Raw genomic sequence first — 144,179 nt, 5'->3', positions numbered from 1 at the left:
TACTACATAATGGTGGAGTGCAACTCCTGTCTTTATACAGTGCTGGCCAAAAGTATTGGCACCCCTGCAATTCTATCAGATAATACACAGTTTCTTCTTGAAAATGATTGCAATCACAAATTCTTTCGTGTTATTATCTTCATTTATTTTGCTTGCAATGAAAAAACACAAAAGAGAATGAAACAAAAATCAAATCATTGCTCATTTCACACAAAACTCAAAAAATGGGCCAGACAAATGTATTGGCACCCTTAGCCTAATACTTGTTTGCACAACCTTTAGCCAAAATAACTGCGCACAACCGCTTCCAGTAACCATCAATGAGTTTCTTACAATGCTCTGCTGGAATTTTAGACCATGCTTCTTTAGCAAACTGCTCCAGGTCCCTGAGATGTGAAGAGGGCCTTCTCCAAACTGCCATTGTGAGATCTCTCCACAGATCTTCTATGGGGTTCAGGTCTGGACTCATTGCTGGCCACTTTACTAGTTTCCAGTGCTTTCTCTCAAACCATTTTCTAGTGCTTTTTGAAGTGTGTTTTCGGTCATTGTCCTGCTGGAAGACCCATGACCTCTGAGGGAGACCCAGCTTTCTCACACTGGGCCCTACATTATGCTGCAAAATTTGTTGATAGTCTTCAGACTTCATAATGCCATGCACACGGTCAAGCAGTCCAGTGCCAGAGGCAGCAAAGCAACCACAAAACATCAGGGAACCTCCGCCATGTTTGACTGTAGGGACTGTGTTCTTTTCTTTGAATGCCTCTTTTTTTTCCTGTAAACTCTATGTTGATGGCTTTTCCCAAAAAGCTCTACTTTTGTCTCATCTGACCAGAGAACATTCTTCCAAAACGTTTTAGGCTTTCTTAGGTAAGTTTTGGCAAACTCCAGCCTGGCTTTTTTATGTCTCGGGGTAAGAAGTGGGGTCTTCCTGGGTATTCTACCATACAGTCCCTTTTCATTCAGACACCGGCGGATAGTACGGGTTGACACTGTTGTACCCTCGGACTGCAGGGCAGCTTGAACTTGTTTGGATGTTAGTCGAGGTTCTTTATCCACCATCCGCACAATCTTGCGTTGAAATCTCTGGTCAGTTTTTCTTTTCCTTCCACATCTAGGGAGGTTAGCCACAGTGCCATGGGCTTTACACTTCTTGATGACACTGCGCACCGTAGACACAGGAACTTTCAGGTCTTTGGAGATGGACTTGTAGCCTTGACATTGCTCATGCTTCCTCACAATTTGGATTCTCAAGTCCTCAGACAGTTCTTTGGTCTTCTTTCTTGTCTCCATGCTCAATGTGGTGCACACAAGGACACAGGACAGAGGTGGAGTCAACTTTACTCCATGTCACCTGCTGCAAGTGTGATTTAGTTATTGCCAGCACCTGTTAGGTGCCACAGGTAAGTTACAGGCGCTGTAATTACACAAATTACAGAAGCATCACAGGATTTTTCAAACAGTGCCAATACTTTTGTCCACCCCCTTTTTTATGTTTGGTGTGGAATTATATCCAATTTGGCTTTATGACAATTTTTTTTTTTTTCATTGAAGGCAAATTAAATGAAGATAATACCAAAGAATTTGTGATTGCCATCATTTTCAGGAAGAAACTGAGTATTATCTGACAGAATTGCAGGGGTGCCAATACTTTTGGCCAGCACTGTAGGATTTAAACGCTAAATGTATACATACAAATATATACATCTAACATGTGGGGATGGGTGGGCCCAAGTCTAAATTTTACACAGGGCCCCATCAAACTCTAGTTATGCCACTGTCTGGGATCATTAAACTCCACCCACAAAATGGGAAAAAAACAGCAAGCAAAGAAATGGAAAATAGACTTAAAAAAGGTGCAAATAGAATAATGAATTAGGTGAAAACAAAAATGTGCAAAAACACATAAAACTGGGCAAAAATGGTCCCAAAGCCAGTGATGGATGGGGCCATAATGCGTGACACTATCGCTGCGCATTCAGGGACACTTCTGCTCTCGGCTCTGGGGGGATTGTTGTGAGATTTGTTGTTAGTGGCGCTAATTCTATCTATTACTGGACGAGCTCTTCACATACGATGTCATGGTTGAGTCGCTGGCGTCATATGCGGTTTATACACCGTGGCGCCCACTTTAGTGTCTATTATTGATGAGCGAGTATGCTTGTTACTACTCGGTACTCGCACGAGTATCGCTGTACTCGGGCTGCTCGGCGGGGACCGAGTAATCTCGCGATACTCGTGCTGTACTCGTGGTCTTCATTTCTGCATGTTGGCGCTCTTTTGAGAGCCAGCCCTCATGCAGGGATTGGCTGGCAGACCACTGCAATGCCACAGCCCTGTTAGTTGTGGAATTGCAGTGATTGGCCGGCCTGCACAGCGTGACCGAGCCTTTATACCGGCCGGCGCGCTGTGCTCTGCTCACAGCCATCCAGACAGTCAGTGCAGGGAGAGTGTCGCTGCTTCAGGGAAAGGTTTGCGGCCCTTTATAGCTATTTCCGTAGCAGGGCTGCAAACAGTGTGACCAGAAGTCCTTCTCAGGACTATTCTAGTTGTATACAGGCAGGCAGGGTATAGCCAGGTCGGAATACAGTAGCAGAGTCCTTCTCAGGACTATTGTTGCTGTATACAGGCAGGGTATAGCCAGGTCGGAATACAGGCTAGTGACCAAAAGAGTCCTTGTCAGGACTATTGTAGCAGTATACAGGCAGGCAGGCAGGCAGGGTATATAGCCATTCCTAGTGGTGACCGTATACCAGCCTTCATCATATCTGGGGCTGGTGTACACAGTCTAAAACAGTCCTGATAGTGTCAGACTTCTCAGTAATTGTCGCTCCTAAAAACCTGTTAGGTTCTTATTGCGTCCGTGCTTGCATTTAAAAACCGCACGTGTGTGCCTGTCGGTGGCAGCGTACAGGTGCACTTGTGTGCGTTTTTCACAAACTATTATATAACGCACAAGTCTAGTGTATAATACACGTCAGTCAGCAGTGTCTGATAGTGTCAGAGTTCTCAGTAATTGTCGCTCCTAAAAACCTGTTAGGTTCTTATTGCGTCCGTGCTTGCATTTAAAAACCGCACGTGTGTGCCTGTCGGTGGCAGCGTCAGGCTCCATATTGTCCCTGGATAGAGACGTGCATGATGGCCTGTAAACATGAAGTGCCCATTGTAAGGCAGTGGGTCTATTGTAGTATAGCCCTTAGGCAGGGCAGCCAAACATTTGGAGGCTCCACATTGTCCCTGGATAGAGATGTGCATGAGGGCCTCAAAACATTGTTCCCATTGCAAAGGAGCGGGTCTCCTGTCGTTGTAATGTCCATTCTGAAAGAATGGGCGAAAAAATTTACCACTGGGGGTATACCTGAAACAACGGCCTAACTATTGTAACGGTCATCATGATGGCGCATGAGGAGAAGGAGGAGCAGTCCAGGGATTATCCAAAGTCCAGAAGTGTGTACCCATGGGTGAGTGGAGGTACATGGCAAATTCCCGTTACAAACTTTAAATTCCGCTGTCATTTGCTGGTGGTGTGGTGAAGTCTGGCCAAATCCAACCCTTGTTCATCTTGATCAGAGTCAGTCTGTCAGCATTTACAGTTGACAGGCGGGTGCGTTTATCTGTAATGATTCCACCTGCGGCACTAAAAACACGCTCTGACAAAACGCTAGCGGCAGGGCAGGCCAGGACTTCCAAGGCGTAGAGAGCCAATTCATGCCACCTGTCCAGCTTGGATACCCATTAATTGTAAGGCACAGAGGAATGTCGGAGTACAGTTGTTTGATCTGCAAGGTACTCCTTCAGCATCTGGGCAAACTTAGGATTTCTTGTGGCACTACCCCTCACCTCAGGGGCTGTGGTACGTGAGGGGCTGAGAAAACTGTCCCACATCTTGAAGACTGTTCCCCTACCTCTGGCGGATTGGACTTCTGCCCCTCTCGGCTGTACGCCTTGGTTGTCCACTGATTCCTGACCTATGCCGCTAGCGTTTTGTGAGGGGAATGCTTTGCCTACTTCCGTGACTATGGCCTTCTGGAACTGCTGCATTTTGGCTGACCTCTCCGCCTCGAGAATAAGAGACATAAAGTTCTCCTTTTAGCGTGGGTCTAACAGTGTTACCAACCAGTAATGATTGTCGGCCAAGATGTTCTTAACGCGAGGGTCACGAGACAGGCAGCTTACCATAAAGTCAGCCATGTGTGCCAGACTCTTAACAGCCATCACTTCAGTATCCTGACCAACACGATGACTGAACATGCTGTCCTCCTCCTCCTCCTCCTCATCATCTACCCTGTCCTCTGGCCAGCCACGCTGAACCGAGGATATGACTGCATGTCATATCCTCAATTTGGCCAAAGAGTTTCTCCATGTCTTCATCCTCCTCCTCGTCATAGTCCTCCACTGCACGTTGTGATGAGACGAGGCTGGGCTGTGTGTTATCACCCACACCCACTACTGTTTCTTGCTCAAACTCATCGCGCTCCGCCTGCAATGCATCATGGTTGTTTTTTGAGCAGAGATCATTTTAGAAGGCAGAGAAGCGGTATGGTGACGCTAATAATGTCGTCATCGCCGCTCACCATCTTGGTGGAGTCCTCAAAGTTTTGGCGGATGGTACATAGGTCGGACATCCATCTCCACTCCTCAGGTGTTATGTGTGGAGTTTGACCCATTTCCCGACGGCTTAGGTGATGCAGGTACTCAACAACTGCCCTCTTCTGCTCACATATCCTGACCAACATGTGCAGAGTTGAATTCCAACGCGTGGGGACATCACACACCAGTCTGTGAGCCGGAAGATGCAAACGGCGCTGAAAGCCGGCAAGGCCGGCTGAAGCAGTAGGTGACTTTCGAAAATGTGCAGACAGGCGGCGAACTTTTACCAGCAGATCAGACAGCTCTGGGTATGACTTTAGAAACCGCTGAACCACGAGGTTGAGCACATGGGCCACGCATGGAACATGTGTCAGCTGGCCTCGCCTCAAAGCCGCAACCAGGTTACGGCCATTGTCACACACGACCTTTCCTGGCTTTAGGTTCAGAGTTGTGAGCCAGTGATCTGCCTGCTGTTTCAGAGCTGTCCACACCTCTTCTGCATTGTGGGGTTTGTCACCTATGCAGATTAGCTTCAGCACTGCCTGTTGCCGCTTCGCCGAGGCAGTGCTGCAGTGCTTCTGTGTCGCCCTGGACAAGCCAGGGGCCACAGAGCACAACACTTAAACACCCCACACTCCCTGCAGGCATATCATAGTCAAAACACAAAATCCTTGTTGCCTTCCCCAGGGGCTGTTGTCCACACCAGGGTGTGGAGCCAGGCGGTTGGTCTCCACCCACCAAGGAGGAGGGAAAACACAGGCAGTGAGAGTTAAGCTAAGGAAGTGGAAGGAGGAAAGTAGTAGAGAGGAGAAAAGTGACAGCAAAGAGCCTGAAGTTGGTCCGGGTGTGTGGCCCGGACAGGACAGCAAGGTTGGCAGGATGTGGTGACCGTCTGCAGTGGAGGCCGATTGGAGTCTGCCGTAAGGACCGTGGACGGGTGGTGACCCGGCCGTACCGGACCGGTATACAAAGAGAAGCCAGCACCATTGGCAGAGGACTTTCGGATCCCGGCAAGGCTTGGTGTCGCCGTGAATTTGCCAAATCTGTTAGTGAAGGGGACCTCAGGGTTTCCAAACAGCCAAGTCCCGATAGAAGGCAACCGTCTCCCAGGGCCAGCGCCTGTGGGCAAAAGGGGCTCCTCCGGCCCATATCCAGGTCGGGGAGCGGGTTACCGGTGGGAAACCATCACTACCAACACTTAACTTAGGTGCAGGGAGAGACAGTCATCACTAACCTGCAGGGAGGAACAACCGCAGCCGTCCGAGGGACCCGTCCATCCAGCCACTTGTTTTACCGTGAACTGTGTTATCATCATTGGGCTGAGTGAGTACCTCCGTGCCGTGCGGCACAGCGCTGCCCCTGCGACCCTGCACCTCATCAGGCCCCGCAACCCGCCTGTCATCCATCTCTACCCCATCACCGGGCCCCGGGACAACCAACCCCCCTACCCACGGAGGGGAGAAATAACAACAAAGCTGCTCCCTGTCACAGGCTCCCGGGATCCCCGTCCAGAGCAGCGGTGGTGTCCACACAATCACCACAACCGTGGGTGGCGTCACGGACAATATCCCCAAAACCCAAACCACCCCTTTTCACTCACGGGCGAGTAGCGCCGCTCGAGTCCCCGGGATCCGGCCATCGCTCGAGCCAACGAGCAGCAGCAGCCGTAGAGCAGCGGCAGCCGCACCCGAGCAGTGGGAGAGCGCAGTGTCCCCTCCTCCGCCCGCGACACTTCTAGCTTGGGACTGGTGTGGAGGGTAAAGTGGATGAGGATGCGCAGGAGGAGGAGGAGGCTGAGGAGCATGACATTCCGGAGCTGTAGAGTGTGGGTGAAACACTGACTGAGGTAGGGCCTGCAAAACTTGGTGTGTGAAGGACGTGTTCCGTCCCTCGCTCAGACTGGGTCCCAGCTTCCACAATATTAACCCAGTGTGACGTCCACGAGATGTAGCGGCCTTGCCCACATGCACTTGTCCACGTGTCTGTGGTTAGGTGGACTTTGGCTGAAACAGCGTTGTTCAGGGCACGTGTGATGTTTTGTGACACGTGGTTATGCAATGCGGGGACGGCACACCGGGAGAAATAGTGGCGGCTGGGGACCGAGTAACGTGGGACAGCTGCCACCATCAGGTCGCGGAATGCTTCTGTCTCAACCAGCCTAAAAGGCAACATTTCCAGCGCAAGCAGTTGCGAAAAGTTAACATTTAGAAGTGTGGCATGTGGGGCGTTGGCAGTGTATTTGCACCTGCGTTCAAAGGTTTGCTGAATGGATAACTGAACGCTGCGCTGGGACAAGGACGTGCTTGATGATGGTGTTATTTCTGCGTGGGTAACTGCAGGTGCAGGGCCGGAGGAGGCTTGTTCGCAGGCAGCATGGACAGGGGATTGGCTCGCATGCACAACCAGCGAAGACGTAGCAGTGACATCAGCAAGCACTGCTCCTCGACTCTGTTGTACTTCCCACAAAGTCGGGTGCTTGGCTGACATGTGCCTGATCATGCTGGTGGTGGTCAGGCTGCTAGTTTTGGTACCCCTGCTGATGCTGGCATGGCAGGTGTTGCAAATGGCCTTTTTAGAATCATCTGGAGCCAACTTAAAAAACTGCCAGACTCGGGAAGACCTAACATTTGTACAGGCACCTTGTGTCGTGTTGTTCCGGGGAACGGTTACCTGACGTCTGCCTGGGGCCACCACCCTGCTTCTTACTGCCTGTTGGGATGCTACGCCTCCCTCCCCCTGTGCACTGCTGTCCTCGCTCTGCATATCCTCCTGCCAGGTTGGGTCAGTTACTGGATCATCCACCACGTCGTCTTCCTCTTCCGCACCCTGCTCCTCCTCCTGACTTCCTGACAATTGTGTCTCATCATCGTCCACCCCTTGTTGAGACACGTTGCCAACTTCGTGAGAACGTGGCTGCTCAAATATTTGGGCATCTGTACATACAATCTCGTCATGACCCACTTCAACATGAGCTGGTGAGAGGCCAGAATGTGCGAATGGAAACGTGAACAGCTCTTCCGAGTGTCCAAGTGTGGGATCAGTAATGTCCGAGGACGTGTACTCAGCCTGGTGGTAGGAAGGAGGATCAGGTTCTGAAATGTGCGGTGCAGTATCACGGCTACTGACACTTGACCATGTGGAAGACAGAGTGTTTGTGGTGGTGCCAATCTGACTGGAAGCATTATCCGCTATCCAACAACCTGTTGACACTGGTCTTGGTTCAAGAGCGGTGTACTGCTGCGGTCCCCAAGAATTTGGGACAGGACGTGCGAGCGAGTAGATGTGGCCCTTTGTTGTGGCGAAATTAGAGCTTGCACACGACCTCGGTCTCTGCCTGCACCACCATCATGTCCACTTCCTTGTTCGTTGACAACGCCCTTGCGCATTTTGCAATGCTGTGCTGATGTGTATTCACTAGACTTGTGCGTTATATCCAAGTTTTTGCAAAACGCACACAAATGCAGCGGAAAGCTGCCACCAACAGGCACACACGTGCGGTTTTTAAATGCAAGCACGGAGGCACTAAGAACCTAACAGGTCTCTATCCAGGGACAACGTGGAGCCTCCCAATTTTTGGCTGCCCTGCCAAAGGGCTATACTACAATAGACCCACTTCCTTCCAATGGGCACTTCAAGTTTACAGGCCCTCATGCACGTCTCTATCCAGGGACAACGTGGAGCCTCCCAATTTTTGGCTGCCCTGCCTAAGGGCTATACTACAATAGACCCATTTCCTTCCAATGGGCACTTCAGGTTTACAGGCCCTCATGCACGTCTCTATCCAGGGACAACGTGGAGCCTCCCAATTTTTGGCTGCCCTGCCAAAGGGCTATACTATAATACACCCACTTCCTGACAATGGACACTTAATGTTTTGAGGCCCTCATGCACGTCTCTATGCAGGGACAACGTGGAGCCTCCCAATTTTTGGCTGCCCTGCCTAAGGGCTATACTACAATAGACCCACTTCCTTCCAATGGGCACTTCAGGTTTACAGGCCCTCATGCACGTCTGTATGCAGGGGCATTGGTGAACCTCACAATTTTGGACTGCCCTGGCAAAGGAAAATACTACAAAGACTCAGTTCCTCAAAATGGGCACATTAGACTCAAGAGGCCTTCATGTACGTCTCTTCTCAGGGACATCGGAGTGCCACACAATGTTTTCACGTAAAATCTTTCATGTATTGATCTCAAAAAGTAACATACATTAGCTCTATCTCACTATTGGGTATGTGCCCTTAACATTTCCGCCATGAAAAATCATTTTGGTGTCATTTTGGAAGGTTTTCTGGTGAGTCTGTAAAAATGGCGTAAAACGCGGACAAAATTGTTCACAGCTGTGACTTTTCAGTGATAAATGCTTCAAGGGGTCTTCCCCATGCTGTTGCCATGTCATTTGAGCACTCTTCTGAGACTTTTGTGACATTTATAGGGTTTCTCCATACTGCCGGGGGGTCATTTCACAAAAATACTCGGGTCTCCCATAGGATAACATTGGGCTCGTTGCTCGGCCCGAGTACACGAGTATCTTGGGAGGCTCGGCCCGAGCTTCGAGCACCCGAGCTTTTTAGTACTCGCTCATCACTAGTGTCTATCGATTGTGATGTCCAAGTGGAAATGAGCAAAGCAAACATCCCAATTATAAAGTATCAGCGGAGAGCGGATCAATCAGCGGCGTATGACTGATATTCCGATGTGAGGAAAGCAGCATTTGTTATCCTTATTATGTTTATGGAGGAGAATTGTCTCATCACGTCGCCCTATCTGGATATAATTAGAAGCAGAGAATTGAATTAAGTCTCGGCTCCTCGTTACACAGGTGGTCCTGTTGTGTTTCTTAACGAAAACGTGATACTGACAGGTGGAGATTAATAATCACAGCCACACGCACTGTGACAAAGTAATGCAATCAGAAATCTGACACTCCGCAACATTTACTTTTAGCAAACATTTCACTTTTTTTTATACAGTTAAACAAAATAGCTGTCGAAGTTAAGATTTAACCCTTTCCAGTGACACATCTCCCTCTTCTAATGAACAGGGTCTAATAACAATAATAGTTTCCTTCTTTCTTATCTTCCTTTCCATTTTATTGTTTTTTACGTCTTTCCCTTCATTTTCTTATTACTTTTTCTTTCTATTCTACTTTCCATTTCTTCTCTTCTTATTTCATTTCTTCTTCACCTTCTCTCATCCTTTCTTGCTATTTGTCATTATCCACACTTTCGCCTTTTTCTTCTTCCAATTTTTCCTTCTTTTTGTTCTCTTCCTCCATCTTGCTCCATTCTTTTCTATTTTAATCAGGATCCTCTTTCTTTTCTCCTTCTTTTCCTTCTTTTTCTGCCATTTCTTCCTGCTTTCTCCGTCCATGTTCAGGGCCTCTTTTACCATTTCCTTCCGTGTTGTTTCTGGTCCTTTCTTTTCTCTTCCCTCTCTCTTGGATCTTATATATCTTCTCAATGTTCTGGTTCTTCTCGTGATCCATCACAATAAACTGAAGCTTCCATGTTTTCATTGGTTTTTCAGGTCCGTGTTTTAGTTTCTCAAGGAGTTGACCAATTTTTACTTTCTATTTTGTCCACTAAAGTCTTCAGTAATACCAGATATCTCCAGTATAATATGCCCTCCCACTATATGTTATATATAAAATGTGGTCATTGTTGGATAAATAAGTATAGAACCATCAATAACGCCTAAAGTAATACTCAACCCATGGAGTCCTGTCTCTCTGAAATGTCTCCGGGCTCCAGCAAGAGTGAATTCGGTGCCGGGCAGGATTTCTTGGAGTGTGAGCTCTGACGTCCTCTCACTATCCAAATTTAACACAAAACATCTTCTGCATTTCCTGCCTTGGCTTTTATACAGGCTGTGTGTGATGCCAATGTGACGCCCCGGCCTATCAGGTTGTCACAGGGTATTGTGCAATCTGCCCTTCTGCACAGTATCCGCATCCTCCTTGGTTACAGATCCTTGGCTTTCGGTGTTGCTAAGAGCAGAGCCAGTCAAAACCCTAGGAACACTCTGCACCACACCCACCAGACACACCATTGGGGGGCCTGAAGGGAATAGGGCCACCCACTTTGGGGGTTGGTGGGAAGGAGTCAGGGCTATTAGGAGCGGTGAAGTGGAGGAGAGAGGAGGTCAGGAGTAGGGCTCCCTGTAGAATACTAGGTGGCAGACGTTGGTCTGGGCCTAGTAGGAGCTGGAACCCCTGTCGCAGGGGGTCGTGTCAAGGGGCAAGGATCTGCTGAGGAGGGCAGCTGGCCGCCTTGAGCCATCTGTGGGCAGGGGCCAGGGCACGACTGGGTACATGGACCCTAGGCCGGGAAGTAGCTTCACGCATCCTGTAATTTACCCGACAAGGGTGAAGTCTTCAAGATTCATCCTCCACCGCTCCAAAATCGGGGTACTAGTGCAACGAGGTGATAGGACTTTCCCAATACATAGTCCAGAAAATCCCAAGTGTGAACCCTGAGAGCAAGCTCACTCCGTTAGCCATACGGGTGAGCGAGACCCGATTAGTTCCACACTACAGAGTCCAAATAGTGAAGAAAGTGCCACGGAAAAGGTCACAGGCTAACAAGCAATACCAAGGGCACGGATCCACGCGTGCTCCCTCCCTGCTGCAGCGGTGCTCAGAATTCTGGTTTACAAGTTGTCGGTGTCAGTATTCTTGGACTGAGTGAGTACACAGAAACCCTTTTCTTCCCCAACGGCGCTCCTCTACCACCATCACCGGGCCCCGGGGCAAACCCCCTACCCATGGAGGAGTTGAACACCTTGCTGCCATACCACTGCCACCGGGCGCTCCCAACAGCAGTGGTGGTACTTCATTTTACCACACACCATGGGTGGCGTCACAAACTTCTAACCCCCCTGTACATATCCCCGCTTTTAAATTCGAGTGTCTGCACAACCCCCCCGGGTCCGGAGATCCCTCGAGCCACCGCGGTTCCGGATCCGAGCGGCTCGGCCGCTGACACGGGGTCGGTACACTAGTGAATACTTACGGATAGTATAGACGGTAGGGTGGTCAGACAAGCCGGGGTCAGGTAACAGGAGGACGCATCGGACTCAGGGAGTAAACAGAAGGGCCGTCAAGTCACAGGCTGAGGGTCACAATTCCAGGAGACTATGTATAGATTCAGGGAGCACACAGAGATATAGTCAGGGAGAATTCCAAGGTCCAAAGCCAGGAGGTAACAACAAAAACAGGGAGGAGACAGAGACCTGGCCAGGGAGAAGTCAAAGGTCCAAAGCCAGGAGGTAATGACAAAAACAAGGAGCGGGCAGAGACGTTTATTCAATTAATGGTCCAGGGTCAGGAACTCAGTTCAGAACACAAGCACAAACACAAGCCATGAGCACAAGTGCAGAACCAGAGAGAACGACTGGCGAGGTTCTGGGAGAGCATGCTCAGTAATGAAACAGAGCAATTATCAGGAAGGTGGAACACCTGAGTAATCAGCAGCTCCCAGAGCCTGCATGGAGTCCTGCGCTGTCAATCAACCTGCCAGCTGGTGCACAGGAAAACTCAGCAGAGCGTCTCCAAATGCAAAATGCTCTGCACAGAGAAATAATGTCACTGCTGGCGCTGTAGTTCAGCAGAGCATCACCTGTGTGCAACATGCTCCGCACAGAGGAATCGTGACACTGTGATAGTATTTCCTGATTGGCTGCGCTGTACCATGTGATGTGATAGCTGCAAGGCATTATGGGGAAGTCCGCCCGGCCGTGCCGCGGTCATGTGAGGCTTCTCTGGCTGATACAATCTTCTGCCATATGTTGAAAGCTTTTTTTAGGCGATTTTCATGAATTAGATCTCACATAATTCGCATTTGCCGGATTCCTGAGAGTTTGATACAAGTTTGATTTGCATTGAGTCGATTTGCGGATTCCTGATCCTTTCTTCTCCGGCCTCTTCTGCGCGGACCGCGCTGTTGCTCTTTGCATTGGACCATGTTGCAATCCTTTCCATGAAATCTCGGTGGGAGGTTTCGTTTCTTTATTTTGTTTCTTTTTTTCACTTTCTGACCTTTTTTTGTTGCTTCCGCGCGGCTGCCAGAGATATAAAGCTGACAGATTATTTCCATGTTGGACACTTTGGGATGTGTCCTGTTCCTGGCGGTGCCATTACCTCTGTTTATATTCTTCTATCCGTCCTCACTGGATCGCACAGCATCTGCCCATCCAATGCTCCATGTGAGTTTACAGTGTGTGCACATACAAAAAGTAAACAGCGAGAGGGGGCGCTCCGCACAGCTTGTGTTACCACGGTAACCGCTCTCCGCACTCCTATTAAGAATGATCACAATAAACCGCCACTTATCATTGCACCGAGGGCGAAATATCATCAAGTGGCTTCCCAAAGACTCGGAGACATCTTTAAGTTAGAATCAAACAAAAGATGAAGGAAATGTTCTATGAAATGTTTGTGATGAACCTTTAGCGGTGAATCGTCACTTTAGGATCAGAGGCGGCGGCCGAAGCCTCTGATACTTCTCGTCACATAATAACTGGTCAGCCAAAACCTCAACAAAAGAAGTTTTACAACTTTCTAAATTTATGAAAAAAACTTTGTGCCACTTTCATGTCATAACTAGAGCTGGGCGGACTCACAGAAAACCGGGAGCGGCGGGGCCTGCTAATTATTTAAAAAAAATCTGGTTTCAGTCCGGAATCCTGTACCCATATAAGTCTATGGGAACCAGAATCCGGGGAGTAAAAAGGTTGGTGGAAAGGAGGGGGGGGGATAGGAGCGCGTCCGGTGTAATCACCGAAGCTCCGTGTCATGGCGGCAAGCTGCTTCCAGGTCTCGCATTCACTTCCGGGACTGCGTGCGTCTAGATTGTGCACTAAAAATAAAGGTAGATGCTAGAATGTATGGGCTCCTTCCAGGTATGACGTAATTTGTCACGTGATAGGGGATGAGCTGTGCCCGCAATGTCTCCTCCACTGCTCATCCTGAGCCCTCCTGGTTCATGAAGCAGGAGGCTCTGGATGCACTGCACCCGCGATGTCTCCTTCTATGTTCATCCTGAGCCCTCCTGGTTCATGAATGATGAAGTAGGAGGCACTGGATGAGCTGTAGCCATAATGTCTTCTCCTCTGCTCATCCTGAGCCCTCTTGGTTCATGAATCATGAAGCAGGAGGCTCTGAATGAGCTGCTCTCATGATGTTTCCTCCTCTGCTCATCCTGAGCCCTCCTGGTTCATGAATCATGATTCTGACCAGCAGACCACCCCTGTGATTAGTTGCAGGCTGATGCTGTCACACAGGCTGGGGGCGCGTCTGACTGACTGGGCTGGCCTGTCCTTGAGCACCTTGATCTTCTTTGCCAGGAGGAGCTTTGTTGTAGAGATGGATGTATGAGATGGAGACCATCCTGCTGCAGAATGTGACCCCTTTTATGATTGGGAATATAAGAGGTAGCTAATACTTCTTGATATTTTAGGCTATTGATATTGCCTTCCACCTTGCAAATGTTTCGCACACCCCCATACTGAATGTAACCCCAGACCATGATCTTTCCACCACCAAACTGAACTGTTTTCTGGATCCATACGGGCTCCGGTAGGTCTCCTGCAGTATTTGCGGTGGCTGTGGTGTAATTCAACTGAAGATTCATCAGAGAAATCCACCTTCTGCCACTTTTCCAGCGTTCCTCTGTTTAGCAGGCTGTGGGACTTGGCAAATGCCACATGGTTTTTTAATTGCCTTTTGTTTAGTGCTGGCTTCTGGGCACAGATTCGACCATGGAGGCCATTTCGAGACAGAATCCTACAAACTGTTCTAGTTGACATAGGGACTAGAGGTGACCAGGCCTGTTGGAGCTCTGCTGCAGTAGAAGAGGGGCTGGCTTTGGATTTTCTAACCAACAAACGTTCTTCCTGAGCAGTTGTCTTGCGGGGTCTGCCGGACCTGGGCTTGTCAAAAACATCTCCAGTCTCTTCAAATATTTTTTTATTTCTTTGTACTTGACGCTGAGACACATTAAAGGTGCAGCCACCTCTGCAGTGGATCTGGTCTTCAGCCTCTTGATAATCAAGGCTTTGCTCACAGGGTGGATTTTTGGCATGTTGTCAGAGGTCAAGTTGCAGTTCAACTGAAGGTCTGGGGTGCTGGGTTCCTTTTTATACACACCCACTAATTAACTGATCATTTAATGAGCACAGGTGAGGATGTAAACTAGGATTGGGTACATTATATGACAAGGCGACAAAACGTTTGTCTTGCCAAAATCTGACCTTTCTGTGTTTATTAACACTAGAACTACTGGACTTGTGACACCTATATAGAAGTACATGGTGCAAAGTAGTCAAAATGACTACCTCAGTTTTGCAGCAACTTTATTTTCATAGCCTAAACCAAATTTGGGAGGATTTCAGCTTTCAAAAGAGTAATTTATAAAACCAATGGATGAATTTAAAGTCAGGTTATCAGCTTTTATTTACATAACATGGATAAGCGACAGAACTTCTGTCAGGGAGTGTATAAAATGCCAATATTAGTGAATGTCTTTCTACATTGGAGTAAAATGCACTTAAAAAAGCAAGAATGCAAGAACAGATGTGGTCAAAGAAAATTAAAAAGTTGTAAAACTGTTAATCCCTAAGGCAAAATAATTTCCCATCAGCTGGGGAAGTTACTGCAGTGAAGCAGTTGGTCACATTCTTAGCTCTGCTGCATCGGTATCGTGCTGCTCCGGTTTATCCATTTGGAGTCACATTCTTAGCTCTGCTGCATCAGTTTATCCGTTTGGAGTCAAATTCTTAGCTCTGCTGCATCGGTATCGTGCTGCTCCGGTTTATCCGTTTGGAGTCAAATTCTTAGCTCTGCTGCATCAGTATCGTGCTGCTCCGGTTTATCCGTTTGGAGTCACATTCTTAGCTCTGCAGCATCGGTATCGTGCTGCCTCGGTTTATCCGTTTGGAGTCACATTCTTAGCTCTGCTGCATCGGTATCGTGCTGTTCCGGTTTATCCATTTGGAGTCACATTCTTAGCTCTGCTGCATCAGTTTATCCGTTTGGAGTCACATTCTTAGCTCTGCTGCATCGGTATCGTGCTGCTCCGCTTTATCCGTTTGGAGTCACATTCTTAGCTCTGCTGCATCGGTATCGTGCTGCTCCGGTTTATCTGTTTGGAGTCACATTCTTAGCTCTGCTGCATCGGTATCGTGCTGCTCCGGTTTATCCGTTTGGGTTCAGTTTTGTCCGTTCTCACATTGGGATTTGCACAAGTCCCCAATGATGTAAAGCTTCTGATACGTTGCGGTTGCGCGAGTTGCTTCATCTTCCGGGATCGTTGCTTTTGTGGCAGCATCAAAGGGCCTGACTGTTCTTTTATCTCATTAACTTCCCCACTTTCCAGGTTGAGGCGATGTAGTGGGAGGGGGGAGACGGCGCAGCTCCGCCATAAGCCCGGCATTTTAACTAAGCTTTGAGCAGTAATTGAAAAGAGAAACATAAGTCAGAATCCAAAAACTGTGTGATCTGTAACTTCACCCGCTGATCCCGCACTTTGAGGACTCGTCTGAACTTCATGGACAGCATTTGTCCTATTTAGTATTGACGGGAGAAGATTTTGCAAAACAGGCAGATTTTAAAGGGACAGACCCTCCTATAGATTTCTGCCTAATGATTCCTACAAGAAGACACAAAAATATCCAAGTCTGACGCCAACAACACAGGCCCCGACCAATGCTCGGTCATCAGCCCGATGTCCTGAGATCAAAGGGGCAACAATGTAACAAAAAGGGACCAATACTTTGCCTCCACTTTGTGAAGAAGTTTCTTCCAGATTTCTGATGTAAAACTGCTTGAAATTTGGTAAATGCAGTAATTTTTGGTCATTTTACAACAGCTCCACCTGATTTTGAAAATGAGCAGAAGGGCATGTCCACAAATGGTACATACCATTATTACACATCTGGGCACCATTACCCATAGCGAGCCGTATACCGCAGCTTTATTAGATATATGCAGAATGAGACCAAGTAAGATTTAGTGGGAAACACACAAGAGTTCATCTAATTTGCCAAGAAATGATAAATATACAATGATATATCACCTACCCATCCTCTCCACAGTGCTGTACCCCCCTACATCTCCTCCTCATCTATCTATCACCTACCCATCCTCTCCACAGTTCTGCACCGCCCTACATCTACTCCTTATCTCTGTCTATCACCAATCCGTCCTCTCCACAGTGCTGCACCCCCCTACATCTCCTCCTCATCTCTGTCTATCACCTAGCCATCCTCTCCACAGTTCTTCACTGCCCTACATCTCCTCCTCATCTCTATCACCTACCTGTCCTCTCCACAGTTCTGCACCTCCCTACATCTCCTCCCTCATTTCTGTCTATCACCTACCCGTCCTCTCCACAGTGCTGCACCGCACTACATCTCCTCCTCATCTCTGTCTATCAACCACCCATCCTCTGCACAGTTCTATACTGCCTTACGTCTCCTCCTCATCTCTGTCTATCACCTACCCGTCCTCTCTACAGTGCTGCACTGCCCTACATCTCCTCCTCATCTCTGCCTATCACCTACCCATCCTCTCCACAGCTCTGCACCGCCCTACATCTCCTCCTCATCTCTGCCTATCACCTACCCATCCTCTCCACAGCTCTGCACCGCCCTACATCTCCTCCTCATCTCTGTCTATCACCTACCCATCCTCTCCACAGCTCTGCACCGCCCTACATCTCCTCCTCATCTCTGTCTATCACCTACCCATCCTCTCCACAGTTCTGCACCGTCCTACATCTCCTCCTCATCTCTGTCTATCACCTACCCATCCTCTCCACAGTTCTGCACCGTCCTACATCTCCTCCTCATCTCTGTCTATCACCTATCCGTCCTCTCCACAGTGCTGCACCACCCTACATCTCCTCCTCATCTCTGTCTATCACCTACCCGTCCTCTCCAGAGTGCTACACCGCCCTACATCTCCTCCTCATCTCTGCCTATCACCTACCTGTCCTTTCCACAGTTCTGCACCACCCTACATCTCCTCATCATCTCTGTCTATCACCTACCCATCCTCTGCACAGTTCTATACTGCCCTACATCTCCTCCTGATCTCTGCCTATCAACCACCCATCCTCTGCACAGTTCTATACTGCCTTACGTCTCCTCCTCATCTCTGCCTATCACCTACCCATCCTATCCACAGTTCTGCACTGCCCTACATCTCCTCCTCATCTCTGTCTATCACCTACCCATCCTCTCCACAGTTCTGCACCCCCCTACATCTCCTCCTCATCACTGTCTATCACCTATCCGTCCTCTCCACAGTGCTGCACCACCCTACATCTCCTCCTCATCACTGTCTATCACCTACCCGTCCTCTCCACAGTGCTGCTCCGCCCTACATCTCCTCCTCATCACTGTCTATCACCTACCCGTCCTCTCCACAGTGCTACACCGCCCTACATCTCCTCCTCATCTCTGCCTATCACCTACCTGTCCTCTCCACAGTTCTGCACCACCCTACATCTCCTCCTCATCTCTGTCTATCACCTACCCGTCCACTCCACAGCTCTGCACCACCCTACATCTCCTCCTCATCTCTGTCTATCACCTACCCGTCCTCTCCACAGTGCTGCACCGCCCTACATCTCCTCATCTCTGTCTATCACCTACCCGTCCTCTCCACAGTGCTACACCGCCCTACATCTCCTCCTCATCTCTATCTATCACCTATCCGTCCTCTCCACAGTGCTGCACCACCCTACATCTCCTCCTCATCTCTGCCTATCACCTACCCATCCTCTCCACAGTTCTGCACTGCCCTACATCTCCTCCTCATCTCTGTCTATCACCTACCCGTCCTCTCCACAGTGCTGCACCGCCCTACATCTCCTCCTCATCTCTGTCTATCACCTACCCGTCCTCTCCACAGTGCTACACCGCCCTACATATCCTCCTCATCTCTGTCTATCACCTACCTGTCCTCTCTACAGTTCTGCACCACCCTACATCTCCTCCTCATCTCTGTCTATCACCTACCCATCCACTCCACAGCTCTGCACCCCCCTACATCTCCTCCTCATCGCTGTCTATCATCTACCCGTCCTCTCCACAGTGCTGCATCACCCTACATCTCCTCCTCATCTCTGTCTATCACCTACCCATCCTCTCCACAGTGCTGCATCACCCTACATCTCCTGCCTCATCTCTGTCTATCACCTACCCGTCCTCTCCACAGTTCTGCATCACCCTACATCTCCTCCTCATCTCTGTCTATCACCTACCCGTCCTCTCCACAGTGCTGCATCGCCCTACATCTCCTCCTCATCTCTATCACCTACCCGTCCTCTCCACAGTGCTGCACCGCCCTACATCTCCTCCTCATCTCTGTCTATCACCTACCCGTCCTCTCCACAGTGCTACACCGCCCTACATCTCCTCCTCATCTCTGCCTATCACCTACCTGTCCTCTCCACAGTTCTGCACCACCCTACATCTCCTCCTCATCTCTGTCTATCACCTACCCATCCTCTGCACAGTTCTATACTGCCTTACGTCTCCTCCTCATCTCTGTCTATGACCTACCCGTCCACTCCACAGCTCTGCACCACCCTACATCTCCTCCTCATCTCTGTCTATCACCTACCCGTCCTCTCCACAGTGCTGCATCGCCCTACATCTCCTCCTCATCTCTGTCTATCACCTACCCGTCCTCTCCACAGTGCTGCATCGCCCTACATCTCCTCCTCATCTCTGTCTATCACCTACCCGTCCTCTCCATAGTGCTGCATCGCCCTACATCTCCTCCTCATCTCTGTCTATCACCTACCCGTCCTCTCCATAGTGCTGCACCCCATTACCCCTCCCCCTCATCTCTGTCTCCCTCTCTACCTGTCGTCTCCCTCTCTCCGCTAATATTAAACATCATATTCTCCATTTATTCTTGTTCCTCGGGGCTGGGCTCTCCATTCAGTGGTAAACCTCGCATGTCATGTAATCTAATGCACTTCACACATTTGGCAAGTGACTGGCTAAGAATATTTGCATACAATGTCTTTTTCAGGCAGGTGTGCCTAGTAACCTTCTTAAAGAGACTTAGATATTTGGCAAAACATTAAAAAAAAGCACAAAAAGGTACTCAATAAAAATACCGCCAGTGCTTTGCTCAAGCAACTTCCGTTTGAAAAACTGGACAGGTACTCCGGAGTCTAAAGATGCTGTGTGCACATAGTCCTACCACCCCTTTATGGACATTTCCCTTTGCCTGTTTTGTAATGAAAAGATGGTAATACTGCTGCAGAAAATCTATGTTTCTTAATCTGAAGAAGCTGCCCAGGAATTAGATTAGATTGTGATGGTAATGGGGTCCTTCTCCGATATCACACAATCCGCAGAGTGAGCAATGGATGAACAATCCAAAGAACATATATTCCAAGCAAAATCAGATGGCCCATAAAATAATCCACCACACAGAGGGTAAAATAGTCTAGGAACACGGATATACACTGTGTGCAGAATTATTAGGCAAATGCGTATTGTGATCACATGATACTTTTTATACATGTCGTCCTACTCCAAGCTGTATAGGCTGAGAGCCAACTACCATTGAAGTAAATCAGGTGATGTGCACCTCTGTAATGAGGAGGGGTGCGGTGTAATGACACAACACCCTATATAAGGGGTGCTTAATTATTAGGCAACTTCCTTTCCTTTTGAAAAATGGGTCAGAAGAGAGATGTGACGGGCTCTGAAAAGTCCATATTGTGAGATGTCTTGCAGAGGGATGCAGCAGTCATCAAATTACCAAACTTTTGAAGCGTGATCACCGAACAATCAAGCGTTTCATGGCAAATCGCCAACAGGGTCGCAAGAAGCGTGCTGGGCAAAAAAGGCACAAAATAACGGCCCATGAATTGAGGAAAATCAAGCGTGAAGCTGCCAAGATGCCATTTGCCACCAGTTTGGCCCCATATTTAAGAGCTGCAACATTACTGGAGTATCAAAAAGCACAAGGTGTGCCATACTCAGGGACACGGCCAAGGTAAGGAAGGCTGAAAACCACCACCTCTGACCAAGAAACAGAAGATAAAACCTCAAGACTGGGCCAAGAAATATCTGAAGACTGATTTTCCAAAGGTTTTATGGACTGATGAAATGAGAGTGACTCTTGATGGGCAGATGGATGGGCCAGAGGCTGGATCAGTAAAGGGCAGAGAGCTCCACTCCGACTCAGATGCCAGCAAGGTGGAGGTGGGGTACTGGTATGGACTGGGATCATCAAAGATCAACTTGTGGGACCTTTTTGGGTTGAGGATGGAGTGAAGCTCAACTCCCAGACCTACTGCCAGTTTCTGGAAGACAACTTCTTCAAGCAGTGGTACAGGAAGAAGTCGCTATCCTTCAAGAAAAACATGATTTTCATGCAGGACAATGCTCCATCACATGCATCCAACTACTCCACAGCGTGGCTGGCCAGTAAAGGTCTAAAAGATGAAAAAATAATGACATGGCCCCCTTGTTCACCTGATCTAAACCCCATAGAGAACCTGTGGTCCCTCATAAAATGTGAGATCTACAGGGAGGGAAAACAGTCCACCTCTGGGAGCAGTGTCTGGAGGTTGTGGTGGCTGCTGCACGCAATGTTGATCATAAACAGATCAAGCAATGACAGAATTGATGGATGGTTGGCTGCTGAGTGTCATCAGAAAGAAAGGGGGTGATATTGGGCACTCAGTTTTGGGGGTTTTTTTTTGCATGTCAGAAATGTTTATTTCTAAATTTTGTGCAGTTATAATGGTTACCTGGTGACAATAAACAAGTGAGATGGGGATATATTTGTTTTTTATTAAGTTGCCTAATAATTCTGCACAGTAATAGTTACCTGCACAAACAGATGTCCTCCTAAGATAGCCAAATCTAAAAAAAAAAACACTCCAACTTCCAAAAATATTAAGCTTTGATATTTATGAGTATTTTGGGTTGATTGAGAACATAGTTGTTGATCAATAATAAAAAAAATCCTCTAAAATACAACTTGCCTAATAATTCTGCACATTGTGTAGTCCAGTAAGAGATAAATGTACCAGGGATCAGTCATAATCCTCCAGCAGTTCTTTTCCAGGTAAATCAGGGTTTCTCAATGGCTCTTTGGGGTGCTGCCTGTAGCCGCAGCTTCTCCCCCAGAGGATGAATCATCCTGCTTGTCTCATGTAGTTCTCAGCCAGAATGAATAATCCCCCAGGTAAGCAGAGAGTTTGGGTGGGTTCCAGGCCCCCTCCCTCAGACTTAGAGACAAAAGCACTGCATGGGGGTTATTAACCTGCAGACAGGACAAATAATACATAGAATGGACGAAGCTCCACGCCTAAAATACGAACCTACGCAAAATGATACACAACCCACAATATCACACCATCACAGTGATGATTAGTACCTCGTTTACCTGTGGTGACGCTGAAGAAAGCTGATGACGTTCCCCATAGGAGACGATCTCTGCGGATTCCACTGTTTGTGCAATGACATGGAGCCATTAAAAAGTGACAATGGTGCAAACTTATGAAACCCTTCACATTGGAAGCCTCAAGTTTATTAATACAATTTTTATTTAGTTTTTCTTCAATAATTTGAGCTCCACATTTATCTCCAATCTTTTCTGATCCGATAAAGTCAGAGCTGCAGCCAAGATTTAGATTTTTCTGGCTAAAACGTAAAAAGTTGCTGAAGCAATAAAGACGGAACATAAAAAAGATCTAGTGTAACATTATAAAAACAGTAAAGCGCAGAGCCGAGGTCGGCCCGGCCCGCACAGATCCCACTTTATCCTCTGAAAACTGCCTCTGACACACACACACTTAGAGGAGACTTAGCAGATGTAAGAGGCTATCCAAATCTCCAAACTAGGTCACAGCTTGCCGCCGTCCCCGCGCCGGGCAATGGCCGGATTTTTTACAAACAATTTTGATTAGACCGAGGCTCACAAGTCCACTTGCTTACAGTTGACCTTCTAAGATGTAGCCAGGATTTCAACTTCAAAGGGCAGATGAGTTTTACTGCAAAAAAAAGAATCCAGGGGCACTGATGCTAATAATCCCCCTGCCAAATAGGATTGGAGCCGAAAAAAATACTTTGAAGACAGGATGAAATTAACCCTCGTGGACGGTGCACACAGGCTTCAACTGGGTCTGCTCTAATTGACAGAACACATACAGTATATACACACACATATATAATAGATAGATAGAAAGATAATAAATAGATAGATAATAGATAATAGATAGATAATAGATAATAGATAGATAATGGATAGATAATAGATAATATATAGATAATAGATAGATAATAGATAGATAATAGATAATAGATAAATAATAGATAATAGATAGATAATAGATAATAGATAGATAATGGATAGATAATAGATAATATATAGATAATAGATAATAGATTAATAGATAATAGATAGATAATAGATAGATAATAGATAATAGATAGATAATAGATAGATAATAGATAGATGATAGGTAGATAATAGATAGATAATAGATAATAGATAGATAATAGGTAAATAGATAATAGATGATAGATAATAGATAGATAATAGGTAGATAATAGATGATAGATAAATAGGTAGATAATAGATGATAGATAGAAAATAGGTAGATAATAGATGATAGATAGATAATAGATAGATAATAGATAATAGATAGATAATAGATAGATAATAGATAATAGATAGATAATAGATAGAGAATATATAATATATAGATAATAGGTAAATAATAGATGATAGATAGATAATAGATATATAATAGATAGATATATAATAGATAGATAGATAATAGATAGATAATAGATATATAATAGATAGATAATAGATAATATATAGATAATAGATAGATAATAGATATATAATAGATAATAGATAGATAATAGATAGATAATAGATGATAGATAGATAATAGATAGATAATAGATAATAGATAGATAATAGGTAGATAATAGATGATAGATAGATAATAGATATATAATAGATAGATATATAATAGATAGATAGATAATAGATAATAGATAGATAATAGATAGATAATAGATAATAGATAGATAATAGATAGATAATAGATAGATAATAGATATATAATAGATAGATAATAGATAATATATAGATAATGGATAGATAATAGATATATAATAGATAATAGATAGATAATAGATAGATAATAGATAGATAATAGATAGATAATATATAATATATAGATAATAGATAGATAATAGATAGATAATAGATAATAGATAGATAATAGGTAGATAATAGATGATAGATAGATAATAGATATATAATAGATAGATATATAATAGATAGATAGATAATAGATAGATAATAGATATATAATAGATAGATAATAGATAATATATAGATAATAGATAGATAATAGATATATAATAGATAATAGATAGATAATAGATAATAGATAGATAATAGATAGATAATATATAATATATAGATAATAGATAGATAATAGATTAATAGATGATAGATAATAGATGATAGATAATAGATAATATATAATATATAGATGATAGATAATAGATAGATAATAGATAAATAGATAATAGATAATAGATAGATAATAGATAATAGATAGATAATAGATAATAGATAGATAATAGATAGATAATAGATAGATAATAAATAGATAGATAATAGATAGATAATATATAATAGATAGATAATATATAATATATAATAGATAATAGATAGATGCAGTATATAGAGGGTGAGAGCGCTCTATACATCATGTATTTTTACACTGTATCATTCTATGTCTATGTATCATATCATTATATTTGCACACATTGTATCATTGTAGTATATACCTTGTTCCCCCATATTTCCCACACAAGGATATAATCTTGTCTCTGCCGGGTTCACTTTTTACTCCCCGTTCAGATGAGGCTGTTTTGGCACATGGAGCGATCGGACAATAGTGTTTCGGGACCATCCCTAGTAAAGATGCCCGCCTTCTTAGTCGGATGGATAAGGTCCTTACATTGTTAATGTTTACCGGCCCGGATCACAGGATCTAATGCACTGACAGGAGGCAGCAAAACCCGTTAACAAAGATGGAGGCATCACAGGTGCAAAACAAGTTTGTGAGTGGCGCCTCCATCAGTGTCTCCACCTTTATTAACCACTTCAGGACCGCCGACTGTAAATATACATCGGTGCTTCCTGGGCTCTGTGCAGCGCCAACGTGATTTTACGGTCAGCGGTCAGGAGGGGATCGCAACCCCCTGCATGCTGCCAGGGGGTAATTCTGCCTGAAGACATCACTAGGACATGATTGGATCAGGGCCTGGTGATGTTAACCCTTCGCAATCTTTTATGTGCCACTATCAATAGCAATCGTGGCACATAGATGTTTCAGAGGAGCAGTGAGTGCTTCTCTTACCTCTCTTGGCTCTCCTGTGGCACGATTATGGGAGATTCGAGGGTTTTCATGGCAGCCAGAGGTCACATAATGACCTCTGGATCTGCCATATGTGGTGGCCTTCAGCAGGGTCTGACGGGCGACTGGAGGGGATAGCGACCACCTGCATGCTGCCATCGCCGGGTTTCCGGTGCAGAACAGTAGTTCTGCCCAGAGACATCATCGGGACCTGATTGGATCAGGTCCTGATAATGTCAACCCTTTGCGATAGTCTATGTGTCTAGTCTAATTTATAAAATGAGGTCACTTGTGGGGGAGCTCTACTGTTTAGGCACCCCAGGGGGTCTGCAAATGTGACATGACATCTGCTAATGATTCCGGCTAATTTTGCTCTTAAAAATTCAAATAGCGCTCCTTCCCTTCCGAGCCCAAACAGTAGATTTACATCACTTATGAGATATCCGCGAACTCAGCAGAAATTGCACAACAAATTTTATGGTGCATTTCCTCCTGATACCCTTGTGAAAATGCAAAATTTGAGGCTAAAGTAACATTGTTATGGGAAAAACTAAAATTTTCATTATTTCCTTCCACATTGCTTTGGTTCCTGTGAAGCACCTAAAGGGTTAATAAACTTCTTGGATGTGGTTTTCAGCAGTGTGAGGGCTGCAGTTTTTAGAATGGGGTGACTTTTGGGTATTTTCTGTCACCTCAGCCCCTCAAAGTAACTTCAAATGTGATGTGGTCCCTATAAAAATGGTTTTGTAAATTTTGTTGGACAAATGGGAAATTACTGATTCACTTTGACCCCTTGTAACCTCCTAATAAAACAAATTATGTTTCAAAAATTGTGCTGATGTAAAGTAACATGTGGGAAACGTTATTTAGTAACCATTTTGGGTGACATACAGTGGATATGGAAAGTATTCAGACCCTTTTAAATTTTTCACTCTTTGCTTCATTGCATCCATTTGGTAAATTCACATTAATGTACACTCTGCACCCCATCCCCCATCTTGACAGAAAAAAACAGAAATATAGAATTTTTTGCAAATTTATTAAAGACGAAAAACTGAAATATCCTATGGTCATAAGTATTCAGTCCCTTTGCTCAGTATAACACATGGTCATAAGTATTCAGCCCCTTTGCTCAGACACTCATATGTAAGTCACATGCTGTCCATTTCCTTGTGGTCCTCCTTGAGATGGTTCCTTCATTGGACTCCAGCTGTGTGTAATTAAACTGATAGGACGTGATTTGGAAAGGCGCACACCTGTCTATATAAGACCTCACAGCTCACACTGCATGTCACACCAAATTAGGATCATGAGGTCAAAGGAACTGCCCAAGGAGCTCAGAGAGAGAATTGTGGCAAGGCACAGATCTGGCCAAGGTTACAAAAGAATTTCTGCAGTGCTCAAGGTTCCTAAGAGCACAGTGGCCTCCATAATCCTTAAATGGAAGAAGTTTGGGACCAGCAGAACTCTCCCTAGACCTGGCCGTCCAGCCAAACTGAGCAATCGTGGGAGAAGAGCCTTGGTGAGAGAGGTAAAGAAGAACCCCAAGATCACGGTGGCTGAGCTTCAGAGGTGCAGTAGGGAGATGAGAGAAAGTTCCACAAAGTCAACTATCACTGCAGCCTCCACCAGTCAGGCCTTTATGGTACAGCGGCCGACGGAAGCCTCTCCTCAGTGCAAGACATATGAAAGCCCGTATAGAGTTTACAAAAAAACACATGAAGGACTCCCAGACTATGAGAAATAAGATTCTCTGCTCTAAGGAGACAAAGATAGAACTTTTTGGTGATAATTCTAAGCGGTATGTGTGAAGAAAACCAGGCACTGCTCATCACCTGCCCAATACTACAATCCCCACAGTGAGACATGGTGGTGGTAGCATGATGCTATGGGGGCAGGGACAGGACGACTGGCTGCAATTGAAGGAAAGATGAATGCGGCCAAGTACAGAGAGATCCTGCAAGAAAACCTCTTCCAGATGCTCTGGACCTCAGACTTGGACGAAGGTTCACCTTCCAACTAGACAATGACCCTAAGCACACAGCTAAATAACAAAGGAGTGGCTTCAGAACAACTCTGTGACCATTCTTGACCGGCCCAGCCAGAGCCCTGACCTAAACCCAACTGAGCATCTCTGGAGAGACCTGAAAATGGCGTCCACTAACGTTCACCATCCAACCTGACGGCACTGGAGAGGATCTGCAAGGAAGAACGGCCGAGGATCCCCAAATCCAGGATCCCAAGAAGACTCATGGCTGTACTAGCTCAAAAGGGAGGGTGTGTCTACTCAATACTGAGCAAAGGGGCTGAATACTTATGACCATGTGATATACTGAGAAAAGGGGCTGAATACTTATGACCATGTGATATACTGAGAAAAGGGGCTGAATACTTATGACCATGTGATATACTGAGAAAAGGGGATGAATACTTATGACCATGTGATATACTGAGCAAAGGGGCTGAATACTTATGACCATGTGATATTTCAGTTTGTCTTGTTTAATGAATTTGCAAAAAATTCTACATTTATGTTTTTTTCTGACAAGATGGAGAATGGGGTGCAGAGTGCACATTAATGGAAATTTACCAAATGGCTGCAATGAAACAAACAGTGAAAAATTTAAAGGGGTGTGAATACTTTCCGTACCCACTGTAACTCTCTGGATTAAAGGCATAAAAATTAAACGTTTGAAAATTGTGAAATTTTCAAAAAATGTTGCCAAATTTCCACTATTTTCACAAATAAATGAAAAATATATTGACTTAATTTTACCCCTATCCTGAAGTATAATATATCCATAAAAACCAGTCTCATAATCACCGGGATCCTTTGAAGCTCCAGAGTTATAATCTGTTAGAGTGACACTGGTCAGAAATTAAAAAATTGGCCTGTCACGAAGGCAAAAACAGGATCTGGCACAAAAAAGTTAAGTGGTTTTGCCGCTCCTGTTGTGCATTAGATTCTGTGGCCGGGGCAGGTAAACATTGTTACCCTTTTGTTGCTGTGAATAATTCTTGAATTTTGTTTTGGGGGGGGGAATGAAATTTCTCTTTTTGGGGTTTAGCTTTTATACAAGTAAATATTTATTTCTCGGAGGTCGATGAATCTCAGACCAGTTTCCTACAGATTCTTTACTGCATAATTTAATAATAATTTTCCGATCCTACAAAGTCATCCAGAGCGAGTGATCACCGGACGTTGTGCTGGACATTTGTAAATCAGATCGGATAAGTAATGTGTTTGTTCAACCCTTAACGAGTGGAGGAGAATTCACTGTTTCTTGATGTTTCCGTGTCTGCAAACCCAAATTCTCTCTATAAACAATCACATAGGACTCGATATGTGAGGGTAGCCTGGGCTATAGGCCGTTTGTCCAGATGTAATAAGATTATCTGTGTGTGTATATAATCAAAGTATAGATGTCGTTGCATAATTATCTGGATGTCGGTATACCAATCGCATAGACGCCATTATAACTTTAAGATGTGTGATCAGGAATGTGTTAACTAGATAATCAAGCCAAAATGAACAATGAACAAAAGGTATTTAGAATATACTAAGAGAATCTGTAATCAGTTAGTTCTCACCATGTGAGATATGGGATGTGAAATGTGGGAGGTTGACTCCTCGTTCATGCTCAGCAACATGTTAACAAAGAAGTATTCAGTAGCTGGTTCAAAATGGTATTAGGAAGCCAGAAACAGGCTGATGGCGTACTATATGGACTCTGTTGTTTATCTCTGACCAATCAGGGACAATGTTGAACTGAATAACTGTGTGTATTTTATATTATACGGACCAGAAGACCATTGAGCTTCTCCCGAATAGAGACACGTCTCAGTGTGGTTATTGTTCCTCATACATACATCTGTGCTGATCGATTTGAACTCCGTCTCTGTGACCCTGAAAAACCCAATTTGCGGTTTTCTCTAAATTCTCAACCTTGAAAGATCTATTGAAGAGTTTCACAAACATGTTTACGCAAGACACAGTTATGCATTATAATTTGCAACTTTTGATGTTTTCACAAAGTGAAAGAAACTAGTGAGAAGCGGGTGTGGGACTGGACGTGGCAATGGCCGCCCGACAAACTCATCAAAAGTGGCAGCAAATATTACTCCAGAAATGTTACTCCAGTCCCTAACTGGAGTAACATTGGAGTGAACCGAATGTATGAATTGTCACCATTGTTAAAGTTTAAAAAAGGTTTCAATTTTTTCACCAGTAGGGAAGACATAAAAATTGGAAAAACATGAGAAATACAAAAAGAATAATTATGTTTAATAACATGATGGTGCTCAGCGAGGAAAACACGAGGTGGGATGACGAAATAACAATAAAAAAAATCTACAAACAAAAGTGGAAACATAATTGTAGACAGAAGTGAAACAAACTGATCAAACACAATGCAGCACGCACTAGTTACTGCCCAAATAACAGCAATGCCGTCACTAGCAGATCTGACTTCAGACGTCCTCCTTTATATTTACCCAAATGTTACCATAAAGTTAAATACCGTAATAATCCATTTCTGGAAAGTGATAAATTGTTTTTATGCAAAAATAGATCCATTCCAAAACCAATCTCAGTAAAATGCTGGATGAGAAATAAAGTTTAGTTTCACATAAAACTATTATTTTATTGAGATAAATGAATGTGTGAAGGTCAGGACCCTGGAGACGCTGTGCGGCCCCTGCATACGTCTGTGTGTCCAGCGTGCCTGGCGTCTGTCTTCACACATACTGGAGTCACGCACTCATCACAATAGGTGTTGATTTTCACACCTCTGTTTTTTCACAGGGACTCTGTGTACATGTGAATCACACAGAGACATGTCTGTTTATTACAGTCAGCACAGATGAAAAACGTCAATGGAAATCTATGGGTTCTTGAAAAACAAGTACAGCACGTGGTAAAAAACAATGTGGGATCCCCCTACTTTTGATAACCAGCTAAGGTCAAGCAGACAGCTGGGGGCTGTTATCAGGCTGGGAAGGTCCATAGTTATTTGGATCTTCCCAGTCTAAAAATAGCAGAACACAGCCACCCCATAAATGGTGCATCACACTGCATTTGGGTGTTTCGCCTGGCTTTTACAGATTACCTTGGTGCAGTGGCAATTGGGTAATGGTTTCTGGGGTTGATGTCAGATGTGTGAGGTCAGCTGGAATCAGAGTTGCCGGGTCACCAGGTCACTCTGTGTCACACTGTGCTGTCTGAGATCCAATGCCTCTGCAGAGCGGTGACATTAACACTTTTCATAGGCACCATATCTCATGTAGCGCATTGTGACCTGGAATTGCCTGTAAGCAAAGTCTATGGAGCGTCAAAACGGGGTTCCAGAGACTTTGTTCATCCTGTTAGCTGTAGACTATGTTGGACAAGCTGGGAATTTTCTTTTTTTATCTTTTGAATAAAGCGGTGAACGAGGCTGGATGTCTAGTTTTATCTCTCTGTGTTTGTGGTTTTCTTTCAAATATTCTTTTTTGGACTCTGGCGTATTTAGTGAACTATGGCGGATTCGGTGGACTATGGCGAATTTGGTGGACTATAGCAAATTCTGTGGACTATGGTGGATTCAGTGGACTACAGCAGATTCCCTGGATTATGGCGGACCTGCATGGGTTTTTTGTTTAACAAAATGGTAAAAAAGGGAAAGTATCGGGGAAGGTAAATTGAAATAAATATGTTTTGTGTGTGTTTTTAATTTTTTTATTAGTGGGTTGGTAATGGGGGTGTCTGATAAATGAAAAGAAAAGCGACAAAATTGATGCATCTAAAGGATATGACAATTCTGGGCAGCTGCAGGCTGGTATTTTTAGGCTGGGGGGGCAAAATCCATGGCTCCTCCCATCCTGATAATACCAGCCCTCATCTGTCTGCTTTACCGTATTTGGTTATCAAAATGGAGGGGATCCTACGCCATTTTTAAAATTATTTATTTAAATAATTAAAAAAAAACATTGTTGGATACCCTCTATTTTGATATCTAGCCACGGTAAAGCTCACAGGTGGGGGCTGCAGCCTGTAGCTGTTGTTTTACCCTTGATGTCTGCCAAAATATGATGGGAGCACGATTCATTTTTTAAAATTATTTTATTTTTACACTACCATAGAGAAAACTGACTGCAACCAGTTACATAAACAACAATGACAGTGTCCCAATGGGTGAAGTTCAGTCTGTAGTTATTCCATCAGACATGGTAAACACAGCAATGCTTCGACCAGTTTGGTCTTTGTCATGCTTAAGGTATATATATTATATATATATATATATATATATATATATATATATATATATATATATATATAAAGAGAGAGAGAGGTGATATTTGTCATTGTACAGGGGGAGGTGAGCTGTGACATCACTTATTAGCAATGGTGGATCCTCTGTTATCTACTATACATAGAGGTGTTATCAGTCTTTGCACAGAAGGAGAGGGGGTGAGCTGTGACATCACTTATTTTGAATGGTAATGATTGTGTTATAAGCTGTATATAGATGTGTTATCAGTGATTGTACAGAATTGGGAGGAAGTGAGCTGTGACATCACCTATTGGAAATGGTGGATCCTGTATTACCAGCTGTATATAGAGGTGTTATTAGTCATTGTACAGGAGGAGAAGGTGAGCTGTGACATCACCTATTGTGAATCCTGTTATCAGCTTTATATAGAGGTATGATCAGTCATTGTAGAGGAGGAGGAGGAGGAGGTGAGCTGTGACATCACCTATTGTGAATCCTGTTATCAGCTTTATATAGAGGTATGATCAGTCATTGTAGAGGAGGAGGTGAGCTGTGACATCACCTATTGTGAATGATGGATCTTGTTTTATCTACCTTCTATAGAGGTGTTATCAGTAATTGTACAGGAAGGTGAGGCGGTGAGCTGTGACATCACCTATTGTAAATGTTGGATCCTGTGTTATCTACTGTATATAGCGGTGTTATCAGTTGTGTATTGAGATGTTATCAGTCTTTTTTTATCCTGCTTGAATAGCCCTAGTGGCCGGTGTGAAAATCGCATTACAGTTTTTATTAAAGTTCATGATCTAAAAAAGACAGGGTTTTATTTACACTTTTAAAGATATCCGTGTAAGTCAGGCGTGTGTTCAAAATTGCACCAATAGGACTCCATGGTCCTAGCATGATGATGGGGGTAGAGTATGTGCCCCACAGTCTGCAGCACTGAGCGAGCTCTATAGAGATGTGACCGCTCTAGATTTTCATGTAAGACTCTGCACAATTAGACATGACTGTCCTATAGAAGCTCATCCTCTATTTTATCAGCTCAGTCTGCTCTGCTGCATGTAACAACCTCGGCTCTGCTACATGTAACAACCTCGGCTCTGCTACATGTAACAACCTCGGCTCTGCTGCATGTAACAACCTCGGCTCTGCTACATGTAACAACCTCGGCTCTGCTACATGTAACAACCTCGGCTCTGCTACATGTAACAACCTCGGCTCTGCTGCATGTAACAACCTCGGCTCTGCTGCATGTAACAACCTCGGCTCTGCTACATGTAACAACCTCGGCTCTGCTACATGTAACAACCTCGGCTCTGCTGCATGTAACAACCTCGGCTCTGCTACATGTAACAACTTCGGCTCTGCTACATGTAACAACTTCGGCTCTGCTACCTCTGCTTCCCTTCTAATAGAACAGAGTCTCTATTATAATATTTGACAACATATTCCATTTGTTATCTCCTATAAGGAGTATAAAATCAGCAATTACTTCTCTTTGTTCGTGATGAGCAGTAAATTAACATCATCAGAGTTTTCTGTGTCCTGAATTCTCTACAAATTGACATTTTGTTGCTGGATTACAGCCCTCACTTTCTTCTAAGTCTCTGCATTAGCGCTGGAGCCGGTCCGCCTCTGCTAAATCTTCCCCATCTTCTTTCTGTCATGAGTGAATGATTGAGAAGCTGAAGTCGTCCGCAGGACTCCGATCCTTCACTTGTGTTATAGTAGTAATTCAGACTATACCGGTCTTGGGTATGTACATTATATGACTCCTGATGCATTGTTCACCAGTTTTCCCCTCGTGGCATCTGCAGCAGTCACTGGAGGCAATTATGTAGTGGAGATAGATTGATGGTCAGCACATGGATCAGTGAGGACTAGGACCGCAGAATATGCAGGATAGCAAATAGAAGAGTAGAGCAGTAAACCCCAGATGAAGCAGAGCAAATACATACAGAAGAGCAGACGTAAAGATTAGAGACTGGTAGCAGACAAATGGTTATTAGCAGATACATATGCAATCTGAGACTTGTATCAGACAGATGGTTAATAGCAGACACATATACAAACTTAGACTTGCAGCAGACAGATGGTTAATGGCAGGTACATATACAACCAGGGACTTGCAGCAGACAGATGGTTAATGGCAGGGACAAGTACAACCAGGGACTTGCAGCAGACAGATGGTTAATGGCAGAGACAAGTAAAATCAGGAATTTGCAGCAGACAGATGGTTAATGGCAGAGACAAGTACAACCAGGGACTTGAAGCAGACAGATGGTTAATGGCAGAGACAAGTACAACCAGGGACTTGAAGCAGACAGATGGTTAATGGCAGAGACAAGTACAACCAGGGACTTGAAGCAGACAGATGGTTAATGGCAGAGACAAGTACAACCAGGGACTTGAAGCAGACAGATGGTTAATGGCAGAGACAAGTACAACCAGGGACTTGAAGCAGACAGATGGTTAATGGCAGAGACAAGTACAATCAGGGACTTGCAGCAGACAGATGATTATAGCATCACTCCAGAATTTTTTTTATTTCGTCAATGGAGTGGTGCTTTAAATGTACACTGACATACTGGTCTTCTCTTTTGGGTATGTATACGGCTTTTTCTTCAACTTTACGCACAAGTGTTCCATTGTGTTGAGGTCTGGGGCCAAGCCACCTCTTCTACTTTATTGTCATTGACCCATTTCTTCTCCAATTTCGCCGTATGCTTCGGGTCGTTGTCCTGCTTTGAACACTGTCTTCCTTTTCATACCCATAGTACTCGAGTGTATGAAGTATCTTGTCTTGTAGGACACTCACATGTAGCTCAGCATTGAGACCACCATCCATCCTGGTCAAGTATCCAACACCTTTGGCTTTGAAACACCCCCATATCATCAGGCTTCCTCCACCAAACATGACAGTGCCATCAATTTCTCAATCCAAGAGCATGTTTTTCCCTTGTTTCTTCCAGACCCATTTCCCCCCGTCAGAGCCGTCTATTGACTTTTGTCTCATTGCTCCAAACCAATCAATTCCAATCTTCTACTGTGCACTTTTTAGAAACCTTGAGCCGATGCTTCTTATGAAGATATTGAAGTTGCGGTGTCTTCACGTTTTTGTCGGACCACCATTCCAGACTTGTGTAAAGAGCGCCGCACAGTGCTTCCATGGACATCTGTGTGTCACGATGACTATGGAATATTGGGGAACCGGGGCTCCTAAGCTCTCCCTCAAGCTAGGTGACCCTATGCTATCCCAAACCTCAGGGATACTCCTGATGGTGGAGAGGCCTGAGTCTCCTTCCTGGCCCTGCTCCTGAACAATCCTGATCTGATTCTTCCTCTCTCCATGGAATGAAGGGACAGGAGTGTGATGAAACCCACAGATAAAGACAGACAAGGTAAAAACCAAACTGTCACATAGTATGCATAAGATAAGACAATAAGAGATTCTGGAGGAAAAACAAGAGCAGGAATCAAGCTACAAAATACCAGGGGTAAACTCCACAAGAACAAGCAATCAGCATAAGTTTCCCAGAGAGTCTATGACACCACACCTCACAGACCAACATAGAGTAAACTATAGCTGGCATGGGTGAAGGGATTCATCCAGCATAAATAGGAGGGGAGCAAATGTGATAGGTCTCACTACAACATGTGATCAAAGGAGAGAGCAGACCAGCAGAGAATAGCTCCCGCTAGCCTGCCTATGAATCAGCACACAGCAGGTCGATGCCCGAGTCTGCATGTGTTGATCCCGGACACCAGAGTAACCATTGGATGGAGAGTCAGACTCTGCAATCTGAACAGAGCCCGATGCTGCCATGACAGTTGGCGAAGTTTGTGCAGATTCTGTGTGACGCTGAGATCTCACTATTATGGAGCAGACGAGCCGCCTCCACTGCCAGGTTTGTTGCCCCAGAACTGATAGACCTTGTGATGAGCGACTTATTGATGCCGATATTTGCCCGGACGTCACCTCTTGGCTTCTGAATGGATGGACGGACTTCATTTTATTTTCTACCACCTGTCCTGGCCTCACATGATGCAGTTTGGCTATTTTGTTTGGTCTAGAGACCGCGATCAATGAGATGGATGAGGCTGTGTCTCTTTTCTTGGGAAATCTTCTTCATGGCGGCTCCTTGATTCCAACCAGTGACCTTTCTCTAGGGAATCAACCTAATAATACACTGAGCTATGAGGGAATGTGAGAACAGGTTGTAATTGGTAGTATACAGGAAGAAAATATTTTTTCCACCACCAGGAGCAAAACAGTAACAATGCAATGACATGACGAGTATCTGTATAACTAATCATGTGATAAATGGTTACTAGTTAAATCTATGTATGAGATAGCCAAAATAATTGTCTATAACATGAAGGTCATCTCACCCTCAGAGCTGTAGAGGATAGTGAAATATGGAGCCTGAAAGTCAAAAGTTCAAAATATTGTTACCCTTTTGCTCGTTCGTGTAAGTCCCCTGCCCCCTGTCTGATACTCACCTTCCACCATCTTCATCTGTTTCCACTGTCACTTCGGTTGGTCTTCTACAGTTTGTGACCTGCGGGCTTCTCTAGTTCTTCATGAAGTACCTCAGAAGTCACAAATCAAAACAAATCTATGAGAGCCTCATTCTGGCTTTGTTCTGGCTCTCATAGACTTGCATTGCAAACTGGAGGAGGAAGGGTGAAACGACCACGCTGCCATGAATGAAACAGTCAAATGTAGATGGCCTGGATCGTGATTTATGTCTATGCGTTTGACTGATTCTTCAAGGGCAGCGTAGTCGTTTAACCCTTCTTTCTCCAGTTTGTCATATCCTACATTGGTGACTGCGGCAACTGTTTTCTATATGCCTACAAAGGGGTTGTAACCGTTTTCACAACCTCATCAGATGAACAATTCCACGGTCAGCCATATTCCCTATGCCAGGATAGGACCCTGATGGCGCCGCAGGACCAGAGCACCAACAAAAAATCTGTGACAGAAACTGTCAGGATGGACCAAGGAGATAATATAAAAACTGGAGAAGATCAGTTTATCTTTTATGTCTTCAGTAAATCAGGCTGGAGGAAAGATGGAGGGATAGCGAATGAAACAAAAAAACGTTGTGCAGAAAACAGCTTTACATTATATAGCACAGCCCCATTAAATATGCTGCATGACAATGCCCTGAGGATTGATATTAAAGCCCCAAATCCATGATCCAGAGAATGTAGACGTCCATGTCAGGTGCAGCCATTCTGTGACTATGTCCATCACCTTCAAATAGTTGCAATACTTAACAACCTTAGCTGTTGATAGAATACATTCTGTCCTGGCCGCCTAGGTGGAAGAAGCTGCTGGGGTCCTGACCTGAGCCCATCCATCTGCTGCCTCGGAGTCTGGCTGCAGCTTTGGAGTTGGTGCTTGTATCCTCTTCCCCGTTTGTCTTCCTTTCCTTCGTGTTGTCTTAGTGCAGCGGTGGGACCAGTGTTCCTCGCCAGCCAGCTCACTACTGAGAGTGAGTACTGGGCTAACGAGGGCATTAGGTTTCCTGCTCAGTGAAGGGGTAAAAGAACTCTTATAGGGCTGGCTAGGGGGCTCAGGCTACAATTGCAGGTGAGAGCAGGCGGTGTCCCATGTTCCCCCTTTCTAGCTCCGGGGCCCACCGTTGTTAAAATGTGTCCGGTGTCCCCCTTGTGTGTAGTTTGCAGAATGTCTGTAGGTCTGAGCACAACTGTCCCTCTGTGTATTCGGACACAAGCCACTCCGAGCGTGACAGAAACATGGAGAACGAAAAGACAGAAATATCTATGGAGCAGAGCAGGGACCCGGTGCAGTCAGGTAGACGCTCGGGTTACTCAGCCTCCCACACACATCCCATTTAATTGCAGTGTGATTGTACCTTAACATTGCATCTCCCCAAGGGGCGCAAATGAAGCGTCGCCGCGCCTCTCCTCCCACTATATTGCTTTTATCACTTGTAACCTGTCACTACCTCATGTAAGAGAATAAAACAGAAGCGAAGAGAGAAAAAGTAGATTACTACCGGGAAGCTGAAGATAAGAATGACCTGGAGGCCCTGGAGCATGAAACCCACTTCCTGATACACGGCACCAAATACTCAGCAGAGAAGGACATTCATTTCAGGAGACTCTTCCATCTCTGTCAATTTACGACAGTCTCCAGCAATCATAATTGTGATGAGCGGGCACCACCATGCTCGAGTGCTCAGTACTGGTAACTAGTGATGAGCGGGCACTACCATGCTCAGGTGCTCTGTACTGGTAACTAGTGATGAGCGGGCACTACCATGCTCAGGTGCTCAGTACTGGTAACTAGTGATGAGCGGGCACTACCATGCTCAGGTGCTCAGTACTGGTAACTAGTGATGAGCGGGCACTACCATGCTCAGGTGCTCAGTACTGGTAACTAGCGATGAGCGGGCACTACCATGCTCGGGTACTCAGTACTGGTAACTAGTGATGAGCGGGCACTACCATGCTCGGGTACTCAGTACTGGTAACTAGTGATGAGCGGGCACTACCATGCTCGGGTACTCAGTACTGGTAACTAGTGATGAGTGGGCACTACCATGCTCGGGTGCTCAGTACTGGTAACTAGTGATGAGCGAGCACTACCATGCTCGGGTGCTCAGTACTGGTAACTAGTGATGAGCGGGCACTACCATGCTCGGGTGCTCAGTACTGGTAACTAGTGATGAGCGGGCACTACCATGCTCGGGTACTCAGTACTGGTAACTAGTGATGAGCGGGCACTACCATGCTCGGGTGCTCAGTACTGGTAACTAGTGATGAGCGGGCACTACCATGCTCGGGTGCTCAGTACTGGTAACTAGTGATGAGCGGGCACTACCATGCTCGGGTACTCAGTACTGGTAACTAGTGATGAGCGGGCACTACCATGCTCGGGTGCTCAGTACTGGTAACTAGTGATGAGCGGGCACTACCATGCTCGGGTACTCAGTACTGGTAACTAGTGATGAGCGGGCACTACCATGCTCGGGTACTCAGTACTGGTAACTAGTGATGAGCGGGCACTACCATGCTCGGGTGCTCTGTACTGGTAACTAGTGATGAGCGGGCACTACCATGCTTGGGTACTCAGTACTGGTAACTAGTGATGAGTGGGCACTACCATGCTCGGGTGCTCAGTACTGGTAACTAGTGATGAGCGGGCACTACCATGCTCAGGTGCTCAGTACTAGTAACTAGTGATGAGCGGGCACTACCATGCTCGGGTGCTCAGTACTGGTAACTAGTGATGAGCGGGCACTACCATGCTCGGGTGCTCAGTACTGGTAACTAGTGATGAGCGGGTACTACCATGCTCGGGTTCTCAGTACTGGTAACTAGTGATGAGCGGGCACTACCATGCTCGGGTTCTCAGTACTGGTAACTAGTGATGAGCAGGCACTACCATGCTCGGGTGCTCAGTACTGGTAACCAGTGATGAGCGGGCACTACCATGCTCAGGTGCTCAGTACTGGTAACTAGTGATGAGCGGGTACTACCATGCTCAGGTGCTCTGTACTGGTACCTAGTGATGCGCGAGTACTACCATGCTCAGGTGCTCAGTACTGGTAACTAGTGATGAGTGGGCACTACCATGCTCAGGTGCTCAGTACTGGTAACTAGTGATGAGAGGGCACTATTATGCTTAGGTGCTCAGTACTCGTAACTAGTGATGAGCGGGCACTACCATGCTCGGGTGCTCAGTACTGGTAACTAGTGATGAGTGAGCACTACCATTCTCGGGTGCTCAATACTCGTAACTAGTGATGAGCGGGCATTACCATGCTCGGGTGCTCAGTACTGGTAACTATTGATGAGCGGGCACTACCATTCTCGGGTGCTCAGTACTCGTAACTAGTGATGAGTGAGCACTACCATGCTCGGGTGCTCAATACTCGTAACTAGTGATGAGCGGGCACTACTATGCTCAGGTGCTCAGTACTCGTAACTAGTGATGAGCGGGCACTACCATGCTCAGGTGCTCAGTACTTGTAACTAGTGATTAGCGGGCACTACCATGCTCGGGTGCTCAGTACTCATAACTAGTGATGAGTGGGCACTACCATGCTCAGGTGCTCTGTACTTGTAACTAGTGATGAGCAGGCACTACCATGCTCGGGTGCTCTGTACTTGTAACTAGTGATGAGCAGGCACTACCATGCTCAGGTGCTCAGTACTGGTAACTAGCGATGAGTGGGCACTACCATGCCAGGTGCTCTGTACTTGTAACTAGTGATGAGCGGGCACTACCATGCTCGGGTGCTCAGTACTGGTAACTAGTGATGAGCGGGCACTACCATGCTCAGGTGCTCAGTACTTGTAACTAGTGCTGATCGAGCACTACCATGCTCGGGTGCTCGGTACTGGTAACTAGTGATGAGTGGGCACTACCATGCTCAGGTGCTCTGTACTTGTAACTAGTGATGAGCGAGCACTACCATGCTCGGGTGCTCAGTACTGGTAACTAGTGATGAGTGGGCACTACCATGCTCGGGTGCTCGGTACTGGTAACTAGTGATGAGTGGGCACTACCATGCTCAGGTGCTCTGTACTTGTAACTAGTGATGAGCGAGCACTACCATGCTCGGGTGCTCAGTACTGGTAACTAGTGATGAGTGGGCACTACCATGCTCGGGTGCTCGGTACTGGTAACTAGTGATGAGTGGGCACTACCATGCTCAGGTGCTCTGTACTTGTAACTAGTGATGAGCGAGCACTACCATGCTCGGGTGCTCGGTACTCGTAACTATTGATTAGCATAGATGCCTCTCATTACTAATCTAGGGCATAGTGGCAGCTGTGAACTGTCATTAACCCCTTATATTACCTCGATTTCCACTGCACTAGAGCAATCGGGTGAGACAGCTAAAGCACTGGTCTTGTCACATCTAATGGATGCGACAATTCTGGGCGGCTGCAGGCTGCTGTTTTTAGGTTTGGGCCTCCTCACACTGAGAATACCAGCTTCCAACTGTCGGCTTTATCTTGGCTGAGTTTCAAAATTGAGGGGGGAATCGCATGTTGTTTTTTAAAATTATTTATTTAAATAATTAAAGAAAGCCACATGCAGTTCCTCACATTTTGATACACAGCCACAATAACATGCATGGCTTTGGGTTACAGCCTGTGACCGTTGGGTTTATCTGTGGTATCAATATATGTGGGACCCGATGCCATTTTTTTATTTATTTATTCTTACACTACATTAGGGGATCCAGACAGCCTCTTTGAGGACACCCAATCAGAGATGCCGGCAGTCTGACTGCATCCAATCACAGACGTTGTCACAGACAGTGGGCGGGGGAATCATTGAATATGTATGAGATGTAATGAGTGAACCCGGATGCAATGTGACAGCTGCGCGCATGGAGACCGGTAAGTAAGCCCCTCATCGAACACCTCTCACCCCCTCCCCCGCTCATCATACAGCGCCACTAGCCAAAGTCATCATATTGTAGAAGACAAGCATTGGTGCAACCGCGAACAGTCACCAAACAGAGCCGAACATTGCCGATTTTTGAGAAAAGTGCTCTGGCGTCCGAACACGAATCTGCATGGGCCAGGCTCGGGCCAAATCTGAAATTGGTGAACCTTTCTCGAACAGTTTGGTTCTCTCTACTGAGCACGGGCATCAGAGACGTTAGCAGGAGAGGTCCTGATGCCGCCATGACAGCCGGCGATGATGGTAGAAACCTCCCTGTGACACCGGGAAACTTCATAACGCTGCTACCTGCAGATTAACCCTTTACATGCATGAATAGCATTATTGGACCCGACACATTCCCTTTAACAGCTCTTACAGGTTACAGGAATAATGCAAACTCTGAGTTTTCTTTTTAATACGCTATCCCGTCTATTTCCATGGATTGTGGATGGCAATGATCGGTGCTCTCCGGCGATATCGCTTTTGGTTATAATTACAGTCACAGCTGTGGATATTTTCAGATATAATTACAACATTAACCGTCGCCGCCACAATAAACTCCGGTGCCCGCTGTGAAATATGCAAGAAATAAAAGTGTGTTTTACTTGGGGAAAGTCTCTCCTGATTCCTCTTCATCATCACCACATCCATAATCTCGGGCGGAGACTCTGGGGCGCGCTCCGCCGGATCCACGCTCTTTCATGCGCCCGCTGATGGGTAAGGTCCTGTTTCGCCATTAACAAGCCTGAGGAGGTTGGAATGAAATGAGAAGCAAAAATGGCAGCAAGTGAAACAAAACCTCCGGTAATCCTGTTTGCAGGTGACAGAGCTGGCAGCGGCGGCTGCAGAGCAGCGCTCCTCGCACAATATGCTGCTCCATCCACATAATCCAGCTCCACAGATGAACGCCCAACATTTGCGTAGCACGGTTCCCCGCAGGCAGCGCTGGCGTCCAGCAATATGCTTCTGATGAAGGCTCAAGCCTCAAAGTAACTCGGAAATTCACCAAGAACATTTCTTTTTGCCTAAATCAATCGCTGTTGTTGAATCATTTACAGGATCTGTTCTTTTATGTTATAAAGTGTGCAGATGTAGCAGAGCAAAGATGGCGCCTCGCTGAGAAGAAAGACAGCGCCAAACTCTGCGTAATTATAGTTCCTGACGCTTTCTAATACCACGCGCTCAAACTCCATCAGAAATCGCCACTTTCTGTCTCTTCATGTCACATCCAGAAACATAAAAAGCTTCCTGACTTGTGTGATACAAAGTATCCGGTCTACACGATCCTCAAACATCCTGGAGACCCTCTACCTGCCATGCTACATTGTTCCTGGAGACCCTCTACCTGCCATGCTACATTGTTCCTGGAGACCCTCTACCTGCCATGCTACATTGTTCCTGGAGACCCTCTACCTGCCATGCTACATTGTTCCTGGAGGCCACACCCTTTACCTGCCATGCTACATTGTTCCTGGAGGCCACACCCTTTACCTGCCATGCTACATTGTTCCTGGAGGCCACACCCTTTACCTGCCATGCTACATTGTTCCTGGAGGCCACACCCTTTACCTGCCATGCTACATTGTTCCTGGAGGCCACACCCTCTACCTGCCATGCTACATTGTTCCTGGAGACCCTCTACCTGCCATGCTACATTGTTCCTGGAGACCCTCTACCTGCCATGCTACATTGTTCCTGGAGGCCACACCCTTTACCTGCCATGCTACATTGTTCCTGGAGGCCACACCCTTTACCTTCTATGCTACATTGTTCCTGGAGGCCACACCCTTTACCTGCCATGCTACATTGTTCCTGGAGGCCACACCCTTTACCTGCCATGCTACATTGTTCCCTGAGGCCACACTCTTTACCTTCCATGCTACATTGTTCATGGAGACCCTCTACCTGCCATGCTACATTGTTCCTGGAGACCCTCTACCTGCCATGTTCCTGGAGGCCACACCCTTTACCTGCCATGCTACATTGTTCCTGGAGGCCACACCCTTTACCTTCTATGCTACATTGTTCCTGGAGGCCACACCCTTTACCTGCCATGCTACATTGTTCCCTGAGGCCACACTCTTTACCTTCCATGCTACATTGTTCATGGAGACCCTCTACCTGCCATGCTACATTGTTCTTGGAGACTCTCTACCTGCCATGCTACATTGTTCTTGGAGACTCTCTACCTGCCATGCTACATTGTTCATGGAGACTCTCTACCTGCCATGCTACATTGTTCCTGGAGACTCTCTACCTGCCATGCTACATTGTTCCTGGAGACTCTACCTGCCATACTACATTGTTCCTGGAGACCCTCTACCTGCCATGCTACATTGTTCCTGGAGACTCTCTACCTGCCATGCTACATTGTTCCTGGAGACCCTCTACCTGCCATGCTACATTGTTCCTGGAGACCCTCTACCTGCCATGCTACATTGTTCCTGGAGACCCTCTACCTGCCATGCTACATTGTTCCTGGAGACCCTCTACCTGCCATGCTACATTGTTCCTGGAGGCCACACCCTTTACCTGCCATGCTACATTGTTCCTGGAGGCCACACCCTTTACCTTCTATGCTACATTGTTCCTGGAGGCCACACCCTTTACCTGCCATACTACATTGTTCCCTGAGGCCACACTCTTTACCTTCCATGCTACATTGTTCATGGAGACCCTCTACCTGCCATGCTACATTGTTCCTGGAGACCCTCTACCTGCCATGTTCCTGGAGGCCACACCCTTTACCTGCCATGCTACATTGTTCCTGGAGGCCACACCCTTTACCTTCTATGCTACATTGTTCCTGGAGGCCACACCCTTTACCTGCCATGCTACATTGTTCCCTGAGGCCACACTCTTTACCTTCCATGCTACATTGTTCATGGAGACCCTCTACCTGCCATGCTACATTGTTCTTGGAGACTCTCTACCTGCCATGCTACATTGTTCTTGGAGACTCTCTACCTGCCATGCTACATTGTTCATGGAGACCCTCTACCTGCCATGCTACATTGTTCCTGGAGACTCTCTACCTGCCATGCTACATTGTTCCTGGAGACCCTCTACCTGCCATGCTACATTGTTCCTGGAGACCCTCTACCTGCCATGCTACATTGTTCCTGGAGACCCTCTACCTGCCATGCTACATTGTTCCTGGAGGTCACACCCTCTACCTGCCATGCTACATTGTTCCTGGAGGTCACACCCTCTACCTGCAATGCTACATTGTTCCTGGAGGCCACACTCTTTACCTGCAAATGATACATTGTTCCTGGAGGCTCCACCCTTTATCTGCAATGAACAGTGTTCCTGGAGTCCATACCCTTTACCTGCAAAGATACATTGTTCCTGGAGGTCACACCCTTTACCTGCAATGATACATTGTTCCTGGAGGCCATACCCTTTACCTGCAAAGATACATTGTTCCTCGAGGTCACACCCTTTACCTGCAGTGATACATTGTTCCTCGAGGTCACACCCTTTACCTGCAGTGATACATTGTTCCTGGAGTCCATACCCTTTACCTGCAGTGATACATTGTTCCTGGAGTCCATACACTTTACCTGCAATGATACATTGTTCCTGGAGTCCATACACTTTACCTGCAGTGATACATTGTTCCTGGAGTCCATACCCTTTACCTGCAAAGATACATTGTTCCTGGAGGTCACACCCTTTACCTGCCATGCTACATTGTTCCTGAAGGTCACACCCTTTACCTGCCATGCTACATTGTTCCTGTAGATTATACCCTTTACCTGCCATGCTACATTGTTCCTGGAGACCCTCTACCTGCCATGCTACATTGTTCCTGGAGACCCTCTACCTGCCATGCTACATTGTTCCTGGAGACCCTCTACCTGCCATGCTACATTGTTCCTGGAGACCCTCTACCTGCCATGCTACATTGTTCCTGGAGACCCTCTACCTGCCATGCTACATTGTTCCTGGAGGTCACACCCTCTACCTGCAATGATACATTGTTCCTGGAGTCCATACCCTTTACCTGCAAAGATACATTGTTCCTGGAGGTCACACCCTTTACCTGCCATGCTACATTGTTCCTGGAGTCCATACCCTTTACCTGCCATGCTACATTGTTCTTGGAGACTCTCTACCTGCCATGCTACATTGTTCTTGGAGACTCTCTACCTGCCATGCTACATTGTTCTTGGAGACTCTCTACCTGCCATGCTACATTGTTCATGGAGACCCTTTACCTGCCATGCTACATTGTTCCTGGAGACCCTCTACCTGCCATGCTACATTGTTCCTGGAGACCCTCTACCTGCCATGCTACATTGTTCCTGGAGACCCTCTACCTGCCATGCTACATTGTTCCTGGAGACCCTCTACCTGCCATGCTACATTGTTCCTGGAGACCCTCTACCTGCCATGCTACATTGTTCCTGGAGTCCATACCCTCTACCTGCAATGATACATTGTTCCTGGAGTCCATACACTTTACCTGCAATGCTACATTGTTCCTGGAGGTCACACTCTTTACCTGCAAATGATACATTGTTCCTGGAGGCTCTACACTTTATCTGCAATGAACATTGTTCCTGGAGTCCATACCCTTTACCTACCATGATACATTGTTCCTGGAGGCCACACCCTTTACCTACCATGATACATTGTTCCTGGAGGCCACACCCTTTACCTGCCATGCTACATTGTTCCTGGAGGCCACACCCTTTACCTGCAAAGATACATTGTTCCTGGAGGTCACACCCTTTACCTGCCATGCTACATTGTTCCTGGAGTCCATACCCTTTACCTGCAATGATACATTGTTCCTGGAGGCCATACCCTTTACCTGCAATGATACATTGTTCCTGGAGGCCACACCCTTTACCTGCAAAGATACATTGTTCCTGGAGGCCACACCCTTTACCTGCAAAGATACATTGTTCCTGGAGGTCACACCCTTTACCTGCCATGCTACATTGTTCCTGGAGTCCATACCCTTTACCTGCAATGATACATTGTTCCTGGAGGCCATACCCTTTACCTGCAATGATACATTGTTCCTGGAGGCCATACCCTTTACCTGCAAAGATACATTGTTCCTCGAGGTCACACCCTTTACCTGCAGTGATACATTGTTCCTGGAGGCCATACCCTTTACCTGCAATGATACATTGTTCCTGGAGGCCATACCCTTTACCTGCAAAGATACATTGTTCCTGGAAGTCACACCCTTTACCCTGCCATGCTACATTGTTCCTGGAGTCCATACCCTTTACCTGCAATGATACATTGTTCCTGGAGGCCATACCCTTTACCTGCAATGATACATTGTTCCTGGAGGCCACACCCTTTACCTGCAAAGATACATTGTTCCTGGAGGTCACACCCTTTACCTGCAAAGATACATTGTTCCTCGAGGTCACACCCTTTACCTGCAGTGATACATTGTTCCTGGAGTCCATACTCTTTACCTGCAATGATACATTGTTCCTGGAGGCCATACCCTTTACCTGCAAAGATACATTGTTCCTGGAGGCCATACCCTTTACCTGCAATGATACATTGTTCCTGGAGGCCACACCCTTTACCTGCAATGATACATTGTTCCTGGAGGCCACAACCTTTACCTGCAAAGATACATTGTTCCTGGAGGTCACACCCTTTACCTGCAGTGATACATTGTTCCTGGAGTCCATACCCTTTACCTGCAGTGATACATTGTTCCTGGAGTCCATACACTTTACCTGCAATGATACATTGTTCCTGGAGTCCATACACTTTACCTGCAGTGATACATTGTTCCTGGAGGTCACACCCTTTACCTGCAAAGATACATTGTTCCTGGAGGTCACACCCTTTACCTGTCATGATACATTGTTCCTGGAGGCCACACCCTTTACCTGCCATGCTACATTGTTCCTGAAGGTCACACCCTTTACCTGCCATGCTACATTGTTCCTGTAGATTATACCCTTTACCTGCCACGATACATTGTTCCTGGAGGCCACACCCTTTACCTGCCATGCTACATTGTTCCTGGAGACCCTCTACCTGCCATGCTACATTGTTCATGGAGACCCTCTACCTGCCATGCTACATTGTTCTTGGAGACTCTCTACCTGCCATGCTACATTGTTCATGGAGACCCTCTACCTGCCATGCTACATTGTTCCTGGAGACCCTCTACCTGCCATGCTACATTGTTCCTGGAGGTCACACCCTCTACCTGCAATGATACATTGTTCCTGGAGTCCATACACTTTACCTGCAATGCTACATTGTTCCTGGAGGTCACACCCTTTACATGCAGTGATACATTGTTCCTGGAGGCTCTACCCTTTACCTGCAATGATACATTGTTCCTGGAGTCCATACCCTTTACCTGCAAAGATACATTGTTCCTGGAGGTCACACTCTTTACCTGCAATGATACATTGTTCCTGGAGGTCACACCCTTTACCTGCAATGATACATTGTTCCTGGAGGCCATACCCTTTACCTGCAAAGATACATTGTTCCTGGAGTCCATACCCTTTACCTGCAATGATACATTGTTCCTGGAGTCCATACCCTTTACCTGCAATGATACATTGTTCCTGGAGGCCATACCCTTTACCTGCAATGATACATTGTTCCTGGAGGCCACACCCTTTACCTGCAAAGATACATTGTTCCTGGAGGTCACACCCTTTACCTGCAGTGATACATTGTTCCTGGAGTCCATACCCTTTACCTGCAGTGATACATTGTTTCTGGAGTCCATACACTTTACCTGCAATGATACATTGTTCCTGGAGGCCACACCCTTTACCTGCAAAGATACATTGTTCCTGGAGGTCACACCCTTTACCTGCAGTGATACATTGTTCCTGGAGTCCATACCCTTTACCTGCAGTGATACATTGTTTCTGGAGTCCATACACTTTACCTGCAATGATACATTGTTCCTGGAGTCCACACCCTTTACCTGCAATGATACATTGTTCCTGGAGGTCACACCCTTTACCTGCAAAGATACATTGTTCCTGGAGTCCATACCCTTTACCTGCAATGATACATTGTTCCTGGAGTCCATACCCTTTACCTGCAATGATACATTGTTCCTGGAGGCCATACCCTTTACCTGCAATGATACATTGTTCCTGGAGGCCACACCCTTTACCTGCAAAGATACATTGTTCCTGGAGGTCACACTCTTTACCTGCCATGCTACATTGTTCCTGGAGTCCACACCCTTTACCTGCAATGATACATTGTTCCTGGAGGCCATACCCTTTACCTGTCATGATACATTGTTCCTGATATCCATATCCTTTACCTGCAATGATACATTGTTCCTGGAGTCCATACACTTTACCTGCAGTGATACATTGTTCCTGGAGTCCATATCCTTTACATACAATGATACATTGTTCCTGGAGGTCACACCCTTTACCTGCAATGATACATTGTTCCTGGAGGTCACACCCTTTACCTGCAATGATACATTGTTCCTGGAGGCCACACCCTTTACCTTCCATGATACAATGTTCCTGGAGGTCACACCCTTTATCTGCAATGATACATTGTTCCTGGAGGTCACACCCTTTACCTGCAATGATACATTGTTCCTGGAGGTCACACCCTTTACCTGCAATGATACATTGTTCCTGGAGGCCACACCCTTTACCTTCCATGATACAATGTTCCTGGAGGTCACACCCTTTATCTGCAATGATACATTGTTCCTGGAGGTCACACCCTTTACCTGTCATGATACATTGTTCCTGATATCCATATCCTTTACCTGAAATGATACATTGTTCCTGGAGGCCACAGCCTTTACCTGTCATGATACATTGTTCCTGATATCCATATCCTTTACCTGCAATGATACATTGTTCCTGGAGGTCACACCCTTTACCTGTCATGATACATTGTTCCTGATATCCATATCCTTTACCTGCAATGAACATTGTTCCTGGAGTCCATATCCTTTACCTGCAATGAACATTGTTCCTGGAGGCCATACCTTTACCTCCAAAGATACATTGTTGCAAAGTTTCCGTACAGGGGATTCTGATGAGGATGACAATCATCAATTATAACAAGTGCAGGGAAAATGAAAGGTTTTTAAAGGTAGAAAAATGATGCGAGAGACGTCCAACTGCAAAACGCAGCGTCGTGGACAAAAGCTGGGTTTGTCTATTTTGTATAATAGTATAATTTATGCCCAATATTAAGTTGCACCTTTGTGTGGTCTGAAATTTGCTTAAAGTTTTGCTCCATTCAATCCTATAATATTTCCAATTTCTCTTTCCCAATTTCATATGTTTTCAAAATAATTTTAGAAATTGTGGATTGTCTTTTTTCCTTTATTGGACATTTAATAGTTTGTCCCAACATCAAATTCTATTCTAAACGTACCTTTCCCTGATGTTTTCTGATATGCATGGGGCACTTGGAAATGTCTAAATTGGTGCTCATGTCCGATATCAGTGGTTCCCGACCTTTCTGACCTTGAGAGCCACATTCAGCCCTGAGAAAAGGTCGCGAGCTGCACTGGAGGTCCCGGACCCCTGACGGTACGGACACCCAGAGCCCCCATTACCAGTATAATGACAGCCAAAGCTTTTCCACAGAAATCACCACACCGAGGCAGTGTCCCCAGATGCAGGGGTTCCCAGAATACCCCCATGCAGTATTCTGGCATTGATCACTCCCACAACCCTGTCACATCCGGCTTCAGATGTCTCCTCTGATACGTTACATAGTATAATCCGGTCTCCAGCTTTCCATACTTAAATATCACAAAACCCCCAAGGCCAGCTTTTGGGCATCCAGATCTGTTCTTATGTGATGGGGATACTCATACAATTCACTGTCTGAACCCCGACTCTTCATAGCTGTTTGCTAGATCTGGTGCTAATGCAAAAAGCTAGCAGACTGCCACGAGCCACAAATCATAGACCCGCGAGCCACACATCATGGGCCCGCAAGCTGCACATCATGGACTCACGAGCCACATATCATGGGTCCTCATGGGCCCACGAGCCGCACATCATGGGCCCACGAGCCGCACATCATGGGCCCACGAGCTGCACATCATGGGCCCACAAGCCGCACATCATGGGCCCACGAGCCGCACATCATGGGCCCACGAGCCGCACATCATGGGCCCACAAGCCGCACATCATGGGTCCACGAGCCGCACATCATGGGCCCACGAGCCGCACATCATGGGCCCGCAAGCTGCAAATCATGGACTCACGAGCCGCACATCATGGGCCCACGAGCCGCACATCATGGGCCCGCAAGCTGCACATCATGGACTCACGAGCCGCACATCATGGGTCCTCATAGGCCCGCGAGCCGCACATCATGGGCCCGCGAGCCGCACATCATGGGCCCACGAGCCGCACATCATGGGCCCGCGAGCCGCACATCATGGGCCCGCGAGCCGCACATCATGGGCCCGCAAGCTACTTAATTATAGTTAGCAAGCAAAGCAATTGTTTTAATTTGTCCCTCTTTGTATAAATATCTCACACTTATTCAGACTGGAGTTTGATAGTTTCTGAGCTCTTCAGAATGTTCTATGTTTCTTCATAAATTTGACCTAAAACTACATTAGCTTAAATCCTATAAGTACAATTAAATCAAACAAATTGGTAAAAAAAGACGTTGTCATTGTTTTTAAGAAAATGATCCTATGTCACATCTGTGAGTGATAAAAGTTTGTGAACCCTTGAGTTTCTGGTGTGACGCCTTGTGCTGCAATAACTGTATCTAAACTTTTCCGGTAATTGCTGATTAGTCTTTCACATCGGATGGAGGAATTTTAGCTGCTCCTCTCTACAAAACAGCTTCACCTCTTTTATATAGATGTTTTTCTCCCATGATCTGGGCATTACTGGCTCTTCCACCACTTCTCTATAGGATTAATGTCGGAGAGTGACTCAGGCATTACAGAACCTTCATGCCTCTTTAGCTGTTCTTTTGTAGAATGACTTGTGTCTTTGGGTCATTGTTTTGCTGCAGATCCCACGTTCTCTTCAGATTCAGCTGATGGACAGACGTCTGGACATGTTCCTCTAGAAAGTTTCTATATAAGTTAGAATTCATTGTTCCATAAATGATGGCGGCCGTCCTGGCCCAAATGCGGTAGAAGTGATCCAAACTATGATACTACTACCACCATGTGATGATGCAATGTTTTATTTTTCTCTCTAAATGTAAGACTTCTCATTTAATCCCAGGGCTCTGTTTTTTTTCTCATCCATACATAAAACATTGTTACAATACCTGTGATCAAACTGCAGACAGACAGCAATGTTCCTTCTGGAAAGCAGTAACGTTCTCCTTTCACTCCCGCAATGCTCACTATTGTTCTTCATCATCCTCTTAATAGCAGACTCATGAGCATTAATTAATGTAAGAGACCTTTAGTTGCTTAGAGGTGACCTTGGGTTCCTTTGTGGCCTTGTGTCCTATTATATGCTTTGTTCTTGGAGTGATTTTGTTGGTTACCACTCCGGGGGAGTGTATTAATGGGTTTGTATTTCCACTGTCGCGGGCGGGGAGGAGGGTGTCGGCACACTACACTCACCCCTTCTGCTCGGGTCCGGCGGCTGCTGCTCAGTGGTGGCTCGAGCTGTGGGCCGGATCCCGGGGGTTCTCGAGCGTCACTCCTCGCCCGTGAGTGAAAGGGGGGTTGTTGGGTGTGGGGATAGTTTATTGTCCGTGACGCCACCCACGGTTGTGGTGATTTCACCACCGCATGCTCAATATGGGGATCCCGGGGATGGTGATGCGGAGCAGCCAGGTGTTGTGTTGCCCCTCCGTGGGTAGGGGTTGGTGATCCCGGGGCCCGGTGATGAGATGGGAGATGCAGGGCCTGGTGGGCGCAGGGACGCGGGGGCAGCGCTGTGCCTTGCGGCACTGTGGTACTCACTCAGCCTGAAACGTTGACACAGTTTTACGGTAAACCACACGGCTGGAAAGACGGTTCCCACGGACGGCTGCACTTGCTCTCCCAGTAGGTAATGGTGATGTCCCTCTGACCTGCACCTGATGTTTCTAAGTTGGTAGCGATGGGTCCCCACCGGTAACCCGCTCCCCGGCTTCAAGCTGGACCGGAGGAGCTCTACTTTGCCCGCAGACGCTGGCCCTGAGGAACTGGTGCCTTGGCGGTGGCGGTGTTCCTCCTTAATGGTTGGACTGTTGCCTTCAATCGGGACTTGGTTATTGGGGGATCGACGTCCCCTTCACTGACGGATTCGGCAAATTATGGCGACTCCTAGCCTTGCCGGGGTCCGAGAGGCCCCCTGCCCTGGTGCTGACTGCCCTTTGCACACTGCTCCAGACCGCCGGGTCACTACCCGTCCGCGGTCCTTCCAGGAACTCCCGAACAGTCACCCCTCTGGACAGTCACCGTCGTTGCTGACCTTGCTGACCCGGTCCTGCACACAGCTGGACCCTTCAGGCTTTCCACTCTCTTTCTTTCCTGTCACCACTCTTGCTTTCCTCCTTTACCACTTTACTTCCTTCACTTCACTCAAGCCCTGCCTGGGCTAAACTCCTCTCTAGCCCTCAGCTAGACTTCAACTCCTCACTCCAGCTCTTCCCTGAGCTTTCTGCCTGGTTTCTCCCGCCTCTAGAGCTGTGAACTCCTCGGTGGGCGGAGCCAACCGCCTGGCCCACCCCCTGGTGTGAATCATCAGCCTCTGGAGGAAGGCAACAAGGATTTTTGGTTAGCTTTGGTGTTCCTGACTGGGATGTAGGGTGTGTTGGTGCATGACCTGTGACCCCTGGCTTGCCCAGGGCATCACATTCCCCCTTAGCAAAATGCAGACCATCCGCGGGCTGCCCGTCCAACACCGGTTTTATTTTTCTGCAAAATATAACATGTTAACGGTAACACATATACACATTTTAATAACTTTTCCCATGACGGGAGGCACATTTCTTAAACGTTGCAAACGGTTTACGGTTACGGTTTCCGCTCTCTCCCACCCAAGCAACCTGGCCCTGATGCTGCCCCTAAAGCCCAGGCAGCACCCCTTGACCCACAGTCCAGCACAAATTACCCGAGCGGGATCTGTCCTTCCCCTCCAGAGGGTAGCCACCGGTTCCTTTGGTGGCTGGGCCCCAGCCTGCTCTGCTGAGGGCCCTCCCTCCAACCTGCCTCTCCGGAGGCGGCATTGCGGAAAACGGTAACGGCAAACAACTTATTTACAAGCCACTAACGTTTGTGGTTGCCCTGCAAGTTCACGGGCTTGTCCATGAGCAGTTCCTCATGCAAACTTTTTAAACGGTCCCCACGGGGACAACGGTGCCGGCTCCAGCCGGTTGCAAATCAAGTAGACAATCAGGTGAAGTACTCGGTAATCATCATTTTCTTATTATCAGCAGAACTTTCAAACAAAAACTTTTAAACACAATGGTGGTCCCAACGGGGACTGCTGCAGCGGGCATCCACTGCCCTACTCGTACTTTTCTGCTGAGGCGGACCCGTCCTCTGCCACCGGCACATCAAACATGCACTGACATGCCTGCGGTGACAGGGGCACCCGGTACCCATTTCCACCGACACGCGGGGTATGGACAACCACGGGGTCTCCCACATAGCGGGAACGCTCACTTGCCTCTTCAAACTCAGCAGCAGACCCGGGACAAGGGCCGGAGTCGTCATCTCGTGCTTCTGCGTCAGGCGGATTGCCGCCAGCTGTCACAGCCTCCTGGCCTCCAACATCGAGCACTTCAGCCCCTTCTGCGGTAGCACGGAGCAGCAGATTAGGCGAGCTGACATTAAGGCGCCTCATAAGTAACGGCAAGGGTGATGCATAGGCCGAGACTAGGCCGGGCCCCTCAGCCGCAGCAGCCGGTCCTGGTAGGACATAGGGACGTGGGTCACCAGTCGACTCTGCTACATCCATTTCCCCTCCGTACATCGGGGCAGTTGTAAGCAGCTCCTCCACCTCGTTGGTCCACTGCTCCATCATCCGGAAGATCTGATCCTGCTGACGCTGGTGGAATTGCATCACCCAGGCCTTCATCCAGGCCACAGTCTCGGGCTCAGGGTCTGGCACAGTCTCTACTGGGACTTCTGGCACCATGCTGTTAAGGGGTCGCGGTTCCAGCGGTTCCCCCTGGTATACTTCAGGGACATCCCGGACGTCTGCAGCCGGCTGGTCCGCCGGAGCGGCTGGGCAGGGTATCGCTACCGGTTGGGTAGGTAGCGGGCCTAATGGTGGAGCGGCAGCAGCTATTATGGGTAGCAGGGAGAGAGGTAGGGTGAGCGGAAGCCGGCCGGGCCCCTCAGCTCCAACGGCCGATCCCTCAGGAATAAAGGGGCGTGGGTCGCTTACCCGCTCCTCCAAATCCTCTTCTGCCTCGCGTCTCCACATAGCAGCCACCACATCCGCCATGTCGGTCTCCCACTCCTCCAGGAGGAGTTGCATATGGGCCTGCAGACGATTACTTAGCGGGACAGTCCGGTCCCTCAACCACGTCGCCGTGCCAGGCGCGGGGGCTTCCTCGTGGTGAGCAGGGTTTTGCATCTTGATAACGAGGTCTTCCAGGAACCCAATATCGCTGCAGAGTCCTGGCGTCCCTGCTTTTATAGCTGCAGCTACATGCAGCCAGCCGCCATCGCGTCCCCCTTAGCTCTTTCCGGCCCCTCCTCTCTCGGGGCGGGGTTTTGGCCTTCGCGCCTCTGCTACTCGAGAAGACGCTCGAGCGGGAACTTTTCGCGCCAAAGATGGCGACTTCTGAAATTTTTCAGCCGGATACCTCCGGCGGTAACAAGGCGCACCTCTACCAAACGGCAGAGCGGTAAGATCCTGTTCGTGACGCCAAGTTGTCGCGGGCGGGGAGGAGGGTGTCAGCACACTACGCTCACCCCTTCTGCTCGGGTCCGGCGGCTGCTGCTCAGTGGTGGCTCGAGCGGTGGGCCGGATCCCGGGGGCTTCTCGAGCGGCACTCCTCGCCCGTGAGTGAAAGGGGGGTTGTTGGGTGTGGGGATAGTTTATTGTCCGTGATGCCACCCACGGTTGTGGTGATTTCACCACCGCTGCTCAATATGGGGATCCCGGGGATGGTGATGCGGAGCAGCCAGGTGTTGTGTTGCCCCTCCGTGGGTAGGGGTTGGTGATCCCGGGGCCCGGTGATGAGATGGGAGATGCAGGGCCTGGTGGGCGCAGGAACGCGGGGGCAGCGCTGTGCCTTGCGGCACTGTGGTACTCACTCAGCCTGAGATGTTGACACAGTTTTACGGTAAACCACACGGCTGGAAAGACGGTTCCCACGGACGGCTGCACTTGCTCTCCCAGTAGGTAACGGTGATGTCCCTCTGACCTGCACCTGATGTTTCTAAGTTGGTAGCGATGGGTCCCCACCGGTAACCCGCTCCCCGGCTTCAAGCTGGACCGGAGGAGCTCTACTCTTTGCCCGCAGACGCTGGCCCTGAGGAACTGGTGCCTTGGCGGTGGTGGTGTTCCTCCTTAATGGTTGGACTGTTGCCTTCAATCGGGACTTGGTTATTGGGGGATCGACGTCCCCTTCACTGACGGATTCGGCAAATTATGGCGACTCCTAGCCTTGCCGGGGTCCGAGAGGCCCCTGCCCTGGTGCTGACTGCCCTTTGCACACTGCTCCAGACCGCCGGGTCACTACCCGTCCGCGGTCCTTCCAGGAACTCCCGAACAGTCACCCCTCTGGACAGTCACCGTCGTTGCTGACCCGGTCCTGCACACAGCTGGACCAACTTCAGGCTTTTCACTCTCTTTCTTTCCTGTCACCACTCTTGCTTTCCTCCTTTACCACTTTACTTCCTTCACTTCACTCAAGCCCTGCCTGGGCTAAACTCCTCTCTAGCCCTCAGCTAGACTTCAACTCCTCACTCCAGCTCCTCCCTGAGCTTTCTGCCTGGTTTCTCCCGCCTCCAGAGCTGTGACCTCCTCGGTGGGCGGAGCCAACCGCCTGGTCCACCCCTTGGTGTGAACATCAGCCTCTGGAGGAAGGCAACAAGGATTTTTGGTTAGCTTTGGTGTTCCTGACTGGGATGTAGGGTGTGTTGGTGCATGACCTGTGACCCCTGGCTTGCCCAGGGCGTCACACCACCATTTCTATACGATCTGTCTGACTGTGGATCAGTAGCGCCCAATCTCTTTAGAGACGGTTTTGTAACTTTTCCCTGCCGGACTAACTCAACATCTCGAATTCTGCGGTTCTGAGAAACCTGCCATGTTCGTACCATGATACTTTGTTTTGTGAGGCTTAAACTTTGATACATTTCTATTCTTTGAATAAAAGAGGTCGCTCACTCAAACCTGTCATCACATTCACAGAAAATACCAGATTCTTATTCCACCTTCAAATTATCACCTCATTTTACTTTTAGGACTGGTGTGAACGTCTGATGTAATTTTAGGTCAAATTTCTGAAGAAATACAGAAAGTTCTGAAGGATAACAACTTTCAAGCACCTCTGTATTAGATTATTAACTGACATTTTTCCAGACACTGACAGCAAGCAGTGGTCTTGAAAAAATGTAACAAAAAAGTAACTGTTGAAACCCCCTGAATATGTCATTAAATGCTGCTCTGATAGTGTTGGTATATCCTGGATGCTTTATAGGCCGACTCCACACTCCCCAACATGAGGGGGATTGGAAGCGGAGTGGGCAGATGTCTTCGGTGCTATTAGCTGGGTAGGGCAGCAATTTAGGGGTTAAAATGAAAAACTCATTACATATACTGAAGTTTTTTTAAAAAATTGTATTGGTATTTTTCTCTCCTGCAAAGTGGATTATGAGAAAGTTTGTGCTTAGACTTAAAACACCACGACCCCGGATACAACGAACAACTCAAAACACTACGACCCCTGATACTCCGCACAACTAAAAACACCACGACCCCTGATACTCCGCACAACTCAAAACACCACGACCCCTGATACTCCGCACAACTCCCCGGATCTGACCCTCCATCACATGTCACTCCATGGGTAGGATTAAAGGGAAGCAGCTCCAGGGTTCTCAGCTTCATCTTTTTATCTCTCATAATTGCTTTTTGTATGAAGTGATGTTCCTATAGCAATCTCCAGAAAAATAACTCAACCGAACCACCAGTCACCGATCCTTCACAATGATCCATCCATCTCTCCAGGAGGGTAACCCCAGCAATCCTCCAAGAAAATAAATAATTCTTTAGGAACTGAAGTCCCCTAATAAAATGAACTTCACAGTCCTGAAAAGATAATAAATCAAATAATCCTCCAGGATGAAAGCCCCACCAGTCGTAAAGAAAGATAACCTTATTAGTCTTCCAAGAAGATGAACCACATCAGTTTCCCAGGATGATGACCTCCTTAAGTCTCCAGGTAGCTAATGCCACCAGACATTCAATGTGACCTCACCAGTTCATTAGGAAGATGACCCTACCAATCCTTAAAGAACATAAGTAAGACAATCCTCCAGGAAGAGAACCTCAAATGTCCTACAAGAAAATAGTTCCACCTCTCCTCTATGAAATTGACCCCACCAATCCTGCAGAAAATTTACCTCACATGTACTACAAGAAAATAACATAAATAAACCTCCAGGAAGAAAGCCCCACCAGTAGTAAAGAAAGATAGCCTTATTAGTCTTCCAGGAAGATGAACCCCACCAGTTCCCAAGATGATGACCTCTTTAACTCTCCAGGAAGATAATGCTACCAGGCATTCAAGGTGACCTCACCAGTTCATTAGGAGGATGACCCTGCAAGTCCTAAAAGAACATATGACAATCCTCCAGGAAGAGAACCTCCAATGTCCTTCAAGAAAATAGTTCCACCTCTCCTCTATGAAAATGACCCCACCAATCCTGCAGAAAATTGACCTCACATGTCCTACCAGAAAATAACCTAAATAATCCTACAAGAAGAAAGCCCCACCAGTCGTAAAGGAAGATAACCTTATTAGTGTTCCAGAAAGATGAAACCCACCAGTTCCCAAGATGGTGACCTCCTTAAGGGGTGCTTCACACACAGCGAGATCGCTACTGAGATCGCTGCTGAGTCACGGTTTTTGTGACCTCATTAGCGATCTCGCTGTGTGTGACACTGAGCAGCGATCTGGCCCCTGCTGTGAGATCGCTGCTCGTTACACACAGCCCTGGTTCGTTTTTTTATTGTTGCTCTCCCACTGATAAGCGCACATCGCTGTGTGTGACAGCGAGAGAGCAACAATCCTGAATGTGCAGGGAGCAGGAGCCGGCGTCTGGCGTCTGACAGCCTGCGGTAAGCTGTAACCAAGGTAAACATCGGGTAACCAAGGTGGTTACTCGATATTTACCTTCGTTACCAGCCTCCGCAGCTCTCACGCTGCCGCTGCCGGCTCCTGCTGTCTGCACACAAGCTAAGCGGTGTGCGCTGGTAACTAATGTAAACATCGGGTAACCATACCCAATGTTTACATTAGTTACCAGTGTCCGCAGCTTCCAGACGCCGGCTCTGTGCAAGCGCAGCGTCGCTTGCACGTCGCTGCTGGCTGAGGGCTGGTCACTGGTCGCTGGTGAGATCTGCCTGTTTGACAGCTCACCAGCGACCATGTAGCGATGCAGCAGCGATCCTGACCAGGTCAGATCTCTGGTCGGATCGCTGCTGCATCGCTAAAGTGTGAAGGTACCCTAACTCTCCAGGAAGATAATGCCACCAGGCATTCAAGGTAACCTCACCAGTTCATAAAGAAGATGACCCTACAAGTCCTTCAAGAAAATAAGTAAGACAATCCTCCAAGAAGAGAACCTCAAATGTCCTACAAGAAAATAATTCCACCTCTCCTCTATGAAGATGACTCCACTAATCTTGTAGAAAAATGACCTCACGTCCTACAACAAAATAACTCAAACAATCCTCTGGAAAGTTGACCCCGGCTGACCTCCAGGAAGATGAACTCACCAATCCTTCAATAGGATGAACATACCAGCATTCCAGGACAATGACCTCCTATTCCTCAATGAAAAAAAAACCTTGGTCACCTAGAAAAAAATTCTATCAATGTCTCATGGTCACATCACAAGTTCTCGAAGAAGATTATGTCAACAGTCGTAGAGAAAGATGACCCAAACTTTCACAGTAGCTCCAGTAATAGTAGTAGAAGTGCAGAAACAGTTTTGACATTTTTACTTACCAAACTTTGAATAACAACATGGGGCAGCCATGGTCGGGGCAGTCTCTCATCTTCTCAACCCCAGTGGAGGATCCAGTGTTGTAACAACACATTAATGTGGACTACGACAGACAATGACGGAGACGTGCTCCTACCGAGAGCACAACTGGTAATGGAAGTGATCAAGAAAACCAATTATTGTGCAAACCTCTGCACTATAGCAAATTAATGTATAAAGGGAGGTGCACAATACACGAAACCATCATATATTGGAACAGATTTCCTTAAAGGATGTGGAACCGAGAAGGTTGCTTCCAGGATACAGCAGGTCACGAATGAGGAACGAGACCAGACTAGGGCTGAGCGCAAACTCTTCTCCTTTATAAATGCAACACAGGATCAAGGTAAGATTTACCGCAAACAAATGTACAAACACCCAGCTCAGAAAGCCAGGATCAATGTGCTGCTCTACAGACCCTTTCCAATATCTCAGGAACTATCGGGAAACAATTTACCTAGCAGAAAAACCCAAACAATTCAGGAACAGAACAATAAACTAATAATGAGTGTAAATTACTGAGTGCAGCTAGGACCTGTCTCTGGACTAGCACAGTGATTAACAATCATTTCTGTACCACCATTCTCCTCCCTTCCCCCTCATTAAATGTGCACATTAACAGATCAACCGGGGTTAAGGACTTGTTAGCAAACAGTATGACAATAGCTGAAGCTCAGTCCTGTATAACTGGCTACAGCACACCTTACCCGGTTTAGCGAAAAAGTACTACCATGTGTGCGCACACATCGTGCAAAAATAGAAAAAATATGCGCTGGGACTGAGCTCAGGACTTACAGTACCAATGAATAGATCCAGGGGAGTATCAGGTCTGAGGGGGGTCATGGCAGCTTTCAGTGTCGCAGTAAGTCCATAAGTCATTGGAAAGGATCACTTCAGGAACGGATCACCTCAGGAACAGATCACATCTGGAACGGATCACCTCAGGGACGGATCACCTCAGGGACAGGTCAGCAGACCGGTGGAAAGGCCCAAGTAACCAGGAAAACTGCTCCTATCACAGTTTTCTCTCTGGCAACAGTCTCTAAATGCCAGCACTTAGCTGTGTGGCCTCTAATCACACAGCAATCAGCAGGCTGTCTCCAGCAGTCTAGGGATTGCAGACCAGTCAAGGGAAAGGCGGCCACCACACTTCAGGATCTCTCTCGCTCTGTTGTTCTCTCCTTTCCTCTTCATCTCTCTTGTTTCTCTCAGAAACCTCCTCCCAGACTGCGCAGACACCCCTGGTGGATGGGACAAGACACTGCAGCTTCACAGACACCCACCTGGTGGCCAGGAGGAGCTACTGCATCTGAGCAGATAACCCCCTGGTGGATGTGAGCAGACACTGCAGCTGAGCAGACAACCCCCTGGTGGATGTGAGCAGACACTGCAGCTGAGCAGATAACCCCCTGGTGGATGTGAGCAGACACTGCAGCTGAGCAGACAACCCCCTGGTGGATGTGAGCAGACACTGCAGCTGAGCAGACAACCCCCTGGTGGATGTGAGCAGACACTGCAGCTGAGCAGACAACCCCCTGGTGGATGTGAGCAGACACTGCAGCTGAGCAGACATCCCTCTGGTGGACGGGAAAAGACACTGCAGCTGAGCTGACATCCCTCTGGTGGACGGGAGGAGACACTGCAGCTGAGCAGACATCCCTCTGGTGGATGTGAGCAGACACTGCAGCTGAGCAGACAACCCCCTGGGGGATGTGAGCAGACACTGCAGCTGAGCAGACATCCCTCTGGTGGACGGGAGAAGACACTGCAGCTGAGCAGACAACCCCCTGGTGGATGTGAGCAGACACTGCAGCTGAGCAGACATCCCTCTGGTGGACGGGAGGCGACACTGCAGCTGAGCAGATAACCCCCTGGTGGATGTGAGCAGACACTGCAGCTGAGCAGATAACCCCCTGGTGGATGTGAGCAGACACTGCAGCTGAGCAGATAAGCCCCTGGTGGATGTGAGCAGACACTGCAGCTGAGCAGACATCCCTCTGGTGGATGTGAGCAGACACTGCAGCTGAGCAGACATCCCTCTGGTGGACGGGAGGCGACACTGCAGCTGAGCAGATAACCCCCTGGTGGATGTGAGCAGACACTGCAGCTGAGCAGATAACCCCCTGGTGGATGTGAGCAGACACTGCAGCTGAGCAGATAACCCCCTGGTGGATGTGAACAGACACTGCAGCTGAGCAGACATCCCTCTGGTGGACGGGAGGAGACACTGCAGCTGAGCTGACATCCCTCTGGTGGACGGGAGGCGACACTGCAGCTGAGCAGATAACCCCCTGGTGGATGTGAGCAGACACTGCAGCTGAGCAGACATCCCTCTGGTGGATGGGAGGAGACACTGCAGCTGAGCAGACATCCCTCTGGTGGACGGGAGGAGACACTGCAGCTGAGCAGACATCCCTCTGGTGGACGGGAGGAGACACTGCAGCTGGAATATTAGCACTCTCACAAAGACACATATGACATGTGCAATACCCTTTACTAATAAGACACATTGGAAAGTGCTGCTTCTAATCTGCACCAAAAGTATAAAAAGGAGGAAAGAGCATAAAAATGTATCAATAACACAATAATCACAGCACATTGCTAAATTTGGTGCAAAAATCAGCAGAAAAAAAAGCAATTTTAAACATGGCAAGTGTAGCGAAAAGGGGAAAAACAGTTTAATAATGTCTTGAAATGTACAGCGAGGAGAAGATTTCATAAAATCACATCCATTAACTGTTAAATGCAGATTTTCTGCCCAAAAAATTGTTAACACAAAAATCGCAGCATTTATGCAAAGTGAGAACATGACCGAAAAATGTTTTGAAATATGTGGAATCATCCGAAGGAAAAACAGCAAATGTAATTGTAGGAAATAGATCCGGATACAACAGGATCCCATCCACCCGGACCCGTCACACAGAGGGCCACGTATCTAGCGCTTCAATGACTGTTACCTGCCTGTGAGCAGCGTGTCGGGCACCGCTCATCTCCTGACCGCCCCGGTCTTATCTCCATCCATGACCTGAATGACGGACAGCTCAGAAACAACTGTGAATCTCAATTTAACATGATTTCCCATACAGCCTGGTTAGTGATCGGCGTCCAGACGTCAGACAGTCACTCACGTGGAGCAACATGGACTCTCCATTGTACCGTGAACTCGGTATATTATATATTCACTGTCAGGATCTGTCCAGATAGAAGGATACCAAAGAGCGAAAAACATTACTGAACATGTAATGCACAATAACTACATCATTCTTACAAAGTATCAAAAGGATTTACATAAAAAATAACAACGTTATGGTAAAAAAAAAAATTGTTTAAAAGAACTCAAGTCCTCAGTGGTTGATACCTTTTAATGGCTAACTGAAAAGATGGTAATAATTGCATGGTATATTGTTATACTTCTGCTGATTTTTAGTTACCTCCTGTATTATACTCCAGAGCTGCACTCACTATTCTGCTGGTACAGTCACTGTGTACATACATTACTGATCCTGAGTTACATCCTGTATTATACTCCAGAGCTGCACTCACTATTCTGCTGGTGCAGTTACTGTGTACATACATTACATTACTGATCCTGAGCTACCTCCTGTATTATACTCCAGAGCTGCACTCACTATTCTGTTGGTGCAGTCACTGTGTACATACATTACATTACTGATCCTGAGTGACCTCCTGTATTATACTCCAGAGCTGCACTCACTATTCTGCTGGTGCAGTCACTGTGTACATACATTACTGATCCTGAGTTACGTCCTGTATTATACTCCAGAGCTGCACTCACTATTCTGCTGGTGCAGTCACTGTGTACATACATTACATTACTGATCCTGAGTTACCTCCTGTATTCTACTCCAGAGCTGCACTCACTATTCTGCTGGTGCAGTCACTGTGTACATACATTACATTACTGATCCTGAGTTACCTCCTGTATTATCTCCAGAGCTGCACTCACTATTCTGCTGGTGCAGTCACTGTGTACATACATTACATTACTGATCCTGAGTTACCTCCTGTATTATACTCCAGAGCTGCACTCACTATTCTGCTGGTGCAGTCACTGTGTACATACATTACATCTACATTATAGAAAGTTCAGTCGTCTTCTCCCCATTGTCTTAACTTTTAATGGGGTGAATGAATCTGTGGAGGAGCAGTCGCAGTAATTGTTCATGTTAATCATACACTAAGAAGGGAAACTCTTCAGAGCTGCGATTCTTTAATAAAGCCGGTTCTTGCTTTAGTGGGGTCTATATATAGTTACAACTCCACGGGGGATCAGCAGCAAATAGCGAGTTCTGCGCTCATTAGGAAATAATAAAATGAAGTGCTAGGATGTAATTGCGCCCAGCCCTGGGTCACCTTGCCGGATGTGTGCATGTGCCGGGGAGAAATCCTGGTGTCTAAGCTATTTATATGTGTAATAAGTGGCGGCATTCACCTTGTGCCGAGCGCCGCGGCAGAGAAGACGCCATAATGACCCGTAATTGCCGTGATGTCAAGCAGCGGAAAATTAAAAACTTCATAACCAACAATATCAGGCGGCTCCTTCCTGCCGTCGTGATTCCCGGGAACACTGAGGATTACGTCTATGTGCACAGCGCGGAGTCATCGGAGGACAAAGCGGTTATGGGGGGAGAGATACTAATGTGACAATGTTATTACGGGCGCTCGGGGGATAGTGGAAGTATCCAGAAATGATGGGCGTAATCTGGAGAGAGCTGTGGAGGGTGGGGGTTATGGAACGGCCCCGGGGAGAGAATACTGCTCTATATATAAACTGGACACGGAAATAATAACTAATATATCCACAATATTGGGACATGAGAGCAAATTCCTGACAGGTCGCAACTCACATCACAACCACTGGGTGGCGCCTTACATATACTGTATATAAGGAGTATACATCCCCTGACAGAGTGTTACAGTATCACCGTCACGATTCCTCCTATCAATGTGACATAGTTAGGGACAGTTTTGGTACTCTACGGTATCTTTGTGCTGAGCTGTCAGTTTGGTGAGTGACAGCTCATTTGTCCAATCTGTTGCTGGACTTTTGGTCTGCTGATTGACAGCTAAGCCATCCAATCTGATTCTGGGAGATGCTGGGTTATTCAGGTGTTCCCTGTTTTCTGTGATTGCCCAGCTACTTAGTTAAGAAGTCAGTCCCAGATCACTGCCAGTTGTAGCATTCTGCTCAGTGGTGCCCGTCCCCTGATGAAGAGAGGTGGAAACGCGCGTCGGGACTAGGCAGACACATCGCCTTATGGGTCAGTAAATACCTTACATATTTATGTATTTATACAGTCAGAATTACGATTTAGGACTGTCCATATAAAATACGATAGGTTAATGGCACTGAGACCATATGGATATTGGTTTTTATAGCAGGTGATATTAAGCCTTTTGCAGCGGCATTACAATTGATACTTAGTTTTTGCTTTGGTATTGAGTGGTTACGAACCAAGTATTTAGCAGCCATAGAAAAAATCTCTGCAAAAAATAAAACCTTAAACAAAAATAAGTATGAACTTGAACCTAAATAATAGAGGTTTTCAGATAAAATAAAATGACTGCTATATATATATATATATATATATATATATATATATATATGGAAATCCACTGTGATGATAACTGTAACTTAGTTATAAGCGGAATCATTATAATAACTTGGATTACTGATTATTGTTCTGGTAACTAACTCGGTTTTCATAGCCATCACTTGATATGTACCGTTATATTCCATTTATGCTGCCAGAGTAGATGTGTCTGATCCCTTCTAGAGGATTCCTTGCCGTTTATATTATTCTATTGTATTTTAGTCTATATCAATAAAATAATATTTTTTTATCTATAAGGAAGTGTCGTGCATCTTGTCCCCTTGTTTGGGGTTGATGATAATATTTATGGAGAGATGCACTCCTATTAATGTAATAAGTAGGTCCAGTGTACTCAGACCATTGTTGATCCATCAGTGGTGCCGGTTGGATTGTATTCCCGTTCTCTGGGTTCTGTTCTTTGCTGCCAGACCTTGGACCTCATCTGACCTTCTGGCTGCCTTGTCCCTTTGCTTTTATCGGCTATCCTTCAGGTTTTCTGACTGCAGACCGTGACCTGACTACGCCTCTGTCTATCCTCCTTATCCTTGATACGCTCTTCTGGTATCTGACCCTGGAACGTTTGACTCTCCTGCCTCACAACTTGTCCGTGATTAGCGTCACATTACGATTGGCCTTATACTTTTTTCCCCACCAATGGAACCAGTTTTTGCACCCTGTAATCAGGTGGTGAATCTGACCCAGGTGGTTCTGGCCATGGAGCAACAGAAGCTAAAATCCTCAGTCCCAGTTCCAGGGTCAGTTTTGCAGTACTTTAGGTGCTTCCCAAAGTTCTCAGCTACTGACTGTAGTTATAATTGGGGCAATTGGTCTATCCCAAACCAATAGTGGCACGTCCTGATACTTTTTTGGGGGGAGAAAGACCAGTTTTAGAATTTTACCTTGCAACCCCGGTCTTCAGGAGATGAGTCCCAGCTGGTTTGCATTGTTATGTCCCTATTACAAGGAGGCCCTCAGACATTTCTTTGTCTCCACTAGCACCAGAGTGGTCTTCTGTTGACACATTGGATGGATTACGGATGATCTATGATGAAATTGACAGGGTCCAGGTGGCAGAGGCAAAGATCTTGAACCTGACAAAGGGGGCCACTGAGGACTATAGTACTGGGTCCGCAGAGGTCCAGCGGAAGTACGCAGCCCTCAGGTGTCAGTTCCACATAGGCTTTTCAGATACACTTGAGGAAGCTGTGGCTCTACATATTCCACCTTGGAGGCCATGACTCTGGCTATCCATATGGAACACCTGCCTGACGTGTACCTGATGTACTTTAAGGTCGAAGAATAAATCAAAATATTGTCAAGATATACAACCACAAATCTACCCACCCGGTGGCAGAAAATGTACTTGACAAAATGTTGGAAAAAGGCGGGAACATTCGTGAAACCAGAAGGCATGACCAGGTTTTCATAATTCCCTTCAGGCGTGTTAAAGGACGTTTTCCACTCATCCTTGTCTCTGATTCTAATGTAGACTCACCTGAGCTTCATCCTGGAGGACCACATAGCACCAACAATCTGATTAAATAAATCAGGGATGAGCGGAGGAGGATAAGTGTTACAGATGGTAAGTTGATTCATAAGTCTAAACAGGGCCGCAGACCTCCATCTTTTTCGTAACAAAAAGAACCCTGCTGCGACAGGAGAAGAGGAAAGTCTGATATGTCCACAGCAAGACTCCCGCAGTATAATCTTTCATAGCTTGTCTTTCCGGGCCAGAAAGATGATACAACCTGGTGTTGGGAAGTTTTGACCTGGGAGACAAGATAACAGGACAGCACGGTGGGAAGACAGATCGTGGAACCCTTTTCTGAGAATACATCCATAAAATCGGAAAAAAAGAGGGTACCACCTTAGAGGAGATCCATCTCACTATCTCTGGATTGCCAGTCCACCAGTTGATTATGCATAACCACCAGGGAAGGCCAAATACGATAGGAGAAGGGAGACCTTCCAAAACATAACAAGAAAGAAGCTCCATGTGAACAGCCCCTATTCTCAGGTTTATATTACGCACCACTTGCATAAAACTTCCTTGACCGAGAGGCACAGCGTCTATGACAAATATCGGGATGGATTTAGCCTGCGTGTTGCAGGAGAGACCATGAGTCCTTACAAACCGAGAATCCACCATATTGATTCCCACTCCACTATCCAAAAGGAGAAATATAATATCAGTTATGGTACCTCTGACAGCCTCAGCAGGTAAAATAAACTGAGACGCACATGCAGAGGAAATATATACAGGTTGTAATCCTCCACACAACCTGGGGTCAGAAGTCTTCTTATGATTTCCTTTGGTTAGGACGCGATGGACAGAACCTGATAAAATGACTCTTATGACCACAGAAGAAACACACCCCTGTCTTATGGTGAACCACAAGGGATCGAAACTGAGACGAAGACCCCCTTAACTGCATGGGTTCATCAGATCTCACTGAGGGACTCCAGCCTTAGGAAGTACAACAGGTGGCGGAGTCACGACTGGTCTATCTCTGAGGCGTCTATCAATACGTAAGGCCAGAGCCTCTAATGTCAAAGGGTTTCATATAACACTAATGCGTCCTTGAGACTTTGAGGAAGACCCTGGCAAAAATGACTTCTAAGTCTCGGATCATTCCACCTGGTGTCAGTGGCTCATCTCCAAAATTCCAATGCTGGCCAGTTTCGCTGCTGGAGCTTATGATACTGAGACTCACCAAGGGGGACACTGTCGGGGTCATCAGAGATGAGATATTGGGCTGCAAAAATCCATTGACCAACCAAAGCGACAGAGAATCGTTCGGAAGACAAAATGCCCAAGATTGAGGGTCTCCCTACAGAAGAGCGATCCCGATCCCATCCCATTCTTGCTCGATTCTGGAAAAGTTTGGGCGGAATTTAAAATAAAGCTTTCAGGCTTCTCAAAAAACAAAAAACTTATCCCGCCCTCAGAAAAATCTATCCAGGAGCACAACACCTGGTTGCCAGACCTGTGGCCTGCTGCTGTGGCTGCAAAATCTTGGATCACTGGATCCTGTGTCCACCAGAACAAGGGACAGGTTCTGCATCCATTCTGCAAGGGCCTTTAAAGGAATCATTTAGCATGCCCCAAATGCCAACTGCAAAATTCGGACCTTTATCATGGAATTCGGCTGTGCCCCAACGCTGCTTCTTTCTGGGGGTCAGTCTCGGATTTGGCAAAAACGCTTTGGAGCTCTATGCGCCCCCTATCTCCACAAGCAGCACCTCTGCATTACTGGGAAAACGCTGATATAGATAGTAATATAAGTGGAGATTGAGCAGGGAGATGCACTCACAAATAAGGACGCGCGGGCGAGTAGATTTCTACTAAAATGGAAACAGTTTGTGGTGAAATATTGCAATAAGGAGGAAAAAGAAAAAATGGTGCAACCTTTTACCCCAACTGCATGGTACATTATGGAAGACCTAAAGAATAACCTAGGTCACCTCCGAATAGGTAACGAAACTGTGAACGTGACTAAGTGATTAAATGAAAATCCCCTACCTCTTTTTTTTTTTCTACTTCTTTCTCTTTTAAATGAGATGGCTGTTACGTTTGTTTGGATTATTTTTTTTGTGTGTGTTTTTACCCTTATTACTTGCACTTTTCATCATCCCAATGGTTGTTGTAGATTTATTGTGTCTGCAAGTTATGTTTTCCCAGTCTGCGTACTGGATGAAAGATTATTACTATATTTTGATGGGAATGCTAATCATATTGTTTACTGTTTAATGGTTAAAATTTTCAATAAAAAATATATATTAAGAAAAAAAAAAAAAGGAATCATTTAAGGTCTGGAAATAAGAGGGAGTCAATTATAATATCTCATAGTGACTACTGGAATAAGGGAGCCCCCAGCGAGTGCCGCAACAAACGGGGTACACCAGGAACACAACACAATGATGGGAAGCGGGGTCACCACCTGAGCTCACCTGACGTTGCTCCCTGCACTCCCTAACATTCCTATCCGGTTTCTTTGACCCCATTGCCGATCACGTGCCCAGGCCCTCGCTTGCCCTGAATGCACCCTGGCCAGTCACGGCTTCAGAGTTAAGTAAATATCAGTTCTTGGGTCAGGAAATAATGGAACCTTAAAATATATTAATAGAAATGTTTTGAGGTGCGAATGTTCTCATCCTGTTGGAGGCTCGTGTGGCTTTTTCGGTGCTTGTGATTGACCATGGCAGCAGGGAGGACGTATTTCATAGGTCAGGAGCACATTGTCTCTGGTGACACCACGTCTTCCTCATCCTCCGCTGAGCACACTTCTCATCGTGAGTTTTCTCCTCGGGTCAAGCGGCTCAGACGGTGATAAAATACTTGATGAAAAGCGCTTGTTCTTCATACTGACATCTAAGACAAGATGAACAAATTAAAATTTTAGTGCCAAGGAAACAGCGACCAGGTCGTAAATGTGAACCCTACGTCATACAGCAGCCCATTATACTGGCGAGACAAGTGACAGGCTGGATCACCTCTCCGATTCAGGGCCGATCTGCGCAGCTGCAGCGTCTGAGAGTTACAATAAGATTTCTATAATGTGTCCAAAATGTATCAAAAAAACTAAGAACACTTTTATCTTTCCCGTGTAATTTCCATTGAAGTCCACCGTGATCCATGGTCTTTTTGGGGCGACCCTGGTATAAGATGTGTCCCCACTAGAAATATATTAATTGATTCAAGGCTTTGAATCTCATAAGAAATGTGGATTTCCAAACACTTTAACTCTGCAATTTTTTGCATGAGTATTTTTAGGTCAGGGAAATAGTTTAAAAATATAAAAACCTAATAGTCACCTTCCTCCTCCTTAATAGTCCTGCTGCCGCTGCTCCTCCACCGGCTCCTCCATTTGCTCCTCTGCCTGCTCCTCACTGCTCCTGGTGCCGCTGCTCACACTGGCTCTTCCACTGGCTCCTCCACCGCCTTGTCCGCCTGCTCCTCCACCTGCTCCTCCACCGGCCCCTCCGTTCGCTCCTCTGCCTGCTCCTCACTGGTCCCAGTGCCAGTACTCACGTCTGCTCCTCCACCGGCTCCTCTGCCAGCTCCTCTGCCTGCTCATCCACCTGCTCCTTCACTATCTCCTCTGCCTGCTCCTCCACCTACTCCTTCACTATCTCCTCTGCCTGCTCCTCTGCTGGCTCCACCGCCAGCTCTTCTACCTGCTCCTTCACCGGCTCCTCAGCCTGCTCCTCTGCTGGCTCCTTCGCCTGCTCTTCCACCTGCTCCTCCACCTGCTCTTCTGCCTGCTCCTCCACCAACTCCTCTGCCTGCTACGCTGCTGGCTCCTTTGCCTGATCCTCCACCTGCTCCTCCACCGTCTCCTCTGCCTGCTCCTCTGCCTGCTCCTTCGCCTGCTCCTCCACCTGCTCCTCCACCAGCTCCTCAGCCTGCTCCTCTGCTGGCTCCTTCGCCTGCTCTTCCACCTGCTCCTCCACCTGCTCCTCCACCGTCTCCTCTGCCTGCTCCTCTGCCTGCTCCTTCGCCTGCTTCTCCACCTGCTCCTCCATCGTCTCCTCTGCCGGCTCCACCGCCGGCTCCTCCCTCTTCCATGTTCACTCTGCAGTTCTGATTAGGCGTTAGCAGATCTTACCAGTTGTTGGGTGATGAATGTCATAAGATTAGGTGTAGCGTAAAGAGCACTAGAGGCACCAAAAACTGGAGAAGACTGAATATGGCAAAGAAGACCAGAACCGGAGGGAGGAATCAAGCCAACGGAGGGCAGAAAGGAGCGCTTCGGCACCAGGACAGTAAAGAGCAAGATGACTATATTATTTTTTGCAACCCCCCTTTAATTTTTAACCTCAGTTCTGGGGCCTGAAGAAACGTTAGCAGATAATAAACAGGATTTATCAGTAAATCAAATAAAGTTAATTCAAAACAAATTTCCCGATTAAATGTGGCAAATTGAATTTAGGCAGATTTGCTCATCATCTTTGGTTCCCATCAATCTCTATTATGACACGGTGATGGAGGATGCCATTGTAGGGGTGTAACCTCTGGGGCCTCTCTGGGGGACCGAGAGGTTGCTTCCAGGTTACAGCGGGTCACAAACGAGGAACAAAACCAGACTAGGGCTGAGTGCAAACTCTTTTTCTTTATTAACGGATTTGCAAAATGAGAAATGCAACTCGGATCACAGTTACGACGTACATACACCCGGCTCAGAAAGCCAGGATCAGTGTGCTGGTATATGAACCCCTTCCAATATCTCAGGAACTACCATAACACAATTCACCTAACTGGAAAACCTAAAACAATGGTAGAACAGCACTTATTAACTAATAAGGAGTGTGAATGACTGAGCGCAGCTAGGACCTGTCTCTGGACTAGCACAGTGATTAACAATCTTATTTATACCTCTATTTCCCTCCCTCTCCCCTCATACATGTGCACAATAGTAAATTACCTGGGGTTAGACACTTGTCAGCAGCAGTACAACAGTAGTTCAAGTTCAGTTTTATGTAAGTGACTGCAGCGTATCTTAACCGTCTTGGCACCAAAACCACTACCATTTGGATACACACTTTGCCCACAAAAATATAAAAATATGTGCGGGGTCTGAGCTCAGGACTTACAGTACCAACGGATGGATCCAGGGAAGTCTTAGGTACAAAGGGGAAATCCAGGTAGCTTTCTGCTCCACAGCAAGTCCATAAGGCAGTGGCAATCACACAGACAGGTCACCTCAAGGAAGGATCAACCGTCCAGTGGGAATCACCTCAGGTATGGATCACCTCAGGGCAGAATCATCAGTTCAATGGAATGGCCGAGGTAACCAGGGAAACCACTACAGTTTACTCTCTCTCTGGCCACAGTCTATGAACACCAGCACTTAGCTGCGTGGCCTCTATTCACACAGAAATCAGCAGGCTGTCTCCAGCAATCCAGGGATTTCAGACCAATGTAAGGAAAGTTGGCCATCATACTTCAAGATCCCTCTCGCTCTGTCTCTCTGTCTCCTTTCCTCCTCCTCTCTCTTGTTCCTCACAGAATCTTCCTCCAAAACTGCGCAGACATCCCTCTGGTGGACGGGAGGAGACAGTGCAGCCACGCAGACATCCCTCTGGTGGACGGGAGGAGACACTGCAGCCGCGCAGGTATCCCTCTGGTGGACGGGAGGAGACACTGCAGCTGGAATATCAGCACTCTCACACCTCCTGGCACCATCACTGCACACTCTATAGGAACCATGAAAATCATGGACACCCTCTGCCATGCTCTCCACCAGCTGCCTACACTGAAGGACAATACAGATAAAGATTCAAAAGTAATGGGAAGAAGCCCACAATATAAAAGTAGAAGGAAAGTGGCTCCGTAAATCTTCTCAAAACTCCTCATCCATGCCTTCTCCACCAGGAGGATGTTTTCCATCATGATCTGCCCCATGTAAGCCATCGCTGACTCATCAATACAACCTCTTTTCCTATGTCCTGGTCACTGATCGGCATAAGTGTATAAAAGGGGTTACTATGATGAGACATCACCTTGAAGAAACCTTGCTGTTACTTATAAGACTTCCACCATCATTCCTTAATAGCAGCGTTGGATGATCGTTCACGTGAAGATCTTCATACTCAGTCGCAGCCTTAATCAAGGTGATTATCAAGTTCTGTGGGAAGGAGTTACAATTAAAGGGGTCTCTCCCGAGACTAAAGTTAAATTCCAGCAAAACTGGGTTACTCATTATAAAAGTCCATTAAAAACTCCTTGAAGAATAATTATGATTTCCTTCTGATAGAACGATGACCCCAATACTCTGCTCTATAGTGGGAATCCGTGGACGTCACCCACATTTATGGCTTGTAGTGAATATTAATATACAGAATGGAGTTACATGATCTCAATAGCTGAAAAAAGGAGGGCGACGGGCGCTTCCCACCGAAAAGTGACATATACACCGGTTATTAGGAGCAGACTTTTATTTTTGCTGTTTTTGTAAGGAAACATGATAAGAATGTTAAAAAGCAAATGTAACCTATGAAAACTTTGTTCATCATATGGTTTAACGATGGATGATATGTGGCTCTCACACTTCATCCTAACACAGCCCCATTCTCGGGATCGGAGGGGTCCTATGGTTGAGATCCCAACAATAAACAAGTTGTCTCCTATCCCATAGATCAGTGATATCTTTCAATGTTTTAATACCTCTTTAAGGAGAGAAGGAAGGAACTTGACTTTGTATTTCTTTCAATAAGACTGACAGTCGCGTTGTATTTATAGGCAAACAACAGCCCGTAGTCATGTAAGATTATTCCAACAGTCGACCTCTGAGACTTAGAAACATCGATGCTTGTTCACCAGATATTCCGTCCTCCGGTATTGTCATCTTTTATCTCTGCAAACATCAAAATCTCAACACAAAAAACGAGAAAATGAGCTATTGATTTTCCAGCATTGTTTTAACCTGCAGCCTAATTGAAGGTCAGCATATGTATCTCCTTCAAAGACACCGCTCCGTCATGTCGGTAAAATCTGACACAATCCTGTTGATACAATTCAGTGTGGCTGCGAATGTTAACTCTGAAACATTGTATCCACAAAACATTAAATCCCTAGAAAAGTCCACATTGCAACAAAGTATTATGGACTGGATCGCATGTCAGTAATAACGGCAGGTAAAAGGCAGGGATCTGCTGGGTCAAGGGTCTCGCTCCTCGGCAATATCTTAACCAGCTGCACATTAAATATCGTATCCTACGGGTTAATCTCTAATACCTACAGATACAGAGGAAACCTGACCGCGGCCCCGGACCGCTGATGAGCACTTACCACGTACCGTCTCGTTCTCCGGAGAGTCAGGCGTCATATTAATAGCTATCTTAATAGTAAAGGGGGTGTTATGGGTAACCAGGTCACCCAAGGGTTCTCTGGATCTGTCCAGACAGTACCACTGCGAGGTACTACACCCCATGGCACCGCTTTTACTCTGCAAAAATTATAGAAATAAACATTAAAATTTATAAGAGCAACTGAACTTTCAATAAACTTTTCAAAATAAAATGAGTGTGATGTAAACCATGAGGAATAACACTATCTCTGCCCATTCTATCACTTATATCATACAATTTTCACCATTTTTCCATTTTCAGGCTCTATATTTTAATTTGTAATTGACTCTAAGGTAGTGGGAGAAAATTATATCTTATGATGTCTCCCGTACACAGCACACACAGACAGCAGGAATTCCTGCTCTGCTTTCTTAGCAAGCAAAAAGACAGAATCAGTCAAGCGGCAGTAATGAGGCGATTATTCAGCAGTACTAAGCATTATAGATATGAGTCCAGCTCTGGGGTGAGGAAAAGACTTGCTAGAAAGCTCAGCACAATCTTCCTGTATCTCCCTCTGCTTGTTTTCTCACGCTGCTCCTCAAAAGACTTGTTAGAAAGCTCAGCAAGGTCTTCCTGTGTCTTCCTCTGCTTGTTTTCTTACCCTGATCCTCAAAAGACTTGCTAGAAAGCTCAGCAAGATCTTCCTGTGTCTTCCTCTGCTTGTTTTCTTACCCTGATCCTCAAAAGACTTGCTAGAAAGCTCAGTAAGATCTTCCTATGTCTTCCTCTGCTTGTTTTCTCACACTGCTCCTCAAATGACTTGTTAGAATGCTCAGTAAGATCTTCCTGTGTCTTCCTCTGCTTGTTTTCCCACTCTGCTCCTCAAATGACTTGTTAGAATGCTCAGTAAGATCTTCCTGTGTCTTCCTCTGCTTGTTTTCTTACTCTGATCTTTAAAAGACTTGTTAGAAAGTTCAGCACAATTCTTTCTATGTCTTCCTCTGCTTATGCTCTCACTATGATCCTCACTCCCCAACCCCCATCCTTCTGCATAGAGTATAGTAGTGTAACATCTGTGTTGACTTCTTCTTCGGCCACTAAGTGGCGACACACTTTTGATGTGGGTGATGCTTGATATAGCAATACTATTTTATTCCTCGGATTTGTGGTTCTGTCCAATCTGGAAGCTATGGAGTTAATCTTGGTTTTGGAATTTGCTATCATCACTGGATGGGGCTGTTCTATATAAACCCCAGAGAGGCAGCTCTTACTGCCATTCATTAGATCTTCTATCCTGGTTTGTGCCTCTGTCCTGTGCTCCTATATTTTGACCTGATTTTCTTGTTCATTGACCTCGGCTTCACATTTGACTACCCGTTTGTTGTTGATTCTGACCCTGACAAGACCTCCTGAATCTGACCCAGCTTCATGATTATCATTCTTGCCAGCTTGCACCATCAAAAAGTAGCTGACTCTATGGCCCTTACCCAGGGGCCTCTGTTTAAGTCAATGCACATGTACAGGGGTTAAAGGCAACCCCTGGGTTTGGGGAAAAGACTGAAAACAGAAGAGGAGACTGAAAATAGAAGAGAAGACTGAAAATAGAAGAGAAGACTAAAAACAGAAGAAGAGACTGAAAACAGAAAAGAAGACTGAAAACAGAAAAGAAGACTGAAAACAGAAGAAGAGACTGAAAACAGAGAAGACTGAAAACAGAAGAGAAGACTGAAAACAGAAGAGAAGACTGAAACCAGAAGAGAAGACTGAAAACAGAAGAGAAGACTGAAAACAGAAGAGAAGACTGAAAACAGAAGAGAAGACTGAAAACAGAAGAGAAGACTGAAAACAGAAGAGAAGACTCAAAACAAAAGGGGAGACTGAAAAGAAAAGAGGAGACTGAAAAGAAAGAGGAGCCTGAAAAGAAAAGAGGAGCCTGAAAAGAAAAGAGGAGACTGAAAACAGAAGAGGAGAAGACTGAAAACAGAAGAGAAGACTGAAAACAGAAGAGAAGACTGAAAACAGAAGAGAAGACTGAAAACAGAAGAGAAGACTGAAAACAGAAGAGAAGACTCAAAACAAAAGGGGAGACTGAAAAGAAAAGAGGAGACTGAAAAGAAAGAGGAGCCTGAAAAGAAAAGAGGAGCCTGAAAAGAAAAGAGGAGACTGAAAACAGAAGAGGAGAAGACTGAAAACAGAAGAGAAGACTGAAAAGAGAAGACTGACAACAGAATAGAAGACTGAAAACAGAAGAAGAGACTGAAAACAGAAGAGAAGACTGAAAACAGAAAAGAGACTGAAAACAGAAGAGAAGACTGAAAACAGAAGAGAAGACTGAAAATAGAAGAGAAGACTGAAAACAGAAAAGGAGACTGAAAACAGAAGGGGAAACTGAAAACAAAAGAGGAGGCGACTGAAAACAAAAGAGGAGAAGACTGAAAACAGAAGAGAAGAAGACTGAAAACAAAGGAGGTGACTGAAAACAGAAAAGGAGGCGACTGAAAACAGAAGAGGAGGCGACTGAAAACAGAAGAGGAGGTGACTGAAAACAGAAGAGGAGGCGACTGAAAACAGAAGAGAAGACTGAAAACAGAAGAGGAGAAGACTAAAAACAGAAGAGAAGAAGGAGAGGACACAGACAGAAAAGAACCCTGTGCCAGAACAATATTTGGGCCCTTTCTAGTCCAGTAAGTCATCATAATGCACAATTACACCTGACTTGGAGGGTGAGAGCGAGACAGGGGAGGGCCAGGCACAGAGCTACAGCACCAGGACAGGTGAAGAACCCGGTGACTATAATTAATAATCAAGCAAAATGGCAGCCAGTTTTTTTTTTATTTCAGATAAAAAACATTATAAAAAATTCAGGTTCTGACAAATCCGATTTTTTTTTTTTTGTAAAATTTGATGTGAAATTAATTTGCTCTTCTCTAATAGAGACCACAGATCGTACTTCCATTTTCTTGTTGTTTGGGCATTTGTCACGCTCTCCGGGTCCCCTGCTCTGCTCCCCGGCTCACCTGCCACACTCCCCGGCTTCCCTGCTTCGCTCCCCGGCTCCTCTGTCAGGCGTCCCCCGCTCCATGGTCTCCAGCCTCCATCACCTGCGGTCCCCAGGCGGCCCGGTCCCCGCTCCCGGCGCCCGTCGGCAGCCCTGCTCCAGTCCGGCTCCCCTGCTTCCTATACACCGCTCCCTGCCCTGGCTTCTGGCACCCGGGCCTCGCGCATGCGCATTAGGGCGCGCGCGCGGTCATTGACCCTCTCTTAAAGGGCCAGCGTCCACTGACAGGAAATTGAACACACAGGTACAGGGTATAAAGGGGTTTAATGTCCAAGTGGGCGGGGCCTGTTCTTCGTGTTTCCTAAGCTAGGAGTCAGGTCTCCTTGTGTCTCTGTGATATACTTACATATCTCTCTTCTAGAGCCGCTCCTGCCTCGCCATCCGGTCCTGCCGATTCCCGAACCCCGAACGCTGACTATCTGCCATCCCGTCAGTCCGTACCATCTCTGATCCCTGTGGTGACCCGTCCTCTCGCTCCATCGGTTCCGGACTCTGCCTGACAACATCTCGGCCTCCGAACCTGAGCTCCGTCACCCGGACTACCATCAGTGACTCCGTGGTCCCAGGGACTTCTCCATTCCACTCTTTTGCACGGACTGTCCTGCTACCCGTAGTGCTCCGGCTACCGGACCCCTTGCCTTCATTAAGGTGTTCGGCCCAGTGGATCCACCTCCTGGGTCTGCCCGTCCACCTGGCCCTAACAGCATTGAAGTGATCAGATTTATTATCATTAGTTAATTATCTAATACTAAATTATGTAACAGTAATATAATAATAATAATTCATATTATTGTTCCATGTGATTGATACATTGGAATCTTTGTATCCATGTCTTACACCACAGAGGTGTTCGTTTCCATTCCTCTCCGGCGCGCCTGCATCTCGTGTTTTCTGGCTTGTTTATGACAATCCTATTATTTAATGCTATTTTTTTATTCTTTCATTTAAAATCAGCGTCGACATCGATTTTATCAAAAGGAGGGAAGGAAAGCAATGTATGCAGCGCCGGGCTTGTCTGTGTGACAAACAGATTTTATGAAGTGTTTGTTGAGATTTGCCAGATTTCTTTTTAATGTTCAGTGTAAATAAACTTTCCTTCTCTGCATAATGGGAATTGACAAAAAGTTACAGAAGAATGGGAGATTTGCATAAAAATATGTCTCACGGCTTAATGGGAAAAAGCTGCAAGGAAACACTTTATTCGAGCCGCTTTTTTATGAAAGATGCTGAAGTTTACGAGAACAATGGAAATATCAACACAAACTGAAGTCAACTTTATCAATTAACAGGGAAATAATTCATTATCACTTCTAAGGGTTTTCTGGTTTAGAAATCACATTTGTAAGTAGCTTCTCCCTTCTAATTTAATGGGGAGACGTCCATCTTGGATCCTGATCTATCAGACAGAGTATTAAACACAGTTACAAGGAGTCCGAGGGCTGCACAGACGGCTCCTTTATTTCTGTAATAATTAACTTAATCTGTGGTGGATCTGCAGGAAATTGATCCCTCACAGTTCAGCAGGAACGTCGCAAGCGTCAACGATTTGGGGATCTGGCCCTGAACTTGTTGCTCGGAGCACCGGATCTCCTGCAGCCGCCGAATGGAACTGAATCATCGATATTACCAAAGTAATAAAAATGCCTGAAAACATTCTCTCTCTCATTATTCTAGCATTTGGCAAATAGAAATAATTTTAGCTCTGAATTGACCAAAAACGGGAAAGGTTTATTCTGATTTCATGTTAGATAGTGAGGAAAAACCTGCAGATGTGTCTGTATAGAGAGCGGAGGGGAAAACCTGCAGATGTGTCTATATAGAGAGCGGAGGGAAAAACCTGCAGATGTGTCTGTATGGAGAGCAGAGGGGAAAACCTGCAGATGTGTCTTTATAGAGTGCGGAGGGAAAAAGCTGCAGATGTGTCTATATAGAGAGCAGAGGGGAAAACCTGCAGATGTGTCTATATAGAGAGCGGAGGGAAAAACCTGCAGATATGTCTTTATAGAGAGGAGGGGAAAACCTGCAGATGTGTCTTTATAGAGAGCGGAGGGGAAAACCTGCAGATGTGTCTGTATAGAGAGTGGAGGGAAAAACCTGCAGATGTGTCTATATAGAGAGCGGAGGGAAAAACCTGCAGATATGTCTTTATAGAGAGGAGGGGAAAACCTGCAGATGTGTCTTTATAGAGAGCGGAGGGGAAAACCTGCAGATGTGTCTGTATAGAGAGCAGAGGGGAAAACCTGCAGATGTGTCTTTATAGAGAGCAGAGGGAAAAACTTGCAGATGTGTCTGTATAGAAAGTGGATGGAAAAACCTGCAGATGTGTCTGTATAGAGAGCGGATGGAAAAACCTGCAGATGTGTCTTTATAGAGAACGGAGGGAAAACCTGCAGATGTGTCTTTATAGAGAGCGTAGGGAAAAACCTGCAGATGTGTCTTTATAGAGAGCATAGGGAGAAACCTGCAGATGTGTCTATATAGAGAGCGGAGGGAAAAACCTGCAGATGTGTCTGTATGGAGAGCAGAGGGGAAAACCTGCAGATGTGTCTTTATAGAGTGCGGAGGGAAAAAGCTGCAGATGTGTCTATATAGAGAGCAGAGGGGAAAACCTGCAGATGTGTCTGTATAGAGAGTGGAGGGAAAAACCTGCAGATGTGTCTATATAGAGAGCGGAGGGAAAAACCTGCAGATATGTCTTTATAGAGAGGAGGGGAAAACCTGCAGATGTGTCTTTATAGAGAGCGGAGGGGAAAACCTGCAGATGTGTCTGTATAGAGAGCAGAGGGGAAAACCTGCAGATGTGTCTTTATAGAGAGCAGAGGGAAAAACTTGCAGATGTGTCTGTATAGAAAGTGGATGGAAAAACCTGCAGATGTGTCTGTATAGAGAGCAGATGGAAAAACCTGCAGATGTGTCTTTATAGAGAACGGAGGGAAAACCTGCAGATGTGTCTTTATAGAGAGCGTAGGGAAAAACCTGCAGATGTGTCTTTATAGAGAGCATAGGGAGAAACCTGCAGATGTGTCTATATGGAGAGCGGAGGGAAAAACCTGCAGATGTGTCTGTATAGAGAGCAGAGGGAAAAACCGGCAGATGTATCTGTATAGAGAGCAGAGGGAAAAACTTGCAGATGTGTCTGTAAAGAGAGAGGAGGGAGAAACCTGCAGATGTGTCTGTATAGAGAGTGGAGGGTAAAACCTGCAGATGTGTCTGTATAGAGAACGGAGGGAAAAAACTGCAGATGTGTCTGTATAGAGAGCAGAGGGAAAAATCTGTTGATGTGTCTTTAAAGAGAGTGGAGGTAAAAACCTGCAAATGTGTCTTTATAGAGAGCGGAGGGGAAAACCTGCAGATGTGTCTATATAGAGAGCGGAGGGAAAAACCTGCAGATGTGTATACATAGAGAGCGGAGGGGAAAACCTGCAGATGTGTCTGTATAGAGAGCTGAGGGAAAAACCTGCAGATGTGTCTGTATATAGAGGCGAGGGAAAAACCTGCAGATATGTCTTACAGAGAGTGGACGAAACTAAGGGTTTTATCTGTATGTGCTGTCCAGGTATATGAGCTATCCAGATATGTTATCCAGATATATGAGCTATCCAGATATGTGTTATCCAGATATATGAGTTTTCATCGACTTCAGTGTTACTTTATAATACACAGATTTGCACAGGCTCTTGGTTGCTATAATAAAAGAGATGAAATGTACTCAGGTATGACTGTATTTCATCAAGGACCCTTTAAGAGCCATAACGTCGGCCTCTATAGCATTTACATAATTGCCAGGGAAACTGAAGTGACAAAAATGAGTTTTTATGTGTATATTCAGTATACATGATTCTTGCATATTTATTCTTTTTTATGTATTTATAGATTAATTGAATCTTTTCTTTATTTATGTATTTTTTATGTATTTATATTTTTTTGCCGTTTATATTGTAAAGAAAATAGAAATGATTTCCCAGCTGTTACTAATGGAGCAGCCTCTTCTTGGAATAACGGAATGTTCTATGTTTACCTAATGAATTGATACATTGATATCAATCATTTGTAAAGCCCGGCAGTGCTTTTCACCATTGTACTACCCCTTTAAATGGAAGCTTCACCTGTAATTGCTTCTGACCCTTTGAAATATGAATTTAAATCTATTTAAATATATACAGTATCAAGCACCTTGTATCCTTTTGTGTCTGAGCGTTTAGCATTAACTATTGGTTTTTAGACGGAATATCTCCAGCAACGAAAGGCAAATTCATTTAGCGGAGGTCGCGTGCTATTGTTACAGGAAACCAATTGAATTATGAAGTTTTCAAGGATAACCCAAGTCCATGATGTTACTTCAAATCAATCACAGAGAGATTATTGAGTCTGACATTCTCTTCATAGAAGCAAATATAAACCGGGGAAGATCCGGCAATAGCAGAATCGCAAGAAGCTGTATTAAATGTGTTATTAATTATACAATATCGAATCCCAGGCTCCTTCTCATGAGATTCATTAAACTAAAGCTGCTTTTAACGACCTTTAGTAATTGTAATGTTGATACAGTAAAATAAAACCTCTCACAATATAATATCTTTCCCAGCTGCTTAGAGATGAAATTGCAATAAAGTCATAAAAGTCTATAGAAAACATAAGAAAGTATTTTAATTAAGAAAAAAATAAGAGTTTGATTTCTTTATTGACTTAACATGAAGAGAAGTCATTCTGGGAATAAAGTTTTACTTTCTTTGCTATGATTGCTGCTCTGGTTTTATTATGAAAATGATGTGTAAATCCAGGCGGTCTACCTCATTGCCTCCGATACGGCTGCTGTGGTGGTCAGCTCAATGCCGGCGTCCATGGCCAGACGTGGGGCCAGCAAACCTATCAATGTCCAGAGGTTCTGTGATGGGCGCTCTATAATCCATACATAAAGCATTTGTATTTGTAGTGATGGATAGTTTGGAAATGAGCCGGGATAAATCGGAGCTGGTGCCCCAGTGACCGCCACCTACTATATTTGAATTGCTCTCAATATAGTTCGAATTACACAACCCGACAGTCAATGCAACCACAATGCGGCCCACCCATCCTGCAGCTCAAGGCAAAGGTCTAAAAATGCTCTGACATTAGCCATCTCCCGGCGGGCAGGGGTTTGACCCCATCAGGATGACCTGAATTTACAAAATATTGCGTTCATATTTATTGGGGATTCAACTGGATTATGAAAGAGTGAATGGAGTCAAATGATCCAGTGCACCCAAAGAGCCCAGGACTGTTCATCTCTACACTGCCGGGGCTCCCAGGTTGTGTCTGCAGAGTAGTGAGGCGAGGGAAACACCAAACAGGTCTAGAAAGAACCACAGAGTCCAGAACAAGGGTAAGACTGGGATAAAAAATGTACCCCGGGACAGCAAGTCCAGAGTGCACAAGGTCCAGCGGAATACAAAGTCCTAGGTCATACCAGGGTGGGCATTCAGGGGTTAAGCAAGAGAATGATCAGGACCACCTAGGTCATAGTAATAGCAATCCAGAGATGCACCAGCATAGCACCCAAATGCATACAGTCTCCGGAACTAGGACTGAGGGCATCAGGTGAATCAGGCGCCGGCTGTGCCAATCGCAAAGTATTATATATGAGAGTGAAATAATCCAATCAGAGGACAGAAAGAGGGAAAAGAGAAAAGTGGTGGAGTAGACGAGCGATTGTACTCAGTAACTGCTATTCAGACAAATATGATTTTGTAAACAATTACTTAAAAAAACCAACAAATATACATTTTAGATAATCAGTGTGATGGGTATTCAGGCTGATGGGTTACTGCGGCATTGAATGTTCAAGTTTCTTCTAGTAATGGTCATGGTTTCTCCTGCATTCATAGCACAAACGAGCCGTGGTGCACCTGTCAGATCAATGACGATGCAATAACAATCTTATTAGACAGGGTCATTAGGTTCATCTATTTTTTATGAGTTAGGGTCATTAGGTGCATCTATTTTATATGAGTTAGGGTCATTAGGTGCACCTGATTTTTATGAGTTAGGGTCATTAAGTGCATCTATTTTTTATGAGTTAGGGTCATTAGGTTCATCTGATTTTTATGAGTTAGGGTCAATAGGTGCATCTATTTTTTATGAGTTAAGGTCATTAGGTGTACTTGATTTGTATGAGTTAGATAGGGTCATTAGGTGCATTTGCAGCTGCTATCAGTGGGATCTTCAGAGCGGAGCATAACATGGCTGAATTGTGCTAAAACCTAAGTGTCAGATTAATGAGGATGATGTGGGAGGGTTTTATTAGACAAGGTCAATAGATACACCTGTACATGATCGATCAACAGTATTACAACTACTGTCGATGAATACAGTGTCAATGGAAGTGATAGATTACGTGATACAGTGGATAAGGACCACCGCACTTCTGTTATCCTGGCGCTTAAGTAGAATCCAATGCCATAAACTTATCGTGTGATCACATAGTACTCAAATAGGTGAATGTGAAACATTTGTTTTTATTTTGTGGCAATCCAAATATTAGACAAGACGTTTTCGGTTCCATCCGGTCCTTCGTCAGAGTGCAGAGAGCGCCACTCTCCTGATTCCCGCGGTGCATGCCGCCGTGCTCTACACCGCTGCTTCTCGGATATTAATATTTTCTATTTAATCGTTACACTGAGGAAGGTCAAGATGGGACCAAAACGTCTGTTGTGTAACGTTTGCATTGCCACAATATCAGAAAAAAATGTTTCACTTTCACCTATTTGAGTGCCATGGTCTCACTATAGATTACATGGTACAGACTGGAGGATCATGAAGACGTTTGTCACTTTCCCAAACCCTCCGAGCAGAATGCTCATCATAGACGGGGATATTTCTACACCGGTGACTACCGTTCATATAGTTTCTTGCCGGATACCTGCGATAAGGCTTTAAAGTTAATATCTACATCTGCAAGGAGTTTGCGTGTTCCCCCTAAATTTCCTCTGGGTTTTCTCCAACACTGACTGATAGGGAATGGAGATTGTGAGTCCCAGTGGTGACAGTGATGACGTCTGTACAGCGCTGCAGAATTAATAGCGCCATATAAATGAGGAAAAATGAATAAATAAATACTTTACAAGGATCCCTCAAGGATAATCTCATCACTGGCTATAACTCTGCCAAAGTTACTGTCAATCAGCTGTATTCTGCAGGAAAATGGGGCAGCAAGTGTTAAAAGTTCCTACAGCGCCACCACAGGGAAAATTAAACATTGTATATGGTAATAAATGGAGAATATATGACAAATATGGACAATGTGAGTTCTCCACTAAAGATAAGCAAACTTTTCAAAGTTCAGTTTGCCAAGCCTTACAGAAGAAATGCGACATTTGCCGAACCGTACGTCAAAACTTTTGAACTTTATTAGATTTAATGGGAGGTCAACCTAAGGCAGAGAAAACACCTTTAGAGGGGTCGAAAAGCTTCCAAAACAGCAAAAATATGTTTTACAGTGCAGCCACACTGTTTTGGCTTAGCCATTAGCTTCCTAAACTATTGACACAAGAAATACAGAGGTATATGAGAGACAGGTATAGGGCTGCTGCTCCCATCCCTGCCAGTACAGACAAGACACAACTTGGAGACCCATCATGGAGTCTTGAGATTTAAAAACCTTTCAGGCAGACAGCAGGACAGTGGCATCAATTGCCCAACTCCCATTTCCCCATAGTGTGTTTGCACAGTAGGGATGTATGGTAACACACAGGATGTGGCCTGGCATTTCCATTTTAAAAAGTGAGCACACAGCAACTGTGCATTCTGCAGCAGCACATCCAGTCTGGAATAGTGCCCTACGAATTTCTGTACAACTAGATTAAGCATAAAGAGCCATGCAATGCACATGTGATGTCGCCCAGGCGTAGTGCTGCCACCAGGTTTGCACTGTTATTGCACCAAGCCTTCTCTGGCTCCAGGTTCAGTGGAGACAGCCATTGATCAAACGGCCTGGATAGTGGTCCACAACTCTTCAGCTGTGTGACTGCGTTCTCCAATGCATAATAATTTAAGCACTGCCTGATTGCATTGACTTACATCACTATGTGACCTGGCATTTTCGTTTAAAAATCAAGAGATGCATAAGTGGTAGGCATAGGCCTCTTGCTCCCAGAACCCTGCCACTACAGACAAAAAACAACTTAGAGACTCTATTTGCAGTCTCCACATTTCCAAATATTAAGGTCAGGCAACAGGAAAAGTGGCAACAATTGGCACAGACTAAAAATAGTGAAATGCCGCAACAAGGATGCATGGAACTGGCCCTGTAACAAGGCCTGAACCAGCATTGTTACCTTTACCAGGGACAACAAGATGACAGACAGGTATAGGCCTCTTGCTCCCAGAACCCTGGCACTGCAGGCAAGACACAACTTGGAGACCCAACTTGGAGTCCTGAGATTTAATAACCTTTCAGACAGGCAGCAGGACAGTGGCATCAATTCCTCCCCCTCTCTCATTTCCCCATAGTATCTTTGCACATCTAGGAGCTATGGTCAACGCAACACACAGGATGTGTCTGGAATTTAAATTTTGCTCCACACCTCTGCCAGTACAGACAAAACACAACTTGAAGACCCATCTTGGAGTCTTGATATTTAAAAACATTGTATGCAGACAGCAGGACAGTGGCATCAATTAACCCCACCCCACATTTCCCCATAGTTTCTTTGCACAGCAGGGAGTTATGGTCCATACAACACACAGGATGTCGCATCGGTGTCTCACATGGGTCTAAAACACCAGGCATGGTCACTCCCATAAAAGCTGACAGGCTCTCACTCACCCCAACTGTAGAAATCTTTGTTTATTGATTAAAAATAGACATCAAAAAGCAGGGAGGAATGTGGGGGGGCATCAGAGATGACGGCCGCTGTTTTGTGCTTAAGGGCGCTTTGTCGGGTCCAGACTTCAGCTGTCAGACACCTGACACAAAAGATTAATTATTTATTTCATGCCAGAGTTGGCAATATTGGGAAGGCACTAAAAAGTACCAATAACTAGAAATATGCTTCACTGCGTAATTTGGAGCAGACACTTAAAAGTGTCAGACCTTTTTACCTAGTTCACTAGCATATTTACAGCAGGAACTACTAATTAATAACTACAAATGTGATTGACTGCGTAAATTTGAGCAGGCAGTGAAAACTGCCAAGACCTTTTTAGCTAGTTCAGAAGCAAATTTACAGCAGGCAGTACTAACTAACAATACCTAGAAATGTTGTTGACTGCATAATTTTTAGCAGACCATGAAAAGTGCCAAGACCTTTTTAGCTAGTTCACTAGCATATATAAAGCAGGCAGTACTAACTGTCAATACCTATAAATGTGGTTGACTGTGTAATTTTGAGCAGGCAATGAAAAATGCCAAGACCTCTTTAGTTAGTTTAGTAGCAAATTTACAGCAGGCAGTACTAACTAGCAATACCTAGAAATGTGGTTGACTGTGTAATTTTGACCAGGAAATTAAAACTGTCAAGACCTTTTTGCCTAGTTCACTAGCAAATTTTCAGCAGACAGCACTAACAATAACTACAAATGTAATTGACTGCGTAAAATTCAGCAGGCAATGAAAACTGCCAAGACCTTTTTAGCTAGTTCAGAAGCAAATTTACAGCAGACTGCACTAACTAACAATAACTACATATGTAATTGACTGAGTAAATTTCAGCAGGCAGTGAAAACTGCCAAGACCTTTTCAGCTAGTTCAGAAGCAAATATACAGCAGGCAGTACTAACTAACAATACCTAAAAATGTGATTGACTGCGTAATTTTGAGCAGGCAATGAAAACTGCCACAACTTTTTTAACTAGTTCCTAAGCAAATTTACAGGCAGGCAGTACTAACAATACCATGAATATGATTAACTGGCTAATTTTGAGCAGGCAGTAATAAGTAGCAATACCTATTTAAATCCTTCACTGTCAACTCTTTAGCAGGCACTCACAAGTAGCAATTTCTATCATCAAATGCCAGTTTGTGGCACACAACTTTCCCTACACTGCACTGTACCCTGATTTATAGGTACAGGAGATACGTCTTATTCATTCAGAATGTAATTTCAGAACCAGACTCAGCTTTAAGAAAAGCCAATTAATAGTCAGCTATGCAAATGCCACCGTTACATAATTTAATTGTGTTCCTCTAATATTTGGAAAGTCATTGACGTCCCCTGATGAGAATCTTTACATCCCGGATTCTTCTGGTGTCAGACTCAATCTACATCACATTCTCTTTTCTTATATCAAAGCATGCAACAGATGGCGAGTTCTATCAATATTTACCCCTAAAGCAAAGATTAACTTCTCCATATCTGTACTCTGCTAGAAAACGCAGACAAAGGAATTGATAATGTTTGCGTTAAATCTGCTGGAAATTATTGCCTCTTAGTTGAGAAGCCCGGAGATACGACTATGCACCAGAGAGTTGGTAACGCAGGTGTTCACAGATATCTCTGCATATTTAACAGATGCTAAGTGTAGAAAACACTTTTCAAAACTTTGAACTAATGGATGTTTTGTAGATAAGCATCGGATAAGATAAATGAAAACATGGACTATAACCGGAATATTCCCGTCCCCAGCACTCCGCGGAGCTGAGAACAGACAAAATGTTTTTTTAAGTGTCGCCGCGTTCGAGGTGTTCTGATATAAAAGTTATTTGTGACTTTCTGATGTGGCGGAAATGCAGGGTCTGTTCTAACCTGGCTCAAAGAGTTTAGTAAAGTAGAACTTTGTCATTGTCACTCTATTGTGTAGATATCAGTGATAAAATGTAACATTAATAATAATCTAATCATTATTTTACTACTAATTTAATATATTACAACAAAGAAGAAGAGGAAGAAAGAGGGAAAGCAAAAAGAAGATGGATAAACTATACTAATAAGAAGACAAAGCCCCTGGAGTTCACTGCTCTGCACTGATCTGGGGCCTTTCTCTCAGCCTAAAGCCTGAGCCTACAGTGAATACCAGGCCAGCGACGCCGTGCAGCACGGAGCACCGGACAGCAGCCATGGAGCACCGGACAGCAGCCATGGACCACCGGACAGCGGCCATGGAGCACCGGACAGCGGCCATGGAGCACCGAGGGCAGCCGGAGAGGTGAGCAGGGAGTGTAAATAATTCTTACACCTTACATTTATTATTCTCGGGGTCCAGAGAGATCCCACGGCAAACAAGAGACATTCAATTCACAGACAATAACTTCTGTGCAAATCAGACTTCCCAGCCAAATTCTAGGCAATAAGAAAAATATTAATTTTAGGGGAAGGGCTGTGCCTTAGCCTCACACACACACCCACACACACATTTTTTTATATACATATATATATATATATATATATATATATATATATATATATATATATATATATATACAGCTGACACATTCCCTTTGGATTTTAGGCAAAAAAAATCAATATATATTTTAATTTTATATATATATATATATATATATATATATATATACACATCTTTTGCATTTGAAAAATTACAAAAAAGAAAATCAGCAGATGCAAGCGTTTGTGCACCCTTGGAGGTTTGAGTGCTCAGGAAACTGACCATGGTTTCATCCCTTAACGATCCTGTTCGGGTTGTAGCTTGTTCACTATCATCAGATGAAGGGAATTTCACAGCTTTATAAAAGCCCAGCCTCCTCTATCCTTGTGCCAAAAAACAGCAGCCGTGGGGTCTTTTAAGCAGCTGCCTAGCACTCTGAAAATGAGAATGATGGAGGCCCTCAAAGCAGGAGAAGGATATAAGAAGAGAGCAAAGTGTTTTCAAGTTTCCCTTTCCTCAGTACAAAATGTAATTAAAAAATAACTGGTACTAGGCACAGTGGAGGTGAAGATAAGGTCTGGAAGACCAAGGAAAACGTCTGTGAGAGCTGCTGGTAGGATTGCTAGAGAGACAAATCAGAGCCCCTGCTTGACTGCAAAAGACCTTCAGGAAGATTTAGCAATCTCTGGAGTTGCGGTACATTAGTCTACTGTTCAGAGACATCTGTATACATATGGCCATCATGGAAGAGTCCTCAAAAGAAAACCTTTCTTATGTCCTGACCATAAAATTCAGCATCAGAAGTCTGCAAAAGAACATCTAAACAAGCCTGATGCATTGTGGAAACAAGTCCTGTGTACCGATGAGGTTAAAATAGAACTCTCTGACCACAATGATCAAAGGTATCAGGAAAATAATATCTCGCCACCCATTAAGAATGGGGTGGATCAATCATGCTTTGGGGTTGTGTTGCAGCCAATGGCACAGGGAACATTTCATAGGTGGAGGGGAGAATTAATTCAATGGAATTTCGCCAATTCTTGATGCAAACATAATACCATCTGTAAAAAAGCTAAAGTTTAAAAGTGGCAAAAAGAAGAGAAATAAAGAGGACACTTCCACAAAAGGAAAAGCATCCTAAACAAAAGTCAAAATCCACAATAGACGACCTCAAAAGGCGCAAACTGAAGATTTTACAATGGCTTCACAGTCCCCTGATCTTATCATCGTTGACAATCTGTGGTGAGATGTCAAAAGAGCAGCGCATGCAAGACGAGCAAGGAATCTCACAGAACTGGAAGATGTCTCCAAGAAAGAGCAGTGCATGCAAGACGAGCCAGAACTCTCACAGAACTGGAAGACGAGGCAGGAATCTCACAGAACTTGAAGACGTCTCCAAGGAAGAGCAGTCCATGCAAGACAAGTGAGGAATCTCACAAAACCGGAAGACGAGCCAGGAATCTTACAAAACCGGAAGACGAGCCAGGAATCTCACAGACCTGGTAGACGAGCCAGGAATCTCACAGAACCGGAAGACGTTTTCAAGGAAGAATGAAGGAAAATCCCTCAAACAAGAACTGAAAGACTCTTTGCTGCTAGAAAAAGTGTTTACAAGCTGTGATATTTGCCAAAGGGGGTGCTACTAGGTACTAGCCACACAGGGTGCCAAAACATTTGCATCAGTCCATTTTGATTTTTTTTTTCATTAATTTGAAAATGTAAAATATGAAAAAAAATTGGAACGCCTAAAATACAAAGAAAATGTGTCAACTTTAACTTGTTGTACTGTAGCTTTCACAATAGCAGTAATTTTGACCAGAGGTGCCAAAACTTTTGCATGCCACTGTATAGATACGCATACTGTCGTGTTTCGTTATCCCGTGTAGCTGGTACCATTTCACTTTACCCAAGGTCACTCCGTTCTTACATTTCATTCAGTAACTTTTAATTGCTTTGTTTCCTGTTTTAGTAAATTTGACAGATCCGTTCTTTATAGCTTATTCTGTACAACCCTGGTGAGTTTTTTATTTGATATTTTCTTGCCTTGAGCGAGAAGATGTAACATCTGGAGGAACATAAGATTCATAAGCCGATCTCTGTTTTCATCGGTATCATGATTTAATTTAGTGAATGGTGTTAATTTTTTTTCTTTCCTGGGCTACTTCTTTGCCATAGGCAACTATTAGTAATTCTCTTTTCTTCTCCAGATACATCTGCCAGTCACATCTGGGCTGGGACCGCGTTCATCTTGTTTTCTACTGGAACAGTGGAGAAAGCTAAAATAAGCCGCGAACAAATGGTGCCATAATGTCAGCGAACGTCAAGGACGGGAGTGTGGGACTATCTGTCACCTGGATCAATCTAAGGATCTCGTGGGTATTTCTCTAACATCTATCTATTTTCTATCTATTTTCTATTTATGTATCTATTATATATCTATCTATTTATTACCTATGCAACGGGAGAAAAAAGTATTAAAGATGTCACCAATGAATTTCTTACCAGATATCAGTAACAACCCATCCAATCCACACAGATAAAGAAATCAAGCCATAGATGTCCAAGTTATGTGTAATAATGAGAAATGACACAGGGAAAAAGTATAAAACACGTGAAGAGAGAGAGCTCTGGAAAGTCCTCACACCAGCTGAAATCTATCAGTAATTAGAAAGCAATCCTTAGTGACAAATAATATCATCTGGTTCAACTGATGGCCAATAAAAAGGTGTCTCATTACCAAGGTGCCACACAAGAAACATCTCATGATGGGTAAAACCAGAGGGCTCTCTCAAGACCTTTACAACCTTAATGTTGTAAAACATACTGATAGCATTGATTGCAGAAGAATTTTGAGGGCTCCAGTGACTGTTGGGGCCATAGTTCAGAAGAAGAAAGAACATCATTTCACTATAAACCTGCCACTACCAGGTGCTCCCCCCAAGATTTCAGACAGAGGTGTAAAAAGAATTATCAGAAGAGTTGTCCAGGAGCTGAGGACACCTGTGTACAGCTACAGAAAGACCTGGAATCAGCAGGTACAATCATTTCAGAGAAAACAATAAGTAATGCACTCTTCCTCCATTGCTTGTATGCACGCTCCTGTATGCATGCTCAGCACACAAGGTTCCATTGCAGAACAAAAAGCAGGTTCAAGAGCATTTAACGTTTCCTCAACAACATTTAGACAAGTCAGTGAAATACTGTAGAATTTAGTCCGGTCAGATGAGACCAAAACGGAACTCTTTGGAGGCCATAATACACACCATGTTCGGAGGCCAAAAGGCAAATCACCCAGAAACACCAACAATGAAGTGTGGAGGTGGGAACATCGGGGTGCAGGGCTGATTTTCAGCAGACGGCACTGGCAAACTTTATGTAATAGAAGGAAGAATGAATGGACAAATGTACAGAGAAATTCCTGATAAAATCTGCTGCCATCTACAAGGATGATGAAGATGAAATGAGGGCGGACATTTCAGCAGACAATGATCCCAAACACACAGACAAGGAAACTACCAACTGGTTCCAGAGAATGGCCGAGCCGATCACCGGAGCTGAATGCAATAGAAAATATATTGAAGGAACTAAAGCTCAAAGTTCATAGAAGGAGGCAGGACCTGCAGGATGTGAGGAGTGTGTGCGGAAGAATGGGCCAAAACCCAGCTGAGCAATGCAGAAGACTAGTGTCTCCATACAGTATGTGAGGAGTGTGTGTGTGGAAGAATGGGCCAAAACCCAGCCGAGCAATGCAGAAGACTAGTGTCTCCATACAGGATGTGAGGAGTGTGTGCGGAAGAATGGGCCAAAATCCACCTGAGCAATGCAGGTAACTAGTGTCTCCATACAGGATGTGAGGAGTGTGTGTGTGGAAGAATGGGCCAAAACCCAACCGAGCAATGCAGAAGACTAGTGTCTCCATACAGGATGTGAGGAGTGTGTGCGGAAGAATGGGCCAAAATCCACCTGAGCAATGCAGGTGACTAGTGTCTCCATACAGGATGTGAGGAGTGTGCGTGGAAGAATGAACCAAAATCCACCTGAGCAATGCAGGCGACTAGTGTCTCCATACAGGATGTGAGGAGTGTGTGCGGAAGAATGGGCCAAAATCCACCTGAGCAATGCAGGCGACTAGTGTCTCCATACAGGATGTGAGGAGTATGTGCAGAAGAATGGACCAAAATCCACCTGAGCAATGCAGGCGACTAGTGTCTCCATACAGGATGTGAGGAGTGTGTGCGGAAGAATGGTCCAAAATCCACCTGAGCAATGCAGGCGACTAGTGTCTCCATACAGGATGTGAGGAGTGGGTGCAGAAGAATGGGCCAAAATTCACCAGAGCAATGCAGGTGACTAGTGTCTCCATACAGGATGTGAGGAGTGTGTGCGGAAGAATGGGCCAAAATCCACCTGAGCAATGCAGGCGACTAGTGTCTCCATACAGGATGTGAGGAGTGTGTGCGGAAGAATGGGCCAAAATCCACCTGAGCAATGCAGGCGACTAGTGTCTCTATACAGGATGTGACGAGTGTGTGTGGAAGAATGGGCCAAAATCCACCTGAGCAGTGCAGGTGACTAGTGTCTCCATACAGGATGTGAGGAGTGTGTGCGGAAGAATGGGCCAAAATCCACCTGAGCAATGCAGGCGACTAGTGTCTCCATACAGGATGTGAGGAGTGTGTGCGGAAGAATGGACCAAAATCCACCTGAACAATGCAGGGACTAGTGTCTCCATACAGGATGTGAGGAGTGTGTGTGGAGGAATGGGCCAAAATCCACCTGAGCAATGCAGGTGACCAGTGTCTCCATACAGGATGTGAGGAGTGTGTGTGGAGGAATGGGCCAAAATCCACCTGAGCAATGCAGGTGACTAGTGTCTCCATACAGGATGTGAGGAGTGTGTGTGGAGGAATGGGCCAAAATCCACCTGAGCAATGCAGGGGACCAGTGTCTCCATACAGGATGTGAGGAGTGTGTGCGGAAGAATGGGCCAAAATCCACCTGAGCAATGCAGGTGACTAGTGTCTCCATACAGGATGTGAGGAGTGTGTGCGGAAGAATGGGCCAAAATCCACCTGAGCAATGCAGGGACTAGTGTCTTCATACAGGATGTGAGGAGTGTGTGCGGAAGAATGGGCCAAAATCCACCTGAGCAATGCAGGTGACTAGTGTCTCCATACAGGATGTGAGGAGTGTGTGCGGAAGAATGGGCCAAAATCCACCTGAGCAATGCAGGTGACTAGTGTCTCCATACAGGATGTGAGGAGTGTGTGTGGAAGAATGGGCCAAAATCCACCTGAGCAATGCAGGCGACTAGTGTCTCCATACAGGATGTGAGGAGTGTGTGTGCGGAAGAATGAACCAAAATCCACCTGAGCAATGCAGGCGACTAGTGTCTCCATACAGGATGTGAGGAGTGTGTGCGGAAGAATGGACCAAAATCCACCTGAGCAATGCAGGCGACTAGTGTCTCCATACAGGATGTGAGGAGTGTGTGTGTGGAAGAATGGGCCAAAATCCACCTGAGCAATGCAGGCGACTAGTGTCTCCATACAGGATGTGAGGAGTGTATGCAGAAGAATGGGCCAAAATCCACCTGAGCAATGCAGGTGACTAGTGTCTCCATACAGGATGTGAGGAGTGTGTGCGGAAGAATGGGCCAAAATCCACCTGAGCAATGCAGGAGACTAGTGTCTCCATACAGGATGTGAGGAGTGTGTGTGTAAGAATGGGCCAAAATCCACCTGAGCAATGCAGGTGACTAGTGTCTCCATACAGGATGTGAGGAGTGTGTGCGGAGGAATGGGCCAAAATCCACCGAGCAATGCAGGCGACTAGTGTCTCCATACAGGATGTGAGGAGTGTGTGTGCGGAAGAATGAACCAAAATCCACCTGAGCAATGCAGGCGACTAGTGTCTCCATACAGGATGTGAGGAGTGTGTGCGGAGGAATGGGCCAAAATCCACCGAGCAATGCAGGCGACTAGTGTCTCCATACAGGATGTGAGGAGTGTGTGCGGAAAAATGGGCCAAAATCCACCTGAGCAATGCAGGCGACTAGTGTCTCCATACAGGATGTGAGGAGTGTGTGTGGAAGAATGGGCCAAAATCCACCTGAGCAATGCAGGCGACTAGTGTCTCCATACAGGATGTGAGGAGTGTGTGTGTGGAAGAATGGGCCAAAATCCACCTGAGCAATGCAGGCGACTAGTGTCTCCATACAGGATGTGAGGAGTGTGTGTGCGGAAGAATGAACCAAAATCCACCTGAGCAATGCAGGCGACTAGTGTCTCCATACAGGATGTGAGGAGTGTGTGCGGAAGAATGGACCAAAATCCACCTGAGCAATGCAGGCGACTAGTGTCTCCATACAGGATGTGAGGAGTGTGTGTGTGGAAGAATGGGCCAAAATCCACCTGAGCAATGCAGGCGACTAGTGTCTCCATACAGGATGTGAGGAGTGTATGCAGAAGAATGGGCCAAAATCCACCTGAGCAATGCAGGTGACTAGTGTCTCCATACAGGATGTGAGGAGTGTGTGCGGAAGAATGGACCAAAATCCACCTGAGCAATGCAGGAGACTAGTGTCTCCATACAGGATGTGAGGAGTGTGTGTGTAAGAATGGGCCAAAATCCACCTGAGCAATGCAGGTAACTAGTGTCTCCATACAGGATGTGAGGAGTGTGTGCGGAGGAATGGGCCAAAATCCACCGAGCAATGCAGGCGACTAGTGTCTCCATACAGGATGTGAGGAGTGTGTGTGCGGAAGAATGAACCAAAATCCACCTGAGCAATGCAGGCGACTAGTGTCTCCATACAGGATGTGAGGAGTGTGTGCAGGGGAATGGGCCAAAATCCACCTGAGCAATGCAGGCGACTAGTGTCTCCATACAGGATGTGAGGAGTGTGTGCGGAAAAATGGGCCAAAATCCACCTGAGCAATGCAGGCGACTAGTGTCTCCATACAGGATGTGAGGAGTGTGTGTGGAAGAATGAACCAAAATCCACCTGAGCAATGCAGGTAACTAGTGTCCCCATACAGGATGTGAGGAGTGTGTGCGGAAGAATGGACCAAAATCCACCTGAGCAATGCAGGTGACTAGTGTCTCCATACAGGATGTGAGGAGTTTGGGCGGAAGAATGGGCCAAAATCCACCTGAGCAATGCAGGGACTAGTGTCTCCATACAGGATGTGAGAAGTGTGTGCGGAAGAATGGGCCAAAATCCACCTGAGCAATGCAGGCGACTAGTGTCTCCATACAGGATGTGAGGAGTGTGGGCGGAAGAATGGGCCAAAATCCACCTGAGCAATGCAGGGACTAGTGTCTCCATACAGGATGTGAGGAGTGTGTGCGGAAGAATGGGCCAAAATCCACCTGAGCAATGCAGGCGACTAGTGTCTCCATACAGGATGTGAGGAGTGTGTGCGGAAGAATGAACCAAAATCCACCTGAGCAATGCAGGTAACTAGTGTCTCCATACAGGATGTGAGGAGTGTGTGCGGAAGAATGGACCAAAATCCACCTGAGCAATGCAGGTGACTAGTGTCTCCATACAGGATGTGAGGAGTGTGGGCGGAAGAATGGGCCAAAATCCACCTGAGCAATGTAGGCGACTAGTGTCTCCATACAGGATGTGAGAAGTGTGTGCGGAAGAATGGGCCAAAATCCACCTGAGGAATGCAGGCGACTAGTGTCTCCATACAGGATGTGAGGAGTGTGTGCGGAAGAATGGACCAAAATCCACCTGAGCAATGCAGGCGACCAGTGTCTCCATACAGGATGTGAGGAGTGTGCGCGGAAGAATGGGCCAAAATCCACCTGAGCAATGCAGGTGACTAGTGTCTCCATACAGGATGTGAGGAGTGTGTGTGTAAGAATGGGCCAAAATCCACCTGAGCAATGCAGGTGACTAGTGTCTCCATACAGGATGTGAGGAGTGTGTGCGGAGGAATGGGCCAAAATCCACCGAGCAATGCAGGCGACTAGTGTCTCCATGCAGGATGTGAGGAGTGTGTGTGCGGAAGAATGAACCAAAATCCACCTGAGCAATGCAGGCGACTAGTGTCTCCATACAGGATGTGAGGAGTGTGTGCGGAGGAATGGGCCAAAATCCACCGAGCAATGCAGGCGACTAGTGTCTCCATACAGGATGTGAGGAGTGTGTGCGGAAGAATGGGCCAAAATCCACCTGAGCAATGCAGGGACTAGTGTCTCCATACAGGATGTGAGGAGTGTGTGCGGAAGAATGGGCCAAAATCCACCTGAGCAATGCAGGCGACTAGTGTCTCCATACAGGATGTGAGGAGTGTGTGTGGAAGAATGGGCCAAAATCCACCTGAGCAATGCAGGCGATTAGTGTCTCCATACAGGATGTGAGGAGTGTGTGCGGAAGAATGGGCCAAAATCCACCTGAGCAATGCAGGTGACTAGTGTCTCCATACAGGATGTGAGGAGTGTGTGTGGAAGAATGGGCCAAAATCCACCTGAGCAATGCAGGTGACTAGTGTCTCCATACAGGATGTGAGGAGTGTGTGTGGAAGAATGGGCCAAAATCCACCTGAGCAATGCAGGGACTAGTGTCTCCATACAGGATGTGAGGAGTGTGTGCGGAAGAATGGGCCAAAATCCACCTGAGCAATGCAGGTGACTAGTGTCTCCATACAGGATGTGAGGAGTGTGTGCGGAAGAATGGCCCAAAATTAACCTGTGCAATGCAGGGGACTAGTGTCTCCATACAGGGGGTGAGGAGTGTGTGCGGAAGAATGACCAAAATCCACCTGAGCAATGCAGGGGACCAGTGTCTCCATACAGGATGTGAGGAGTGTGTGCGGAAGAATGGGCCAAAATCCACCTGAGCAATGCAGGTGACTAGTGTCACCATACAGGATGTGAGGAGTGTGTGCGGAAGAATGGCCCAAATCCACCTGAGCAATGCAGGTGACTAGTGTCTCCATACAGGAAGTGAGGACTGTGTGCGGAAGAATGGACCAAACTCCACCTGAGCAATGCAGGTGACTAGTGTCTCCATACAGGAAGTGAGGACTGTGTGCGGAAGAATGGGCCAAAATCCCACCTGAGAAATGCAGGCGACTAGTGTCTCCATACAGGATGTGAGGAGTGTGTGTGGAAGAATGGGCCAAAATCCACCTGAGCAATGCAGGCGACTAGTGTCTCTATACAGGATGTGAGGAGTGTGTGTGCGGAAGAATGGGCCAAAATCCACCTGAGCAATGCAGGGACTAGTGTCTCCATACAGGATGTGAGGAGTGTGTGTGGAAGAATAGACCAAAATCCACCTGAGCAATGCAGGTGACTAGTGTCTCCATACAGGATGTGAGGAGTGTGTGCGGAAGAATGGACCAAAATCCACCTGAGCAATGCAGGCGACTAATGTCTCCATACAGGAAGTGAGGAGTGTGTGCGGACGAATGGGCCAAAATCCCACCTGAGCAATGCAGGTGACTAGTGTCTCCATACAGGATGTGAGGAGTGTGTGTGGAAGAATGGGCCAAAATCCCACCTGAGAAATGCAGGCGACTAGTGTCTCCATACAGGATGTGAGGAGTGTGTGTGGAAGAATGGACCAAAATTCACCTGAGCAATGCAGGAGACTAGTGTGTCCATACAGGATGTGAGGAGTGTGTGTGGAAGAATGACCAAAATCCACCTGAGCAATGCAGGTGACCAGTGTCTCCATACAGGATGTGAGGAGTGTGTGCGGAAGAATGGGCCAAAATCCACCTGAGCAATGCAGGTGACTAGTGTCTCCATACAGGATGTGAGGAGTGTGTGCGGAAGAAAGGACCAAAATCCACCTGAGCAATGCAGGCGACTAGTGTCTCCATACAGGATGTGAGGAGTGTGTGTGCGGAAGAATGGGCCAAAATCCACCTGAGCAATGCAGGTGACTGGTGTCTCCATACAGGATGTGAGGAGTGTGTGCGGAAGAATGGGCCAAAATCCACCTGAGCAATGCAGGTGACTAGTGTCTCCATACAGGATGTGAGGAGTGTGTGCGGAAGAATGGACCAAAATCCACCTGAGCAATGCAGGCGACTAGTGTCTCCATACAGGATGTGAGGAGTGTGTGTGGAAGAATGGACCAAAATCCAACTGAGCAATGCAGGGACTAGTGTCTCCATACAGGATGTGAGGAGTGTGTGTGTAAGAATGGCTCAAAATCCACCTGAGCAATGCAGGCGACTAGTGTCTCCATACAGGATGTGAGGAGTGTGTGCGGAAGAATGGACCAAAATCCACCTGAGCAATGCAGGTGACTAGTGTCTCCATACAGGATGTGAGGAGTGTGTGTGGAAGAATGGACCAAAATACACCTGAGCAATGCAGGGACTAGTGTCTCCATACAGGATGTGAGGAGTGTGTGCGGAAGAATGGACCAAAATCCACCTGAGCAATGCAGGGACTAGTGTCTCCATACAGGATGTGAGGAGTGTGTGCGGAAGAATGGGCCAAAATCCACATGAGCAATGCAGGTGACCAGTGTCTCCATACAGGATGTGAGGAGTGTATGTGGAAGAATGGACCAAAATCCACCTGAGCAATGCAGGCGACTAGTGTCTCCATACAGGATGTGAGGAGTGTGTGTGGAAGAATGGACCAAAATCCACCTGAGCAATGCAGGTGACTAGTGTCTCCATACAGGATGTGAGGAGTGTGTGTGGAAGAATGGACCAAAATCCACCTGAGCAATGCAGGCGACTAGTGTCTCCATACAGGATGTGAGGAGTGTGTGCGGAAGAATGGGCTAACATCCACCTGAGCAATGCAGGCGACTAGTGTCTCCATACAGGATGTGAGGAGTGTGTGTGGAAGAATGGGCCAAAATCCACCTGAGCAATGCAGGTGACTAGTGTCTCCATACAGGATGTGAGGAGTGTGTGCGGAAGAATGGCCCAAAATTAACCTGTGCAATGCAGGGGACTAGTGTCTCCATACAGGGGGTGAGGAGTGTGTGCGGAAGAATGACCAAAATCCACCTGAGCAATGCAGGGGACCAGTGTCTCCATACAGGATGTGAGGAGTGTGTGCGGAAGAATGGGCCAAAATCCACCTGAGCAATGCAGGTGACTAGTGTCACCATACAGGATGTGAGGAGTGTGTGCGGAAGAATGGCCCAAACCCACCTGAGCAATGCAGGTGACTAGCGTCTCCATACAGGATGTGAGGAGTGTGTGCGGAAGAATGGACCAAACTCCACCTGAGCAATGCAGGTGACTAATGTCTCCATACAGGAAGTGAGGAGTGTGTGCGGAAGAATGGGCCAAAATCCCACCTGAGAAATGCAGGCGACTAGTGTCTCCATACAGGATGTGAGGAGTGTGTGTGGAAGAATGGGCCAAAATCCACCTGAGCAATGCAGGCGACTAGTGTCTCCATACAGGATGTGAGGAGTGTGTGTGGAAGAATGACCAAAATCCACCTGAGCAATGCAGGTGACTAGTGTCTCCATACAGGATGTGAGGAGTGTGTGTGCGGAAGAATGGGCCAAAATCCACCTGAGCAATGCAGGTGACTGGTGTCTCCATACAGGATGTGAGGAGTGTGTGCGGAAGAATGGGCCAAAATCCACCTGAGCAATGCAGGTGACAAGTGTCTCCATACAGGATGTGAGGAGTGTGTGCGGAAGAATGGACCAAAATCCACCTGAGCAATGCAGGCGACTAGTGTCTCCATACAGGATGTGAGGAGTGTGTGCGGAAGAATGGACCAAAATCCACCTGAGCAATGCAGGGACTAGTGTCTCCATACAGGATGTGAGGAGTGTGTGCGGAAGAATGGGCCAAAATCCACCTGAGCAATGCAGGCGACTAGTGTCTCCATACAGGATGTGAGGAGTGTGTGCGGAAGAATGGACCAAAATCCCTCCTGAGCAATGCAGGTGACTAGTGTCTCCATACAGGATGTGAGGAGTGTGTGCGGAAGAATGGGCCAAAATCCACCTGAGCAATGCAGGGACTAGTGTCTCTATACAGGATGTGAGGAGTGTGTGTGCGGAAGAATGGGCCAAAATCCACCTGAGCAATGCAGGGACTAGTGTCTCCATACAGGATGTGAGGAGTGTGTGTGGAAGAATAGACCAAAATCCACCTGAGCAATGCAGGTGACTAGTGTCTCCATACAGGATGTGAGGAGTGTGTGCGGAAGAATGGACCAAAATCCACCTGAGCAATGCAGGCGACTAATGTCTCCATACAGGAAGTGAGGAGTGTGTGCGGACGAATGGGCCAAAATCCCACCTGAGCAATGCAGGTGACTAGTGTCTCCATACAGGATGTGAGGAGTGTGTGTGGAAGAATGGGCCAAAATCCCACCTGAGAAATGCAGGCGACTAGTGTCTCCATACAGGATGTGAGGAGTGTGTGTGGAAGAATGGACCAAAATTCACCTGAGCAATGCAGGAGACTAGTGTGTCCATACAGGATGTGAGGAGTGTGTGTGGAAGAATGACCAAAATCCACCTGAGCAATGCAGGTGACCAGTGTCTCCATACAGGATGTGAGGAGTGTGTGCGGAAGAATGGGCCAAAATCCACCTGAGCAATGCAGGTGACTAGTGTCTCCATACAGGATGTGAGGAGTGTGTGCGGAAGAAAGGACCAAAATCCACCTGAGCAATGCAGGCGACTAGTGTCTCCATACAGGATGTGAGGAGTGTGTGTGCGGAAGAATGGGCCAAAATCCACCTGAGCAATGCAGGTGACTGGTGTCTCCATACAGGATGTGAGGAGTGTGTGCGGAAGAATGGGCCAAAATCCACCTGAGCAATGCAGGTGACTAGTGTCTCCATACAGGATGTGAGGAGTGTGTGCGGAAGAATGGACCAAAATCCACCTGAGCAATGCAGGCGACTAGTGTCTCCATACAGGATGTGAGGAGTGTGTGTGGAAGAATGGACCAAAATCCAACTGAGCAATGCAGGGACTAGTGTCTCCATACAGGATGTGAGGAGTGTGTGTGTAAGAATGGCCCAAAATCCACCTGAGCAATGCAGGCGACTAGTGTCTCCATACAGGATGTGAGGAGTGTGTGCGGAAGAATGGACCAAAATCCACCTGAGCAATGCAGGTGACTAGTGTCTCCATACAGGATGTGAGGAGTGTGTGTGGAAGAATGGACCAAAATACACCTGAGCAATGCAGGGACTAGTGTCTCCATACAGGATGTGAGGAGTGTGTGCGGAAGAATGGACCAAAATCCACCTGAGCAATGCAGGGACTAGTGTCTCCATACAGGATGTGAGGAGTGTGTGCGGAAGAATGGGCCAAAATCCACATGAGCAATGCAGGCGACCAGTGTCTCCATACAGGATGTGAGGAGTGTATGTGGAAGAATGGACCAAAATCCACCTGAGCAATGCAGGCGACTAGTGTCTCCATACAGGATGTGAGGAGTGTGTGTGGAAGAATGGACCAAAATCCACCTGAGCAATGCAGGTGACTAGTGTCTCCATACAGGATGTGAGGAGTGTGTGTGGAAGAATGGACCAAAATCCACCTGAGCAATGCAGGCGACTAGTGTCTCCATACAGGATGTGAGGAGTGTGTGCGGAAGAATGGGCTAACATCCACCTGAGCAATGCAGGCGACTAGTGTCTCCATACAGGATGTGAGGAGTGTGTGTGGAAGAATGGGCCAAAATCCACCTGAGCAATGCAGGTGACTAGTGTCTCCATACAGGATGTGAGGAGTGTGTGCGGAAGAATGGCCCAAAATTAACCTGTGCAATGCAGGGGACTAGTGTCTCCATACAGGGGGTGAGGAGTGTGTGCGGAAGAATGACCAAAATCCACCTGAGCAATGCAGGGGACCAGTGTCTCCATACAGGATGTGAGGAGTGTGTGCGGAAGAATGGACCAAACTCCACCTGAGCAATGCAGGTGACTAATGTCTCCATACAGGAAGTGAGGAGTGTGTGCGGAAGAATGGGCCAAAATCCCACCTGAGAAATGCAGGCGACTAGTGTCTCCATACAGGATGTGAGGAGTGTGTGTGGAAGAATGGGCCAAAATCCACCTGAGCAATGCAGGCGACTAGTGTCTCCATACAGGATGTGAGGAGTGTGTGTGGAAGAATGACCAAAATCCACCTGAGCAATGCAGGTGACTAGTGTCTCCATACAGGATGTGAGGAGTGTGTGTGCGGAAGAATGGGCCAAAATCCACCTGAGCAATGCAGGTGACTGGTGTCTCCATACAGGATGTGAGGAGTGTGTGCGGAAGAATGGGCCAAAATCCACCTGAGCAATGCAGGTGACAAGTGTCTCCATACAGGATGTGAGGAGTGTGTGCGGAAGAATGGACCAAAATCCACCTGAGCAATGCAGGCGACTAGTGTCTCCATACAGGATGTGAGGAGTGTGTGCGGAAGAATGGACCAAAATCCACCTGAGCAATGCAGGGACTAGTGTCTCCATACAGGATGTGAGGAGTGTGTGCGGAAGAATGGGCCAAAATCCACCTGAGCAATGCAGGCGACTAGTGTCTCCATACAGGATGTGAGGAGTGTGTGCGGAAGAATGGACCAAAATCCCTCCTGAGCAATGCAGGTGACTAGTGTCTCCATACAGGATGTGAGGAGTGTGTGCGGAAGAATGGGCCAAAATCCACCTGAGCAATGCAGGTGACAAGTGTCTCCATACAGGATGTGAGGAGTGTGTGCGGAAGAATGGACCAAAATCCACCTGAGCAATGCAGGCGACTAGTGTCTCCATACAGGATGTGAGGAGTGTGTGCGGAAGAATGGACCAAAATCCACCTGAGCAATGCAGGGACTAGTGTCTCCATACAGGATGTGAGGAGTGTGTGCGGAAGAATGGGCCAAAATCCACCTGAGCAATGCAGGCGACTAGTGTCTCCATACAGGATGTGAGGAGTGTGTGCGGAAGAATGGACCAAAATCCCTCCTGAGCAATGCAGGTGACTAGTGTCTCCATACAGGATGTGAGGAGTGTGTGCGGAAGAATGGACCAAAATCCACCTGAGCAATGCAGGGACTAGTGTCTCCATACAGGATGTGAGGAGTGTGTGCGGAAGAATGGACCAAAATCCACCTGAGCAATGCAGGCGACTAGTGTCTCCATACAGGAGGTGAGGAGTGTGTGCGGAAGAATGGGCCAAAATCCACCTGAGCAATGCAGGTGACTAGTGTCTCCATACAGGATGTGAGGAGTGTGTGCGGAAGAATGGACCAAAATCCACCTGAGCAATGCAGGGACTAGTGTCTCCATACAGGATGTGAGGAGTGTGTGCGGAAGAATGGGCCAAAATCCACCTGAGCAATGCAGGCGACTAGTGTCTCCATACAGGATGTGAGGAGTGTGTGCGGAAGAATGGACCAAAATCCACCTGAGCAATGCAGGTGACTAGTGTCTCCATACAGGATGTGAGGAGTGTGTGTGGAAGAATGGACCAAAATGCACCTGAGCAATGCAGGGACTAGTGTCTCCATACAGGATGTGAGGAGTGTGTGCGGAAGAATGGGCCAAAATCCACCTGAGCAATGCAGGTGACTAGTGTCTCCATACAGGATGTGAGGAGTGTGTGCGGAAGAATGGGCCAAAATCCACCTGAGCAATGCAGGGACTAGTGTCTCCATACAGGATGTGAGGAGTGTGTGCGGAAGAATGGACCAAAATCCACCTGAGCAATGCAGGTGACTAGTGTCACCATACAGGATGTGAGGAGTGTGTGTGGAAGAATGGACCAAAATTCACCTGAGCAATGCAGGTGACTAGTGTCTCCATACAGGATGTGAGGAGTGTGTGCGGAAGAATGAGCCAAAATCCACCTGAGCAATGCAGGTGACTAGTGTCTCCATATAGGATGTGAGGAGTGTGTGTGGAAGAATGGACCAAAATCCACCTGAGCAATGCAGGGACTAGTGTCTCCATACAGGATGTGAGGAGTGTGTGCGGAAGAATGGGCCAAAATCCACCTGAGCAATGCAGGTGACTAATGTCTCCATATAGGATGTGAGGAGTGTGTGCGGAAGAATGGGCCAAAATCCACCTGAGCAATGCAGGGACTAGTGTCTCCATACAGGATGTGAGGAGTGTGTGCGGAAGAATGGACCAAAATCCACCTGAGCAATGCAGGCGACTAGTGTCTCCATACAGGATGTGAGGAGTGTGTGCGGAAGAATGGGCTAACATCCACCTGAGCAATGCAGGCGACTAGTGTCTCCATACAGGATGTGAGGAGTGTGTGTGGAAGAATGGGCCAAAATCCACCTGAGCAATGCAGGTGACTAGTGTCTCCATACAGGATGTGAGGAGTGTGTGCGGAAGAATGGCCCAAAATTAACCTGTGCAATGCAGGGGACTAGTGTCTCCATACAGGGGGTGAGGAGTGTGTGCGGAAGAATGACCAAAATCCACCTGAGCAATGCAGGGGACCAGTGTCTCCATACAGGATGTGAGGAGTGTGTGCGGAAGAATGGGCCAAAATCCACCTGAGCAATGCAGGTGACTAGTGTCACCATACAGGATGTGAGGAGTGTGTGCGGAAGAATGGCCCAAACCCACCTGAGCAATGCAGGTGACTAGCGTCTCCATACAGGATGTGAGGAGTGTGTGCGGAAGAATGGACCAAACTCCACCTGAGCAATGCAGGTGACTAATGTCTCCATACAGGAAGTGAGGAGTGTGTGCGGAAGAATGGGCCAAAATCCCACCTGAGAAATGCAGGCGACTAGTGTCTCCATACAGGATGTGAGGAGTGTGTGTGGAAGAATGGGCCAAAATCCACCTGAGCAATGCAGGCGACTAGTGTCTCCATACAGGATGTGAGGAGTGTGTGTGGAAGAATGACCAAAATCCACCTGAGCAATGCAGGTGACTAGTGTCTCCATACAGGATGTGAGGAGTGTGTGTGCGGAAGAATGGGCCAAAATCCACCTGAGCAATGCAGGTGACTGGTGTCTCCATACAGGATGTGAGGAGTGTGTGCGGAAGAATGGGCCAAAATCCACCTGAGCAATGCAGGTGACAAGTGTCTCCATACAGGATGTGAGGAGTGTGTGCGGAAGAATGGACCAAAATCCACCTGAGCAATGCAGGCGACTAGTGTCTCCATACAGGATGTGAGGAGTGTGTGCGGAAGAATGGACCAAAATCCACCTGAGCAATGCAGGGACTAGTGTCTCCATACAGGATGTGAGGAGTGTGTGCGGAAGAATGGGCCAAAATCCACCTGAGCAATGCAGGCGACTAGTGTCTCCATACAGGATGTGAGGAGTGTGTGTGCGGAAGAATGGGCCAAAATCCACCTGAGCAATGCAGGGACTAGTGTCTCCATACAGGATGTGAGGAGTGTGTGTGGAAGAATGGGCCAAAATCCACCTGAGCAATGCAGGTGACTAGTGTCTCCATACAGGATGTGAGGAGTATGTGTGGAAGAATGGACCAAAATCCACCTGAGCAATGCAGGCGACTAATGTCTCCATACAGGAAGTGAGGAGTGTGTGCGGACGAATGGGCCAAAATCCCACCTGAGCAATGCAGGTGACTAGTGTCTCCATACAGGATGTGAGGAGTGTGTGTGGAAGAATGGGCCAAAATCCCACCTGAGAAATGCAGGCGACTAGTGTCTCCATACAGGATGTGAGGAGTGTGTGTGGAAGAATGGACCAAAATTCACCTGAGCAATGCAGGAGACTAGTGTGTCCATACAGGATGTGAGGAGTGTGTGTGGAAGAATGACCAAAATCCACCTGAGCAATGCAGGTGACCAGTGTCTCCATACAGGATGTGAGGAGTGTGTGCGGAAGAATGGGCCAAAATCCACCTGAGCAATGCAGGTGACTAGTGTCTCCATACAGGATGTGAGGAGTGTGTGCGGAAGAAAGGACCAAAATCCACCTGAGCAATGCAGGCGACTAGTGTCTCCATACAGGATGTGAGGAGTGTGTGTGCGGAAGAATGGGCCAAAATCCACCTGAGCAATGCAGGTGACTGGTGTCTCCATACAGGATGTGAGGAGTGTGTGCGGAAGAATGGGCCAAAATCCACCTGAGCAATGCAGGTGACTAGTGTCTCCATACAGGATGTGAGGAGTGTGTGCGGAAGAATGGACCAAAATCCACCTGAGCAATGCAGGCGACTAGTGTCTCCATACAGGATGTGAGGAGTGTGTGTGGAAGAATGGACCAAAATCCAACTGAGCAATGCAGGGACTAGTGTCTCCATACAGGATGTGAGGAGTGTGTGTGTAAGAATGGCCCAAAATCCACCTGAGCAATGCAGGCGACTAGTGTCTCCATACAGGATGTGAGGAGTGTGTGCGGAAGAATGGACCAAAATCCACCTGAGCAATGCAGGTGACTAGTGTCTCCATACAGGATGTGAGGAGTGTGTGTGGAAGAATGGACCAAAATACACCTGAGCAATGCAGGGACTAGTGTCTCCATACAGGATGTGAGGAGTGTGTGCGGAAGAATGGACCAAAATCCACCTGAGCAATGCAGGGACTAGTGTCTCCATACAGGATGTGAGGAGTGTGTGCGGAAGAATGGGCCAAAATCCACATGAGCAATGCAGGCGACCAGTGTCTCCATACAGGATGTGAGGAGTGTATGTGGAAGAATGGACCAAAATCCACCTGAGCAATGCAGGCGACTAGTGTCTCCATACAGGATGTGAGGAGTGTGTGTGGAAGAATGGACCAAAATCCACCTGAGCAATGCAGGTGACTAGTGTCTCCATACAGGATGTGAGGAGTGTGTGTGGAAGAATGGACCAAAATCCACCTGAGCAATGCAGGCGACTAGTGTCTCCATACAGGATGTGAGGAGTGTGTGCGGAAGAATGGGCTAACATCCACCTGAGCAATGCAGGCGACTAGTGTCTCCATACAGGATGTGAGGAGTGTGTGTGGAAGAATGGGCCAAAATCCACCTGAGCAATGCAGGTGACTAGTGTCTCCATACAGGATGTGAGGAGTGTGTGCGGAAGAATGGCCCAAAATTAACCTGTGCAATGCAGGGGACTAGTGTCTCCATACAGGGGGTGAGGAGTGTGTGCGGAAGAATGACCAAAATCCACCTGAGCAATGCAGGGGACCAGTGTCTCCATACAGGATGTGAGGAGTGTGTGCGGAAGAATGGGCCAAAATCCACCTGAGCAATGCAGGTGACTAGTGTCACCATACAGGATGTGAGGAGTGTGTGCGGAAGAATGGCCCAAACCCACCTGAGCAATGCAGGTGACTAGCGTCTCCATACAGGATGTGAGGAGTGTGTGCGGAAGAATGGACCAAACTCCACCTGAGCAATGCAGGTGACTAATGTCTCCATACAGGAAGTGAGGAGTGTGTGCGGAAGAATGGGCCAAAATCCCACCTGAGAAATGCAGGCGACTAGTGTCTCCATACAGGATGTGAGGAGTGTGTGTGGAAGAATGGGCCAAAATCCACCTGAGCAATGCAGGCGACTAGTGTCTCCATACAGGATGTGAGGAGTGTGTGTGGAAGAATGACCAAAATCCACCTGAGCAATGCAGGTGACTAGTGTCTCCATACAGGATGTGAGGAGTGTGTGTGCGGAAGAATGGGCCAAAATCCACCTGAGCAATGCAGGTGACTGGTGTCTCCATACAGGATGTGAGGAGTGTGTGCGGAAGAATGGGCCAAAATCCACCTGAGCAATGTAGGTGACAAGTGTCTCCATACAGGATGTGAGGAGTGTGTGCGGAAGAATGGACCAAAATCCACCTGAGCAATGCAGGCGACTAGTGTCTCCATACAGGATGTGAGGAGTGTGTGCGGAAGAATGGACCAAAATCCACCTGAGCAATGCAGGGACTAGTGTCTCCATACAGGATGTGAGGAGTGTGTGCGGAAGAATGGGCCAAAATCCACCTGAGCAATGCAGGCGACTAGTGTCTCCATACAGGATGTGAGGAGTGTGTGCGGAAGAATGGACCAAAATCCCTCCTGAGCAATGCAGGTGACTAGTGTCTCCATACAGGATGTGAGGAGTGTGTGCGGAAGAATGGGCCAAAATCCACCTGAGCAATGCAGGTGACAAGTGTCTCCATACAGGATGTGAGGAGTGTGTGCGGAAGAATGGACCAAAATCCACCTGAGCAATGCAGGCGACTAGTGTCTCCATACAGGATGTGAGGAGTGTGTGCGGAAGAATGGACCAAAATCCACCTGAGCAATGCAGGGACTAGTGTCTCCATACAGGATGTGAGGAGTGTGTGCGGAAGAATGGGCCAAAATCCACCTGAGCAATGCAGGCGACTAGTGTCTCCATACAGGATGTGAGGAGTGTGTGCGGAAGAATGGACCAAAATCCCTCCTGAGCAATGCAGGTGACTAGTGTCTCCATACAGGATGTGAGGAGTGTGTGCGGAAGAATGGACCAAAATCCACCTGAGCAATGCAGGGACTAGTGTCTCCATACAGGATGTGAGGAGTGTGTGCGGAAGAATGGACCAAAATCCACCTGAGCAATGCAGGCGACTAGTGTCTCCATACAGGAGGTGAGGAGTGTGTGCGGAAGAATGGGCCAAAATCCACCTGAGCAATGCAGGTGACTAGTGTCTCCATACAGGATGTGAGGAGTGTGTGCGGAAGAATGGACCAAAATCCACCTGAGCAATGCAGGGACTAGTGTCTCCATACAGGATGTGAGGAGTGTGTGCGGAAGAATGGGCCAAAATCCACCTGAGCAATGCAGGCGACTAGTGTCTCCATACAGGATGTGAGGAGTGTGTGCGGAAGAATGGACCAAAATCCACCTGAGCAATGCAGGTGACTAGTGTCTCCATACAGGATGTGAGGAGTGTGTGCAGAAGAATGGACCAAAATCCACCTGAGCAATGCAGGTGACTAGTGTCTCCATACAGGATGTGAGGAGTGTGTGTGGAAGAATGGACCAAAATCCACCTGAGCAATGCAGGGACTAGTGTCTCCATACAGGATGTGAGGAGTGTGTGCGGAAGAATGGGCCAAAATCCACCTGAGCAATGCAGGTGACTAGTGTCTCCATACAGGATGTGAGGAGTGTGTGCGGAAGAATGGGCCAAAATCCACCTGAGCAATGCAGGGACTAGTGTCTCCATACAGGATGTGAGGAGTGTGTGCGGAAGAATGGACCAAAATCCACCTGAGCAATGCAGGTGACTAGTGTCACCATACAGGATGTGAGGAGTGTGTGTGGAAGAATGGACCAAAATTCACCTGAGCAATGCAGGTGACTAGTGTCTCCATACAGGATGTGAGGAGTGTGTGCGGAAGAATGAGCCAAAATCCACCTGAGCAATGCAGGTGACTAGTGTCTCCATATAGGATGTGAGGAGTGTGTGTGGAAGAATGGACCAAAATCCACCTGAGCAATGCAGGGACTAGTGTCTCCATACAGGATGTGAGGAGTGTGTGCGGAAGAATGGGCCAAAATCCACCTGAGCAATGCAGGTGACTAATGTCTCCATACAGGATGTGAGGAGTGTGTGCGGAAGAATGGGCCAAAATCCACCTGAGCAATGCAGGGACTAGTGTCTCCATACAGGATGTGAGGAGTGTGTGCGGAAGAATGGACCAAAATCCACCTGAGCAATGCAGGCGACTAGTGTCTCCATACAGGATGTGAGGAGTGTGTGCAGAAGAATGGGCCAAAATCCACCTGAGCAATGCAGGTGACTAGTGTCACCATACAGGATGTGAGGAGTGTGTGTGGAAGAATGGACCAAAATTCACCTGAGCAATGCAGGTGACTAGTGTCTCCATACAGGATGTGAGGAGTGTGTGCGGAAGAATGAGCCAAAATCCACCTGAGCAATGCAGGTGACTAGTGTCACCATACAGGATGTGAGGAGTGTGTGCAGAAGAATGGGCCAAAATCCACCTGAGCAATGCAGGCGACTAGTGTCACCATACAGGATGTGAGGAGTGTGTGTGGAAGAATGGACCAAAATTCACCTGAGCAATGCAGGTGACTAGTGTCTCCATACAGGATGTGAGGAGTGTGTGCGGAAGAATGGGCCAAAATCCCACCTGAGCAATGCAGGTGACTAGTGTCTCCATACAGGATGTGAGGAGTGTGTGCGGAAGAATGAGCCAAAATCCACCTGAGCAATGCAGGTGACTAGTGTCTCCATACAGGATGTGAGGAGTGTGTGCGGAAGAATGAGCCAAAATCTACCTGAGCAATGCAGGTGACTAGTGTCTCCATACAGGATGTGAGGAGTGTGTGCGGAAGAATGGGCCAAAATCCCACCTGAGCAATGCAGGTGACTAGTGTCTCCATACAGGATGTGAGGAGTGTGTGCGGAAGAATGAGCCAAAATCCACCTGAGCAATGCAGGTGACTAGTGTCTCCATACAGGATGTGAGGAGTGTGTGCGGAAGAATGAGCCAAAATCCACCTGAGCAATGCAGGTGACTAGTGTCTCCATATAGGATGTGAGGAGTGTGTGTGGAAGAATGGGCCAAAATCCACCTGAGCAATGCAGGTGACTAGTGTCTCCATACAGGATGTGAGGAGTGTGTGCGGAAGAATGGCCCAAAATCCACCTGTGCAATGCAGGGGACTAGTGTCTCCATACAGGGGGTGAGGAGTGTGTGCGGAAGAATGGGCCAAAATCCACCTGAGCAATGCAGGTGACTAGTGTCTTCATACAGGATGTGAGGAGTGTGTGCGGAAGAATGGGCCAAAATCCACCTGAGCAATGCAGGTGACTAGTGTCACCATACAGGATGTGAGGAGTGTGTGCGGAAGAATGGACCAAAATCCACCTGAGCAATGCAGGCGACTAGTGTCTCCATACAGGATGTGAGGAGTGTGTGCGGAAGAATGGGCCAAAATCCACCTGAGCAATGCAGGTGACTAGTGTCACCATACTGGATGTGAGGAGTGTGTGCGGAAGAATGGACCAAAATCCACCTGAGCAATGCAGGCGACTAGTGTCTCCATACAGGATGTGAGGAGTGTGTGCGGAAGAATGGCCAAAATCCACCTGAGCAATGCAGGCGACTAGTGTCTCCATACAGGATGTGAGGAGTGTGTGTGGAAGAATGGGCTAACATCCACCTGAGCAATGCAGGCGACTAGTGTCTCCATACAGGATGTGAGGAGTGTGTGTGGAAGAATGGGCCAAAATCCACCTGAGCAATGCAGGTAAATAGTGTCTCCATACAGGATGTGAGGAGTGTGTGCGGAAGAATGGCCCAAAATTAACCTGTGCAATGCAGGGGACTAGTGTCTCCATACAGGATGTGAGGAGTGTGTGCAGAAGAATGGGCCAAAATCCACCTGAGCAATGCAGGCGACTAGTGTCTCCATACAGGATGTGAGGAGTGTGTGCAGAAGAATGGGCCAAAATCCACCTGAGCAATGCAGGTGACTAGTGTCACCATACAGGATGTGAGGAGTGTGTGTGGAAGAATGGACCAAAATTCACCTGAGCAATGCAGGTGACTAGTGTCTCCATACAGGATGTGAGGAGTGTGTGCAGAAGAATGGGCCAAAATCCACCTGAGCAATGCAGGCGACTAGTGTCTCCATACAGGATGTGAGGAGTGTGTGCGGAAGAATGGGCCAAAATCCACCTGAGCAATGCAGGTGACTAGTGTCTCCATACAGGATGTGAGGAGTGTGTGCGGAAGAATGGGCCAAAATCCACCTGAGCAATGCAGGGACTAGTGTCACCATACAGGATGTGAGGAGTGTGTGTGGAAGAATGGACCAAAATTCACCTGAGCAATGCAGGTGACTAGTGTCTCCATACAGGATGTGAGGAGTGTGTGCGGAAGAATGAGCCAAAATCCACCTGAGCAATGCAGGTGACTAGTGTCTCCATACAGGATGTGAGGAGTGTGTGCGGAAGAATGGGCCAAAATCCACCTGAGCAATGCAGGGACTAGTGTCACCATACAGGATGTGAGGAGTGTGTGTGGAAGAATGGAGCAAAATTCACCTGAGCAATGCAGGCGACTAGTGTCTCCATACAGGATGTGAGGAGTGTGTGCAGAAGAATGGGCCAAAATCCACCTGAGCAATGCAGGGACTAATGTCTCCATACAGGATGTGAGGAGTGTGTGCGGAAGAATGAGCCAAAATCCACCTGAGCAATGCAGGTGACTAGTGTCTCCATACAGGATGTGAGGAGTGTGTGCGGAAGAATGAGCCAAAATCCACCTGAGCAATGCAGGTGACTAGTGTCACCATACAGGATGTGAGGAGTGTGTGCAGAAGAATGGGCCAAAATCCACCTGAGCAATGCAGGCGACTAGTGTCACCATACAGGATGTGAGGAGTGTGTGTGGAAGAATGGACCAAAATTCACCTGAGCAATGCAGGTGACTAGTATCTCCATACAGGATGTGAGGAGTGTGTGCGGAAGAATGGACCAAAATCCACCTGAGCAATGCAGGTGACTAGTGTCACCATACAGGATGTGAGGAGTGTGTGTGGAAGAATGGACCAAAATTCACCTGAGCAATGCAGGTGACTAGTGTCTCCATACAGGATGTGAGGAGTGTGTGCGGAAGAATGGACCAAAATCCACCTGAGCAATGCAGGTGACTAGTGTCTCCATACAGGATGTGAGGAGTGTGTGTGGAAGAATGGACCAAAATCCACCTGAGCAATGCAGGTGACTAGTGTCTCCATATAGGATGTGAGGAGTGTGTGTGGAAGAATGGGCCAAAATCCACCTGAGCAATGCAGGTGACTAGTGTCTCCATACAGGATGTGAGGAGTGTGTGCGGAAGAATGGCCCAAAATCCACCTGTGCAATGCAGGGGACTAGTGTCTCCATACAGGGGGTGAGGAGTGTGTGCGGAAGAATGACCAAAATCCACCTGAGCAATGCAGGTGACTAGTGTCTTCATACAGGATGTGAGGAGTGTGTGCGGAAGAATGGGCCAAAATCCACCTGAGCAATGCAGGTGACTAGTGTCACCATACAGGATGTGAGGAGTGTGTGCGGTAGAATGGCCCAAATCCACCTGAGCAATGCAGGTGACTAGTGTCTCCATACAGGATGTGAGGAGTGTGTGCGGAAGAATGGACCAAACTCCACCTGAGCAATGCAAGTGACTAGTGTCTCCATACAGGATGTGAGGAGTGTGTGCAGAAGAATGGACCAAAATCCACCTGAGCAATGCAGGCGACTAGTGTCTCCATACAGGATGTGAGGAGTGTTTGCAGAAGAATGGACCAAAATCCACCTGAGCAATGCAGGCGACTAGTGTCTCCATACAGGGGGTGAGGAGTGTGTGCGGAAGAATGACCAAAATCCACCTGAGCAATGCAGGCGACTAGTGTCTCCATACAGGATGTGAGGAGTGTGTGTGGAAGAATGGGCCAAAATCCACCTGAGCAATGCAGGGACTAGTGTCTCCATACAGGATGTGAGGAGTGTGTGTGGAAGAATGGGCCAAAATCCACCTGAGCAATGCAGGTGACTAGTGTCCATACAGGATGTGAGGAGTGTGTGCGGAAGAATGGGCCAAAATCCACCTGAGCAATGCAGGGACTAGTGTCTCCATACAGGATGTGAGGAGTGTGTGCGGAAGAATGGGCCAAAATCCACCTGAGCAATGCAGGTGACTAGTGTCTCCATACAGGATGTGAGGAGTGTGTGCAGAAGAATGAGCCAAAATCCACCTGAGCAATGCAGGCGACTAGTGTCTCCATACAGGATGTGAGGAGTGTGTGCAGAAGAATGGGCCAAAATCCACATGAGCAATGCAGGCGACTAGTGTCTCCATACAGGATGTGAGGAGTGTGTGCGGAAGAATGGGCCAAAATCCACCTGAGCGATGCAGATTACTAGTGTCTCCATACAGGATGTGAGGAGTGTGTGCGGAAGAATGGGCCAAAATCCACCTGAGCAATGCAGGTGACTAGTGTCTCCATACAGGGGGTGAGGAGTGTGTGCGGAAGAATGACCAAAATCCACCTGAGCAATGCAGGCGACTAGTGTCTCCATACAGGATGTGAGGAGTGTGTGCGGAAGAATGGGCCAAAATCCACCTGAGCAATGCAGGTGACTAGTGTCTCCATACAGGGGTGAGGAGTGTGTGCGGAAGAATGACCAAAATCCACCTGAGCAATGCAGGGACTAGTGTCTCCATACAGGATGTGAGGAGTGTGTGCGGAAGAATGGGCCAAAATCCACCTGAGCAATGCAGGCGACTAGTGTCTCCATACAGGATGTGAGGAGTGTGTGCGGAAGAATGGGCCAAATCCACCTGAGCAATGCAGGCAACCAGTGTCTCCATACAGGATGTGAGGAGTGTGTGCGGAAGAATGGGCCAAAATCCACCTGAGCAATGCAGGTGACTAGTGTCTCCATACAGGATGTGAGGAGTGTGTGTGCAGAAGAATGGGCCAAAATCCACCTGAGCAATGCAGGCGACTGGTGTCTCCATACAGGATGTGAGGAGTGTGTGCGGAAGAATGGGCCAAATCCACCTGAGCAATGCAGGCGACTAGTGTCTCCATACAGGATGTGAGGAGTGTTTGCGGAAGAATGGACCAAAATCCACCTGAGCAATGCAGGTGACTAGTGTCTCCATACAGGATGTGAGGAGTGTTTGCGGAAGAATGGACCAAAATCCACCTGAGCAATGCAGGTGACTAGTGTCTCCATACAGGATGTGAGGAGTGTGTGTGCAGAAGAATGGGCCAAAATCCACCTGAGCAATGCAGGCGACTGGTGTCTCCATACAGGATGTGAGGAGTGTGTGGAAGAATGGGCCAAAATCCACCTGAGCAATGCAGGCGACTGGTGTCTCCATACAGGATGTGAGGAGTGTGTGCGGACGAATGGGCCAAAATCCACCTGAGCAATGCAGGTGACTAGTGTCTCCATACAGGATGTGAGGACTGTGTGCGGAAGAATGGGCCAAAATCCACCTGAGCAATGCAGGTGACTAGTGTCTCCATACAGGATGTGAGGAGTGTGTGCGGAAGATTGGGCCAAATCCACCTGAGCAATGCAGGCGACTGGTGTCTCCATACAGGATGTGAGGAGTGTGTGCGGAAGAATGAGCCAAAATCCACCTGAGCAATGCAGGTGACTAGTGTCTCCATACAGGATGTGAGGAGTGTGTGCGGAAGAATGAGCCAAAATCCACCTGAGCAATGCAGGTGACTAGTGTCACCATACAGGATGTGAGGAGTGTGTGCAGAAGAATGGGCCAAAATCCACCTGAGCAATGCAGGCGACTAGTGTCACCATACAGGATGTGAGGAGTGTGTGTGGAAGAATGGACCAAAATTCACCTGAGCAATGCAGGTGACTAGTGTCTCCATACAGGATGTGAGGAGTGTGTGCGGAAGAATGGACCAAAATCCACCTGAGCAATGCAGGTGACTAGTGTCTCCATACAGGATGTGAGGAGTGTGTGTGGAAGAATGGACCAAAATCCACCTGAGCAATGCAGGTGACTAGTGTCTCCATATAGGATGTGAGGAGTGTGTGTGGAAGAATGGGCCAAAATCCACCTGAGCAATGCAGGTGACTAGTGTCTCCATACAGGATGTGAGGAGTGTGTGCGGAAGAATGGCCCAAAATCCACCTGTGCAATGCAGGGGACTAGTGTCTCCATACAGGGGGTGAGGAGTGTGTGCGGAAGAATGACCAAAATCCACCTGAGCAATGCAGGTGACTAGTGTCTTCATACAGGATGTGAGGAGTGTGTGCGGAAGAATGGGCCAAAATCCACCTGAGCAATGCAGGCGACTAATGTCACCATACAGGATGTGAGGAGTGTGTGCGGAAGTATGGCCCAAATCCACCTGAGCAATGCAGGTGACTAGTGTCTCCATACAGGATGTGAGGAGTGTGTGCGGAAGAATGGACCAAACTCCACCTGAGCAATGCAGGTGACTAGTGTCTCCATACAGGATGTGAGGAGTGTGTGCAGAAGAATGGACCAAAATCCACCTGAGCAATGCAGGCGACTAGTGTCTCCATACAGGGGGTGAGGAGTGTGTGCGGAAGAATGACCAAAATCCACCTGAGCAATGCAGGCGACTAGTGTCTCCATACAGGATGTGAGGAGTGTGTGTGGAAGAATGGGCCAAAATCCACCTGAGCAATGCAGGGACTAGTGTCTCCATACAGGATGTGAGGAGTGTGTGTGGAAGAATGGGCCAAAATCCACCTGAGCAATGCAGGTGACTAGTGTCCATACAGGATGTGAGGAGTGTGTGCGGAAGAATGGGCCAAAATCCACCTGAGCAATGCAGGTGACTAGTGTCTCCATACAGGATGTGAGGAGTGTGTGCGGAAGAATGGGCCAAAATCCACCTGAGCAATGCAGGCGACTAATGTCTCCATACAGGAAGTGAGGAGTGTGTGCGGACGAATGGGCCAAAATCCCACCTGAGCAATGCAGGTGACTAGTGTCTCCATACAGGGGGTGAGGAGTGTGTGCGGAAGAATGACCAAAATCCACCTGAGCAATGCAGGCGACTAGTGTCTCCATACAGGATGTGAGGAGTGTGTGCGGAAGAATGGGCCAAAATCCACCTGAGCAATGCAGGTGACTAGTGTCTCCATACAGGGGTGAGGAGTGTGTGCGGAAGAATGACCAAAATCCACCTGAGCAATGCAGGGACTAGTGTCTCCATACAGGATGTGAGGAGTGTGTGCGGAAGAATGGGCCAAAATCCACCTGAGCAATGCAGGCGACTAGTGTCTCCATACAGGATGTGAGGAGTGTGTGCGGAAGAATGGGCCAAATCCACCTGAGCAATGCAGGCAACCAGTGTCTCCATACAGGATGTGAGGAGTGTGTGCGGAAGAATGGGCCAAAATCCACCTGAGCAATGCAGGTGACTAGTGTCTCCATACAGGATGTGAGGAGTGTGTGTGCAGAAGAATGGGCCAAAATCCACCTGAGCAATGCAGGCGACTGGTGTCTCCATACAGGATGTGAGGAGTGTGTGGAAGAATGGGCCAAAATCCACCTGAGCAATGCAGGCGACTGGTGTCTCCATACAGGATGTGAGGAGTGTGTGCGGAAGAATGGGCCAAATCCACCTGAGCAATGCAGGCGACTAGTGTCTCCATACAGGATGTGAGGAGTGTTTGCGGAAGAATGGACCAAAATCCACCTGAGCAATGCAGGTGACTAGTGTCTCCATACAGGATGTGAGGAGTGTTTGCGGAAGAATGGACCAAAATCCACCTGAGCAATGCAGGTGACTAGTGTCTCCATACAGGATGTGAGGAGTGTGTGTGCAGAAGAATGGGCCAAAATCCACCTGAGCAATGCAGGCGACTGGTGTCTCCATACAGGATGTGAGGAGTGTGTGGAAGAATGGGCCAAAATCCACCTGAGCAATGCAGGCGACTGGTGTCTCCATACAGGATGTGAGGAGTGTGTGCGGACGAATGGGCCAAAATCCACCTGAGCAATGCAGGTGACTAGTGTCTCCATACAGGATGTGAGGACTGTGTGCGGAAGAATGGGCCAAAATCCACCTGAGCAATGCAGGTGACTAGTGTCTCCATACAGGATGTGAGGAGTGTGTGCGGAAGATTGGGCCAAATCCACCTGAGCAATGCAGGCGACTGGTGTCTCCATACAGGTGGCGTCTGGAGCTTCATCACCAACAATGGAGAATGCACCAAGTGTTAAAAACATTTCAGTAATGTATTCAATACGTTCTCCCTATGTCATTTCTCATTATTACACATAACGTAATATATGGACATCTACAGTTTAATTTATTTGCCTGTGTGGATTGGATGAGTTATTACCGACATCTGGTGAGAAATTCATGTCACTAACACCTTTAGAAATATACTTAGTTAGAAAATTGGTCATGTGTTCAATACTTATTTTACACACTGTATATGATATATTGCAATATGGTAGGAAAAATCCATAAAAGCTGCAACTCCCATCATAACCACTGGGTGGGCAATGGCTAGAAACAGGAACCTATAGCATAAGCATCCTCCGACAGTATATTGCAAACTCGTGATTGTGTTTTTCACCAGGCGCTGATCTCACCTTTAACTGATATTTATATAAACAATGTTTCTCCTGGAGCTTCAACATTGGACACAGTTTGGTAACATTCTCCATACGTGAATTAATTTAATTTGTCCCCTGATACAAAGAATACAAAATATTGCATTGTACTACAGGTGAGGTCACCCATTAGTGTTTTTTTGTGCTTTATTAGTTAATGGGTGTGTAAACGACAGTGACTATTTCCTCATTTCTTCAATGTATCAAAAAATAATATTAAATAAGAATAATATATACGAAAAGCAACTTCACAGAAATTGTGTAACAACTTTACAGAAAGTCAGCACATTGTGCACAGTTCCGTTACAAATCCATGTGTTTCCATGGTTACAGTCTATTAGTAATCCCAGTGTAGCCTAAACCTGCAGTTACGTGTTGTGCCCCGAATTTGCAGAAAGTGGAAGAGGAACGGATGGAGAAACACGTGACCGCGCGCAGTTGTAACCATAGACATATATAGGTCTCCCTTTTTTGCACTGGAAAGTTCTGCAAAACTGCAAACACTGCAAACACATTTAAAATAGCAGAAAGGAAAAGGGATTTCTGAAGTTAATGACAAAAAGTATAAAAGTAACAAGAATATAACAAATGCAACATTATCAAAAGTGGAAAGGAGAAATCTTGGATAAATATAATGCACTTACACAGAGCGACAATGCACTGACAATGCGGGGACACATTGTATACACTTTGTATACCAACACTATATTATCCCCTCCTTATTAGTCTTGGTGAAGGTATAACCTCTGCGGCAATACTTATAACCCGTGTTCATTCTGAGTTCATCATCACCGCGAGCCGGGTGAAAAAGAAAAAAAATCAGCAAAAGCGCCGACTTCTGCTATTCAGGTCCCAAGACACCGCCAGGAACCGAGGCAATCAGCGAAACATATTGAAAAAATATATTGACATCTTTTACAATTATAGGACTGACACCGACATCCTCACATAGAAATGCAGGCGGCTGACAAAATCATCTGGTGCCAGATAGGAAAGTCCGGAATAGCCACGAGCCACGAGATGCCATTAGTCACGTTCCCGCGAACGTCCCTACGTGAGGCCAATCATAGAACACGAGGCGCTAACACAACAATATCATTTTATAGGAATAAGAATGTAGCATTATTATTATTTTCTGTTTGGCGCTTAGTTATTATTTTCACTTTCAGTCGGTTGCTATAATATCTATAGATTGCAAAACACAAAGTGGGGAAAGAATCGTATTAGACTTCCCCAATGTATCCACAACTATCTGCTGCAAAGTAAGAGCACGGCACAGTACAAAGCAGCGCCACACAGAGCCTAATACTGCCATATAGTGTCCAAAAACATGCCGCCATAAAGTGACTAAAAATGACTGCTATAAACTGATCAAAAATAAACATAAAGTTAGCAAAAATGACAATGATAAACTGACACAAAAATATATACCCCCATAAAGTGACTAAAAAATGACTGCTATATACTATGTATTCCAGATCTTTCAAGTGACTCCTCCATACAGATCTCCAGATTTTTCAGGTCACTCCTCCATACAGATCTTCTCCAGATCTTTCAGGTCACTCCTCCATACAGATCTTCTCCAGATCTTTCAGGTCACTCCTCCTTACAGATCTTTTCCAGATCTTTCAAGTGACTCCTCCATTAAGATCTTCTCCAGATCTTTCAGGTCACTCCTCCATACAGATCTTCTCCAGATCTTCCAGGTCACTCCTCCATACAGGTTTTCTCCAGATCTTTCAGGTTACTCCTCCATACAGATCTTCTCCTGATCTTTCAGGTCACTCCTCCACACAGATCTTCTCCAGATCTTTCAGGTGTTGGGGCTGTCTCTGGGCAACATTGAGTTTCAGCTCCTCCAAAGATTCTCTATTGGGTTCAGGTCTGGAGTCTGGCTAGGCAACTCCAAGATCTTGAAATGCTTCTTACGGAGCCGCTCCTTAGTTGCCCCAGCTGTGTTTCGGGTCATTGTTATGCTGGAAAACAAAGCCATGACCCATCTTCAAGCTCTTACTGAGGGAATGAAGTTGTTGGCCAAAATCATGCGATACATGACCCCATCCATCCTCCCTTCAATACAATGCAGTTGTCATGACCCCTTTGCAGAAAAGCACCCCCAAAGCATGATGTTTCCACCTCCATGCTTCACGGTTGGGATGGTGTTCTTGAGGTTATAATCATCCTTCTTCTGCCTCCAAACACGGTGAGTGAAGTTGATAACAAAAAGTTCTATTTTGGTCTCATCTGACCACATGACCTTTTTCCATGCCTCCTCTGGATCATCCTGATGGTCATTGGCAAACGTCAAACGGGCCAGGACATGTGCTGGCGTGAGCAGGGGGATCTTGCGTGCCCTGCAGGATTTTACTCCATGATGGCGTAGTCTGTTACTAGCGGCAATCTTTGGACTGTGGTCCCAACTCTCTTCAGGTCATTGACCAGGTCCTCCCATGTAGTTCTGGGCTGATTCCTGACCTTTCTCAGAATCATCTGTACTCCACAACGTGAGATCTTGCATGGAGCCCCAGATCGAGAAAGATTGAAAGTCATCTTGTGTTTCTTCCATTTTCTAATAATTCTGCCAACAGTTGTTGCCTTCTCACCAAGCTGCTTGCCTATTGTCTCATAGCCCATCCTAGCTTTGCACAGGTCTACAATTTTGTCCCTGGTGTCCATAGACAGCTGTTTTGTCTTGGCCATGGAGGAGAGGTTAGAGTGTGATTGAGTGTGTGGACAGGTGTCTTTTATACTGGTAAAGGGTTCAAACAGGAGCAATTAATCCAGGTAATAAGTGCAGAGGAGGAGCTTCTTAAAGAAAGAATAACCGGTCTGTGAGAGCAGAATTCTCCCTGGTTGGTCGGTGATCAAATACTTATTTCATGCAATAAAATACAAGTTAATTACTGTATTTAAAAGTCATACAATGGGATTATCTGGATTTTTTTTATTCTGTCACAGTTGAAGTTACCTATGACAAAACTTACAGAGCTCGCCATTCTGTGTAGGTGGGAAAACTGAAAAATCAGCAGAGGATCAATGACTTATTTTCCTCATTGTCTGCTGGCTGGATACTTCCATTAATGTCAGCTATAGCTTCTCTATACTGGTCTGGTGAGGCGTTGTGTTCCAGACTTACTGGTGATTGGAGTACTCGTTGCTCTGTGGGGTTGTTGTGCGGTTGTGGAGTTCAACTTGTTGTCTTTTGCCAATACCTTTCTGCTCTTGCTTTTCTCGTTTCCAGAGTTTTGTTTTTTCCCTGCCTGTCTTTATCTGTGTTTCCATCCCTCCTGTCCCTTCCATCCTGGTGGGAGAAAGGAATCGGATCAGTTCTGGTCAGGATCTTATACAAGCACGGGACTCAAGCATCTCCACCATTTGGGGTAACCCTGAGGTCAGGGATAGCCTAGGGACCACTAGCATAATAGACAGCATAGGTGCCTCTGTCCCTTGCTTTCCTTCAGTAACTGTGACAGTAACACAGTGGGAGCTGTTCTCATCAATGCCAGCTGCCCGGATGACCCATTTCATCAGAAGAGATGAGCAAATCTCAGAAAATTCATTTTGCACAAATTCGCTCAAACTGTTAGACTTGGTCCAAATCAAACCTGCCCTGGAGATCTAGCGGCAGTCTACACCCTCTATTTTACTCCACCATGAGATCTAGCGGCAGTCTACACTCTCTATATTTACTCCACCATGAGATCTAGCGGAGGTCTACCCTCTCTACATTCACTTCACTCTCAGACCTAGCGGCGATGTACCCTCTGTATATATACGCCACCCTAAGATCTAGTGGTGGTCTACCCTCACTATATTTACTGGACCCTATGATTTGGAGGCGGTCTACCCTCTCTATATTTACTCCACCCTCAGACCTAGCGGCGGTGTACCCTCTATATATATACTCCACCCTCAGACCTTACAGCGGTCTGCCCTCACTATATTTACTTCACCCTCAGATCTGGTGGCGGTCTACACTCACTATATTTACTCCACACTCAGACCTAGCGGCGGTCTACCCTCTCTATATTTACTCCACACTCAGACCTATCAGCGGTCTACCCTCTCTATATTTACCTCACCCTCAGACACCTAGCGGCGCTGTACCCTCTGTATATATACTCCACCCTAAGATCTAGCAGCGGTCTACTCTCACTATATTTACTCCACACTCAGACCTAGCGGCGGTCTACCCTCTCTATATTTACCTCACCCTCAGACCTAGCGGCGATGTACCCTCTGTATATATACTCCACCCTAAGATCTAGCGGTGGTCTACCCTCACTATATTTACTGGACCCTATGATTTGGAGGCGGTCTACCCTCTCTATATTTACTCCACCCTCAGACCTAGTGGCGGTGTTCCCTCTATATATATATTCCACCCTCAGACCTTACGGCGGTCTGCCCTCACTATATTTACTCCACCCTCAGATCTGGTGGCGGTCTACACTGACTATATTTACTCCACACTCAGACCTAGCGGCGGTCTACCCTCTCTATATTTACCTCACCCTCAGACCTAGCGGCGATGTACCCTCTGTATATATACTCCACCCTAAGATCTAGCGGCGGTCTACTCTCACTATATTTACTCGACCCTATGATTTGGAGGCGATCTACCCTCTCTATGCTTACTCCACCCTCAGACCTAACGGCGGTGTACCCTCTGTATATATACTCCACCCTAAGATCTAGCGGTGGTCTACCCTCACTATATTCACTCTACCCTATGATTTGGCTGCGGTGTACCCTCACTATATTTACTCGACCCTATGATTTGGAAGTGGTTTATCCTCTCTATATTTACTCCACCCTCAGACCTAGCGGCGTTGTACCCTCTCTATATTTACTAGACCCTATGATTTGGAAGCGGTTTATCCTCTCTATATTTACTCCACCCTCAGACCTAGCAGCGGTGTACCCTCTCTATATTTACTCGACCCTATGATTTGGTAGCGGTTTATCCTCTCTATATTTACTCCACCCTCAGACCTAGCGGCGGTGTACCCTTTCTATATTTACTCCACCCTCAGACCTAGCGGCATTGTACCCTCACTATATTTACTCGGCCCTATGATTTGGTGGCGGTCTACACTCACTATATTTACTCCACACTCAGATCTAGTGGCGGTGTACTCTCTGCTGCGCCCTCAGACCTAGCGGCGGTGTACCCTCTCTATATATACTGCACCCTCAGACCTAGCGGCGTTGTACCTGGTTGCACCCCTCAGTCATGTCCGCTTCTCTTTATTCCAGTAAATGCTGAATGTTTAATCCCAGCTAATATTATTCCTCCGTCTCCACGTGCTGTCAGTTCAGGTATCGGGCATTTGCTCCGGTTTGGCGGTGTCTCTTCTCCGGAGCTGATCTTACAGAACGGCGTTTATTGTACATTCGGAGTCTTTAGAACATGACAGCGGGGCGAGTGCGGGGCAGACGTCCCGGCACCACGGCACCTCCTCTGTGCAGCCGCGCTCTCTGGGAGGCCGCCATGAAAGGAGCCAACATGGAGGAACATTTCCTAATTCGAACATACGAGATGAAAAGGTTCTATAGGAGGAGACGTGGAAGGTAAAACTCCCGATGCTCCACATTGCACAGAGCAATCTGCCAAGAAAAGCTCCCGGCAAAAAGTGTTTATTGTAAAAGCCACAGACGCTGCACGGATTCTGGAATCGCGGTTACTGAATGTTAATGAGGAGGCAAAATTATAGGAAAAAAATCATTAAAATAATCATTAAACTCATCGTAGTAATTAGATCTGATCCGAGCAGAAAAATGAAGGACGACGGAAACCTGCAGAACCCACAGCAAATGTTCTGTACAGTAAATGTCCAAAATCTCAGCTCTCCCCTCCCTGCGGGCCGAGTAATGGAGCCGCGATGACATCACTTACATCATGACATCACCTGCATTGCATCCTCCTCCAGAGATCACAAACGTAACAGCACAAACCAGCAGGTGCAATTGTTTTCTTGCCTCTCATCCAGATGATGAGCGATTTTTTGTCAGCAACCCTTATTTTATAATCTACAGGACCTAAAATCTACAGTTGACCCCGCCCACACCACAGACAACCCCACTCACACCCCAACTGACTCCACCCACAACACAGCTGCACCTGACCACACCGCAGGTGACACCGCCAACACCACAGTTGACCCCGCCAACACCACAGCTGCCCCGCCCACAAAACAGCTGTCCCCACCCACACCACAGCTGACCCCACCCACACAACTGAGCTCACCCACACCACAACTGTCTCCGCCCACACCACAGCAGACCCCACCCACACCACAGCTGTCCCCACCCACACCACAGCTGTCCGCACCCACACAACTGAGCTCACCCACACCACAACTGTCTCCGCCCACACCACAGCAGACCCCACCCACACCACAGCTGACCCCGCTCATACCACAGCTGTCCGCACCCACACCACAGCTGACCCCACCCACACCATAGCTGACCCCACCAACACCACAGCTGACCCCACCCACACCACAGGTGACCCTGCTCACACCACAGCTGCACCTGACCACACCACAGGTGACTCCACCAACACCACAGCTGACCGCACCCACACTCCAGTTGACCTCGCCCACACCACAGTTGACCCCACCCCCCACCACAGTTAACCCTGCCCACACTGCAGCTGGCCACACCCACACCAGTTGTCCCACCCACACCACAGCTGCCCCCACCTACACCACCACTGACCACACCCACACTACAGCTGATCCTGCTCACACCACCACTAACCCTACCCACACCACAGCTGTTCCCACCCACACCACAGCTGACCCAGCCCACACCACAGCTGTCCCCGCCCACACCACAGCTGCCCGCCCACGCAGCTGCTCCCACCCATACCACAACTTTCCCCACCCTCACCAATCTCTCAATCTAAAATGTCTATAGACAGTGAGTTGCTTATTAGAAGAGGGTTGTGTCAGATTACGGCTCACACGCTGCTTTAGCTGATGTTGTCTAAGCAATGATAATTTCCTGGTGCTTAAATAAACATTACAGGTAAACAGCGCAGAACTTTATAAGAAAAACATCGCTAACATCTGTGTTTTAACCTCTTTAGTATGCTGTCCTCAAATTACATAGCCAATGCCTGCTGACAGATTCCTTTTAACCCATTCATCACCTAGCAAATTCCCATTCCATTTTGTATTTTTCCTCCCTTTCTCCCAAGAGTCATAACTTTTTTATTTTTCCCATCAATATAGCTATATGAGAGCTTGTTTTTTGTAGGATGAGTTGTAATTTTGAATTACATTTTACCATATTATACTCGAAAATAGGTAAAAAAATCCAAGTAGTGAAATTGCATAAAAAAGTGCAATTTCACAGTTGTTCTTTTGTTTGTATATTTCCCATGTTCACTATTTGGTAAATCAGACCTGGCAGTATCACACCCCAGCTCAGCGCGAGTTCAGATACCAAACATGTACTTTTATCTAATTAGAGAAAAACAAGATTCAGAAATTTGTCAAAAAAAAGAATATTTTCTTGTGTCCCCATTTTTTGATTCCCGTAACGTTCTCATTTTTCGGGATCTGGGGCTCAGCAAATTTTTTGCATTTTGAGCTGGTGTTTAATTTTACCATTTTGGGGTAGATACAATGTTGTGATTGCCTCTTGTTGCATTTTATTGCAATGTTGTAATTCAGGTGTTTAGATTTTATTTCTCGTTACACCGTGTACAAATCTCATTAATGTATTTTATATTTTGATAGATCGGGCACTTCTGAATGTGCCGATATTTAGTATATGTTGTGTTTTTGTCGCGGGCGGGGAGGACGCCGCTGCGCTGCGCTCGCTAACGCTCGGGTCCGGCGCTGCTGCGATGGCTGCTCGGTGGCTCGAGCGGTGGGCCGGATCCGGGTGCTCGAGCGGCACTCCTCGCCCGTGAGTGAAAGGGGGTAGTTTGGCTTGGGGATTTAGTCCGTGACGCCACCCACGGGTTGTGGTGAGGTTGGGCACCACCGCTGCTGGTGACGGGGATCCCGGGAGCGATGGCAGGGAGCAGCTGGGATATTGTTCCCCCATCCGTGGGTAGGGGTTGGTGGTCCCGGGTCCCGGTGAGGTGACGGGGAGGCAGGGTCGGGCAAGGTGCAGGGTCGCCTGGACTGCGCAGCGCGGTGCCGGACGGCACGGTTGTACTCACTCAGCCACAAATGTACACATAGTCTCTGGTAAACCAAACGGCTGGATGGACGGGTCCCGCAGCCGGCTGCTGTGACTTCTCCCGGACGGTTGGTGGTGGCTGCCTTTCCCTGCACCTTTGTGTATGTTCGATCCCGATGGATTCCCACCGGTAACCCGCTCCCCAGCGTGTATATGTGCCGGAGGAGCCCTTTTGCCCGCAGGCTCTGGCCCTTGGAACTCTAGCTGTGGCGGTAGATGTATTTCCTTTTGCTGGTCGGACGGTTGCCTTCAATCGGGTCTTGGCTGTTAGGAATCCCCTGGGGTTCCGGTCACTAACCGATTTGACCTCTAATGGTGACTCCAAGCCTGGTAGAGGTCTGCAGGCCCTGCCTGTGTGTACTGGCTTCACTTTGCTCCCCGGTTCGGTACCGGCGGGTCACCGCCCGTCCCCGGTCTTACGGTTCCGCGTTGATCTGCCTCTCCTGCAGACGGCCACCACCGTCTGCCAATTTTGCTCTTAGTGCCCGGGCCACACACCCGGACACGGTCAGTTTACTCCTCACTCTTCCACTTCCCTAACTGTTCTCTACTTCTCACTCACTCGGGGTGGGGGTGTTTGTTGTAGTACCTGTGACGACCTGGCTAGTCCAGGGCGCCACATTTTTTTAATAGTTTTATTTTCAATAGGGAAAATAGTGAATGATTTGAACTTTTGTGGGGTTTTTTTTTCATATTTTTGAAAACTTTTTTCACACTGTTTATTGTTTTTAATTTACTAGTCCAATTAGGGGACTTGAGTTGAGTTGATGCAGTGCGATCACTTCTGCAGTACAAAGCAGTGCATCAACCTGAGCATCATGTGCCGTATTCGCTGACATGCGATATTACAGAAAAAGATTATATATCTAATATGGTACATGGGGCGCCTTACTGCACACTGAGTGCTGGTGTCTGCACAGGTTAGAGCCTGATGGACATGGCGTGTCTCACATTTCTTTTCACTTTAAGCTCTTAGAAAAGTTTTATGCACAAAATACGTATACAAGCCAAAAAATGACATAGAGATAAGAGAAAGTGCAGCTGCATCTCCCTCCTCCCCTCCTTGAAATTTACATTTACAGAAAACCAGCAAAGAAAAGAGAACCTCAGATATGTGAGGCCGGCATCATGTTACCTGCACACAGCTCGATACTAAAAAGAGATGCAGAAAATTATTCAGTACAGAATGAAATGTTAAAATGTGGACAGTCACTTTAATGAACATTTTTGCAGCTTACATGAGTGTGGAAATGTCATTTCTAAAGCTAAAGAAGCTTTTCCTAATGGTTCTTGCTTTTATGTGGCTTCTTGCTGATTCTTGCTCCCCTTTATAATGCAGGTGCTATTGTTATTCCGGGAAACCTTATTTTCCGCTATTTGGCTCCATCAGAAACTGGAAGAATTCCGGGAAACACTGTCTCGATTATGCAGGATTTACTGCTCTATGTACATGGCATATAATGGTCCGAGACCAGCGCCGCGGCAATAAAGACAGTTTAGCATGTTAACATTTCCCATTTGCGAGGAGCAGGTTCTTGTCTGGTGAAGTTGCACGGAATCTTTTATTTCCCCGGTTCAGATCTGCGCTCCGGGGAATGGAGCAGTTACAGCTTCACTTTACAACTTCTCCGCTCAGGTTTTGCTGACTGCAGCGTTCTGCTACCGAGTGAATCCGGAGAGGCGCGATCAGCCGATGCTTTCATGTGGTCTTCTCTACGACTCCGCCATGTGGAACTTGTAATATGTGGGGATGTTTTTACCTGAATTGCAGAAAATATAAAGGAAAAGTTACTGGTGAAGCGGCTGAGGGATAAAGGACGTCAGTGCAGCAAGCACATTACACTTGTATCTGCAGTCGCTTTCCCCCGGGTAAAGTGCGCGAGATACAGGGACATTACAGAATGACCGCTCTTGGGGTCAGGTCACATTAATGGCAATATCTTTACTATATCTTTACAATATCTGTACAATGCTACCCAATGAATATCATCTAAAGTGGCCAACAGAATATACAGTAGACGGCAGAATCATCGATGGCCGATTTACATAGAGAGAAGTGAATCTAACAAACTTTGTAATTTATATTATCACAATGTATTTACCAGCCTCTTCTCTTCTCAAAATCAATGGTAATAATGAACAAAAAAATGAGTCCTCCTCGAGACAAGAAAGTGTAGATCAGTGATAGATCAGATTACAGCTGCCTCCTGAAGTCTGTAAAAAAGGGGAGGAAAAAAAGAGAGAAAAACACAGCGAAAAAGACCCTCGTGATGATGGATTCACACCTACAGCGTTCAGTATTGTTGTATAGTGACCTCTGCGCTGCTGCTTTCTAGTAGGTGTTTTATCTCATCCTAAAGCTGGATTCAGCTACACTGCTAAGTGATGATTGTGACGACATGGACTCTGAGTGCCTAGCATGGGTTAACTTTCTTAACATTAAAGGTCCAGTCACACTAAGCAACTTACCAGCGATCCCAACAACGATAGGGATCGCTGGTAAGTTGCTAGGAGGTTGCTGGTGAGCTGTCACACTGCGACGCTCCAGGGATCCCACCAGCAACCTGACCTGGCAGGGATCGCTGGAGCGTGGCTACACGAGTTGCTGGTGAGCTCACCAGCAACCAGTGACCAGCCCCCAGTCTCCTAGTTACAGCACACATCAGGTTAATTAACCCGATGTGTGCTGCAGCTAAATGTGCACAGAGCAGGGAGCAGCGCACACTGAGCGCTGGCTCCTTGCTCTCCTAGTTACAGCACACATCGGGTTAATTGCCTGATGTGTGCTGCAGCTAAATGTGCACAGAGCAGGGAGCAGCGCACACTGCTTAGTGCTGGCTCCCTGCTCTCCTAGTTACAGCACACATCGGGTTAATTACCTGATGTGTGCTGCAGCTACATGTGCACAGAGCAGGAGCCGGCAGCACAGGCAGTGAGAGCGGGGGAGGCTGGTATCAAAGGTAAATATCGGGTAACCAAGGACAGGGCTTCTTGGTTACCCGATGTTTACATTGGTTACCAGCCTCAGCAGAAGCTGGCTCCCTGCTCACTGCACATTAGTTGTTGCTGTCTCGCTGTCACACACAGCGATCTGTGCTTCACAGCGGGAGAGCAACAACTAAAAAATGGCCCAGGACATTCAGCAACAACCAACGACCTCACAGCAGGGGCCAGGTTGTTGCTGGATGTCACACACAGCAACATCGCTAGCAACGTCACAAAAGTTGTTCGTTACCAGCGATGTTGCTTAGTGTGACGGGGCCTTAAGCCAGACATGAAGACAGTTTGTTTATAGATGGGGGATAAGCCCTCATTGTTCTAGAAGACTCTTGGGAGTTTAGCATTGAAGTTTTTGTTGACTCATGTAATTGTTTTGGCCACTGAAGGCCAGACACCCAGATAACTCAATTATGCGAACTTCCCATTGTATTACTAAGTGAATTGCTAGATGTGATGTAAATTACTGGTCTCACCCTTGTCTCTGGATATTCGAATACAGCTTGAAATTCATCCAATAAGAGAAGCAACCTTGTACAACCAATCCGATAAGGGCACAGTTTATCCTAAGGGAAGGTTTTGGCTATAAAAGGGGACTTCTTTAACTCACCAGTTGTTGATGGATGTTGCATGATCCAGTCTAAGCTCTTAGGAGCTGGCTAGGGGATCAGAACCAGGATGCCTTGTGGACTCGGTCTAGGGACTTTGGGTCTGGCTACAGGATCACTTGGCTACATGGTTCAATCTAGGGACTTCGGTTTTGATTGGAGACCATATCCACAGTCTAGGGATTTCAACTCCGGCTGCCAGAATTATATCATCACACCAGGACTACCTAAGGAGGACACTCAGGTTGGGACAATCCAGTCACCTGACTACAGACTTTGCAGTCCTCAGACAGCTTCCTAAATCTGGCGTTATTCCAATCTCGGTGGGTGCCCGCCGAAAGCGGGGTGCTGCTGGTTTGGAGTAAGTAGCCCTGGAACCTGTGATGCATGGACCTTCTAATCCCTGGTGAGCCAGCAGAAGGGTGAGACTCTGTTGCCTGTTACATTTGTGTGTTTTGCTGGTTATGTGTTATGTGCCGCTATTTGTTTGGGGATCCAATAAAGTCTTAATATTGTGATTCCCTCACCCTGTGTTGTCTGAGTAGTGTTCCGCCCACGGTTAAGGAGGTCGGGCGTCCAGTTGGGATGAGCCCTGGGCCACACTGTCTTTCTAAAGGCTGCCGGGCCAGCGGACGAGAGCACCCACTGACCCCCGTGTCTCCACAGGAGAGCACCCACTGACCCCCGTGTCTCCATAATGATGCATTATGTCCTCCATGCTTCCACTTACTCATAAGGGTTTTCTTACTCCAGGGCTGGATTCAGAGTGCTCAATACTGATGTATAATGCCCTCCATATTTCTGATTACTCATATTAAGTGTTTATCTTACTTAAGGGCTGTATACACAGTTACACTGATCAGTATAATGACCTCTTTGCTGCTTGCTTTTAAGGGTTTAGCTTCCTCCAAGGCTGGATTCAGAGCTACACTGCTCAGTACTGCTGTTTAATGTACTCCATGCTACTGCTTGCTTGTAATGGATTACCTTGCTCCAGGGCTGGACTTGGAGCTACACTGCCTAATACTGCTGCATAATGACCTCCATGCTGCTGTTTATGCCTAAGGGTTTATCTTGCTCGAGGGATGGATTGAGATCTACACTGCTCAGTACGGTTGAATAATGTCCTCCATGCTACTGCTTACTCTTAAAGGTTTATCTTGCTCCAGGACTGGATTCAGAGCTACACTGCTCAGTATTGTTGTATAATGACCTCCATACTGCTGTTTACTACTAAGGGTTTATCTAAAGGATACTTTACATGCTGCGACATCGCTAGCGATCTCATTAGCGATGTGAAATTCTAGATCGCAAGTGCGATCTTTTGAGAGCGCACATGCGTAAAATGACCTATGTGCGATCCAAAAGATCGCACTTGCGATCTAGAATTTCACATCGCTAATGAGATCGCTAGCGATGTTGCAGCATGTAAAGTAGCCTTTACTCCAGGGCTGGATTCAGAGCTACACTGCTCAGTACTGCTGTGTAATGTCCTCCATGCTACTGCTTGCTTGTAATGGTTTATCTTACTCCAGGGCTGGACTTGGAGCTACACTGCCAAATACTGCAGTATAATGACCTCCGTGCTGCTGTTTGCTTGTAAGGATTTACCTTACTCCAGGGCTGTAAACATAGATAATGTCCTCCATGCTGCTGTTTACACCTCAGGGTTTATCTTACTCCAGGGCTGGATTCAGAGCTACACTGCTCAGTACTGATGCTCTCCATACTGATGACGCTTATAACATTTGCTATATAGAGACAGAAGAGCAGGAATCCCTCATGTCTGTGTGTGCTGTGTATGGAGACATCATAGCTGCTGGTCTTCACTCTTTTGCTAAAAGAAAACTATGACTTGGAGACCGAGCCTGCAATGATAAAAACTTGTGTATACAACATACAAGTTACAGAATGACCTGAGATAGTGTTATTCCTGTATACACGGGACAGTTTACTGCAAATGTTACCTGAAATTACAGCTTTGCTTTAAATATGGACAACACATAAATTGGACTTCATCAGCCCATGCATTTTCAATGGATCAGAAGTCAGCATCTTCCATGGTCGCTCCATTATTAAAACACCTTCTCGCTGCAGATGTACGAGGACAAGGAGCAGGAGGCTGAGGCCAGTGCAGTGGTTGGGAAGGGTCCCAGCTTTGAATTGGATGTTGTTTCACAATTTTTATCGTACATTTTGCTTTGCAAACTCCCCATCACCTGTAAGGCCATAGAGCTCTATGTATTGCTTCCTGCCACCAGGGGGAGCTCACTGCATGACTCTGTACTCAGAGCGCTCACCAGCTCCCCCCTGTGGTGGATGTAGACAGGACACCGGGAGCTCTGCATAAAAAAAAAAAACAGGACAAAGACAAATTTAGAAATGATTTTTCCACTAATTTTGTAAAAGAACAGAAGAGAACATGTTTTGAAAAATATTTTGAACATTAAATACAGATAAAGAGATTTCCGTTGATATTTTTGTGCCTCAAATCCTCCATCCATTGGAATTCTTCCAAGACAATAGTCTCAGAATGGAGAGAGACATTAAGGCGTATAATGAGAGGATTGCTCAGAGCACAAGGAAGGAGCAGAACGGAGGATTCATTAACGTCCAGGCTCATCTGCAATATCAATGAATTGCCATTCTCTCCATCCAGAGCCGGACATATTGGCAACATGGAAAACATTTACAATCCCTTCCCGGACAGTTTTCTATTGACCTAGTGATGTGACATATCTACTGTCAGCGAGCTCCGGAGCAGCGCCCGTCCCTTCTCCTTTATACGCACACCCGCACTCATTTGTCAGGGTGCCAGCTTTAACTAGCCAAGATGAAGCTCAGCTAATTTAATAGGAACTGTTCAATAGCTTCGACCCATCTGACAGTGTCTGGCGAGGCGGCTCCGCGCAGCGTCTTTCATTATTTCACACTCTTTCTTCACAATGCTCCAGCAGTAAGTCAGAGACGACGCTCCGGAGTCAATAGGCCGGACTTTTTCTCAAGGACATCCTTTTTGATGCCAGAAGCTGTCAGGAAGGAAAAACTCATGGAGTGAAGGTGAGAGGACACTAATTAAATGTACAGTTCAGCGACCAGCGAAGCCAGGGCATAGCCTGGCGTATCATCCGCGCCGGCCGGGGTCACAGCGGCTGATCAGTGCTGACTGCAATACGCCACCGCCGCGGCACCCGTCATCTCCGGACCGGGCGCCGCTCATCTCCAGCGTCGCTCGCACTTGGAAGTTTTCTTATACAATAGAAGTCGCAGGAACAATATCGGTCATAATGATAACAACCACCATCATCAAAAAGTAATGATAACAACCACCATCATCATCAAAAGTAACGATAACAACCACCATCATCATCATCATCATCAAAAGTAATGATAACAACCACCATCATCATCATCATCATCATCAAAAGTAACGATAACAACCACCATCATCATCATCATCATCAAAAGTAATGATAACAACCACCATCATCATCATCAAAAGTAATGATAACAACCACCATCATCATCATCAAAAGTAACGATAATAATCATCATCATCAAAAGAAACAATAATAATCCTCCTCATCATCATCAAAAGTAACGATAATAATCACCATCATCATCAAAAGTAACAATAATCATCATCAAAAGTAACAAAAATAAATCATCACCAAAAGTAACAATAATAAATCACCATCATCATCATCACCATCACCATCATCATCAAAAGTAATGATAATAATCACCATCATCATCAAAAGAATCAATAATAATCACCATCATCATCAAAAGAATCAATAATAATCATCATCATCACCAAAAGTAACAATAATAAATCACCATCATCATCATCAAAAGTAACAATAGTAATCACCATCATCATCAAAAGTAATAATAATAATCAACATCATCATCATCAAAAGTAACAATAATAATCACCATCACCAAAAGTAACAATAATAATCACCATCATCAAAAGTAACAATAATAATCACCATCATCAAAAGTAACAATAATAATCACCATCATCAAAAGTAACAATACTAATCCCCATCATCAAAAGTAACAATAATAATCATCATCATCAAAAGTAACAATAATAATCACCATCATCAAAAGTAACAATAATAATCACCATCATCAAAAGTAACAATAATAATCACCATCATCAAAAGTAACAATAATAATCATCATCATCAAAAGTAACAATAATAATAATCATCATCATCACCAAAAGTAACAATAATAATCATCATCATCATCATCAAAAGTAACAATAATAATCCTCATCATCATCATCATCATCATCAAAAGTAACGATAATAATCATTATCATCATCAAAAGTAACAATAATAAATCACCATCATCACCAAAGGTAACAATAATAATCACCATCATCACCAAAAGTAACAATAATAATCACCATCATCATCATCACCATCATCATCAAAAGTAATGATAATAATCACCATCATCATCAAAAGAATCAATAATAATCACCATCATCATCAAAAGTAACAATAATCATCATCATCATCATCATCATCAAAAGTAACAATAATAATCATCATCAAAAGTAACAATAATAATAATAATCACCATCATCAAAAGTAACAATAATAATCACCATCATCATCATCATCAAAAGTAACAATAATAATCACCATCATCAAAAGTAACAATAATCATCATCAAAAGTAACAATAATAATAATAATCATCATCATCATCATCACCAAAAGTAACAATAATAATAATCATCATCATCAAAAGTAACAATAATAATCACCATCATCACCAAAAGTAAGAATAATCATCATCATCATCATCACCAAAAGTAACAATCATCATCATCATCAAAAGGAACGATAATAATCATCATAATCATAATCATTATATCATCATTCATTTCTACATAATTTCGCCGCCCGCTTTGTGCGGAGACTCGAATCATTATCATATTTTGCTTTACATTTTTTCTTGGGGTTTGGACATGTGGGTCGGAGCCTGTTCACACCGCGCAGTGAAATCGCCGCTCCCTGCTGAAGAAGAGCTCAGATATTCTGAAACAAAATTGCAGTAATCACAACAATAATTCTGTGTAAATGTGGCCTTAAAGGGATCGTCTGGGACTGATATCCATTTATTATGTAGATCGGTGAGAGTCTGACACCGAGAGAGCTGAAAGCACGTCCTGCGGGGGCGAGATACCGAGCGCGCAGAGCCGCACAGCACTGCATAGTGGCCGTGCTTGGTACTGCAGCTCTAGTAACAGTTCAGTATAAAGGGCAGACATAAAGATATATGAAAGATGTGACCGAGAGAAAATAAAATATTATGTGTGGCAGATAGATGGCGCTGTGCTTCTGTCCCAAGACGTTATGGAATCATTTAATTTATTTTAGGCTTATAGATAGAGAAAAAAATCCAACAAATACACATTTAGTCTGTAAATGGCTTATTAGCAGAAGCAGCACATTGTTATTGTTGGGTAATAAAGACCCAAATTATCCACCCTAATTATATCTATCTATAAAACAATAGAACAGAAAGTGTCAATGCAAAATTCAAAGAATTAATGAAAGCATCAATATATAAATGTAAAAGATATAATAGAAAGCACATGAAAGACGGAGGACGCTGCCCCGACCACCGGGAAACGCGAAGGCTGGGAGAAAACGGATGGAGTGTGAACTGGAACCTGACACCGCGGACACCAGATACTGCTGTATGTCATTATACATGCCGCGATTACTGACAGATCTATCCGAGGTACAATGAAAATGTGTATATCATGAACGATCAAAAAGGTGAGGTGTAAACAGGCACCTACCAGACGACACTGCGCGCACCAGCTACTCTGATTAATCATAACAACTAGTGACTGGCGAGCGTCATTGGTACTACTGTATACGCCATAGAGCATCACAGTGCTCAGGTACACTCTGTGCTCAGCAATGCTGGATACTCCATAGAGCATCACGGTGCTCGGGTACACTCTGTGCTCAGCAATGCTGGATACTCCATAGAGCATCACGGTGCTCGGGTACACTCTGTGCTCAGCAATGCTGGATACTCCATAGAGCATCAGGATGCTCGGGTACACTCTGTGCTCAGCAATGCTGGATACTCCATAGAACATCAGGGTGCTCGGGTACACTCTGTGCTCAGCAATGCTAGATACTCCATAGAGCATCACGGTGCTCGGGTACACTCTGTGCTCAGCAATGCTGGATACTCCATAGAACATCAGGGTGCTCGGGTACACACTGTACTCAGCACTGCTGGATACTCCATAGAGCATCACGGTGCTCGGGTACACTCTGTGCTCAGCACGGCTGGATACTTTATAGAGCATCAGGATTCTTGGGTACACTCTGTGCTCAGCAATGCTGGATACTCCATAGAGCATCGGGGTGCTCGGGTACACTCTGTGCTCAGCAATGCTGGATACTCCATAGAGCATCGGGGTGCTCGGGTACACTCTGTGCTCAGCACGGCTGGATACTCCATAGAGCATCATGGTGCTCGGGTACACACTGTACTCAGCACTGCTGGATACTCCATAGAGCATCAGGATTCTTGGGTACACTCTGTCCTCAGCACTGCTGGATACTCCATAGAGCATCAGGGTGCTCGGGTACACTCTGTGCTTGGCCGAGTATCGCTGGTACAGGGGTGCCATGCTGGAGTTCACCACCCGTGGGTGGTGCGATGTTCGGCACAACATCCTCTGGAAGCAGGAGAGTTGACGTAGGAGGGAGAGCTTAGATTAGAGCATGGTTTTTTACATAAAAGGCACTAAAGGGTGTTTTAGGCAGTTTAATTTAATATACAGTATAAATAAATATTTTTTTAAAAATGACCTGGGTCTCCCTATTTTTGATCACCAGCCAAGGTAAAGCAGACAGCTGGGGGCTGGTATTATCAGGCTGGGAAAGCCCATGGTTATTGGGTCCTTCCCAGCCTAAAATAGCAGTCCGCAGCAGCCCCAAAAGTGTTGCATTCATTAGAGGTCCCAATTCTTTGCCCGTCTCTTTCCGAGTGCCCTGGTACGGTGGCAATCAGGGTAATATTTGTGGGGCTGATGTCAGCTGTGTAATGTCAGCTGTGTAATGTCAGCTGGCATCACACCCAGAGGTTAGTAATGGAGAGGCATCTAGCAGACACCCCCAATACTAACCCAGCAAGTGTAAAGTAAAAAACACAAACGGGAAAGAAATCGTTTATTTGAATAAAGACCCCCCAGACTCACCCTCATTCACCAATGTATTTAAAAAAACAAACGTGAAGATCTGACTTAATCTACTGTGTATTGGTCCCATGATGTCCCTCGAAGCCGTTCTCCAACCTATGGAGCCTCGTTCAGGAAATGAGGGTCCATAAGTCGCTCCAGTCCACCAGACCCAAAATTTCTCACACGCGGCGACACTGAGGTCACTAAGTTACTGACGTCCGGCGCTGACCTGGAGTGACCTATGGAGCAGGGAATATTCATCGTGGAGTCGCCGGCAGGTGACGTCGGTGTGTGATGGGAGCGCATGTTTCTGATAGGTACCAGTTCACACTTATCTTTTTTGATCATTTATGATAGATAATTTAATATATAACTAATGCTAAGATTTAAGAATCTCGCTGTATATTCCGCCTTAAACACATAATTTGGATTATTTACCAAAAATGCTGATAGTAAAGTAGAATTGTTCCATTTAGAAGGGAAGACCTAAGCAGAATGTGATCTCAGGAATATCTGCATCCCTCTCTCAATGTATACAAGTCATTAATATACATCAGCACATGGGCCCTCAGAAACAGAAGCCTTCAATCAGCAAAGTGAAGCCCAAAAGAGTCCATCTGTCCTGAAATTGTTATCATCTAAACATAATGTGCTCAGAATCGTCACATACGTTGTGTCCATGGGAGAAATGTGGTCGTTTATACACAGAGACATCTGTACCGCCCTGGGAGGGTCCCGCAGCCGGCTGCATGTGTCCCTTGTGAGGCTGATGGTGGTCCCTTTCCCTTGCATCTTCTGTTTCTCAGCTTTTGGCTCCCCTGCCTGGACAGTGGTAGCCCGCTGCCTGGCGTTTAGCTGCCGGAAGAGCCCTCAGTTGCCCGCAGGCGCTGGCCCGTCGGATGTTTGGCCCTTGGCGGTGGCTCTCACCCGGTTTCGGTGGGCTTTTGCCTTCTTTCGGGACTTTGGGTGAGGATGAACCCGTGAGGTCCAGACTGCAATCAGTCAATTTGCCTAAACTCAGTGGCTTCTAAGCTGGGACGGGGTCTGAGTACCTGGTTACTGGTGCTCCGGCTAACAGTTGACTCCCCGGTTCAGGTCCATCAGGCTCTAACCCTGGCCCTGTCCCTATGGTTCCGCCGGTCGTTGTACCGGTACTCCTGCAGGCGGCCACCACCGTCTGCCTGCCTGACATTTCGGGGGTCCCAGGCTCCAACCCGGGTCCCTGACAGCTTTACTCCTTCCTCACTCCACACTCTCTCCAAAACAACTCCTCTTGTCTCTCCTGCCTCAGGACAGTAGTCTCCTCGGTGGGCGTGCCTTTCCACCTAACTCCGCCCACCTGGTGTGCCCTACTGGCCCTGAGGGAGGCATCAGGTCTCCCTTTCGGGTGACGGGTGTGTCCTCACAAGGGATGGGGGTGTGTGTGTGTGTTGTTGGTGTTGATACCTGTGACCCCTGGGGTCCAGGGCGTCACACATCCGAAGTGAGAAGAGGAGGGCGATACGTCGGATCGGCTGCGGAGTTATAATATACTTGGATTGTAAATGTTTCTAGTCACTTACAGCAAGAAGAGATAATGAGAGGGATGAGGCACAGATCGTATTAGTACTGTCACGCCTGCACAGTCAGTAGTCACCTGGCCGCTCCAAGATAGCTACCACGAACATGCTGGGAGCAAGCTACTCCATTTCCCAGAACCCAGTGGTTGCCCCTGGTCTTCACCCTTTAACCCCTGTACATGGATGCAGACTTAATCAGAGGTCCCTGGGCAAGGGACACATAGTCCGCTGCTGTTCAGTGGTGCAAGCTGGCAAGATGGATATTCAGGAAGGCGGGTCAGATCCAGGAGGTCACGTCAGGGGGAGAATCAAACAAACAGCGAGTAGTTAAAGGTGAAGCCGAGGTCAAATAATGGGAATATAAAGTCAAAATGCAGGAACACAGTACAGAGGCACAAACCAGGATAGGAGATCAATAGACTCGCAGTGGGAGCTGGCTCTCTGGGGTTTATATAGAACAGCCCCACCCAGTGCTGACAGTAGACAGAAACCATAACACCAGATTTACCCTGTAGCTTCCAGACTGGACAGAACTAAAAGTCCAAGGAATAAAATAAGATTGATGCTATCAAACATCTGTAGGGGTACCACCCCTGCAAATATGAGGGGTTACTTTGCCTTTAAGAGATGGTGCCCCTTTTCCTTTTTATCCATGGACTGGTCGGTTGAGCTGGCACCTCCGCCTCTGGCTTAAAACCATTGGATTAACCTGGCCTAAAAGTGCGAGAAAGGGAAGGAGGAGGTGCAGAGAGCCTAAGGCAGGGTCAGGACAGCTGATGTGTTGTGACTGACCACAGGAAAGGTGCCTGCCAGTGTGGAGTCTTAGGACTACGGTGTCAGAAGAGGTAGGTTACCGATGGCCAAGCCAGACCACGAGTGACCCCTGGTCGCAGTGGTGTGAATACTGAACTGTGTAGAAGACATCCCTAAGGTCAGCGAAGCCCAACCAAGGAGCCCAGAGGTCCCAGGTCCATGTCAGAGGAAGAGTTTCCCCTGCGATGCTTGGAGAAGTGTGCGCCAACGTATACAACGGGACCGAAACCCCAGGAGTTGGACTGATTCCCCTGCAGAGGTACCATGAGTCAATATCATTGAACGCACTTTTTAGGGTGTAACGTAGGCCTCAGTAGCCAGAGCGCGGCATCCACGTGACCCTGGTAGGGGCAGCTGACTAGGTTGTAGCAGAACGTAGTTTGTCATGTATTTTGCTTGTTTCAGACATACATTCTGGTGTTTGTGATAGTTGGGGTGACGCACTCTTGGTGCTCCCCAGTTAGCATCTGAAGCTTGTAAAGTTTTATTGTTTCCGCAAAATATTCCTCCATTCGCTTGCGTAACTGTGCTATATCCTGCTTGTCAATAAAGCTTACCCTTGTTTCTGTGACCTCATCTTGTATTTGTAATTGTACTATGCACCGCGGTGGTCCCTCGGCCATCGCTTCACATCACCTGTATAAACAGAGTGGCGCCACCTAGCAGCCGTAGCAGAATCCGGCACATGTTACAATAAAGTTGCAGAATGTCTCATTATACACTAAAACTATAGCTACATAAACCAGAGACGTAAGACGTAAAACACCAATTATTCTGGTGCGCTATCTTCAGACATTGAAGTTTGGCAATCTCTTGTCCCACGGGCGCGCCTCGCCTCGCCTCTTCCTCTCGAGTTATCGGTGCTGTAATAAAGAGACAAGATTTAACGCATTCATTTAAAGCTCATTTACATAACAACAAATTGAGATCGTTTCCGTTACCATTCTTATATTTGATTGGGAAAGCTAATTGAACTGTTAGAAATTAACTTGTAAGATAAACATACGAGACATCTTCATTAAGACGTTGCGTCTTTCCTTCCGTTCTCTTCAAGACTCTCATTCCAAATTTTAGACAATTAGCAACAAAATCACCTTCATTAAGTTAAGCTGAATATTCATGGTGCCTTGTGGAGAGAAGCTGCAATCATTAGGACTCAGCACGGCGGTCGGGTCATATTCATGCCGTCATGAAGATACGGCTGGCGTTGGGGTCTTCATCAAGTCATCGAATGGGGGGAATCCTACATCATGTACCATATGAAGAATGGGAAGGTGAATGATGTCTCACTGTTGAGCTATTAGCAAACATGTGCTCCTCCACAGAGTTTGGGACATCTTCAGAAGTGCCCATTCATCATGTTGCACCTACATTTTTGAGGTGGTCTTTATAATTTCTAAGAAAAATGGTCTTTTATGAGTTAGGTCTTCTTGTATGTTCTGCTCCAGTGTTTCTCCAGAAATACCGTATTTTCTGGATTATAAGATGCACTTTTTTTCCCCAAAACAACTGGAGGTTAAATGGGGGTGCATCTTATAGTCTGTATATGGCTTACTGGGGCAGCGGTGGTGGTGCAGGGTCAGCGATACTGAGGGCTCGGAGGAGGGGTGTGTCACTGCAGCGGAGCAGCACTCAGGAGTGTCACAGGACTGAGGGTTGGCAATACTGCGGGCTCGTGGAGTGTCGCAGCGGCGGGCACCATTGTTTTGCCTGCATGCTACTTTGAATCACCGGCGGTTGACACAATGGACTTCACAAAAATGGCCGCAGAAGCCAATCTGTGCACGCACCATCTCCGTGGTCATTTTCTTGAAGTCCATTGCGTCAACCGCCGGCAATTCAAGGGAGCCTGCAGCCCGTGCCAGCGGATCAATGGCCCAAATGCCGTGACACCGCAGAAGCCCGCAGTGTCACCGACCCTCCATCCACTGATCCTCCTCAGCCGTGACGCCCCCTCCTCCAAGCCTGAAGCTTTGACGACCATGCCTCCAGTGACCCTCCTGAGCTGTGACGCCCCCTCCTCCAAGCCTGCAGCATTGACGACCATGCCTCCAGTGACCCTCCTGAGCTGTGACGCCCCCTCCTCCAAGCCTGCAGCATTGACGACCATGCCTCCAGTGACCCTCCTGAGCTGTGACGCCCCCTCCTCCAAGCCTGCAGCATTGATGACCATGCCTCCAGTGACCCTCCTGAGCTGTGACACCCCCTCCTCCAAGCCTGCAGCATTGACGACCATGCCTCCAGTGATCCTCCTGAGCCGCTCCACCACCGCCGCTCTCTCCTTGTGAGCTAATATAAGATGCACTAGGATTATAGGATAGACCACAGTAAAAATTATTTTTTTCCAAATTTGGGATGAGTCTTATAATCCAGTGCGTCTTATAAAGCAAGAAATACGGTGCATATCTTCTATTTCTATTTGCTCTTTTAGGCATCTTATATCCATATCCTTTAATTCTATGGTCACCTCCATCCTTCTTCTCTCCATTCTTCTTTAGTTTTTGGAAATTGTGTTTTCAAAAAACTGGGACTTCTCATAATGTTTTTCTGTATCGCCCATGTTCTGTTGGTTATTGAGGATTCTTCATATTTATGTTCATAAGTTCTTGAATCGTCTCCGTCCTTTCCCTTTCCGTTATCTTCTAGTATTTTCATTTCCAGATAAAACTCTCTTTTTGAAAGAGCTACGTCGTCTCATAAGATATCCTCGTAAGATACACATCGAAAGATGTAGCACCTCCATTGTTTCTTCAGGTCAGGAACAAGAAGCGTTTTATTTGCATCCTCAGACGACTCAATGCCGATCTCTTGGTTCTGTAGTTGTCTCTACGTAGCCTTCAGCTACTCGTAGTCTTCAATCTTTGCCTTCATTTTTTCAAAGGTAAAATGTCTTATTGAAGGAATAGATGTTCTCATGAAATATCCAGTAGAAGATGTGGCGTCAGCTCCAGTGTTTCCTCGGGTTGAGTTGTCTTACATTTGAGCTCTGATTCTTCTTTATCTTGTTTTTCCCCACACTTTCTGTGTTTTATATGTTCTGACTTTGCCTTTATTCTTTCTAGGAATACAATGTTATCACAATGTAATTGTAGTAGTTCTCTTTATATTCTCCTCAACATTTACACTGCAACAACAGGATCACTGATCTGGAAATGATGAAAAAATGCAAACAACATTTTCCCAACATTTGATTTTTTTACTCTGGAGCGTAGGCCATGGACAGAAATCCCAGCACCCTCAGCTTCTATCACTGAGGGTATAAATGGTCATTTGAGGAAGGTTCTGCAGCTGATTGCACTTCTACAAATCATGAGGTTTCGCTGCTTGTAGCTCCTGTTATTCACCGACCAATGACGTCCCCAATGTACTTGATGGAGACAAGTCCGGAGATGCTGCAGCCAGGTGAGACAAGTCTGGAAATGCTGCAGCCAGGTGAGACAAGTCTGGAAATGCTGCAGCCAGGTGAGACAAGTCCGGAGATGCTGCAGCTACAGGAGATGAGTCCAGAGATGCTGCAGCCAGGTGAGACAAGTCTGGAACTGCTGCAGCCAGGTAAGACAAGTCCGGAGATGCTGCAGCCAGGTGAGACAAGTCTGGAAATGCTGCAGCCAGGTGAGACAAGTCCGGAGATGCTGCAGCTACAGGAGATGAGTCCAGAGATGCTGCAGCCAGGTGAGACAAGTCTGGAAATGCTGCAGCCAGGTGAGACAAGTCCGGAGATGCTGCAGCCAGGTGAGACAAGTCTGGAAATGCTGCAGCCAGGTGAGACAAGTCCGGAGATGCTGCAGCTACAGGAGATGAGTGCAGAGATGCTGCAGCCAGGTGAGACAAGTCTGGAAATGCTGCAGCCAGGTGAGACAAGTCCGGAGATGCTGCAGCTACAGGAGATGAGTGCAGAGATGCTGCAGCCACCGAAGAAGGCTATTGCCGAAACATTTATTTTGAACACTGTTTTGGACACTTAAATCTGAAAACTAAAGAAAAAGAAATTTTCACAAATAAACGAGTGCTGGAGTTTTTTCTATTATATTGACTTATTTTCTCCTGAGCACCGGTTACACTGTGAGCTGAGCTATATTCTAGTATTACTGCAGCCATGGTAGACACATCAGGAGACGCTGCAGCGACGGGAGGTGAATCCAGAGGCATTGCAGCCATGGGAGCAGGTTTAGGCCACGCAGGCTGCTCACAGCAGCACCAGTAACATGTGGCTTGGCTTTGTCGTGTAGAAAATGCCTTCTGAGATATTTTGGAGAAATGGTCTTTCTATTGGTTCCACAATAAAATCAATGCAATGCTGAGCTGTTATTGCACCTGGAATGAAGACCTGAGTGGCCTGACTACCATACATTATGGGACCTCACACCATAACCTCAGGAGCAGGAACATTATGACGGTCCCTCAGGCAAACCTCTTAATTGTATTTGTCATTCTTGTGACTTGCACGGGTGGTAACCTCCGCTCTACTCACTGTGGTCACCACTCTGCTCCCCACCTCGTGCGTCTCTCAGCTGCCTCCTGTAGCCTCTCCAGCTCTGCTGCATCCTCCTGCTGCTGGTGAGTTCTCACATGACAGTAGCAGGCGCGGACAGACTCTGCAGTTTATCCCCACTGTCTCCCTCAGAGTTTTGGTTCTCTGGCCAATCTCCAAGCAGTAGGGACATCATTAGGCAGACGCTCCCACCATTCCTTGAATGTTCTTGGTTCTTGTTCAGTTTTCTGTGAAGTTTCCTGAAGGTGTTTTTAGTGTTGTATCTTGCGTTTCCTGATCCGGCTTGCCTCTTAGTTTATCTCGACCTTTCCTGAGTTTGGCTACAAATACTAAACCTGTGCTGCCCGCCCTGATCTCGGACTGTCTGAGTACGTCTCTGCCTGAGCCCTCTCTACCTCGTACGCCTACCTTGACTCGTCGGTCAGTTGCTGCAGTCCAGGGGACCTCTCATGAGTTGTATCTGGTGACTACATGTGGTCCTGCCAATCCTCACCATCCGAGGCTCTAGTGAAAACTCGGTAGTTGCTTAGTCACGCTCCTCCAGGGTAGGCCGGACCCGTGGTGCAGTAGGTCCACACCCACCAGCGTTACAATGTTGCTTATATATTGTTGTTA

Source organism: Anomaloglossus baeobatrachus, chromosome 9, assembly GCF_048569485.1.
Source record: "Anomaloglossus baeobatrachus isolate aAnoBae1 chromosome 9, aAnoBae1.hap1, whole genome shotgun sequence".
In the NCBI taxonomy this organism is placed as follows: Eukaryota; Metazoa; Chordata; class Amphibia; order Anura; family Aromobatidae; genus Anomaloglossus; species Anomaloglossus baeobatrachus.
This window is presented reverse-complemented; position numbering follows the sequence as displayed.